Here is a 142679-nt window from a genome sequence, read left to right as displayed (position 1 = left end):
TCTTTCCAAGCTGACTACAATGACCTGGATGACTGAGAACCTTCACAGATACTAGAGGAAATGCAGTTTTTGTTTCTTATGCCTAATCTTCACTTTACAGTCTTGGATTGCACATAAATAATAGTTATTACAGCATGAATTACACTTTGTCCTATGGATTTTCTTATTCACATAATAGTTTGCTCTGACAAGTAATTACCATCATAAACAATATTGTTATTACTAAAACATAAACAAATTTAATTTGACATGCGTAAGTGGAAACCTGTCAACATACTGACAGAATCCATTGGCTGGAGTGTGATGTGCCACAATTTAATGAGCAGCTGTGTTTAAAAAAAATACTAATTTTCCTGCACTTCACAATTCACACTACCCATATGGTGTAGAAAAAACACCAGATGGAGAGAGTACTGTGAACTGGATCTACCTCCTGTAAGGAATTGGTCCCAATAAAAGCTGCTGACAGTGAACAGTGTGGATTATTCAGCATATCAAGGACAGCTCGTCACAGTGACAGACACTTGTTGTAAAGATAAATTGCTGCTGCATATTTTGCTTCTTTTTGTATGAAGCTCCACTGACCTTTTATTCAGCTGAAGGCAAAGGCAATTGTGAAGAATCTGAGAGATTTGTACTTCAAAACTTAGTCAATTAAAAATAAAATGGCTAAATACCACAAGAAAACCGTGAGAGAAAATAAACCTGGGCATACTGACCCTTTGAAAGTGTGCACATCTGTTATCTTTTATTTTTCTGTTAATTCTCTGTCAGTGTTTAGAAGTCAGAATTATGACCAGGGACATCATGAACCATGTCCAACTTGTTTTTGCGGTGAGAAACTGCAGGTGCAGTACTAAATTTTACAGATGCATGTGCACATCTTGTAGCTGTGCACTTGAACCTGAGGGCAGTGTCGGGTGCTCTTTTTTATTTTGTTTATGGTTTGCTCTGTTTCTGTTTTTCTTTAGCTGCCACATAGTAAAAAAGAGTGTTAAAAACAATGAAAACTGCCCACTGCAGCCATTGTTTGTGCTTCCCATTCATGCTTTTTTTTTAAGCAAGCTCCGCTGTTGTTTTCTTAATCTTTTAACCAACTTTTTAGCCATTCTGAAACTGCACAAGTGGACAAAAACACAAGATAATAAATCATGTGACATGACCTCACCCACTGATTTGGGACTTCTTATTTTTAAGCTTTAGTGTTCAGAAGTTACGGATGAAAGAAGAGTGCTCACTTATATTAGCATCAATGCATTCATACAGGTGTGATCCACAGACACACATACCAGCTAATTAGTATTAAGTAACAGACTTTAGAAATATAATAATTTCTCTTCTTCTTGGATTTTTTGAGCCACACAGTACAGGCCGTTATCCTGGTAGCTGAGTTATTACTATCAGAAGAGGAAAATAACATGCTTTTTAGTGGTTTTGAACATTTTGACCTTGTATGGAGATAGAGCCCCTTTTGAAACATGTATCATATGGCATCTAGAGGCCCTGTAGGTACTGTCACATCTGTGCTGACTTCATTTTTAAGCTTTAGGGGTTGCCCTTTGGTAGCAACAAGTGTTCAACTTTGCAAAATGGTCTGTGTCCATCTGTGAATGTCTGATCTTTTGCTAATCCTTGTCTGACCTTTTCTAAACATAACCAAGTGGCCTTGTTACAAGTGACAGCTAAGAATGAAAAATAAAATAAAAACTGAAAATAAGTGGTCAGCTGAGTCTCGAAAAATTTTCTTAAGCACAAGATCTCCTGGATGTCCAGTCTCCTGGATAAAAGTCATGTGTCCAACCCATGCATCTACCACAAACTACTTCCTGCATCAACTTTGTCGGTCAAATCCCTGAAGGCAAACTTCTTCCATGAGAGAAGTAGAAACAAAAAGGTGTCAACAAGCATGTTATAAACAAGTCGATCGTTTCTGAGTAAACTGAAAATGATGTCGGTAAAGCAACAGTGTCAACTACTAGCAGATGGTTGGAACAAAAAAATAAAAAATACCACCCCCATCTCACCAAGAAATAACAGGCTGAATGGGTAAAATATTATCTTGATTCGATGGTATTGTATATTCTGTAGTTTACAGACCTGCTAATTGTCTTTTAAACTAAATAAACACTTTAAAATTGCATATTTCAGTTTGTGCACAGCTTCTGTATTTGCCTGTAATAATTTCCTATGGTAAACATCATAATATAGAAAATAATGGAGTCAGCAGATGACACGCCGACATACTTCACTTTTTGTTTTTTTAACCTTTGCCTTTATTCATGCACAAGGTCTTCTGTGCATAATTGCTTACATAACACACAGTCATGTAGCTGACCCTTGACCGTGGTAAAGAAGTAAAGAGTTGCTTATATAATGTGGATAGAGTTGAAAGAAACTGACACTGCTGACAGTGTCCAAAGAAATCAAGTCAGGCTTTCCTTCAAGCCTTTGTTCCCAAATTTTCTGTGAGCACGTGTGCGTTTTTGTTTGTCACATGCTCGCCACAGTGGGTGCACCGATCGGTGAGTCACAGAGGAAGTCACACACTCAGACTGTGACAGACACGCATACAAACATACAGTGGATTTACTATCATCCAGGACCCCACATGGTGGATTACAAGTGTGTCTGAGCATGAGTGCGCACAATCTGGCTACGCCACCTGTGACGGCTCAACTGCCGAAAACGCGCTCATTCCGGCAAACACACAACGCACACTCCTCAGATCTTCTGAGTCACTGATAGAGTTGTCTTTACTCTTTTTCAGGAAGCAGATGATGGGTGAAATAAGTGTGAAGAGTATGTGTGTGTCTGTGTAACCACTGACAGATGTTTCTGAGGAGCATTTTGACCTCTTCCCCTCATCAAACCTGTGTACTCTGAAGAGTCAGAAGAACTGACATGCAAACACACACACACTCAAACACAGTAAATGAACAGTAAATAGAAACCAGCCAGCAGGCTAAGAGGTTTCTGGCACACCTCAGTGCTCTGTTGAATTTCCCCATTGATTTTGCAGCAAAGCACGAGGTACATTGTGTGTCTCTCTGTATGTGTGTGTGTGTTTCTCTGTGTGTGTCTACGGATATAAAATAATGGCCAGCTTCATGGAACAGCAGGTTGACATCTGTGTGTGTTGCTAAATAGATATTCATAGCAATCCTCTTAGTGATAATGATTTTTTGATTTTTATTTTTCAATATCGAAAACTTTCTATATGTAATATAGAATATGTTGCTTCTTCTAAGGAGTGCTTTTGGGAGGCAGAAAATTTAACAAAAATTAAAAATATGCACATTTTGATACCAGATGGTGTTCCTGAAGGAACAAACAAGGAATTTGTGACTCCTCATGCAATCAAGCTGGGGATATTTTTTCTTGTTAGTTGAATGTGTAAACTAATATACACTAGAACCACTAAGAACATTTAAAAAAGAACTGACTACATTTTTCATGGCATAGATTCAAAGTTTTGGAAGCATTGGTCTATAATAAGATGATAGCTTCACACAGTTACTGCAGATTTTCATGAAACCAGTATGAGATGATTTGAGTTTTGTGGTATGACAGATTATCCTGTTGGAAGCAGTGATCAGAAGATGAGTAAACTAGGCATAAAGAAGTGGACTTGCTTCACATGTTGTGCGTTCATAGATGCTCTTCTGCTTACCTGGTTCTAATGAGTGGTTACAGCATTTGAGTTACTGTTGCCTTCCTATCAGCTCAATGACGTCCATTCTCCTCTGACAACTGGCATCAGTAAGGCATTTTTCTGCAGAGAGCTGACACTTACTGGATACTTTCTCTTTTTTGGACTATGCTCTGTAAGCCCTAGAGATGGATGAAAATCCCAATAGATCAGCAGTTTCTGTAATACTCAGGCCAGCCTGTCTGACACCAGCAACAATACCGCAATCAAAATTGTCTTTATTTCCTATTCTGATGCTCAGCTTGAACTTAAGCAGGTTATCTTAACCATATCTTATTAATTCCACAAGCCACTGTGGCCCACCCATTCAATTCAATTCAATTCAATTTTATTGATATAGCGCCAAATCACAACAACAGTCACCTCAAGGCACTTTATGTTCTACAGTAGATCGTATAATAATAGATTCAGAGAAAACCCAACAGTCATATAACCCCCTATGAGCAAGCACTTTGGTGACAGTGGGAAGGAAAAACTTCCTTTTAACAGGAAAAAACCTCCGGCAGAACCAGGCTCAGGGAGGGGCGACCATCTGCTGCGACCAGTTGGGGTGAGAGAAGGAAGACAGGATAAAGAAATGCTGTGGAAGAGAGACAGAGATTAATAACAGGTATGATTCAGTGCAGAGAGGTCTATTAAGACATAGTGAGTGAGAAAGGTAACTGGAAAGGAAAAACTCAATGCATCATGGGAGTCCCCCGGCAGCCTACGTCTATTGCAGCATAACTAAGGGAGGATTTAGGGTCACCTGGTCCAGCCCTAACTATATGCTTTACCAAAAAGGAAAGTTTTAAGCCTAATCTTAAAAGTAGAGATAGTGTTTGTCTCCCGAATCCAAACTGGAAGCTGGTTCAACAGAAGAGGGGCCTGAAAACTGTTACAAACAGGGACCCAGCCCCTCTTCAACAGAAGAGGGGCTGGGTCCCAAGCCCAGATAAATGGGGAGGGTTGTGTCATGGAGGGTGTCCTGCTCAAAAGAACTTGGCCAAATCAAACATGACAGGGTGAAAAAGAAGCAGATGATTTGCAGATGATTTGCTATCCCTGCCCCCTCCCGGGGCAGGGATAGCTCAGTAGGTAGAGTGGTGGCCCCGTGATCGGAAGGTCGGGGGTTCGACTCCACTGAACAGCTACCCTGAGGTACCCCTGAGCAAGGTACCGTCCCTACACACTGCTCCCCGGGCGCTGCACTGGCGGCTGCCCACTGCTTCACTGGGTGAATGGGTTAAATGCAGAGGAACTATTTCCCTACGGGGACTAACATGCACACTTTTTACACAAAGGCAGTAGCTGAAAGAAGAACAAGAAGTCTGCATGCCTAATTGCAAAGAGTTCCTGCCATGAGAAATCTTTGTTAGAAGTCAGTTGAACAAACCTAATGAAAGTTAGTGTGTGTACTGTTACAATGGTGGATGCGCATAGTAAACACTTTAACTTTCAATAATTGCAATAAGTGTACGTACAAGTTACCACTGTGAGCAAAGAGGTCCCAACTCTTGTCTTGGGAAGGTTTTTTGCTACTCTTGGGTCTGAATGATGTCAGTGGACGTAAGTGGGTAGATATCCCTAATATGGTCAATTGAGAGACATGCTTAGGCTTTGACTAAAGCCCAGCTCACCTGGTGCTCAAATTTTGTTTGCAATGGGCTGCCAAACAGAATAAATCTAGCTTAAGAAGCTCAAACAGTAGATAAACTGAGGAGCTACATCAAGGGTCAGTATAGGGTTTAGAGCACTCCTGTAATTGCTGCCAATTGATTTTTCATTTCTGTGATTCAGACTAAAGAAAAAGTTTCTCTTTCATACCTCGGACTCAAGATCAAGTGGTATGAAATAGCAATCGCTCGCGTCATACCAGATCTGAGACCAAGGTCAGTCTGCCTCTGCTGCCTTGAGCCCAGGGACATTTTGTGTCACCACAGTCCTTCTCATCAGCCCTGTGCTTGTTATATCATACAGTCACTATTTTTATAAGATAGAAACCAGGGCTTTTGCATACTTGGATGAGTCACAAGTAGCGGGCTCTTTACATTGCCTTGGGTTGAGATTTTGTGTTTGCATAACTCTTACTTTAAAAATGATCTCGGAGAGTATGCAGTGTTCTCGTGAGGAGGAAATTGTTAATGTCATGCATTTTTTAATGCACGTGACTGTGTTTCTGTCTTTATCACACTTTCTTCTTGAATATATCTCATGTATCAGTTTGTTTTCTGATGTTCCCAATTTCTTTTAGATTATATTTAGATTATTTGCATGTGCAGTGGAGTGTATACCCTGCTGGGTGAATCCTGGCCCTTCCTACCAAAGTGCCCTCATCTACCCTTCAGATGAATCCCCTCCTGGCGTGTCCTGACCTTTGCCTGTGTTGGATGACATGCTCATTGCTCACTCAAATCTAAAGTTGACAGGCTGAAAAATGTTTGTTTTTTAAAAAAAAAAAGAGGTACACAGTCACGTGGCTTTCATTGATAGCTACAGTAGCTTTGCAATAGTTGCTGATAAAGTTCGTGGAAAGTTGAGTTCATGGAAATGAACTCTGGAAACAAAAAACAGATCATTCTCAATTTATTAAAACTTTTAGTTACTGCTCTTGCCCTCATAGCGGTTTGAGGGTGCAGGAAATGAAAGCAGGAATGCGATCACTTAAATCTTACATAAACTATGAGGCAGTCCAATTACTGGAACGAAATGATCAAATTTCAGCTGTTTTCAGCACCTATCATAATTAACATACTTGTTTAGCTCTCCCGTTTAGTGAGAGATAAAAAAAAGAGGTTGGAAGATCTGACTACGATTTTGAGTTATTTACACAGAGAAAAACAAAGAATATGTTTTTTTAAGTTAGTATGTAAGCAATAAAGCATCAAAAAGCCTTTAACGATAAAAGCTCATACAAGAATTATGAAAATGAAAAAAGTAAAAAAGCATTGAATTTCAAAGAATTTTCCCTGTTTGTAACACTTAAAAACTGAACTGTAAAGTCTCATTAAAACTGCATGTGTGGGAGGACTTTTGAAAAGTAAAATCCTCTCATTCTGAAAATGTGCACGTCACAAAAACAGAGCTGTGCCTGGAGTCCAGTTAATGTTAAAAGATTGAGCGCATCTCATTAGTTCTCTGTCCCACCTAGGAAATTACACTTTATATATTGCACAAAATACTAAATTGCTCACACTGCACAGACATCTTTTATACACTACATAAAACGATGCAAACCGACAATGTGCAATCTTGATTTCAAAACTGCTGACAAAAAAATGCTGAATAATCCCCTGCAGGGGTTCTCCTGAGGTTGATGTGCTAAGTGTGATGAGTAATTTAGGTAATGTGATTTAGGTCAAGTTTGAATATTTAAATATTTAAGGTAGCTGTCATACAAACTATATATTATGGCTACTCATTTATGTAAGTCTTAAGGCGCTAGTGCAGCAACAAATGTCAGCTGCTCTCGTTAAACTGAGAAGGGTACATTTATAGTACAAAATCAGCTTGTCTTCTCCACCATGGAATCAAAGATTTTATTGCCCTTGATTAATTTTATTGCAGCTTGCTCAGAAGTCACCTGGATAATTGATGCCTTTCAGATTACCTTTTAAGGTCATTGCACATTTCTTTGCAGCTGCATTCCAGGCTCTGGTTGCCTAGTTACCCATCCAATGTATTTACTCCCAGTCCATATGTCAAGTGCTAGCTGTTTCAGCCGTTCACCTGGAAGCTGAGAAATGCTCGGGCCCACTTTTGCTGCTTGTAGTTATTTGACTGTAGTCGCTTTAAGTTGCACTTTCTATGGTCTCACCATGTTGCTTCCAGTGTGGATGCACTTTTAAGAGAGATGCTCAAAGTCTAAACAAGACCATGAACTCTATAAAACTTGATCTTACACTCCAACATACTCCAACACTCCTTGTCAGTGTCTTAACATAGACATTAAAAACAGTCTTCTACTACCTCACAGAAAATTAGAAATATTCACTATTACTGGAAGAGCAGTGGCTACAAAGGATTACAGTTTTTTAATTTATAAATTTATGCTTAAAATAAATATTTTAAAAGTAAATTTGGTCTTTTTTTAAACATAACTTTAAAAAAAAAGGAAGAATGAATGCTTTAAAACTTTTTTTAAAGGATTTCCTCTACCAGGAGCTGTGTGTGCATCATCAATCTTCTCAGCCTCCATGCGTATAATCAGCCTGACAGCCATAACGGAGCTGGTATGATAATAACCTAATTATTGACCAGTAAGAGCATCCCTGTGGTTGTCTGACTGTCAGTTAAAAAAAAAAAGAAAAAGGCTGATAAGAAGGAAGGTTGTGCAGAAAGAGAAGATGCTGTCTGACTCAGTCTCTGGTTTTCCAGGAAGTCGATAGGTTCCTGCAGAGCTGCTGTCATCGCCCAGTGTGTCCATGTGATGGTTAGGCAAGCAGACAGTTGTGTGGGGAAGAAACTGCCTTCCATGTGATGGTTGGGAAACTCAAACCAGTTTTCATCATGTTGTATTATGCAAGATCAAACACGCTGGAAAACTCGCTGTCATCCTCATTATCATCATGGTTATTGTAAATTAGGGAAGTAAAAGCATTACTAATACTGTAGTGTGATACAGTGGAGATGAGTCACAGCCTGGGAGAGTATATGTACTGGAGTCCATGTTTATGCATGACATAAACATGGACTCCAGTTTCAGCTGGGACAGTTTTTTTTAACTGCTCTGACAGTTCTTGACAAAGTTGAACCTACCCGTCAACAAAAACTTGCCATTTTTGTCTCAGAGTGTTTGTACCTGTAGGATCTCACTGATATGTTTATTAACATCTTAAAACTGCTTACATAGGTAGATTTTCCATTAACAAATACAGGAACATTTCTGTGGATTGTCTTATGTTGGCTAACCTGCTTGGCTAGCAAAATGCATGTGTAATTCACTTTTAGAGTCGTGCATTTTCTTTAGTGATTTTTTCCCCATGTGTAAATGGACTGATTCATATAAATCGTTTCTCTACTCTACTTTATACAACAGATTGTTACTCTGTGATTTCCTGTTTTATTTTGATAGCTGGTTGTCTTCTTTCTTGTCCTATGGCCTTCCTCAGCAGCAGTGAACCGTTTCCATCTTCTGTCTTGTGTTTGGTTTGACTTAATTGTTTTCACGTTGTCTTCTGGGCAAATATGTTTTACAAGTTTTAAGCTGTACCTAACTAAAACCACTGAATGAAGAACAAACTGTGGATTGCACTGTCATGGAAATGGGACTGTATTAATCTAGTGACGCAGAAATGTTAATAAACCTCATCTGCTGCTAAGTCTCTTTTACACTGCTGGAACTGCAGCTGCTTAAACACAGAGCACACACCAAGACAAACACCTGTTCAATCAATAAAATTAATTTCACTTTGATCTGCTGACAAATAAATCGATTTCCAAGTCTCTTTTACTGGACAATAACATTTAATGTTTAAGTGTATCCAATTTAAAGTCTAATCTTTAAGTTGGATACAGTCAGACATTAAACGTTACTCTTTAATAAAGGAGACTTGCAGAACTAAATTTCAGAGCCTTAATCTGCAGCCGCCCTCATCTAAGAAATAAACAGTAGCATTGAGAGTTCACTGAGTCTTTAGCAGAAGGCCCTGCTTGATGGATCATAGCTCCATTTGGTCACAGGGGAGCTGGAGCCTATCCCAGTTGTCTTAGGGTGAGAGGCAGGGTACACCCTGGACCAGTCGCCAGTCTGTCGCAGGGCTAAGACATAGAGACAGGCAACCATTCACACTCACATTCACACCTATGGGCAATTTAGAGTTACCAGTTAACCTAACCTCACTAACTGCACATCTTTGGACTGTGGGAGGAAGCTGGAGTACCCAGAGAGAAGCCATGCAAACATGGGGAGAACATTCAAACTCCACAGAGAAAGACCCTGGGCTGATGGTGAAATTGAACTCAGCACTTCTTGTTGTGAGGCAACAGTGATACCAATCATCTCAAATGGGGTTTTAGGGTTTTGTCAAGCCAGCTAATGCAAAAAAAGCTGGCTATGTTGAACTTAGTTTGTAGTATACCTCTTTAAAAACTGTGGTTTTTCTTTACTCTGATGATAGTTACTCTGAGTTTACATTTGGGTTCTTGAGCTGCAAATCCTGCAGAGTTGTCATGAATAGAGAGATTACTACTACAGTACTACTAAAAAAAATACTTTATTTGTAGCAGGCTGTAAACAGGTTTGTTTTTGCTACATTTTAAGTTGGACATTTTATCATGGAAATCTGTAAAATGTTAAATGCCGGCACTGTGTTTTGTGTTCAAAGCTATAACGTTAAAGGGATTATCATTCAGCCTCTGAAAATAATGATGCAATTTATATCCTTTTTAGTTATACGCTCATATTGAATCAATTCTTGTTGATTTAAATGACATGATTTGACAATTTATCACAGTCAGGCATTTTATGATGTATAATTGCATCATATTAACCTAATTTGATGTTGAAGTGACTATGAACTGATACTGACCCTGAACTACTTGAATATATAACATTTATGAACCGTGGTATATAAGATAATGTAATACTTAAGCTTCCATTGCCTGCTAATCATCTATATACTTTTCGCAGTTACTCTGTGATCCCATGGCCTCCCTCAGCAGCAATGAACCATTACCATTTCTTTAAAGGAACTATGAACATCAGAATGAATTAACCGCAACAAGCGTGCAGGTCCTCACATTGTGCTTAATTGATTGGTTGAGGACTAATATAGCTTATCTTTTTACCGGGAGCTGAGACATGTTGCTGTTATTTCACAACAGAGCGAGATGAAGGAGAGGGAGGCAGAGAGGATGTGTGGAGATTAATGTGCCCATCTGCACTGTGCAGACTCATATTCCTCAGTGCAACACTCTTGATACCTTCATCTCTTCTGTTGTTCTCTGAAGACAGCTGTTCTTTCCGCATGCAGGGTTTTTATTCTTCTTAATGTCAGATTTTCTTAATCAGACATTTATCACTCACTTTTAGAGCAAACCAAAGCTCTGTAAACCTACTTCTGTACTGAAGGAGATCTTTCATGCCCACAGGAAGAAAAAAAAACAATGTCCTCCTTTTCGCTGTCTCACAGCAGCGACACAACCTGCCCTAATTTCTGAGGTGCTACATTGGGGTGTGTTCAAATATTTAGTTTAGTGCACCAGGCCAATTATTTTTCAACCTCTCTGTCTGCTCCAGTGGCAGAAGATCAAAAGCCAAAAAGCCATCCGCCATGTTTACCTTGTTAACATGTACTTTTCATGGACTTCAGTGACAGTAATTTAGCCCGCTTACTATAAAAATCTCTCACACATCACACTCGTTCACACACACACAGCAGGGATGATGTTGATGCTATGGCATTACCGCTGATGCGATTTGGCATTACTGGGGCACGATTCCTGCTGAATGCCCTAAAATTTTGCCTCCCCTGTGCCCCCATCCCTACGTTCTGTCTCTATAGTCCTCTTAGCAATCACTCCAGCGACTACCTCCCCGTCTCCCGTAGTTGGGTCTCACCCTCACACGCTCAGTCACACACACTAAGCATGTTCATTTGGGGTGTGTAGACTCCATTCATTTCCCAGTGAGTCAAGCTATTCTTGTGCTTTGTAAGCAGAGATATGAAGCTGTGATCTTGTGTTTTTTTAAAGCCAATTTTTCTTCTTACAGCTGGTCATTTTAGGGGTTGCCACAATGGATCATGTGCCTCCATCCCACCCTAGCAATCCTCCTCCATCCCACCAACCTTTTGCATGCCATCCTTCACTACATTCATGATTTTTTCTGTGATCTGCTCCATATTAATCATTCCTTGTCTAGTAAATCCAACATCATCCAACTTATGGAGCACACGCACTGATAACACTCAATATTACCCCTTTGATTTCTGTCTGTTTTATTTAAACTCACAATTCTGATACTCTCTTCAATTTCACAACACTGTTTGCATACTCTTCCTTCAAGATTATTCCTACTCCATTTCTCCTCCTATCTACACCATGGTAGAACATTTTAAATCCACCTCCAATACTCCTGGCATCACTTCCCTGCCATCTGGTCTCAAAATATATCTACCTTCCTTCTCTCTATCACATCAGCTAGCTCTCTCCTTTTACCAATCATATTCTGTACATTTAAAGTCTGTACTCTCACCTCCACACTCCTGCATTAACCTTTTGTTTCCATTGGAACCCTGTTGGACAAAAGCACCAGAGGTGGTCTTTGTTAACCCAGAACCTGACTGATTGGGTGTGGAAATCTTATTCTTGATAATCCGCATGTTTCATTTGGAAATGATTTTATGCCAGTTCCTGATACAACCGTACCATGTAACCGTCACAGTTTGGCTAGGTTTAGGCAACAAACCACATACTAATCTTTATTAAAAGGTTAGGTTTGGGTTAAAAATAAAACTTCAACTATGTTAACAATGTTTTACAAAGTCTTTCTGGCAGAAAAACTTTAAAACAAAAGTCTGGGTGAAGCTAACTATATGTAGGCAGAGTGTTGAAACACCAAATCAAATGGCTCAGAAGAGCTAAAGGAGCACATATTACCTATCAGCTAATAACACAATGCTTGCATAGGAATATAATAACAATTTTAATCACTACAGCTGGTTCACAGACGTCTTGTACAGGCTGTACCACACAGAGAGCCATTCATTTAGTCAGAGAATTCCTTTAAAATCCACCACTGTGTATACATGTTTGAGAGGTCCAGTTTGGCAAGTGGAATTAGTGGAGGCGATGCCTCGCAGGCAGCCGGCTACAGCTTTCTATGTGAGCACACTTGTCAATCAAAATAGTCACACCACTAAATGTCAGCCTTAAAAAAGTTGAAACAGGTGAGATATAAAAAAATAAATAAAAAATCAACACCCTATAGTTGGAACCAGCCTCATGTGGCCATTAGAGGAACTGCAAGTGTTGGCACTTGCTCTTTTTTTTTTAGCCTTGGAGTTGCCAATTGGTCAACGTATAAAACTGCTCTAGCTTACAAGATAGTGATGTAATTTGGAAATTCAAAGGAGACTCTATTTATAGTTTAAATAACCAGAACAAATCTGTCGTTTTTTGCTAATCAAAAAATTCTGACGATATGCATCATTGTCAGTTACACCCAGATATATTGCTTCCCTGACACAATAAGACAAGTTAGTCTTGGTCTTTACACAAAGAAACCTTCACATGTCTCGTGTCATATATTTGCAGGTCTGCTGGGCAGCACCCGTTTCATCGGCTCTTCCCGAAACTACAGCACCCTGCTGTTGGAGGAGGAGGCCAGGCTGCTGTATGTGGGAGGCAGAGGAGCACTCTACGCTCTCAACACATCCAGCATCTCCACACCTGCAAACTTCACAGTGAGTGCCAAGTTGCTGAGAAACAGATAATTGCTGATGTTAAGACAGAAAAGCCCATTTCACGAGTTTTTCTCCCATTCGAAGGAGGAGAAACTAATAATAGCCTTAAGCAGATTGAGCAAATCCCATTGTGTTCCACCAATTTTATGGCTATCGGATTAAATGCACCAGGCATTTATTCAAGGGTTACTGAAGTGAGTCAGAACTTAGTGACGCAGCCAGAAAATTAAGTCTGCTGTCCTTCTCTTTTCCTCCCCCTGTTTATCACACACATACACACACATACTTTCTTCTCTCTATCTGTTACTTTCTTTTCTATCTATAGGGCTTTTTATTTATCTGTTTGCCTCTCTTTATTTATTTAGCTTACGGAGTCATCCTTATTACCCTCCCATTGTTTGCAGATTGATTGGGATGCTTCCCCTGAACAGAAGAAGCAGTGCCTAAACAAAGGCAGAGACAATCAGGTAAAAGGCTGCAGCTTTGTTTTCTTCTCGGAAAAATCTCCCATCTTTATTTATTAGGTTAATATTGGAGAGCACAAGTGCAACTGCTCCGTTTTGTGATGCTTGTGACAGCAACGAAACATTCAATCCTTCCAGTTGTTTTGTAATTTAGTTTCCCTGAAACCCTGAGACACTAAACTGGAGGTTGAGGATTTAAAATAAATGGCACTCATTCATTCATTATTTTTATAAATTAGACCATATACATTAAGTAGAGGTTTTCTCCATCTTTTATTTGTTGTAGAGCAAACAAAAAACAAGATGTCGCTAGAAAGGTCTGAAACTTCTGATTGACTGGGATTTTCTTTTTTTGGCAAAACCATCTCAAAGAATAACAGCTTGTTACAAACAAGGTATGCAGGAGAGGATTCCTGTCAACTAAGAACAGGAAACTGAGGCTAGAATTCAGAATAGAAGATTGGAAGAATGTTACCTGGTCTGAAGAGCTACGTTTGAATGCCGCAGCAGAAATCGTGACTCATCAGCCATTGTTTAAATGCCAGAGCGTATCTGACTATTGTTGCTGACCATGTCCATCCCTTTATGACCACATGATATCCACCTTCTGATGGTTGCATCCAGCCATGAAATGGCTGTGACAAAGCTCTAATTATCTCATACTGGTTCCTTGAACAGGACCATGAGTTCAGTGTGCTCAAACTGGCCGTAACAGTCTCAATCCAATAGAGCACATTTGGGATGTGGTGGAACTGGAGATTCACATCATGGATGTGCAGCAAAAAATCTGCAGTGGCTGTGTGATGCTATCTCGTCAGTATGGACCAAAATCTCACAGAAATGTGTCCAGAACTTTGTTGAATCTGTGCCACAAAGGATTAAGATAGTTCTGGGGGGAAAATGGGATCCAAACTGGTACTAGCAAGGTGAACCTGTGTGCTTTCCAGTTTGGGCTGCCTTAGCTGGTGAATTTTATTGAATATAGACAGATTAGCACCTACTCCATTTAAAACAGTCACATTTCAAAAAAAAAGTTGGCATTAGATTCTCATGATGACCAGTGACAGTGATCTGTATCTAATGAAAGAAAACATATCCCCATAAACCTTCAAAATAAGAGCTTCCTGTTTATGGAACCTATTACCATTAAATATATTACTGAGTGACTCTTACCACTTCCTTGCAAGCACTCTTTAAAATTTGTTAAAAAACCAACCAGACTTGTCATCATGCTTAGCTAGTGCATATTTGCCTTTCTTTTTTTTCCAGTTTTGTCAGTTTGCCTCCTTTATGGCTTTTTCTTTGTTATCAATAATGTAATGAGAGTTTATGTAACTTCCTTTTGAACTGCCTTTGCTGTCTAATAGCATTAATGTCATCTGTATTGTATTTGATTTATTTTGCATGCTTCCTTCTCTGCTCTCTAAAGCTTTTCCTCCCTATCTTTGAAAGGTTATTCTTTTATGTTTTATTGTTTTTAACACCCGGGAAACAAATTGATTGACTGATTATTATGTATTGCCGCTGAGAAAAACAAGCAGATACACAACAAAAAACAAATCACTTCATTTTACTGTGTTCTCTGCAGACAGAGTGTTACAACCACATCCGCTTTCTGCAGCGATACAATGAGACTCACCTGTACGTCTGTGGAACGAACGCCTTCAGACCGCTCTGTGCTTATATCGTAAGAGATCCTGGGTTTTTTATGTCAAGTAAAATTGTGACAAGAATTGAAATGAAACAACTTATTATGTGTTCTCAATCTTTTTTTTTTTTACAAGGATGCAGAGCGTTTCAGCTTCTCCTCAGGTTTTGAGGAAGGCAGAGACAGGTGTCCGTATGACCCAGCAAAGGGATTCACCGGCCTCATCGTAGGTAAGTCCAAATGCAATTTATTTTATTCTACAAACCATCCTGCATTATGTTTGTCCTTGGGGATCTTATTTGTAAAGGCCTCTGGGCAGTAAAGGTTTACTGTTCTCACACATTATGGTGGCATAGTGGTGCGGAGGTTAGCACATGTTTGGAAGGATGTTCTGAGTTTTAATCTGCTGCTCATCTGTGGAATTTACAATTAAATCAATGAAATATTGATTTCCCATCCTCACCACTCCATTGGCGTCCTGGCTCCGCACTAAATTGGTTTATACATTGGTTTATCTGTCTCCATCTGCACTTGTGGACACCTCAGAATCACCTCAACTTAACTTGGATGAGTTTGGACACAGAAAAAAAATCACCAGCAGGAGGGAGAACGGATGTTCAAGCCCAGAACCATTTTGCTGTGAGGGGACAATGCAAACCTCTGTAACAGCATGTTGCTGATATGCATATACACAGCATATTACATAATTTTTTATATAACTTGAATACCTAGTAGAACTCTAAAATCTAAGAATGAATGCAGTTTCCTTCCAGCAGTTCTCTGTGCCTCCAGTCTTTTTTGTGATTTTTTGCCTCATAATCCTGTTGCTGTCCTCGTATTCATTTCCATTTATGACTTTTTGAAGTAGTTTCGGATTTGACATTTTGCTTGCCCTTTGCCAGAATGATTTGCTTTGCTGTCTCATCAACACATCAGCAAATGACCTTGACTTTTTGGATTAAAGCTTTGGAATCTGGACTTTCACAGTAATTTCCTGTATCCTGCATTTGGGTCCTCTTTCACAGTCTGTCACCTGATTCTGCACTTTAAAATCCATAAGAGAAGTTATGGAAAATATTTTATATTGTTTATCATGCTGATGTCATAGTTTTGAATGAAACTCAAATCCATTTTCAAATACTTTGTTAGAACCGTGCTACTGTGAGGTTATAATTAGGCCCAGCAGTGTTTTTAAAACTTCTAACGTCATCATACTAAGGGTCTGTGAAGACTCATCAAATCACAGTGGACCCAGAAGGGCAAGGGGAACTTGTGGGATTTGTTTCAAATGCAAGCAAGGTCACAATTACGTGATTTTTACCAACTCAAACTGCTTAAGTCTTTAATTAGTTTTGCTGGAAATGTGAATGCTCCCTCATGTATAATTGCTTGACAACCATTATGAACATTTTTAAGGATTACAGCAAGCGTTAACTGTGCAAAAGTGCACCCTGATTTTTGGATTAGATCACACTTTTAGATGTAGCATAGATAATCAAACACTGTCTTTATTAGACAGTTTAAGCATACTAAATTTTGTCTAATTATCGTTACAAATACACAAGTCATAGGTCATACTGTTTCCACTTCCTCTGCAGTCCACTGAATGCTTTCATTTACATGTGATTAAACTTTGATATCTCAATATCTTTCTTTTTTAATCCATTTGCCACCAATGCATGCTTTTAATCTTTTAATTAGATGGTGAGATGTTCACAGCCTCTCAGTACGAGTTTCGCAGCTCTCCAGATATTCGCAGAAACTTTCCATTCCCCACACTCAGGACAGAGGAGGCGCCCACCCGGTGGCTTCTGGGTAAATATAATCATTCATATGTATGTACATAATAGCTGCTGTGAGACGCTAGTTCAAAAAGGATGGTGTCCTTTTTCCAAATATTTCAATTGGGTTTTAAATTGGATTTAACTAAAAGTAGTAGAAAGGCAACATACCAAATGTAATTGTATTGCTTCTTGTGTAGAATTTTTTTCTCTGGATGGACAGAATAGACGAATAGATGTGATGGATAATGTGACTGTGGCGGGGCGTGGCCTGCGGTGCCGTGCAGAGGAGGCGGACGCACCTGTACGGCACCGCAGGCCACGCCATGCCACAGTGACATATCTAGCATACAGTAGTATTGTATCTCATCTTCTTGTAACAGCACTTCAATCCATTTTAAACTACCTCACACCCAAACAAGATCTTGATATTTTTTGTAGATATATTTTTTTCTTTGCATAGTAGAGTTTGAAGTTGCATTTGTGCATGCAGTGGCAGTTTATGTTCATGTTGTTCTGACTGATACTGGTTTTCCGCATATTCAGCTATATTCAGACATTTCACTTTATTTTTTGAGTCTTTTATTGATATTTTATAGTTTACTGATTCCAATATTCATATTGAGAAACATCATTTTTAAGCTATCAAACTATTTGCCGCATACATTACAGTCGAAACTTCTTCCTCATTTCTATTCTGAATGAGTCAGCCTCTTTTCCTGCTTTAAAAAACTCCCATCAAGTTAGCAATGAATGTAATCAGTTGTATAATCGCAGTTGTGGCTTTAATTTTGTTTTTTTAGTATTGCATAACTTTTCTTCTTTTTAGTGTTCAAAAATAAAATAAACAATAACAACAATAAAACATTTTATTTATAGTTGCTTTCAAGACACTCAAGGACACCTTACAAGCAATTAAATTGCAAATTGTTTATTTATTATCTGCATTTCATACAGCATTCCTGTGTTTTGGGTAGTGGGGTTGCAGTTCCTCTTTCAGTAGAATATTAATAGACCAAACCTCATTGCTATGTTGCACATTTTTATTACATCAGATGTTTTTTTGTCATAAAAAAACAACAGATTCACTTGTAGAATAAAAATCACAAGGAAAAAAATTGCACCGCATTGCAGCTCTAACTGACTTGGTTGTGGTGGTTCAATCATACTTAAAGGCTCCATCTTTAGTTTCCAAGGAGACACTTTCTAGGCTGCTAATAGGTTTCTTTTTGGACATGTGGATGTGTGCGTGTGATGTGTTTGTGTTTGTGTGCACAGAGGCAAATTTCGTGGGCTCTGTGCTGCTGAAGGAGAGCATCAACAGCTCTATCGGTGATGATGACAAGATTTACTTCTTCTTCACTGAGAGAAGCCAGGAGCAGATTGCCTACCCGAGCCAGACCAAGGTGTCCAGGGTCGCCAGAGTATGCAAGGTCAGAAAGACCAGTTAACCCAAACACTGCTATCTATAATCGCATTAATGCTTTCACTGGGTTTGAAACGGCTTTACAAGTGCCTGCAAGGTCACAGAAAGAAAGGGTTGAAACAAGGGAGGGTAAAAGTTACCAATCATTCAAAGTGAAAATTGGTGGGATTATTGAATGGTTTTTGTCAGTTGCACAGAATGAATGTAAATGGATTTCAGAGGACGTTCTTGTTTCTCAATGAGCTGCCACGCTCCTCTCGCTGTAATATCAATGCTAAATCAGCCAGCAGTTGGCCGTCTCTAATCACAGTTTCTTCACTGACAGAGGTTCTCTCTCTGTGCCACTGTTGCCAGGCAAAGTACAAGTCCACAAACCTCCACCTCCAATGGCAAACCCTCCCCCTTACTTTATTGCCATATCCCCATCTTCAACTCCGCCTTCTCCTGCTCTTCTTCCTCTACTTCCCATCTCACCTCATTTCACTTGCTGTCAGCATTCCCAGTCTAGACAGCATGCCCAGCAACCATTCCTAGAGGTTACTCTTGCTCCTTTTCCTCCCGCTTGTCATTTATTTTAGCCATTCATGGGGGTATAATTACCATCACGGTGTGCTTTTGTAGGCATCAAAAGAGTAAGTCAATGACTCAGCTGGTGAAATGAAGCAGTTGTGTTTCACTTTTTGTGATCCTGTGAAAAGGATTTAAGTGAATGAATGAGAGAACACTAACAGGAAAACCTACTGAGCAGGACATTTTTCAAAGATTTTGACATGGTGTGAATTCTCTGTTATGTACTTGTAGAGTTTTGTTTCCTTTTTTTAATATATCATTTACTAATGTTCATACTTTCATTATTATTTCTCTTTAGCTTTTTTTTCTCTAAGTTGTGCTTCCTTGTCTCCTCTGTCCTACGTCATCTTAGTTTCAATTCCTAAAATGCAACAGGAGGAGAGAGGACAGAAGGAAAGAAGTGGTTTGCCAGAAGAGCTGTACTTGATGATGCACAGGTTTATAGAGGAATATGCTGGAAAATATACAGTAAATAATCGCTGGAAGATGATATTATAAAATACAGCAGTAGTTTATTGTTTTGTTTGTGCATAACAAAATAATTTATGGTGCAGCTGTGCCACACGTCATTTTGACCTTGTGCTGCTGTTAGTTTTATAATAATGTTTCTAAGCTTATCTTGGGAAGATGTTATTGTGGACACTGACATGAATGCAATGTGGCTTCAAAGAGAAGCCAAAAGCCAAAGTAATGGCTCTAAGGGGAATCCAAATTTTTAATCAAAAGAGGAAATAAGCAGCCAGTGAAACACACAATAGAGCACAGTACAACTATAAGGAACTCTGGAAAGCTTGATAAACAAGATTATTTGAGTGTACTACAGAGCAAGCTATGTTGAGCATAAAGTCAGAATTTTTTATGTCACAAAATTGGCTGTCTTTTTATGTGGTTAAATCACCATGGTAACATGTGCTGAACGCATAACCTGGTTGGGAGGAGGCTATGGTCAGTTTCAGCTTAAAATAGGTTTTCCGTGAATTTTTAAATTACATTTGTTAAACCTACTATAGATTCTCTGCTGGGTGAATAGAATAGAATAGAATAGAATAATCCTTTAATTGTCCCACAAGGGGAAATTTGGTTGTATCAGCAGCAAAAAACACACATATACAAAAAGAACAGGACACAGAAAACAAACAAAAACATGAATGTGTCATGTATGTCCAAGTTTTTAAGCAATATATTACTGACATCATGAGTTAAGTAAAAACTGTCGTACTTGACTCTACTCTGCTGTTAAGTCTGTTTTGCACTGTCTTATTTCCATCAGTATTGCATTTTACTGTTACAACTTTTATGTTCCTTTTTGTTCTTTATAAACATTTATCACCATTTTATTATCAACGCTTTCATCTGATAACGTGTCTGATTGGTGTAGGTGTCACTCATGGGGATCATGTTGTGCTGAGGAGTCAATATGATGTGTGAAACGCTCCTTTTTATGTGAGCGTGCACAGAGCCAGGCAGAAAGCCCAGCTTAACACAGAATGTTGATAACTGCCATTGTCACACCCCTTATCCCTGACTGGGGTTTTAGGATTTGTCAAGCCTGCTAATACAAAGTAAGCATGGCTATGTTGAACTTCCTTCATGGTTCCCAGGCAAGTTGCAAAGGGGGGTGAGTGCTTAGCAGACTGGACTCAGAAGAGTGATTAGGGAATAAGTAACAGGGATGGAACATACATGCATTTAGGGTAAATGGCATTTATTTGACATTGATGTGTCAAGTTTTAATTGTGTGACAGCAATGGCACAGTTAATGGTGTAGAGAAAATGACTAATAGTGCTTAAAAGTGCCAATTTTTTAATTCATTTTTCATATAGGCTCATAGTCCACATTAAATTCCCTTAATAGAGAGTAATAAATGATCTGGCTCTCTGTGTGTTGGCCCTGTGATGGACTGGCATCACAGCGTCCGGGATGTATGCTGTTTCTCACACCATGAAAGCTGGGAAAAGTTCCAGCCCCCTTTGACTACTAAGTTAGATGAATGGTTGAAAAAATAGAGATAAATGGGTGGATGCGGGGTGAGTGAATGATTACCGGTGTCCATGTAATTTTATTCATACAATACAAACAGCAGCAGCATGAGTTTGTTGCTTTTCAATTATGTATACAGTACACAGATAGTCTGGACACTATTTTCACTGTAAGAGTTCATTGAAAAAAAAGCCTCATGCTTTGGATCTTTTAGTATGAAAAACAGATTGCTAAAGGTTTAAACACCCAGTATTGATTTTACATCGCTGTCTGCTGTTGGTCTTTTCCCTAAGTGTCTCTGCTGCTTTGCTGAAAAAACACATTATTTTATTTCCATTAAAATGATTCTCAAGGACCTCTGTTGAGGATATTTCTCTCTCTTTTTGTCCTGTTTCCACTGGCATTGGATAATAAAGTTGTAAAATACCCCAATACCCCTGTGTTGCAAGCTTTTGTCCCAAAAGCTCATTAAACAAATGCAGGGAGCTCATTTTTGAGCATTTCTTGCTCTCTTACTTTTCAAACCCATATACACACTCACTGTGTCTTGTCTTCATTCTCACAGCATTCGAAAGTAGTCATTTCTGGAAATAAGGTCTGGGCTCTTCCTCTCCCTTCACCAGCACTGTGGAGTTGTCAGAGCAGTCGAGTGTAATAACTCAGTCTGAACTAGGCCACGGCAGCACATGCAGATGTCGAGTGGTCCCCAGCTCAGCCCCCATGGCGGCCAGGCACCACGCTGGTTGATGGCAGATCCACAGATAGTGACGGCTCTGGCAGTAGCCCCTGGCCTGAAACCACTGACGACTTGCCATTTTTGAGTTGCCTAGCCGGTTGTCCTCTTCTGCTTCTCACTTCCCAGCCAGACAGCTTCTACTTCCTTGCCAGTCATGCCCTACTTTAACAAAAGAAGAGACATGATGACATGAAAACAAAACCATTGCAAAAAGCAGAAATAGGTGCCAGTTGACATTATTTAACATTTTTCTTGCTATACATCTCCAGTAAAGAGAATGGTGCTGTAGTTTTAAGTTGTTGTTGTTGTTTTTCTCAGTTGTATTTTGAGAATACACTGCAGCACAGGCTCATCTAGGGTTAATTCCCCCTCTGGTATATCTTCTATGCTTGGATTCTTCACTATTACTGCCTTAAATTTACCTCATGACAGCCCAGTGACCCTGACTGTGCGTTGATTGACAGAGACTGTAATCTGCCATTGCATCCCTTTAGCTCTTCCCACAGTAATAACCTGCTATCATCTCTGTAAGAAATGCTTATTTGTTGCTTTCAAGTCTCTACAGATTTCCTTCTGTCAAATGAATGAAATTTAAAGATTGGATTCATCTGTCTGCACTCCTTTTCGTCTCTTCTTTCATTCGTCTTGTGCCATAAATTGAATTGGTATTATTGACAGAACTGCTCCTAAGGTTTTAAGTGTATATCTTATGTTGATTTACTTTGGCTTTCTTGTGTGGGAGGCCAATGCAGGCAGAGGCTTTTGATGAACAACAGATGTCCCCTAAAGCCACAAATAAAGAAAGATGAGAACCTCTAATACAGACAAACAAAGAAAAAATCGAATCCATCTCTTTTTTCATCTTATCTAAATGAGGTGTGCCAAATTACTCTTTTAGGGAGAAAAATGTCTTACAGCCTTACCTCCCACTGCTTCTGAAATGCAATCAGAGAAATGTGCTACACTAGGGACACTGAGTTTGAATACCAACATTCAGCTCCTCCCTATATATTAATTATATCTGCATAATCTCAATTGGATCTAATCTTTTCTTATATAAATGCACTGTTTGTGCATCACCCGCATCATTAAAATCATTGTGTTGTTTATCTTTACATCAATTAATTCCACCTCTGTCTCCTCTCTCTGCAGACTGACTGGGGAGGCCAGAGGACTTTGCAGAGGAAGTGGACCTCGTTCCTCAAGGCTAGAATGGTGTGCTCAGTCCCAGAGTATGAGCTGCACCTCAATATCCTGCGTGACGTGTTCGTCCTGCAGGAGCGAGACGCTCGCAGCAGCATTTTTTATGGTATCTTTGGTCTGGAATGGTAAGAGCAGATTTTGACTCATTTATGCTCTACAAACATGTAGTTTGTTTGGGTTTTTTTTTTGCATGAAAGAATATTGTGATGTATTAGATCAAACTAGAAACTAGTGATTAAGATAATTAATTCATGTATGTATGCTTGTTTCTATAAAAAACAAAACATTTTTTGTAATCTATAAATTAAAACTTCAAGTTATTATCAAATATCAACTTACAAACCCAAACATCTGAGAACATTTGTAGAATTCATGCAAAGATCCAAACTTTGAGAACAATTTTCAGAATATTTCTTGGTATAGCAAGAAGCATCAACTTCCTGAAAATAACTACTGAGAGCCAAACTCAAAGCCCTCAGCACCCATTGCATATGGGCAGCAAACAATTTTATGGCTTTGAACCATAGATGGATGTCTGAGAAGTGAAGTGACGAAGAGTGAAAAATGAATCTGCAAACTTTTTAATGGTTACCAAGGGCGCAGCTTCTCTAAGAAGTCTATGAGAAAATGTCCAGTCTTTGCTGTTAGTGTGGCCTCAGTAGACTGTTTTGTGAGAAGTCTACAGTCTCAGCTGCCCAATTCCAATCCATATTATATGCAACATGGTATTTAATTGGTGCATTATGGTCCCAATATTACTGTAAACTAAAAAAAAGATCATCTGTCACTGTCTTTAGTTTTCTGTCAGATCTTGTATACACCTGGCAATAGCCAGAATATTTAACTTTTCTAATATTTGGTGTGACTGTGTCATTATATCTAATCAATGGTTGAGAAAAGGAACTTACTTAATTTTCCAGTATTTTTAAACCAAGCAAAAGTCTTGAACAAGAAATAGTTTCCCCAGCCTGCTTTTTTTTGTGTGCGGGGCTGTCACTGACATGTATTAGCTTAATGAGGTACTGTAATTGAGCTGGTCAATAATGCACATAGTTAAAACTTTTAACAATCACTCAGTGGGATAAGATGGTCAGATTTAAACATCCTTTGTTTAGGACCATTTCAGGAGCTCGAGTCCAGTGAGCTGAAGCTTTAAAAATAAGGTTAAATGTAATGGAATATAGTGCAGTGTGTGTAGGAGGGGATCCCATAAATCTGAACGCTTATCTGCATTTCTCCTCTCTGAACTCAGTCAAGTAGTTTTAAAGTGGAATGTGCAGCATGTGAAAACAGAATATATCTGCAGTCAAACACTGTTTGCTCAGTGGTTTTCCTTTTTTCCGATGGCTTAATTATACAAACTTTTTTGTTTTCTGTTTATTTTGTTGTTTCTGAGCTACTTAGGTTTTACATTAAAAAAAGGTTTTAATGAATAACCTGCCAGCCTCTGAGTATCACACTAATTTACAATTTAAACACTCATTTAAACATTCAGCTCTGAAAAAAAAATCTATTTGGAAGCAGAAAGTGAACAGATGTGAGTGTATAAAACTTGGGACTGTGCCAGTGTGTCCGCCTGTGCTTGGATGGCCAAAACTGTGTGGACACTACACTCAATAATGACCGTTATCCTGTTACTATAAGAGGTAATGCAGCCTAGCCGAGGGCACAATCTCCTAATCAGACACAAGAGATTTAGTGAGGACCAGGACTCATGTCGTGGGATAAAGTCAAACTCGCACCTTTGGGATGTTTAAGTTCATTCTAAAGATTTTGCATGAGGTTGTCAGAGCTCTGAGCAAACCATCCAAGTTCTTTTATTCCAAAAGGGGAAAATTATTTCTTTATTGCATTGTGTTGCATCAAGACGTAAAAAACAGAGAAACAAGAATGTGATATTCAGCTGGAAGTAAATGTGATGTTAATTCCTCTTTTGAGAGACCACGAGATCTATTTTATTCAGATGATGAACAAAACGATGTTTCTTCCCCAAACATGTAATTCAGAGATTAACTAATCAACCAATAATCCTTTAACACGACTCAATTAAGTCATTAAATTAAGTAAAACTGCTTGTGGTTTGTGCTTCTCTGTTTGGGGTATTTGCTGCTTTTCCCTGTGTTATGTCGTCGCATACTAAATATTGTTGGATTTTACACTGGCTGTCAGACAAATCCAGCCATTTCAAGATATCTTTTGGTGCTCTGGATCTTTTCTCTACATTCTGACACCGTCAAGATTAGATGATTGATCATAGAAGTAATCGGCAGATTAACTGATAATGAGAAAAAAGTCATTCTTTCAAATCCTAGGTGAGTTCTTATCAACAGAAAGCCAAGCTGCGGTGAGAGCTGATGTGTGTGTGCGTGGGTGTGTGTGTGAAGATGACGACTGCCAATGGAAAATGTGATGTGATCTGAGTGTGTGTTTATGCTGATATGCAGAGTCATGCTGCATAAAACTGTCCCAGGGGTGTTTAGATTCTGATGGTGAGGATAGCATTGCAATGAGACATCTATTATCTATTTCTCCTTTGCTTCTTTCCATTTTTCCACTGCTGTAGTTTAGTGGATATCAGTGTGTGTCCTCTCATTCACTGCAGGACTGCAGTTCATTCTTTCCGTCTTTCTTGCCCTTCATTTCTTTTGTCTTTTTTTTTCCACTTTTGATCACTTTCTTTCGTTCTTTCTTTATTGCTAACTTCCTTTCTTTTTTGTCTTTTGGTGGCTTTTGGGCCGGCGCAGTGGTTGCCTCAATGTAAAAAGGTATTGGATTCAAATCCCCCATCTGGCCGGGTTCTTTCTGTCTGTCTATTTCTTTCTCCTGCAGTCCAAAGACATGCAGTTAGTGGGGATGGCTTAGTTGTTGTGAATGGTGTGTGTGTCTCTGCATTAGCTCTGACTAGACTGGAGACCTATCCAGGGTGTACCTTGCCTCTCGCCCTATGATAGCTGGAATAGGTTCCATCTGCCTGACAACCCTGAATAGGATAAACAGAAGATTGATGTCTAGTTTCTTTCTTCATTGGTTGCCAGCTTTGTTTCTTGGTTGTTGCTTTCATGTTTTTATCTCTCTGTCTTGATTACTCTAGCTTTCCATCTTTTGTGGTTTGCAGTTTTCTAGGTGTCCTATTTAGTTGTTGGCTTTCTTACTTTTTTCTTTTTTGGTTGCGTTCATTCTGTTCTCTTACGTTCTGTTTTGTCTTTTGTTGCTTTTAATTTCTTTCTTTTGGCCATGTCCACTCTAATACGTTGAAAACGCATCTTTTTCTCTCCGCTTTGGCCTTCTGTCCACACTGAGACATTTTTGGTCAAAGAAAACTGAGCTTTTTGAAAACGCTTTCCAAAGTGGATAGATTTGAAAACGCCATTTTCGCGTCGCAGTGTAGACAGCGAACCCGGAGCCTTTTTGAAAACGATGGCACATTTTAGTCATGTGACCAATTAAACTAAGATAGCGGAGGGCATTACACAGCAGTTGTTTTGTTTGCTCTCAATTTTGACTGCCCTATTAAAGATTAATATCAGTTTGTACCTGCTCCAGATAGCTTTTCTTCAAATTCTTTAAGTCTCACTCGCTTTTGCAACATTGTACTTTTGTGTTACTCGCAGCAACAGCTCCACCTCATTGTCAGTCCATTTAAAAAACTCGGTTCTTTTCCTCAAAATTTTGACGCGACGTTTCAAAGAGCTGGAAAGTAAATAAACGACAGACAGAAATGAGGCTAGTTGATACGCATGCGCAGTACTGGAACGTAAGGGTTTTTGGCTGTTTCAATGTGGACGCACAACTCTGTGAAAACGCATGAAAACAATAGTGTGGACGCGGAGCATTTTCAGACGTATATGCCATTTTCAAATTTATCCGGGCTAGTGTAGACATTGCCTTTCTTTCTTTCTTTCTTTCTTTCTTTCTTTCTTTCTTTCTTTCTTTCTTTCTTTCTTTCTTTCTTTCTTTCTTTCTTTCTTGCTTTCTTGGTTTCTTTCTTTCTTTCTTTCTTTCTTGCTTTCTTTCTTTCTTTCTTTCTTTCTTGCTTTCTTGCTTGCTTGCTTGCTTGCTTGCTTTGTTATTACACATGTGTGAGTAGTAGTCATCACTATGCATCAGACTCACATGTGTAAGAATGACTAATCCCCTGAGGTGTACTTCCTGGTAGTTTCAAGACACATTCTGGTCTCAGTTCGCTCTTATTTTCCTCACTTTGATGCTTTTGAAGACTCTGATGACTACACAATGGCCTAAAGAGTGTGACAAAGACATTTTCCATCCATTACTAATCTCACCTTTAGGGCTCAAGGTTAAGGTTTACCATGCAACTAATCAACTAATCACTCATACTGTTGGACAAAGTCTTTTTCTTCTTCTTTTTCCTCACAGCTGCAGGACCAAAACCACAAATAGGTTGTTTTATTTATGACTCACAAGGAGTGGGTATTTTTGCACTGTATGCTAGTGTTGAAAACGCATCCCTCTGGAAGAGATAAAGGGGTAAAATTACACACCTGTCAGTGACGTCACTCCCACATGCCAATGTGAAAAGGAAAAAACCCACCATAATACCCACAGTTTTCATAGAATAAAGAGTCAGCTAGTTAACCTTTTGCCTGTCAGTGAGGCCTGATGATCTGTGATGCTTCTGAAATTCAATCCAGCCGTTTTTCAGCTTTGAGTCATTAATCCTGAGTGTGTCCCCTGGACATGTCTTTGGGGTGTTGGGGATTGTATTACAGGAAGAATATCAAAGCGTCTGCTATCTGCCAGTACGCCTTCTCAGATGTGCAGAAAGTTTTCGAAGGGCCGTACATGGAGGTGCAAGACTCAAAATGGAGGGAGTACACAGGAAAAGTCCCAGATCCAAGACCCGGCTCTGTAAGTTTTAAAGCATTAACCTTCTCTCCACCATCATCAGTGATTGTTATGTTCTGTATTTTTAGTCATTTTTTCTGTCTGTATCTTCAGTGTATAACAGATCTGCACAGGTCCCAGAACATCAATTCGTCTCGAGATCTCCCAGACAATGTCCTCACCTTCGCCAGAAGGCACCCGCTGATGGCCAAACAGGTGCACCCAATAGGTGTGCGCCCCCTCATGTTCAAAAGAAGTGTCAACTATGTCAAGATAGCAGTGCACAAAGAGCCGGCACTGGATGGAAATATTTACACTGTTCTGTTTTTGGGAACTGGTGAGTTTCATACAAGAAATCCAATGAAATGACCAAATAAACACCATATCTGCATTTAGCAGTGCCATGAAATAACAATACACCGCATTCCAAATTATTATGCAAATTGTGTTTAAGTGTCATAAAGATTAAATAAGTTGTTTTTCAATTAAACCCATGGATGGAATAAAGATAAAGATAAAGGCCCCAGGGCAGCTGTGGCTACAACTGTAGCTTGCCTTCACCAGTGTATGAATGTGAAAGTGAATGAATAGTGGTATTGTAAAGCGCTTTGAGGGGTCCGGAAAAGCGCTATATAAATGCAATCCATTATTATTATTATTATTATGAAGGTTTCCGCCAGACAAATACATCAGATTAAGAGAGCAGCTGCTAAAAGGCCATTACAAAGCAGCAAACACATATTTGAAGCTGCTGGTGCCTGTGGAGCCCGGCGAACATCAAGGTGTAGGATCCTCCAGAGATTTGCAGTTGTGCATAAACCTTCTATTCGGCCACCCCTAACCAATGCTCACAAGCAGAAACGGCTGTGGTGGGCCCAGAACTCATGAAGACTAATTTTCAAACAGTCTTGTTCACTGATGAATGCAGTGGTGGATGCAGTGGTGGATGGTTGGTGGACGGCCACCATATCCCAACAAGGCTGCATCGTCAGCAAGGAGGTGGTGGAGTCATGTTTTGAGCCAGTATGTGGAGTTTCTGACTGACCGCTTTCTTCCATGGTAGAAAGAGAAGAACTGTGCCTTCTGCAACACAACCATCTTCATGCAAGACAATGCACCATCTCATGCTACAAGGAATACCTCTGCATCATTGGCTGCTATCTGTGTAAAAGGAGAGGAACTCATGGTGAAATAGTGGTGGAACTAGAAATGGAGACTATAAAGCAATCAGCATAGCGTTTACCGAGGTATTAAATCAAGTGAAAACTAGGGTCAATCTTTTTATTATCAGTGGATTTTGCCCCTGCTAGTCTTTAGAAAGAATTGTCACTAGCATGAGTTTCAGACTGAGTGGCTACATCAGTCTTGTTCATACAATCAGCATTTTGTTATATTCACATCTCAGTTTAACTCAACAAGGTTTTCTCTGTTGTTGCAGATGACGGCTGGCTGCATAGAGCTGTGGACATCGATGGAGAAATGCATATCATAGAAGAGCTGCAGCTGTTTGATGAACCACAGCCCATAGAGAGCCTGGTCATCTCCTCAGCTCTGGTAGGTTTAAATATATCTACAGTAAAACTGTACGTTAACAGAATAAGGATTTATATGTAAATGAAAATGAGCAACCTTTGCGCCTAAATCCCTGTCATACCCCAAAAAGGTTGTGGAACTCTTCCCTTCTCCACCGATTAATAACTGATGATTAAAGAACAAATACACTGTCTATACTGAAGGGCATTACAATATTTAACATGAGGAAAAAATCTTCCAAATATGCTCCTGTTTTACAGAGGAGTGTCTATGTTGGGTCGCACTCTGGAGTCGTGCAGGTACCGATGTCAGCCTGCAAGAGGTACACTTCCTGTTATGACTGTGTGTTCGCCAGAGACCCCTTCTGCGGCTGGGATGGGAAAGTGTGTGTGGAAATATCTTCACGTGCACAAAAGTAAGGGCACATGCACTCAAAAAAAAGAATATTTCCAGTAAGGACACAGACTCAATGTATTTTAGTGTCACACACATGCATAATTACACAATGCATGCAAAAAAAAAAAAGGGGTTACAGAGATCTGGCAGAAAACAAACAAGATACATTTGCTTTGCTCTTCCATAGATCCTGAATCTATACTTCCCTAAACCTTCTCCACAGTTCCACCTGCTCTGTAGTCTCCGATTTTTCCTACTTATTTTGTCATATTCTGTTAACTCTATATCTATTTTTTTACATGAGCTGAAAAATTGAGCATAAAATGTACTTTTTATTTAGATTTTATTAATTTTTTTCTAATGTAACTGTTAAATAATGTGAACTGCTCATAACTGATGGCATGTTGATTTAACATAGCATTACCATCAAGCCCTCTGGAAAAATTACAGGAGATTAGGGAGAGGTGATTAAGATGATTAACTTTTTGTGCTGTACATTTTTGCATTACATGACCTTTTTTAGCTTATGTTTATTTCTTCCTTCTGGGCCAAACAATACCAGAGCACAGTTAATTATTTATACAGCTTCTGTATCCCTCCAACAAATTTTCTATGAAAGCAGGTCTAAGACAATGTAGTTGACCTGGATTTTTCTCATCAGCTCTGTTCAGCTCAGCAGGAGCTTCGCACATAATGGGAAGTTTTGAATTTCAAGTACGCACACACACAAAAAAAGCCCCCACCCATTTGGATATGATTTCAATCTTTATGTCTCATGTAGCTCTGCATGTAGAACGGAAAAACAAACAGGGTGGAAGTGAGTGAAATTGTGTCTTTCCTCTTTCAGTAACATTTTACTTTACATATCGCCGTCTGAAATATTTACATGAGAGAAACTGGTACAACTGGTACAACACAATAATTAAAACTTTGAGAGTATTTTGTCAATATTAAATAAATGCTAACGTACACTTACCAAACCTTTATGAGGAACACCTTGTTAGTACCATTTGGACCCCGTTTGCATTCAGAGCTGCCTTAACTCTCCGTGGGATATATGCCAATAAAATATCCCCCACATTACACCACCAGCAGCCTGAGCTGTTGATATAAGGCAGAATGAATGTGTGCCTTCATGTTCTTTACGCCAAACTCTGATCCTATGAGTTCTAGTCGTTTTCTATTCTTAGCTATCAGGAGTAGCACCTGGCATGGTCTTCTGTTGCTGTAGCCCGACTACTTTAAGGTTTAACGAGTTGTGCATTAGATACTCTTCCACATTCCTTAATCGTAATGAGTGATTATTTGAGTTACTCTTGTTATCCTGTCAGCTTGAAGAAGTCTGGTTATTCTCTTTTAACCTTTGACTTGAACAAGGAATTTTCTCCCAGAAAATATTTTCTCTTTTTTGGCTCATTCTCTGTAAACTCTAGGGATGTTTGTGTGGGAAAATCCCTGTAGATCACCAGTTTTTGAAGTACTCAGACCATCCAACCTGGCACCAACAACCATGCAACATTCAATGTGCCTTAAATGAGCTTTCTTCCCCATTCCCATGCCCAGTTTGAACTTTAGCAGGTCAACTTGACCGTGTCCACAGGCTTAAATGTGGTGCATTGCTGCCACTTTACTGGAGATGGAGCTAATACTGTATGATATCACTAATCAGTTTTACAGGACTGTCAAACCATCCAGGTGTATCCTATCTGTTGCCCAGCATCAGGTGTAATAGGCTTCAGGACATGCAGGTCTATGCAAAAATTGCTAAGTTAGATTCCTCCTTTGTTTACTAGGAGCTTACCTGGATTTTGTAAATTAATTCCAGTGGAAAAAAAACTGCACGTGGTACATGACAGTAAACAGGCATGCTTGTGTTCACTCTTTGCACTGGGGACTGTTTGTGCCTCTCTTCATTAACTCTGCATGACTGAGTAGCAGACATCTTAATCTCCATTACTGCAGCAGACACTTCGGCCCTCCCCGTGGATTTGTTTTATACTTTGGCTGCTGCATCACATCCAAAGAAAGTAGCAAAAAGATTTGGATGGTAATGCTTCCTTCTTAAAGCTTATTAAGTTACAATATCCATATTAATTCTTTGAAAAACATTTTGTTATAGTAATCCTTCTATAAAGGAGGAGATGGGGAATTTATCCCTAGTACTAATCCACAGTGGGCTGCATAAAAAAAGCATTTAGGTATCCTCCTCTTATTGCTGGGAACCCAAGCTATCTCAAGTTTATTTCTTTTTATGATATTAAGGCTTTGCTGCAGAAATGGCTCAATATTTGCAGCTTTCAGGTAGTTTTGTGTCGAAATCTTGATTGGAGAAATCTTCTTTATGATATGGCAATCACGTTTCTGTTTATCACAGTTTTGCTGCATTTTTATACCTAGCTGTTATTTATGCTCTCAGAAGACACTCGCTTTTTACTCTAACGCTTATCTCTTAGTTTAATGAAGGTTAAATGCAAATTTTTCCTAATTACTATTGCAGGTCGAACCTAACCCAGGATATCTTGAGAGGGGTCAGGGGCTGCAAGGAGAATTCAGGAAATGGTACGTGTTGCTTCACACATTCACGTGCACTTCATTTCTACACTGTAAATCCATTATACCACAGCGTCTTTGTTCATTTTTAAAAAAGGTTAGTTCTTCATTTTACCTTACCATCCTTCCCACTTGATAAGTTTTTCTGACTCTCTCACAGATGATGGGGTTAAAAAATCTTCCTTCCATCTTCCTTCTCTGCCAGAAAACTAAAGCTTTTAGTATCTATTAAGGGATTTTATTAGGTGTATGTTCCCTACCCATCCCCCAGGTCCCAGCTTACACATTTTAATCAGTTCCTCTCTTGCTGGAGGTCAGACGGGCCTGCTGGCTGCACTGCAGAGCTCGCTACATTTAAAGCAGCTTATGAAATGTGATGGAAAGCGATGCTGGTGCTGTACACGTTGCTCACCTTCAGTTTTAAATTGTAACCTTGGTGACCCGACATCTTGTATATTCATTGCTCTGTCTTCCTGCATTTGTGTCACACTGTTTCTCACGTTCTTCATCCACTAGTCTTCTTCTGTCTTTTTCACTTCACTTTTCTTTTTAACTCCATCTCATGTCTCTTGTCCTCTTGTTTTTATCCTCAGTGGTCCATCGGAGGCGTTCTGTGATGTCGGGTGACGACGTGCTACTCCAGTGTGAACTACGCTCCAACCTGGCAACTCCACGCTGGACACTAAACGGCAGGGAGCTCCAGGGATACGACCTCAATTCGGGCTATCGGATCGGCACAGATGGCCTCCTGATAATCGGAGCTCGCACCCAGCAGAGCGGCATTTACCGCTGCTTTGCTCTCGAGAACTCAGTCTCAGTTCTGGTCTATCTCTACACAGTAAGGGTTCACACAGAGCCGTACTTCCCTGTGGAACCCACAGCCACTACTAACCCCACTACAATTTCCAGCCCGACTGTTTTCTCTACCGGCAGCCCCACTGAGCAGCCCTTGCCCTCGCCTCCTGCCCCACTTCCTTCAAGACCTGAGTTTCAGACCTACAGACACATGGAGGCCGTGTACATCTCTCTGGTGGCGGTTCTCGGTGGGCTTTGCTTGGTGTTGACTGTGGTCCTTCTTTATGTAAGCTTCTGCACTAGACGAGCCTCTCAGGATCGGAAGTTCTCCCAGCAAGGTCTCCAAGTCCTAGGTGCCTCTGAGAGAAAAAGGAGCTCCCACCTTGAACTTAAAACCATCTCAAGCCACTGCAATGGCCGTCAGGGTCGTCGGTCCATCTCAGTGCCGAGCTTTGGGGACCTAGGTGATGGCTTCCTCCAGATAGTGCCAGGTGAAGGCCAGATGTCTCCAGCTAAAACACCTCCTCCGGCTCCTCCTCTTCCCATGCCACCCCCGCTTCCCAACATGGACTATGCCAACGGGCTCTCGGCCACTCTGCCCAGCGTGCTGAGGAAGATGAACGGAAACAGCTACGTGCTGCTGAGGCAGGCCGACCCTGACGGTATGTCCCCGCTCTACCATTCCTTCACAGAGGAGCTCAACAGGATCCTGGAGAAAAGGAAACACACACAACTGGACTTGCAACCCGATGAGAGTTCCATCTAGGACACCCCTCTTATGCTTCATCCCACTGTTATTTATTTTTACCCTAGAGGTGATCCGTACTTGTGGGGAAAAATGACTATTTTATGAAGTGCTGCTCTTAATTGCACAGAGTACCTGCAGGTCATGTCATAACTTGGTCAGAAATATTCAGCCTGTTGTGTCTTCGGTGACAAATGGCCCAGGATTTCACTAATCAGAGACTGCTAAAATGTGGAGCTGTGAAAAATTGCTACAACCAAGGAGCTTAAAGATGATACCTAAAGTGCAGACTCTCTGGAAGTTTCTGAAAGATGGCAGTCAGATGACAAAAAAGCCAATGTTACAAAATAGGACATGGATACAAAAACTAAATTAGGCCAGGAGGTGATCAAGCATTTCCGAGACTGTGGAGAGATTCAAGAAGTTTTATAACCATGTAATATTAGGTATCTGTGGAGCTTAAAGTCATAGTTCATCCAAACATGCTAAGCATTAGGCTATTTTGTATAAATAAATTAAAAACATGGCCTAAGAACAGTAGCACCTAATGTGCTTACAGCTTTACCACCCAGTCCTGTGTATGAAGATGCACCTTTTTGTTGCTTGTGACTGTGTTTGTGGACTGGTATCATCACAAACTGCACAGTGAGCCTTTCTATGAGGCAGATGGTAAAAGAAGCTTTTTCAAGTGGCTTTTTTGAGAAGTCCTAAAAACATATTGATGAGGAAGATTACAAAACGGCAAATGAAACAATCCATGCTCTTAGGATGAACAAGGTCATCACGGCTTAAGTAAGGAGGCATCCATGCCCCCTCTCGTCTTTTTTTAATTTTTATAAATGCACTAACCTACCAAACTAAAGACTAATAAAAGACCTATGTGGTGTGAAGGTAAAGTTCTGTGTATGCCCAGCAAAATAAAAAGCTACAAGAGATTTAAATTTGACCAATCTCTCCTTCAAGAATATCGCTTTAGGAAGCATTACGGCACTTTGAATGTGGCTGTTACTTTTAGGTTGCTGCTTGGAAGTCCCATTAAACCCTCTTGCAGCTCTGGTTCTGTGATGTGTGTTGTCGAAACTGGAACCGATCATCTTGGATTTTTTTAGGAGAAGAGGATAATGTCAGAGGCAATCAAATCTGGCATGTGTGGCAGGTGTTTAGCACGGATTTTGTTGCTGTGGCTAAAAAAAAAGATTTTCTATAGCCTGTTTAGATGGTTCATACCAGATGTCATCTCTCACATGCTTCAGGAGGTTAAAGTAAATATCAGTGTTGGAAAACGCTCCCTGAGAAATGACTAAACATTGAAAAACCCCACAAATGTCTCGTGGCAGCACCACCTTTGTGCTTGGACACTGTGGACTCTTCCAGCGAAAGCTACTCTTTGGATTCTGGATGTAACCAAAGACCAAGTTTGCATCAACAGTAATCAGCTGGATCACACAGCAGCTGATGTTTGCTGCTCTGTGAAATTCTAGATACAAAAGTGCAAGCGTTCATAACGGGACTTTTGGAGGAGCGTGCTAAAAATAGCTACCCTGGAAGTGATCCAGATGTGCACAACAAGATGACCTTGAAGGGGAGATTAGCCTAATTAAATCAGGTATAAATTTAGATTTATATTGATTGAGATGAGCAGCAAGCCTTGTATATTTTTAAACTGCCTTGAATGGAGGTAGAGTATTAATCCATATTTTCACAAAATTAATTGTTTGTGTGAAATATTGAGCATATGGAAAAATGAGTGAAAGCTGAGCACACAAAGCTCCAGGAATGGGTTTTGAGTGGCTTGTCATGTTTCAAACCACTTTTTCTATGATGCATGTCCTTTGCAGAGATGTAACGAATGATTATTTTCCTATGATTTCTCACTTTAGGATCTGAAAGCTGTGAATGTTTGGCATTTTTGCTCGATAAACAACATTTATCTTCTCTGTTAAGCCATCGGCCACAATCATTGTAATAACTAAAATGTTGACTTTAGTAAAAGTATCACTTTAAGAATCCAGTTTTGATACAGCACACTAGATCACAGATTTTAAGACAAGTCTTACATTTTAGTGTATTTATTTAAGCCACTTTCCCCCCTTGATTTTTCCTCATGTAAATAGCAATAAATATACACCACTGTTGCAACCGTTAGTAGCATAGTGTGCTGTGCCAGTGCCAATGGAAAAACCTGTAGCAAACTTGGAACTATTTTTTTCCCTGTAGTATTTCTATTTTTAGCCTCTCTGTGGGAAAAGAGATAAAACTTTATGAAAGTAAACATGCAGACTATTAAAGGAGCAGTCAGCGTGGTGGTCAGATTGATTGGTTTTTGCTGTAGATCACAGACTGGCTTCAGGGTTGTGGAGGCGAACCAGGAACCACAAACTGATGAAATCCTATAAAGAAAATTTTTAGATGCTGTTTTATATTTATATTTAAGGCCTGTTTTCTGAATAACATTGACTGTTTTACTTTCTCTCAAAACATCAAGAACATGGTTTCATACAAAAACAGGTGAAAAAAACAAACAGAAATCACTTGGATTTCTACAGCAAAAATTAAAAAAAGTTCTAGTCATCTATCTCTTAAAACAACGCTGAGAGCCAGGCTCACATTTGTCCTCTGCTTTGCTAAAGCTGCACGTGGCAAGTTGCCAAACCCAAGTGGAGAAGACCTTCACACATGCAGCCCACAAAAGCATCCTCAGTGTTTACCTGACATTAGTGCAATGCCAAAACAACAAGAACTGCAGCCTTCACTGTATTTCCTCAACAAGGTGAACAACGCTATGATTAAATGCTACGTGTATATCTTACGGGGAAGTGACTGAAATGAATCTCTGAGCTTTTTGTAAACGTGTCACGGCCAGTGGTAAATAAAGATCCGTCTTTGCTGCAAAGTGTTGAATCAGCTCTCGTAGCTTCAGCACAAGCAGCGGCCCTCTCTGGTGACTCTCATTGTTTATCTGTCAGACAGCGAGAGCCATGTTTGGCTCACCTCCACGAGGGGAGGACAGCAGCTTCTTGTCTGTTTGCATGCCTCGCTGTCATCTCTGCAGGTACATCCAGCCACAAAACATTTGACCTGCGTGTCCTGGTTAGTCATGCAGGAAACAGATGGCGATACTAGTAGACAGGAGATGTTTTGCACTTGCAGGTCTTCTCGTGTGTCTTGTACTTTGGCATCATGGATTTTTCATTCTTTTTTTTTTTGCTGAGGATAATATAGTCCAGGCAGTCCACTCTATGCAAATAGAGGTAGAAGAAATTCTCTGTGACTAAAGAACCACATTAATTCAATCAAATCAAAGCACTTAACTGATTGCATGCTTGCATATTAAGCTGGTCTTTTAAAACTATGCACTACAGATTTTTTGGCAATCCATGTGCACCCAGCCACATCATGATTATTGCTTAAGAGAAACTCTGCAAAAGTGCGCATGTTATATTCCCCAGGAAGTCTGTGGCATCTGGGGAAGCGACAGAAGAAGTCTCTGGGTGATTCAGGAACAAAACAACATTTTTTTTTAAATTAAGTAAAGTCAGAACCATGGCCAAGCTGCTATCGCCACATAAAAGTAAAAAGAATGCGACAAAATTTAGTAGCCTGTAACTAAAAGGGAAATTAATTAAATAGCTGGCAAACTGCACGCACAAATCTCCATGAGCTCATACACTGCAAACAGAAATACACTAAAAGACTGAGGTTCTCCTCTCCCCCTGCCTCCGCTTAAATACTCCCAGGCTTAATTGCTGAGTGGATTCAGCTGCAAAGGGCGGTGCATACGATTGGAGAGAGCGTAAAACACACAGACAGACACACAGACAGGCAAAAGCTTCAGTGTGCTTTTATTACAGTACATAGCATCATTATGTGACAGCACAAATAAGCTGTTCTAAATGGGCATATTTGCATTTAGTATCGGATCAGTACCACTATCATCCAAACCTTGATCTGACTGTTTTTTTGTACTTTAGTGTCAGCGTTAAAGGCTTTTCAGTTTGTTTTTGCCAGAAGCCACAAGTCCATTTTTACTGTATCCTAGTAAAATAATAATCTTGTTACACCCTGTATCCATAAGCAATGCAGTGGACAAATTTAAAGGTTACAATGACCTGCTTTTATATATTTTAAATGCCATATATATGCTTTGAACCTACAGTATGTGGTAAAAACCTGAACTTAAAGTTCTTACTTCATACTTTCTCCCAAACTTTGCCACTTCATCTTCTGTTTTCTCCCATTTCTGATCAGCCCTTTATAAAAAAGCAAAAAAAAAAAACACTCCACATGTTTTGATCATAATCTTCTGTCCTCAACTCTTTCCATCTCTGCTGCCTCTTTTATTACCACTGCTCATCACTTCTACATGGCAGCATCATCTGTAACCCTCACCGCTCACATTCACATTCGCTTCTCAAGGACCCGGCTGAATTTCCAAATGGTCACAGTGGCCTCTAATCAATTAAAGCCGGCTTTTAAAAGAGCCCTCGAGTTTGTGTTTTTGAACATGTGGGAATTCAAGTAACAATTGGATTTTCTGTAGCAGTTTAAGACGCTGTTATGTTATGAAGCTCTCAATCCGACAGCTTAAGCATTCAAAGGGATGTTTTATGTTTCTCTTGTTAGCTTGTATAGTTTCAAATAATGACAAGCTCAAGCTTCAGACTGCTATTTACATTTACTTTCTGACAGTTTCCGACTCTTAGATCTATATGATGTCAGATAGGGCTGATAACCCTAATATGGCATCTCATGTACAGAAGCTCCACCCACCTGCTGCTAGTCAATCAATCAGAGGGCAGCTGGCTTAAAGAGAGAGGCTAAAACAACTTGTTTCCAGACAAGACAAGACAGGCCCAGCATAAGACAAGTAGGATAATTTTAGACTCTGGTTTATGCAAAGGTACTGGAAGTTGCATAATAGGCCCACGGTATATATTTAAATCAAAATTGTACAGTGTAAAATGTTTTTGTTTTATTTTTTTGCTGGTTAACATTTAATTTCAATAAAATGTGTAAAATAATTGCAGCTTCTACTGTGTTCAACATGTTTGTGTTATATAGAATTTTTTCTTGTAAATGTCTGGGTATTACTGAACATAGTGGAAGTTTCACCTGAATCTAAAGTCATTACTGCTGCTATTTCACTGTCATTCAAGGGCAATTCGTTTACAATAAACACTCTATTTTGTACTATGGACTTAAACTTAATTAGTTAACGCGTTGGCTGCTTTGCGTTCACATGAAATTGTTTTGGTTTTTTGGTTTGTTTGTTTTTTTTGCTAATTCCATAGCAAAAATTATCCTGCTGTTTATGTAGATGTACTTTCTTCTTTGCGTCGGGCCTAAACAGTTCACAGCTTGCACTATACTTTCTTATGTGCTTTGTTAAAAATCATGCATACTAAAACCCCTGTAAACTGTGACACTTTGATTCAAGCTGGTTCTGTATTATTTTTGATGTAGATAATGAACTTCTCTTTGTTGTCTTATCCAAAGTGATATCTCATGTCTTATTTATTTCATGTCATTCAATTTCCTCTGGCGTTCATGTAGCTTAAAAAAGTGTTTGGATGACCTTTAGCTTGGGGGGAAAAAAGGTTCATTGTCAACAGCCCTGAGAGGAAGTCATGAAACAACATGCAAAATATGTTCTCACTCGATTCTTCTCTCAAGATACCTGGTTGTTTTTAGCTTGTGGCGAGTAGCAAGGCCACCGTCCTCCACAGGGAATGAATCCCACTCCACCCCATAGTCATTTATATGAGCCAGAGGTATAACATAGACTCAGGGTACAGAGGAGGGGGTAAAAATTACCATTTTTAGAGCAGCATTCACAGCTGTAACTAAGCAACAACAACTTTATTTAGTGTCCTTGCGCAGGTCAAGCTGTGCCATTTCCCATCAGGGATGGCGGGCGTGATGAGAGAACAGCAGCTGCGATATCTGTAATTGGTGTCGGAGATAAATTAAAAATACAGGAAATGAGAATAGTATGGAGGACTGTAAGTGCCAAAATTACTTACACACACACACAAATATAGCAGTGGCTTTCAGATGCTGGAAATGAGGTTGGAGACTCAACCTCATCAAGCTAACTGACCAGAGATCAGTGCTTCATCTTATACTCATGTGATGATTAAAAGCTTGGATGGGTTGATAAAGGGGTTTGGAATCTTAAAACTGGCTGTTGCAGACTTTAACATGGGAATGGCGGAATACATTTATCTGTTTTGGATAAAAATGAAGACTTTATTCTACGAAACAGGCAATGCCCCTTTTTAAATCTGAAATTTACTGATAAAAAGTTTGGAGATTTAAAGTTAGACACTTTTATTCCAAGTGCAGCCTCCGTGTCTGAGTCTAATTTAACACTGGAATGCTAATTAGAAAAGATACGTGGGAGAAAGTGAGCGAAATGAACAGCAGCATCTTCCTGCATCTCATCAGCATCCTTTGCAGTCATGTCACTCTCCCGCTCCACATAAACAGTCACATTGCCTAACCATTTCCCGTGGCCGGGGTTATAAAGTATACCATTCGCCTGCTGCACTCTTCACGTTGGCTTCATGCGAAGACTTATTTGTATTCGTCCGATGGTTTCCACTTGGTTGTATTTGTTTTTTGGAGAGCAACACTGGGGGTGAACCCTGAATGCCTTTTGCAGTCAAAAATGATGAATTCAGTAGAAGAACTGCAAAGAAAGCAACCAGTAGTTGTGCCAAAATTCAACGCCTTGTTGAATTTGAACAAATCACCCGCTGGACGAGTGTTAAGTTTTCTGTTCCTGTTACAGAGGACAGCTCACACTGAAGGTTAAAGGCTGTCCCTCAGGCCATCACACAACCATCTGTCATGTTCATTTAAGCTGTGGGATATTTAAGGACACCTTCAAATCTTGTCAGTATTAAGCCGTGAAAACATTTACATTCACCCTGGAGTACAACTTAAAAAACATGTAATTCTTCTTAAGTTTTTACACTGAGCGATGCAGACAGCACAACGGCTGTGCTACTTCTTCTTCTCTCGATGTGCTGAAACCCACCTCTAAAGAAAATCTGTATTTAAACATCAACATCTGAAAGTTGTTGGGTTTTTTTATTTCAAAGTTCCATCTGCGGCACTTATTACACAAATCTTTAAATAACCTTGAGATTTAAAAACAGTTATCTGCTCTTTAGTATGCCCGCTGACAAAGCTCTGGTGGATCCATTTAAAGTCTATTCAAATGTGGCATTTAGAGCTGGAACTGTGAGCATTTTTCCTTCAAGTGGGCTCTGCTGCAAACAGAAGGAGATGGTTAAAAAAAAAAATAAAAAAAAATCAGACAACAGTGTGGTATTATCCAGGAAAACAAATCAAAAGGAAGCCGATGCAGAAACTGTTATTCACCAGTGATTTAATTTAAATTGCAAAAAATACAAATGGAAGTTCAACATTTTCTTTCGTTAGTCCTTATTGAGAATCTGGTTTCTGTGGCCTTATGGGGCCAATAGACAGGGGCCGGTTGGTGAAAGGGTGCCACAGGCCCTGGATGCTGGGACTGTCTGTGTGGAAGGGTTTGCGAATGCGGATGATTTCCAGACCGGACTGATTGGTCAGCTTAGTCAAAAGCTCGGATATCTGCTGAGACGTTTTGCTCGTGATGGTTTCTTCCCTCACGTTGCCATTTACTGCAAAAAAGGAAAATATATGCGACTTTTAAGAGGACACCTACAACATTAACATTAACAACAATACCTTCTACCTATGTTATACTGCCCCCTACAGTATCTAAGACTGCTTTATGGCAGTTTACTTTTCGTGCTTCTTATTAAGTAAGTAAAAATGAGACAGAACAACAGATTTTGGATATAACATTAACACAAACTGTCTATTTCTAAAAATGTTCATTTGGATTTGGCACATGGTTTCATAGCTGGGTATTATAACAGTGAAGTTGGATGAAAAATCTACCTTATCCATACTCAAGCTTTTTGAAAATGGAGTGTTCATTAAAACTTCTGACAAAATGTTTAAAAATTAAATGAAATATTAATTTGCATATGTGACTTTTAATTTGTTTCATATGTGCTGATGAAGAAGTCTAAAATATTAATTCATCAAATATGATACAATTGGCGTGACAGGGTTAAAGACTATTACATGCCTTCTATATGAGAAGCTGGAAATAAAATATCAGTTCCCTATCTACAAAATTCTCATTTCTACAATGCTTCCAAATTTGCTGTCAGAGATCCAGGATCCAAATATTTTAGAGATTTCAAGCATCCATCATTCTATAAATGTCCTTACTGATAAAGCCACAGTACCAGATAGTTACCCTAAAAATATGAAGAACCTGATTCAAGGAGTTTTCAGATAATATGAAAGAAATGTTAGAAAATATGCCTTGATGCATGCTCAATCATACAGGTAAGGAAATCCTGAGAAGATTATTATTTTTTTCTGGACGTAGTGTTTTCAGTGGGACAAACGTTTCATCACTCATCCAAGTGACTTCTTCAGTCTCAGCTGACTGCAGGTTTCCCCAACCTTATGAACAGAACATCTGCATAGCCAAATATGGAGTTTCCTCAAGAGCCAGAAGAGAAAAGGATGCCACACCGAGGATGTGGAAAGCGGGGGGAAAATTTGCCTGACAGAAAACTCACCCAAACAGTAAAAAACATCCTTGCAGGGTTAAATTTAAAGCCGAGGCAAATTCCGATAGTCGAATTGATCACAGCTACAGAAACAGCAATTCAAAACATCAACTTTGCAGATGTGGAAGCAGAGCAACTGGGGGCGAAAATGTCCTCAGCATCCAACATCAACATGGGGGAGAGGAAGGCACTCACATCGCTTAGTAATAACAACATTATCATCCTTCCGGCAGACAAGGGTAGGTGCACGCTTTTGCTAAACCAGAAAGACTAACATGAGAAAATTTTGTTGCTGCACAGTGACAAAAATACTTATGAGCCCCTGAAATGAGAACCAGGTAGTTGTTACAGGAAGAAGGTGATAGACTGTCTCAAACAGTTAGAGCAAGACATCGTTATTGAGCAAACCTCATACCACAGGCTATACCCAGGAGAATCTAAACCAAGTCTGTATGGTTTACAGAAGATACATAAACAGGGTGCACCTGTAAGACCAACTGTCTGTATGATCAACTCGGTCACCTATAACATCAACAAGTTGCTGGTTTCAATTGTCAACCTATTGGTGGGCAGCTCTAAACACCACATCCAGAACACTTCGGATGGAATCAGTTAAGCCTTATCTCATCTTATTTTAGTCAGGCACATCTGTGATGGTTAGTTTGGAAGCATTTGAAAGCTTACCATCTCTAGAGAGTCATGACTAAATTCCTACGTGATTACCATTCATTTTGGTACTCATCTTTTTTATTCAGTATACTTTATCGATTACTCAGTTCAGAGTCTAGTGAGTGGAATATAATAAATGTTCTAATAAACATTCAGTTGCTCTCTATTATAATTTCATTACCTTTAAATTCCTTAACAGAAGCTTGTAATCTTAACTCCTTCTCTCTTTACTTTATATCTACATCAACAAATGATATATATTCAGAAATCTCACTGTCACTCTGCTTCACCATTGTTTCAGTAAATTTATTCAGGTCTGATTCGAACAGAGCTGTGGGCACTTACAGTATTCTGCAACTATTTTTGGTACTCTGCAGGGCTGCGGAGACACATAGACAACAGTTCCAGGGTTCTTGTTGGCATAATCCACAACTCCCTCCTCGATAAAATCCCTGAAAAAGCAGATTAACCGTATTACAGTTTGGTAAGGGTGACAGAGTTTTTTGTTTGTTTTTTGAGCCATACCTGCCGATTATTTTCATTACTGGTTAATAAATTATTATACTTTTGTTTAAACCACACAGTCTGAGCGTAGCTGTATAAAATGGAAAATTAAATGACAATCATATAATTTAATTTTATGCTTTGTGCTACTTTTCATTTCAAAAAGAAAAAGAAATGCAAGAACAGTTAAATAACTGATAATAAAACAAACTTGGGGGAAAAAAATCTATCCAGATGACAGACATCACCCTGCAATTTTCAGATATGAATTTTTAAAAAAACATTTTCTTTAAAATACAATTTTAGAAGAGCACAGGATGTTTTAATTGGTTAATGTGAAGCTGGACCCTTTCACTATTATAATGCAAATGTAAAGTATTTGGCCTATTTTGTGTGTTAGCAAGCAGATAAACAGCTTAAAATGAATCAACAGACATCACCAACAACTGGTGGTGATGTCTGTCAACATCTACTGCCAGTGCTAAAAGATTCTTCTACTATTTATGATCCCTGAATCCATATCACAGGAATGTGATGATCATCTGGCTTTCTGATTGTGTGTTACAGAAGCAGGTAGTGCATTTGAGCCTACATGCTATAATAGGAACTGCAAAAATCCTGCTTAACTGCACATTTTTGGGCCATTTCTAAAATACTCTATCGGTTACACCTTGTCAGTACTGGGTTTGACCGCCTTTTGCCCTCAGAACTGGTATTATTCTTTGTGGCATAGATTCAACAAGGTGCTGGAAACATTCCTCAGAGATTTTGGTGCATATTTACATGATAGCATCACATAGTTGCTGCAGATCTGTTTGTTGTACATCCTTGTTGCAAACCTACTGCTCCTGCTACTAAAGATGCTCTATTAGATTGAGATCCAGTGACTGCGGAGACCAGGATTTCAGCTCTGTGACATGACATCAGAAGGCGACTTGGGGTTCATTATCTTCCCCAAGGATACTTCGCTATGTAGACCAGAGGAGCCGGACATCAAAACACCAACTTTCTGGTCAGTTGGTGACCCGCTCTGCCTCCTGAGCTACAATTCATGATTTCATGTAGTTTACACCAAATTCTGACCCTTCCATTCAAATGTTGCATCATTTCCAATTTTCTATTGTCCAGCTTTGGTGTAGGTTCAGTTTCCTGTTCTCAGCTGAAAGGAGTGACATCAGGTGTCTTCTGCTGCTGTAGCCCATCTGCTCCAAGGTTTAACGTGCTGTGCGTTCACAGATGCTCTTATGCATCTTCAACTTTCTTCAAAATTCTGATGCTCGTTTGGACTTCATCTGGTCTTTGGCCATGTCTACATGTGATCGGTTGCTGCCATTGTGATTTGTTCACGAGATATTTGCATTAACGAGTAGTTGAAAGGGTGTTCCTAATGAAGCGGCAGATGAGCATATTGTATGCTATGACGTTATGACAAATAGATTTTTAACCTGCTGTTGGCTTACAGCATCTTTTGGATTCCTCCACAGGGAAAGACGGCTGATTAATGAAAATAATGAGGTACAAGACTAACGTCAACATAATAGACTGGGATCTAATTTAAGAATAATTACAAGATCTAAATCAATAAACCGTGTGTTAATCAGGAAACCAAGTAATCTCTTTGATTTTTTCAAGGCCGTGACTGAGAGGAACTGTCTACATAAACTATCAAAGACTTCTTTTACCTGGCTCCCAGCGAACTCTGAGCCTTTTTGGAGAAGACGATGGAGATTCGTTTTAGCTGGCAAACGTACCGACCGACGCCATTTTGAAGGACACTTCTCAAAAAACGACTCGGTGTCCCTCTGGAAGTCATCGTTAATCTGCTCTTTTTCTACTGCTGCACAAAAATAACACAGTCAAACACACTAAACGGTAACAAGGCTCTCAGAGGACAACCTGACGGGCATGTACACAGCGCTGTCCGTCAGTAGCAAGTTCCGGAGTGAAACGCATAGCTGACATAACGGTTAACAAAAAAAGATACCTTCTAGAAGAAGACTTTTTTCGTTGACAAATTAAACGTCCAACCATTACATTTATTTTCTACTATAAAAATGATCACGTTAAGTATAATTTAAAAGGTAAATATGTGTTAGTCTAGCTTTCCGAATATCTAGTCTTCCGTATTGTTCACACGGACTTGTTTTGGAAACGCACCGAAAAGCCCGGGTTAGAGTGGAGCATGGGAGGAGAGGAGGACAGATATCAGAGACTGTAAGTTGTTCTTTTTCGGCCTCATGTTTTATTAAACGCCACTAACTTTTGAGTGATGCTTTCATACGCCTCCATGATAATTTTCATGTTCGGTACGTCTCCGTTTGACAAGAAAATAACGGTTTTCTGCCTCTCCTTAATTTGACTGTCTAGGTCACCCCAAAACTTTGCTGTGCTTTTCCTATATTAGGCTGCTGGTTTCCTCATGTCTTGGTGTCTTTTTGCAGGTTCAACGTGCTGACCACATAACCAATGTGGAAAGGCTTGCTGCTGAGGAGCTCCACCTGTCTCTTGCAGGTGGGAGCTCCAAGGTTTCTCCTCCAAGGATGCCTTACATCTCCATTTTTGAGACCTCTAGCAAAGAGGCTGCTTCACAGGCCATTTCCAATACCTTTGGGTACAGGCTACTTCCTGACACACACTGGGACCAGAGGCTATAAAAAAGACACCAAATCTACTTTAGAGTTCCCTGTGACCCCAGTCACAGTCACAGACATCAAACAGTATCTACGCTCCAAAGATATTCCCTTCCACGATGGTTACAGCTGCCTCCACATTCCCAGCATCTTTGTGGATTTGTCAACCAGGAAGGAGGTCTTCTCCCTGTTCATTGACAAAACCACGGGACAGTTTCTGTGCAAGGACACGCTGGTGGAGGGGAGCTGGGAGGACCTCCAGGACTGTTTGGAGGTGATGCAGAAGGACGGGGAAGAGTCCCTTAACCCTAATGTGCTTCTGGGGTATCCGGAGAGTGTGGAGGAGCAGGAGGAGAGAGAGAGGGAGCTGAGAGAGGTGCAGAGGATCTGGTCCACCTCTGTGCCACTCACTGACCTCCCAGAGGATGAAGCTCAGCTGATTAAAACCATTTTCCAGGTATTATTCTGTGTAATTTGTGATTCTTAATTCAAAAGATGACACGAGCAGCTCATGAACAGCTTCCCCAGAGCTGTTGCCCTCACCACACATCTCCCTGCACTGATTACAAAGATCGGCAACAACTAACACACACACACATCCTCAGCTCTGTGACAAACATATGTGCACATACACAACCATTCTCATCCTCTGAGACTGCTAGTACCTGAATGTAAAGTCACTTTAAACATATATATTTATTTTGTTAAATATGGTGGTGTATGTACAAGACCTTACCTTTTCCTCTACAGTGTCATCTGGCGCAGTAATGTCAATGCTTTGTTTCAGATCACAAAGATCTCCAATGCAACCCTCAAGAAGTTTGGAGTGAGATTATTCAAGCCAACCAAAAGCCTGGTTTTCCCCTGGTTTGGTGGACCTGATTCCTCTTTAAAAGGGGTCAAGCTCCTGTCAGCTCAAAGAACAGAAACTGACAAAGTCACATATAATGAAGCTACAGTCCCAAAGTCTAACTCCTATTACAACTTGTTTGGCCTCCCTCTTGTGGGACGTCTGGACTCGGAGGTGGTGGTGACGGGTCACGAGTTTGACACGATGGCTGTGAGTCAGGCAACAGGACTCCCGAGTGTTGCTCTTCCTCGCGGGGTCAGCTGCCTTCCTCCAATCCTGCTGCCCTACCTGGAGCAGTTCAAGCGGGTGACTCTGTGGCTCGGGGGAGACATTCGCTCCTGGGAGGCATCAAAGAGCTTTTCTCGCAAGCTGGGCATCAGGCGTTGCTCCCTTGTGCGGCCCGGTGAGTACCGGCCGTGTGCGGTGGAGGCTCTGGCCCGAGGTAAAAACTTAAGCAACATCATTAAAGCCTCGATCCCAGCGGCCCATAAGTCCATAGTGTCCTTCAAGCAGCTCAGAGAAGACGTTTATGGGGAGCTCGTCAACACAGATCAGGTGGCTGGAGTGAAGTGGACGAGGTTTCCTGAGCTCAACAGGATTTTGAAGGGACACCGCAAGGGAGAGCTGACTGTTTTTACAGGTACTGTGTTACTAATAATGATGTTTTAAGACTCAGGAACTAATTAGTTGTTTTTTTTTAAATCCCAAGAAATCATAACCAAAATTAAGTCATTTCTTCCCTTTTTAAAAGTGATACAAACAAAACTCATAGCATCATATAATCAATATCTCTGTGGATAATGGATCTTTCTTCCACCACTTCTAGGTAGCCAAATATCAAAGCCAATTTGTAAGCAAGCAGATTTAAATTCAGTCTTTTATTGTTCTGCCCTGAGTTGTGATCGAGTTTCACAACTCAACAACAAAACAAAAACCATACCTGATTGAAGTTTGAATGATATCTTCTTCAAGATGGTCTCATTTGTCAGTGCTGCAGCGCTTTCAAAACTGCTCCTGTTTTCCCTTTTCTGACTTCTGCAGCATTGTGGCTATTTTTGGATCAGTCAGTGAAAGTCCCAACATGCTTCTTTATATCTGCAATTTCATCATGGAACTTCAAACATGTGAATAAAAAATCCACTTCCTGGTGTCCCACTGTGTGCCATTTAAATTGAATCATCACTGTTATAACACTGACCCACTGCATTACCTAGTTGAATTAATGCTAAAAAGCTGTGGAAGTCATGCAGCACTGCTCAAGGACCCTGAACCGGAGATAGGCTGACTTAAATTCAGCCACAATATTTGATAAAAAAAAAAAAATCAAACCGCATACTTTCTTTAAAGGAAGAGGATGTAAAACACTCACAGCTGGCCAAGTTTTTACTTTTCATTAAAGTGTCTGGAAGTATGATGGCTTTTTAGTTTACCAGTTTAAATATAAAGTACAAGTACTAGCTTTATTAACCCAGTACGCAATCATGATGTTTCTTTACCAGGTCCTACTGGAAGTGGGAAAACCACCTTTATCAGTGAGTTGGCCCTGGACCTTTGCATGCAGGGTGTCAACACTTTGTGGGGCAGCTTTGAGATCAACAATGTCCGTCTAGCCAAGATCATGCTGACACAGTTCGCCATGCAGAGGCTGGAGGAGAACCTGGAACAGTATGATTTCTGGGCAGACAAGTTTGAAGAGCTGTCGCTTTACTTCATGACTTTCCATGGGCAGCAGAACATCAAGTAAGTCTTATTAGTACTTCAGGGATCCATTAAGTTCTTTTATTGAAGAGGTTTGCATTGTTTTTTAACATAATCTTGATAGTTTGATCACTTCTTGTTGGAGTGTGGTTGCTCAGTCAGTAAATGTTAAATGAGTAAACAAGTTTTTTAAATGGACTAAAAGACCCTCTGACTCCTGTCCAATTTTGCCTGCAGGACAGTGCTGGACACAATGCAACATGCTGTCTACCTCTATGATATCAACCATGTCGTCATTGATAATCTACAGTTCATGATGGGACAAGAAAACCTTTCAGTAGACAAGTAAGATAAAAAAAATGTTGTTTATCTGGTGTGTGATGATGTCATGTTAGTGCTGTTATTGGTGTGTTAATGCTGTATGGAAATGCAATGTTCTCATGTACCTCAGGTTTGCAGTCCAGGACCACATTATCGGGGTTTTCAGGAAGTTTGCCACTAACAGCTCCTGTCATGTCACCCTGATCATTCATCCGAGGAAAGAAGAGGATGACCGAGAACTGCAAACGGCATCAATCTTTGGTTCTGCTAAGGTAAGGCAGTGAGAGTTTCAGTTCAGTCTGGTAGAAAATACTGAAGGAACAGTTGAAAATGACAAATTGTTGGCAGACAGATACTGTACATTTAATGTACAATGTTTAATTATCCTCTTAACATTGTCACAGTCACCAGTGACCTGGTCAGCAAAAATGTACCCTATTTGTGGGTATTTCCCCTATCTGGCATTCGCAAATTAAAATATTTTAACAGGAGAACTAAAAGGGCCAAAATAGAATCACTGCATCGATAGGTTGTTATTGTGAGAGTAATAATAATTTTGTTCATACTCATCAAAATAGCATGGGTATCATTCTATTTTGATTCTTAAAAAACATTAAAAACATTTTAATAAATAAGCACATCTCTTGACTTGCTGTTTCAATAAAATGCATATACGCTTGCTCTCTTCGCAAATCTGCAGTTTTCCAATTTAAGTAAGACACGTCTTGACTTTTAACTCCTTCCAGGCCAGCCAAGAGGCCGACAACGTCCTCATACTGCAGGAAAAGAAGCTGGTGACGTGTCCTGGCCGCAGATCCCTGCAAGTGACCAAGAACCGCTTTGATGGAGACGTGGGCATCTTCCCCCTGGACTTCATCAAGTCTTCGCTGACTTTTTCCACTCCCATCAAAGGAAAACACAAGCTGAGGAAGGTCAACACTAAGCCGGAAAACGAGGAGGAGGACGAGGCCACTGCAGCGGCGTCAAAGAAGGAGGAGGTTAAAAAAGACAAGGTAGAGAAAGTGAAAGGAAACACAAAGACTCCACGAACTGTTAAAAGTCCTGCAAATGGAAATGGAGCCATTCAGAAGTGAACTTTCAGAGTATTCTCTCTGTTGATCAGGGATTTGAATGTTAAACCTCAACCAGACTCTTTGTATGAAAGATAATGTTCGACAGTTGTATGTCAATAACAGGAGGTTCAGCAAAGCTAAATACAAGTACATAAATATGAACATGCATATGAAATGTATGAATTAACATCCCTGAATCCAGAATATGCCAGGTAGTGAAAACGTGTTTCATCGTGGAATGAAGCATGTTACAGACAGAATGTGAAATAATGACAGCAAAGTGTTAAACTAGTCTTCAAAGCTTTTCTGTTCAATGTAGTAAGACTGAATTTGTTAAGTGTTGTTTAACGTATTGAAATAATAATGTGACGCCAGGAACTACTGATTAAATAGGGATGGTAACACTATCACTGTCTGCTTAGAGGCATAATACAAACCCCTGCACATTACCACAGTGTGTTCTCTACTGACTTTTTGTACAACAATGATTTGTTGCTTTTTATAATAAACCCCCCCCAACAACTTCTAATGCAGATTGTGATTGCGTTTTCTATCTGTGGTCACCAGGGGGCGTTGTGTGCTAAGAGACTGGAGTTTAGTTAACTTCAGATAATTGTTGAGCAGCAAATATCAGCTGTCCTATTTCCAAATGGCAGTGATCACTGACTACAGACATATGTGTTCGTTTAGTTTCGTCTCTCGGCTACAGCAGCGACTGCCTTAACAACTTGCTAACGATTTGTTCCATATGTCTGATTTATAAATGACTACAAGCGTGACAAAGCTCAGTTATGCACGTTAGGAAAAATGTAGTTTAATTCTGCACTCTTTGGTTAAGCAGCAAGCTGTGTACCCCTCTTTCCTTGCTGTTTGACTGAGTTTCAGAGTTTGTTTGTTCCCTTTTATCCTCCTGTGAGCCTGCCTTTTGAATAATGATAATTAAGTTCAAATACCACGTATGGAAGAGAAGAGTACTAAAGGTTTTAGCACACTTGCCTGTTAATTACCCTTCATTGTCCAACCTTGGCCTTCTCCAATGTCACACCACACAATGCATTATTTAGAGTGGGTGACTTTAAATAAATGCAAAGTGTTTTTAAAACATCTTCCTATGAATATTTCATGGGTAAAGTCAACTACCCTGCCTCAGTTGCACTGGTGTGGGGTTACGAGTAGAATCAGCAGCTCTCAGAAGTGAAGAAAGTCTGCATTGCGCTGTGTCGTGGGCTGCTGCAGGACGTATTGATGGCTGAAGTGTCGCACTTTATCACAGTCACTGCAAACCCATATAAATTTCAGGTTTATGATTTAAAGGATTAGTGGTTCAATGTGGGGATATGAAAGTGCCTGTGTGTTTTATACCAGGGCCTTTGGTGATTTGCAACCTTGAAATATGCACTGAATAAATCAAATGTCACTGTGGGAATGGCACAAGTGTAAAATCAAGGACCAAAGGTGCCAAAATGGAAAAAAAACTAACTACTGAATAATGAAAAAATCCAATTTAATGCACTAGATACATAGATACAAGTTATAGAATATTTTCTTTTCTGTTATTTCGTATTTCTGTATTTTCTTTTACAGTTCCTTTATGTTTCAATATAAAACGAGCTGGCCAACACCAAAGGCAAACACTGGACTATTATTGCAACACCTTGATTAATCTATTCAGCTGTAGATTTCCTTACATCCTTTGAGTTTGTTCCATGGCCCAATTTGGGCCAAGCTTTGGTCTCACAGATGGCCTCACATTTGATTCTAGAATACTTTGGTATATAGAGGAATTCATAGTCCACTCAGTGACTACAAAGTGCCCTGTAACTGCAAAACAAGCCTGAATCATCAACCCTCCTTTGCTGTGCTTTGACAGTTGAGCTGTTTGTGCTGATAATGCTGTGCATTGTGGCCAACATCTCCACTTTGGTCTCATCTGTCCACGGGACATTGTTCCAGAGGTCCTGTGGATTATACAGATGCAGGTTTGCACACAAAAACCAGCCACGAGAGAAGCGGCTTCTTCTCGGTGACACTTCCAAACATGCCGTGCTGTTCAGTCTTTTTCTAATTGTGCAGTCATGAACTTTAACGTTTAGCATGCTAACTGAGATCTATAGAGTCGGTGGTGTAACTCTTGTACTTTGTCTTTGTGTTAGACTGTTTGAAACTGGAGTGAATTTGCTGGAAAGTCCACTCCTCAGGTGATTGTGGCATAAACTTGACTGATTGACTGACTGCTTTGGTCCTCCATATGTAACACCTTAGGATTATGGGAATGTTGAGGCAGTCTTTGCACTCCAGATGCATAGCTTTGCTATGACTTATGAAATATCAATCTAACCTGAATGTCATACATATGTATAACAACATGCCTACTTTGTCTTCAAAATCTTTCAAACCAAGTGCCTGAATTACTCAAAATGCAACTCAGTTGTTGAGAGTTTCCTTTTTTCTTACTAAAGTTATTTATTCCTTTAAAACCTGTACAAACTCTGGAGCAGGAAAAGGGTTTTGTACAGCTTTTTACTTTTAGTAAAAATGAGTGAAGTTGCTCTTTAGTACTTTTGTCCTGTTGTTTGCCTCGGTGTGGACTTCGCAGACACTGGGGCCTCTCTGTCTGCCTCTGATTTCTTTGCTGGCTCCATCTTTGACAGACCAGTCCAAGGGAAGCTCCTGGCACCAGACTCATCTTACACGAGGTATGCGCAGCCTCGAGCTTCTCGGATAGCTGAAACTGTAAAATATTGTTGTAAGCTGTAGGAATAATTCCTGTGTGTGTTTGATGAACCTAAATCACTGCGTATGAGACAGCAGGAGGGAGACAGGTCTTTGTATAGAAGCTCCATCATTTTGTTCTCATTTCTGCTTTTCTGACCCTTCTGTTAATGCTGAATATTTTCTGTGAATGTTTTACTGCTGTGTAAGTACACACTGCTCGCCATAATAACTCCAGGCTGTGTGCTGGATGGGTCCGTGCGTCCTTTTGACTGTGTGGGTGTGGGATATGGCCCGAGAGATCTCTGAATGGGGCTCTTTGTGTTTTAAGACATTACTGCACCCAGATGATGGTGGCTGTGTCGCCCGCCAGCTCCTTAAAAATCACAAAAATGCACAAAAAAATACAACTGAGCTAAATGAATGCAGACACATGAATGTACAGTCATAAGCTATAGGATTACTGATCCTCTTCCAAGTAAGCTTTTAAAAATATCTAGAGTTTCATTGTTCTTTTTCCTCTTGTAAACAGGTGGTGAAAATCCAAATTAAATACAAGAATCCCTTTGTGCAGCAGCACAGCACTCTATGTCTGATTGTTCTCTTTTGTTGTGAATGGCCTGTGCTGATCAGAGCTTTGCATGCCTATTCAAATAGTTGCCATCTGGAGAGGGGAGGAGATGAAACAACTCCAGTTATGAGGCTTTTAATCATGAAGGCAACAAACAGTGCAGGGACCAAAAGGATGTGAATTAAATGAGGCCGAGAAAAGATGTTTCAGCTGCTGATAAATCCTCTTCCTATCTTTCTAATAAAAACATCATCAGCTGTCAGAATTAAAAATGCCAGCCCACACCACAAAAACGGAACAAGAAGCTATACATCAGTCAGGGAGAAATAAACTTGCATGCTGCTCCCTGCATGATCCGATGAATGCATGACATGCAGGCATAGCTCTCCGCCCCATTAGCTGCCCTTCATTAAACCTCAACTATTTCGACCGAGTCTGGAGGTAATTTCAGGACCTTCAATCAGAGTTAATCAGCTGGGGGCTTTGGTCCTGCGGTGAACTTGGGATCATATTCTTGAGGCTTTTCTGCTGATGTTGGCCTCCATGACAGGACTTTCACTGCAGGAAAGTCAGCCTAGAACACAACAGAGTTTGGAGGTATTTTTAGATAAATTAGGCAACAGTGCAACCACAAAAACATGTTCCTGGTTAGGTTTAAAGTATTAGTTTCATAGAGTCATGTTCCTTGTATTATCTTTGGTTCCTATTATTGTCCTCAATTTTCCTTTTTCGTGTCTCCTGTGTTCCCTTCTGTCTGTCCCCCACAGTTTGGTCTTGCTCCTTTTTTCAGTTTACTTTCTGTTTTATTTTGAAGGTCCGCATGTGGTTTTTTTGTGCTTTTTCTTCTCTGATCTTTTTTGAGCCATCAGTGACTGATTGAGTTCACCTATCCTTGTTCTGTAATTAGTCTGTGTCTGTTCCTTAAGTCTTTGTCAGTTTATCATCGCTACACATTATTTTTACAGAATCTTCCCTGGTAATGGATTTTGTTGTTTTTATATCACTTAACCTGAATCACGCAGCTCGTTTTGTTTACTTTTTGTTTTACAAAAATCCGATGAATGCATCGGCGAGAACACTTGAGTCAGGATACTTTGCCACACAGACTGGAGCAGCCAGAGATCAACCCACCAACCTTCCATTTAGTCACCCCCCAATCCATCTGATGGTCTCCTACTCCACTTTTCTCTCACTCATGAGGAAGATTCAACGATACATAACAATATCGCAAATAATTTACATTTAAGAGATAGACATCATCATACAGACTCTGTATCTAGAACCTAGTTATTCTTTCACTACTGTGTCCAGGGTAAAACAAACAAAAACACAACAGCTAAGCTCTTAGTTCTTAAGCCAATGTGAACGAGAAGTCCTTTTTGTAATCATAAAGACTTGAACATTTAGATTTTTATTACATCTGAGGAAACAATACAATACAATGCAATCAAAAGTTCCCAAACAAAAGCTCGGTGCAGGATTCATTTTGCATCCTTACCAGCTACCATTCACTTATACTTTACTCTATGCACTTTTAAAACATATCAAAACATTTCCTTATGCCATTTTAGTCCATAAACCCCATTAGAACCAATCGCAGGAAATATTATTTGAGCCAGACTCACAGTAGAATAGAAAGTGTCACAGAACATGCTGAGAGAACACCAAGTGCTAGAAGGGGCACACTGAGTATGTAGAGCAAGTTCAACAGTACACTGAGTCTGTGACATTACAAAGATCTGTTTTTAAAACAGTAACTTTCTCCATCCATTCAAGTGCAAAAGTGGAGGCCAGACCAGAATCACCACATTCCTGTCCTTGCATTAGAGGCACTGGCTATAAATCTTAAATGTTCATAAACAGAAACCATTCCCATTATAGCGCCATAAAGTGCATGCCTCATTTCTCTGTGGTTTTGCAGTTAGAGCGTGTTCAGGACTCATGTAGCATGCGGATGGACCAGAGGCCATTTCAGACTCACAGCTGATTCAAGATGCCCCACCACCCCCGGGTGGTGTCAGGACACGAGGGAGGTGGGGTTTACTCCCCTCACTCACGTGCACTCAGCACGTTTGACCCACATTAGCCAACACTATGCCTGCTGTTGCTGCTGTGTATATTAATAACCAAGCTCACATTCTCCTCTCTGTACTCTCACATCATGAAGGAGCACAGTTTTCAGCTCATTATTTGAAACTTAAAATATATTTTGAATCTTTTTTTATTACCAATAAAGAAGTTAATTGAATGATGAATTCATCCAGTTACAAAGGATATTCTTAGGAAGTATTTCTCTGTGAAATAAAGCTACTGAATGACAATTTTCTACATGACTATTTTGGTGTTAGTATTGTTTAATACTTAATGCACCTTTGCACATGTGTGACGTAAAGGAAATGTAGAGATTTTGAAGGTTGCAGACCTTTGTGAGGTGGAGGAAAATGCTGTCGAAGGTGAACTGGACCCTTTGGAGAATGCCTGCAGTGCTTTGCTTCTCTGTGTGTGGCAGTCAGAGCAGTTCACCTACAAACATCTAAAGGTCAATGAGCATGTATGGCTTTTGGGTAAGTATGTCTCACATCAGGTCCTGCATTCATGCAGTTGCTATTATTAAATATTTATATTTCTTATTGATCTTGGTTCTGTATCAATTTCTCTATTCCTATTTACATTGCCTTGTGATTTTAAGTATTATTTATCAGTTTTATCCTCCTTTTAATAGCTTAGGTATTTGTCTTCATTCTATAGCAACGTCCAAGTCATTTTTATTTATTTATTTTCCAGACCTACTTTGAATGAAAGTGTTTTGCACAATGGGGCAAAAATTAATACAGAAATTTTAGCAAGGATTCTAGTTAGGAGAAATTAACAGGGTCACAAACACAGAGAGAAAACGATACAGAAATCAATACGTCTTAAAATGAATGAATCAATACAATTTTAATTCATTCATTGATTATATTGATTCATAACATTAGTCATGCTTACTGTTATGAAGGTAAATAAACACAAAAGAAAATTATTACATTGAATGAATTAGTTAGGAAGCAATTTTAACCCACCCTGCAGCTATGTGAAACATTACCCTCAAAAATACTACTTACTTACTGCATACTCTCATTTGCGTCTCTTTTATAATACTCCATGGATAACTGCTTTATTATTTTTTTGTGTGAACTCTAGTTTAAAATGTAACCATTTAGAATATGCTCTGTTAAAAAAAGGCAGGTGTTATAAGATAAAGCTTCAGCCGACAATTTTCAGTCAAAAATTCGCTTTATTTCCTGTTATTTAATTTCTTTTATAGGCATTGTTTTGTTGTTATTTTGTTTTTGTTTTTAAAAAATAAAATTTTTTAAATATTATTTTTAATATTTTTCAATAACAATTTCTTAATATATTTAATATTGTTTTTCTTTCTTTTTTCTTTTTCTTTTTCTTTTTCTTTCTTTCTTTTTTTTAAAAATTTTGATGTCTGATATGCTTAACTGTCATGTAGAATTAGTCACAGACATTTAGCTGACCACCCACTTGCAGTGACAGAGCTGTACTGTAAACACCTGCCGTCTCACTGTGCTCGACTGGCTTTTAAACATGAGAGGAAAACCTTTTGAGAGTCACCAGCATGCCCTGTTCTTATGTAACACCCAGATCTGGCCAAAGAGAGTGCTGAGGGGCTTAATCTGCCCTGGCACCAAGGGTGTGGAGGCTATTCAAGAGCCCCGAGGGGATTGGGGAGGGTGCACAATCTTAGGTGGCAGTTTTGCCTCTTGTATTTGCTATAAAACTCAAAAAGGTTAAATGAGAGGGTAGGTGGGGTGACAGTAAGAGCATAATAGCAGTAATAAGAGAGGAGGTGCTGTGGTTGTGGTCAGGAATGTGGCGTCGGTGGCTAAGCGAATGGATGACGAAACTGTTAAATGGCGCTTTGAAAGGCAAGCATCTCTGATTTTAATGAGAGAAGGGCCTCATTCCTCTTCAGAAAGTGGTCAGAATTAGTGTCCTACTTCGGAGACAAGTGAGGCTCCTGGCAGAGCCCCTGCACCTCACACCAAACTTTCTTTTAATTTAGCCTGAGAGAGAGAAAGACAGAGAGAGAGAGAGCAAGATGGGGACAGCTCTGCTGAACAGCCAACTGGGCATACTCCACAGCCAGGCCAAAGAAAATGTCCATTCACTCTCAAATTAGCCGTCTGCATGGCCACCTTGAAAGGAGGCCCCTCTCTACCTAATCTTCTCAGACTGTGTGCACACACTGGCTGTCTGCTTCATGAGCGCCTGAGCACTGAAACCACAGCAGTTAATTGAAGCATTATCAGCATAAGCATGGTCGGTTAAGCTGATTATCTAACTGTGGACTATCCTCCTTAAAGACACATAAAAAAACAGGGGACACATATGAATCCTGCATGTTGTCTTTAAAGGCCATCAGTTTGGCACTGTGCAGGAAAATAGAGAGCAGCAACTGTGGATTGATGGATGGATAGAGAAGATTGGTTTTCATCTCTACTGAATATTCCCCCCATGCTCTCCATCAAATTATTGTACATTTTAATTAAGCTCCTCAATTACAAAAGGACAACGTTTGATAATGAGGATCAAAGTGAGTGCACTATTCAGTAAATGACAAAGCAGCTCCCTTGGCACACAGATGCTGAGATTAGATGGCTGAGGGAGTCTGGCACCTCACAGCTCCAGCCAACAATGACAAAGGAAGCTGAATTCCTGGAGAAAATAATAATGCAAAGCTTCTGTGGAACAATGCCAGAAACATTAATAATGCTATCAAGCGATGTCCTCTGACTATGCATTCGATGCTTCAGAAATACTTCACACATTGCTCGTGCATAGCATCTGTTTCTTGAAGATTAGTAAAGACAAGGAGGGACACATGCAGACTGGTTGCTTTGCTATTACAGCACATGTGGAAATATTCATAATCGACTTGTCCTTGGTTAGGACAAGCATAAGAAACATGCGCTCAACATCAACCATATGTGGGTGACTGATAAGAACAACGACAGCTTCTGTTGACATATGGTCCACTGCTTGACCTCATCTTCTGTCCATCACAATTTTCATTACATCACCTTTCTCACTCTGGGCAGTATTTTGAGAGTATAGTACTGTATTTTGGATATATTTTCTTTTTTTTCCTTTTACTTAAAGACATTTGCAGTGCAGGCTTTTGTTTTTGTAGCTGTTGAAACCCATTTTAATACACTTGACATCATTTTAAGTGTAATAATTTTTTAGTAATGTAGTTATTAAACAGTTATAACCTGTTACTGTAATGTAACAAATTCAATTTAGTTTTACTCTATGTCCATTTGATGCAATATTATCAAGACAACAAACTTGTTGAATCCTTAATTGTGTTAAAATCACAAGTTCAAAACCCTTTGTGGCTTCACTACACCAGCTTACATTATATCCTGTTACCTGTCTGGTTGCAGTGTACATAGCTCTACCCCTTTGGCCTGATAGGCCTTTTACTTCCTTACCACCAGACTGAGAACAAAGAACCTGTAAGTTAAGAAGACTCTGCTTAGCCTTTTAACAGATTATCATGCAATGGAACGAGATCTTTCCTCGCTTGATGTTTGGTTATGTTACACTAGATCCCTGTATTGTTAACTTTAAAGAAATGGAAACGCTAAGATGGTGGATGCATTAGTGACATAAGCCTATGTTATCCTATTTTATAGGATCATTTCAACAGCATGACAGCAGTGTGATTTGGGTTGATCCTTGATTGTATTTTTTTCTCATTTAAATGCAAAGGAAAAAAAATCATTAATTCAGTCAAGTCGTCCATTAATTTATCCATATACCCTCCATCTGTTAAATCTACCTTCCACACAGCTGTCAGGAGAAACTTAGATCTGCTGAAGTTAAACTGTCTGGTGAAACCACCACCCAGACCATAACAGACTGATAATCTCTCTACACCTGCAATTCTCATACTGTGGTCCAACTCGCGGAGCATGGACTCAAAGGGAAAAAAAATTAAGGGTTCAGGAAACTCTTAACTATGGCTCTAATATTGTGTAACTTGAGTAATTATCACTCTTATTAGCTCTGTACACTTTTTGTGATGTCTAGTGGGTAAATAAGCCAAATAAATTCAATGTTCATAGTGTGACTCATAGTTTAGATGTCATACATCACCCTGTGCCCCTACTTTTAGTCTTTTCTTAGGTCAATTCCTTAGTTTCTAGCCTAATTTAGCATACCAAATTTGCCTTCATTACTATTATGGTTCATGACTTCTGGTTAATCACACCAAAAGTTATTAAGGTTTTTGAAAGCTCATATAGAGGTTAAAAGTAAAATTATTTATTATCTCAAAGGTATATAGTACTCTGGGTAGCATGGTGACAGAGTGGTTAGCAGGAGGGTCCCGGATTCAAGGGCCCCCCGTTGTGAAGTTGTCCTCATGTGAAAATATGCTCGAATTTTAGAAGCCTACACATCAGTTTACATGTCAGTTTACACAGTTTACGTGCCAACCTCCAAAATTTGGCCTACCAATGTCTGTGTATCACGTGAAGTTTGAAGTTACAATTTGGTTTAAATTAAGTAATAATTTGGCCAAGCTGCTGTTTGTTACCACCAACCCCCAAAGTGTAATGAACAAGAATACCAAGAAGCAGAATTTTCCCTTAATCTGGTCAACTAAATAGCATAAATTGCTGTCAGTTGTATTACTCAGTGACATAAAAATGTCTGTTTCACATTATTCAATTTTGATTTAGCTCGTTTTGCTTACAGCTTGGGGCCTTCATCTGTTGGTGTTTATATTAACAATCTTTCAGTTTACTGTTGAATCATAGGGCTGGTAAGCAGGACAAAGAGTACAAACACATGACATGTGGTTTACTTCCCCCCTCTCTACATGATATGATCGTAGCAGATGAAGATAAAACACGCACTGTGTTTAGGTTTATGCGTCAGCAGGTCATTCCCATTGCTTGTCCTACTTGTCATTCATGCATTTTGCTTTGACTAACCTATTTTCCTTATGATGAGTGCTTACAGTATTTTGGTTAGTTCATTATTTTCCTTCCTGCTGGAGATTTAGAAATGAGAGTGTTTATTTGTTTTACTGGCAGTTTACATTCTTCTATCTTTCAGTTAATCAGACTTGTTTATGTGTGCAAACACGAGCTAAAACTGGCGTCACCATAGAATAATTGCAGAGATCTTGCTGTGTATTTTGCTGCAAATACCGTACACCATGTAAGTCAAATGCAAAGTGCACAAACGGGGATATCACGCAAGTACACAAATGCTTTTATACTGCACCTGGGAAAACCTTAAAATGTTTTTCCTGGCTTCCTTTGCTCATGCTTAATGTATCATAATGGAAAGCACTGCAGTTTCACATTCAGGAAATGGACTCTCAAATAGCGGAGATATAGGGGCCATTTTTGAGTGAAATGAGTTGCAGCGTCACTGACCACTTACTCTTCACCAATTACCTCCATCCGGCATGTTCATGAATAAAATGAGCTCACAGTGGGATGTGGAGGGTTCATTATCAGCCAACACAGCATAATTTGCTGATCTGAGCAATGATAGGCATCTTGGACATGCGTGCAGGAGCTGAGAGCAATGTGAACACAATGTCCTCATGCTCGAGTGGCGAAGAGCGCACTGATTTCGGGGAGTCATTATCAACAGGCACGCAGCATTCAACCCACACACAATTATCAATTACTGTAACAACTCTTCTCAGATTCTCTAGAGACCAGATAAGTGCAGGGCAGTTTTTTTTCCTCCAGTCCTATTATGTCTGATTGCTGTAGCCCCACCAGTCGAAGTCAAAAAGTTGAGTAAATGTACAATCCTGCAAAATGGAGTACAGTGATTTAAATTTAAAGATTTGTTCTTCATATAAAAAAAGTAAATAAACCTTTCTGTGCAAACCCACAAGACATCCACATCCACAAGTGTGCATGTTTTGCAGCTGCATTTTAAAACAGTGGGACAACTCTGGAGGCTGTACTAGTGATTAGTTGGTCATAGTTAGCCCATACCATAAACTGTATTCAGGAGCTGGACATAGCTAGTTACCATCTTAAGGTTTATGCTACCATCATTACCATCTTAGTTTTATGAGGTAAGGAACTATCACAGACCTGACTCTAAAACTGAGGGACACTACACCTCCATAGAGTAGAAACTTGTCAGTCACAAACTAGACTTGCCCTAAAGTATACCCTGCTTCATTGTTCTTTTAGACAATAATGAGGACCAAACTTTGCAACATGACCATCGTGCTATATTTGATAAGTGTGAAACTAGTGATTCAGCCCATTAATCTATAAGCAAAGGTTCTACTGAAGCCACAAATCAAGGAAACTAAGTGCCCTGTTCCCATACTATTGAATTTTATCATATGACGTCATGCACACTTTACCCAAAGTTGTCCAGCAAACTGGATGCAATACTGTTATGGGGAAAAAATCCCCCACCTGGTTGGCAGTGCTTCCTGGAGGTTGCTCCCACTCTCTGGATGAAGTGAAGGTGCTGCACTAAAAACCTTGCTGGCAGATTGCCACAGTTGCCTGTAGTTTTTCATGTTTGTCTGCAAACCCTTGTTTGTGACAGTAAAACCTGAAAAAGTGTGATCAAAACCAGAAAAAATAAGTAAAAGTTGTACTATAGCACTGCAGTCAAGATGTTTCCAAAGATGTTTCCTTCCCTATTTCACACTCGGCTGCGAACCGCTCCAGTGCGAGCTGGAGGCCACCACCTGATGAAGCCAACATAACCACATCATCTACAAAAAGCTGAGACAGTTTTCTGAGACCATCCAGTTGGAAGCCTTCCACCACTGGACTGTGCCTAGAAATTCTGTCCATAAAAATTATGAACAGAATCGGTGATAAAGGGCAGCCCTGGCGGAGTTCAACTCCCACTGGGAATGAATCGGACTTATTGCCAGCTATGCGGACCAAGCTCCTGCAACAGTTGTATAGGGATCAAATTGTATAGCAACGTGCCAGACACCCCATAGTCCTGAGGCACCTCCCACCGTTGAATGCCTTCGAGTCCACAGAACACATGTAGACTGGTTGGTCAAACTCCTTTGCCCCCTCATGTATCCTTGAAAAGGTAAAGAGCTGGTCCAGAGTTCCACGACCTGGGACAAAACCGCATTGTTCCTCCTTTATCTGAGGTTCAACTAACGGATGGACTCTCCTTTCCAGCACACTGACATAGACTTTTCCAGCGAGGCTGAGGAGTGTGATCCCCCTATAGTTGGAACATACCCTCGGGTCCCCCTTCCTGAAGATGTGAACCACCATCCCGGTCTGCCAATCCAGAGGTACCCCACCTGATCTCCACGCAAAATTGTAGAGGTGTATCAACTAAGACAACCCTACAGGATCCAGAGCCTTCAGGAACTCAGGGTGAACCTTGTCTGCCCCAGGGCTCCTGCCGCTTAGGAGTTGTTTAAATGTGATTTCAAGGCATCCTTGTCTGTTACTTTCATTCAAACTACGACCACAGCACAACACACCACACAGACCAGTGACCGACAATCATTTTCACAATGACTGCCATCAAACTCCAGGAAGTACTCCCAACTGGTTGGGAAACTGATTTTTTTCTTCTTCTTTCTTTTTCAGACAGAGACCATGCCAGATGGTCTCTGGCTGGTCGCTAAACCTGTGACTGGAGTTTTATCCCTTGATCCTACATTGTCACCATGATTGTCACACATGGTTAATGGTCACATCAGAGGAGTTGGTCCCTTGTGGTCAGTGGAAAGAACACAGGTTTAATGTACATTTGCCTTGGCTTCTATTTTTAGAACTGGAAGCTATGTGCATCTTGGTTTGAATTGCCATAAAATTTTGTACAGACAGAACTAAGATGGCTCAAAAATGTATTATTTCAAGTTATATTATAACAGTAAAACACAACAGGTTATTCCAACCATGCATTCAGACAGGACGATTTGATTATTTACAGTTTTTCTGTTCATATTTTGTGTTATTATGAGACTATCTATATGTCTATATATCACTCTCTCTGTGTGGACTTATATTTAACTTTGGACTGACATATCAGTCAGCGTTCAGCTCTAAAAATAACCAAAAGAACGAGAGTTTTGATGCTGTTTTTGATCTGAACCCTCTGTGCGACTGTGCATATATAGCCTTCTTTCACTCCTCTGGAGCATAAAAGCTTGTCTGAGAGGGTTGAGGTTCGTTAGGTGTGACCTCGTTCTACATATTTAGAATACAGAGCAAAGAACTGGTTGTGCTGGAGCAGGCTTTGAATCTAGGGTACGTTATCTTCATCACAAAACTGTACTGTGGGACTATGATCCCTTTACAACCCGATCAGAGCGGTACCATCTGCTGATTGATAGGCTGTAATTAAACAGTGTGGTGTTTTAATGTGGTAAACATGCACTGTTAAATATTTCAGACTGCTGCAAATAGCTTTTAGAGACATATTTTTCTGTATTTAGGGGCATCTGAAAGTCACACTGGGCTTGCTGGATAAAAGTGTGTGTCCGTGTACAGGTGTTGTGCAAACATACCTGTGTTTATATTACATTGTGTGGAATTACCTGGTTTATGGGGTCAATTGGGGGTCAATCTCCCATGACATAAATCGTTACTTTTTGTTGTAAAGACTTTGTTTAAGGTTTTATCAAGCTAAGCTTTGAGTAATTGTTAAGGGCTTAGTTTATCGCAGTTCATGTACCTAAAGCACCTCACAGCGGGAAGCTATCAAGTGGGCTTCAAAGTAAAAGCATGTTGTTTCTGTTATTTCGCCCCCTCTGATCATATAACATGCCTTAGTGTTTGTTTGATGTACGAAAGAAACTGTAAGCTAAGAGTGTGCGCGTTTTGGTCCTGCTATGACTTCTAAAATGAACATCCTGCTGCCACTTTATGTTTGCTTTTACAATTTCTGTGCAACATGCAGAATACTGGAGAAACCTCTTGCCCTAATGGCAAACTTTTACAGATTAATGGCAAAATGATGTAGGTTATTATGATCATTATTACTATTGTTTAACCACTGTCCTCTATAAATCCTTTCCATCCAAAGAAACTTATAAAATAAGTATTTTTTTTAACTTACTGCTATTTTATTAAAACCACAACGGTAGGTGAATCTCGGATAACCAACTTCACTCATGCTTTTTTTTTTGTAATATATAAAGATAGAATTTAAATATAAACATATAATTTAAATTAGCATTAAATTAAGAAGAAAATGTAAAAAAAAAAAGAAATCTACTAGACCCCAAGCAATTTCTACTTAGGTTCAATGCACAAAATGATAATTTGAAATGAAAAAAAGAATAATCAGTCTCTGTATTTTAAAACTTCAAGAGTTAATAGTATTGTTGCGGATCAAATATAAATAATTAAATAAATAAATAACCCCTCAAATCAAATAAACACCTCCCAGGACTATTGAAGGACTCTTTTTGAACCTTTTTGAATTAATGAAGATATATTCTTTTAATATAGTTGCACTTTGTTGTTTGTTCGCTTTTATTTATTTATTTTTTCAGTTTTATTTTAAAAATTTCTTTGCCTGAAAATGTTTGAATGAAAATCTTATGCCATTTATTCCTAGTAAACAGTCTTATTTTGAAACATATTACCGGATGTAACGTCAGTTTTTCTCACCAGCTTTCCGCCTCTCTAATGAAATACGAGCAGCTCCCGTTCAGCTCCTCGCAAAGCAACAAACGCGCTTTCAGCGACAGGAAGAGTAACGAGACAGCTTGAGCAAGACTTGAACATGCAGTTTTGTCAGCTCAGCCGTGGCTAAAGTTACGAGTTTGTGGATAAGACAATTTAAAAAGAAGAAAAAAAAACATTCCCGAGGCATCCTGATTTTCCTCCTCAGATTTTTCCACAACAGAGCAGAGCAACTGTCCCGGACTGTCCACAGCACTCTGTATACGGTAGGCTCTAACTAACCTAACAATCAATGAAAACATGATACAATTAGTGTGCGTGGCTTTATGTCGGGGTTTGAGTTGTGCCAAAGCATGTGTGTCTTATTGTTTACTTTGAACGCACAGATATCCAACTTTGTCACACCTACTCCACACAGGTGTATGATTGGGAAATAAAGAGTAGGTTCTTTTTCTTTTGCACTTTAAAAAGTCTCACTTCCATTTTTTTTTTTAATCGATGTGTGCATCGCTCATGACAGGTTGGGTGGGTTTAGACACAACAAAGTGCCTCCTGTAGTGTATCCAGACTCATTTCCTGTCCAGACTTCAGCTTCAGTGTAGATTATAAATCAACAGTTTCCTTATCGTGGACTTCCAGCATGTCCTCCTCATCGGTCTCTTCAAGACTAATCTGGTTTCTTTCTATCTTATCTGTTTAGAAATGGAGAGCTGGCTAATTGCTGTGCATTATTTTAGTCTTAGGGAAATGATTGCTTTTCTAGGAACTACTTAAAGTTGTCATTTCTATGAAGAATCAGTGGGTGTCTTTCACCCGATCTCCTCAAAATTTGTATGTACAATAACCTAAGCATGTTGAGTGCTAAAAGTGGGCCCTCATGGCAATAAGAGCCTTTAAATTTTACCCAAAATACACCTTAGTTTTTTTTGTCCCCCTAGCGAACTATAAGAAACCAATAAAACATTCACAATGGCAGCAATTCTTTCTGTTAGTTTATGTAGTATATTAAATTTGTGAGTTTTGGTTGGTTGTTACACTTTGTGTGGATGTATATTTGCTTTAGCCCTTAAATTGTAATGTGGACATCAGTAGGCTAAAGTTATATTAGTTATTAGTCAGTTATTAAGTTATTAAAGTGATTATTATAAGGAATAAAACCTTGTTATTTGTTTCCACCCACACTTTGGGTCTACATGATGTGGAATGTGTTTTTCCTTTGTGGCTTTCTGGTCTTTTCTAAAGCTAGAAATGACCAAACGTGCAGCATCACAGGAGACCTGAAAATCTAGGCCTGCTCCACAGGCGGTGAGTTTGTTTTAGGATTGGTTTGCTGCTGTCAACCAGAATGAATAACACCAGCAGGAGCTCAGAAAAAGTTTTACTTAACAACAAGCAAACATGAAGTCTTTGGGGACAGTGGCAGATTTTATGACCCAATGACAACAGAAAGTAGGAGAGAGCAGTTAACGTTCACTCAAGTACTGCCTGACCTGCCCCTGGGACAGAGCAGCAACATATGTGAATTCTTAAAATGAATGGCATTCCCCCCGTGACGCTGTCTGCAGTGGAAATTGGCTCGACTCAGACGCACATTTACAGTACTGTTGGCAAGTGTGCTGTGAGGCCACACTTTGATTAAAATTAAAATCTGTGAAACACAAAAAAGTTTACATCTATATTAAGAAGGATTTATGCTGCCGAAAAACCCTAAGTGCACTTATTTTAATAATGAGGTAAAAAAAAACAACAACATTCCCTCTATTTTAGGTTCGCAGCTCAGTCATCTGTAAACAAAAGGCCAAATGCTTGGAACAAGATAACATAGTAAAGAGCAAACAAAGCGAACAGTAGGGCAAGCTCCGGCCTTCAAACCCCCACAACTCTGCAGGATGCTGTATTGAAATTTCTTCTGCTTAAACATACAAAGCAAGGTCAAACCCGCACCTGAGCAGCTTTGTCAGTGAGAGGCTACACAACCTATTTGCATTGATAATTTGTCAAGTGATTTTTCTAAGCACACGGCAAGCTTCCCTAATTTCTAGAGGAGTGCTTTGTCAGCATAAAAGAGCACTCCTGACACTAAGACATATCCAGCATTGTGTTTTTATTTTCTTCTCTTTTTGCATGACGGGTGAATCATGACTCTCGATGTTTAGGGTTGGGGTGTGATGACCAGTATTTTGCTTGGTTAACAAATCTGTGTTTGTTTTGTTTTTTTCTATCCTGCATTGTATATGTTGAAACCTTTAAATAAAAGTGTCAGTAGGGTGCTTGAACCATCAGTCACACAGGCCTAGAGACCAGTTGGCGACCACCCCTGGGAAAATGTTACCTGACCCCGTGGTTGACGAGTGGTTGCTGGCTGTCCCTGCCAGAGAGGGTGTTGCAATGAACCCTCTTTTGGTCATTTGCAGATTGCCACAGTTGCCTGTAGTTTGCATGTTGTTGAGTTTATTCATCCTAGTTAAAGGCTGCATGTGGGAAAACACCTGTTACACCTACAAAACTCCCAAAATCCAAGGCTAGTCAAGCTGCAGAAAAGGTTTTGCTAATTCAGGCTTGCAAATACTTATGTGCTCATTTAATGTAATCACATTTTTCAGCTTTTTATGTGATTATTATGAAACAAACTGTGTGTATGAGACACTGGCGGCCTTGAGGCACCGTATGTGCTGCCAGTTAAAATCACCCCAAGCACTAGAAGAGAAAGCACTGTTTTGATAGGGAGGTTTACTTTAGTGCAGTGCGCATTTGGTCATGTAATGTGTCTTCTCGCGGCACCACACCTTGTTTGTTTCTAGTCAGACTTGTTTGAATCAGGAAGGCTGAGCTGGAGGTATGAGTGTATATTAGTATTAAAAGGCCATATTGTTTTTGTTTTCTCTGATACTTCTCAGTTGTGCTGCTGTGAACGTTGCCCTTGAGCTCTTTAAACTAAAGGTCGTGGCCCTCTATTGTTTGTTTTATGCTGCACAAACTGTCTCCTTGAAGGAATAATAATATGAGAGAAACTTTAAAAGACAAGGGAACAATGGCAAGATAGCGGGAGCTGTCAGGAACGTAAAAACATGTGTTGTATTTAGTCTTCGTGAGGGCCCATCACGCCACATGAAGTGCAGATTTAGTAATTACTGGGTTTCTTTGTTTATGCAGCGCCTCATTGTGTTGAATTTGTTCTCCTCTCAATGATTGCTTACTGTAATTAGTGTTGCTGCAAACTTTCCCACACAACAGTGTTTTAAAACTGTCTGAAATTATGATGCTGGGACTTAGTGAGGCTTTTAACACAAATAGCTGGAGAAGAAGATTGGATACAAGCTTTTATTAGTATCAACATTACAGAAGAAGGAATAGAGCTCTACTTGAAGATCAATAATTCGCTGGGAATTATGTCTTAAAGGAAGACTTGCTGTGGGCTGATATAAAATCCATGCTTTTTCGACTGTGTACAGATGAGCTGAATGGGGGTTTCAGGTAGCTGAAAGACTGCAGGTTGTTGAAGATGTTGACTAAACAAAGTGAGCTGTGACCAGGCGGCTTTAACTGTGTGCCCTCTTTTTTCCCACTGTTAGAGTTACTGATTTCAAATAGCTTATAGTGAAATTCCAAATCTCTTTTGTTGTGATATGATTAGATAGGCAGTGTTTCCTCCTCTGACCTACAGTGCATTTATAATTACTTTCTGCTTTTGTAAACAGTCCTTGAGCCTGTGTTGCTGGGCACACGTCTGTAAATGACAAGAAAGGGCAATTCTTTGTACTCTTGTCAGTTCCTGTATTTTTATATATTAATACAATAGGATGTGATAATAGGAATTTTTTATGGAAACCAGAACACCTTGGCAGGCTAAGTACGAGGACATCAACTCTAATCCAGGGCTTTTCTTGTCTAAGAACGAGCTTTTGAGGAAAAAGTCATACTTTCTCTGATGCAATACCTTGACTTCAGTTCTCTTCTAATACTGTAAACGAAGGATGAAGCCGGGAATGATTATTTTAGCTGATGGAAAATTACTTTTAGGGGGTTCCGACAGCACGATTTGTTTAAAAAGCCTGTATTCCTGTCTTTTTTTCTTTTAAGCAGTAAACAAAGGTTCTCTTACATAAAACTGATGAAAGGTTAAAGGATAAAACCTCTTTGTTGGAGGGTAAACTTCTCAATATGCAGGAAAACTTTGGTAAAGTAACACCAAGCCTGGCTTAAACATGGTTTTCCTGACTCTGTAAAATGAAAGTAATACATCTAAGCATACAAATATGCTAAATTGGTATTTATGAGTAAAAGTATACATGACAACCAAACCAAAGTAAGGACCAAAGTAGCCATAATTACTTTTTATGCCTCATTTATTTGCACTACTCTTATTTCAGCTCAGTGTCAGAGTAATTAGGTTACTGGATTAAGTTGTCATTTACACTAGTTGCTCTTCTTCCTGCTGTCACTATGAGTACTCCTCCTCACACATATCGGCATATTTTTATGCCTTTAACTTGTCAGTGTGGTTCTTCATGAAGATGGGGATATGTTACATGAGTTGACGGGGAAGGCTTTGCCTGGCTTCTTCTTCTTCTTCTTTTTTTTTTAAACCACAGTTTACAGTTGTGAATGAAACCATTATAGATACAGATATTACAGAAGCTATAGATGTAGCAGGCGCTATATCCTCATGTCAAATAGTCTGACTCAAGTGTCAAGGAAGCAGACTCGGCAGACATTTCGGGTTCCCAGAGATGAGCGATATATTTACAGTGACCACCATTATATGTGAAACTGAACAAACCTCCCCAAATTAACTTAATTAACAAAAACCAAAAAGCAGATGAACTTGGTAACACAACACACCTCTATGTCAGAATCACATAAAGCTACTTTTCTGATGGCTCTGTATGGAAGGAAAATATTCAAGAAATCACTTTGTGTCCTGAAAAACAAAAGGAAACATTCCTATGAAAAAAAAAAAAAACAGTCAGTCATGACATCATCAGTACTTTAAAAATCAGGATATGTGAAGCGGGCCTTTCCCACACCTGACATACAAGAAGACTAAGAATGAAGAACCAGTGTCAGTATGCACAAATGAGTCAATCTGCAACATAATAAACTATAAAGCAACATGGGACCAAGTATTTGCTTTAATCTGCTGAATGTTTGATTTTGACGTCAACATAATGCTTACACAAACAAACCTGGGATACTAAGTGCAGCAGTGTTACTTTGACAATAGCAGATCATAGCGAATAAACACATGTAGAGAATAATGTGCTTAATGTGCAAAAAGTCAATACTTCTGAGATGAATGTAGTATTTCAACTACTCATCCACTTTGTCACACCTCTAAACTGCTGACCCTTTGCTTTTAGCTTCCTCTACTTTTAGCTCTCCTATGAAGTGTAACGACTAAGAACCAGCATAGAATTCTGCCTAATAGATCAACCCACGTCACTTTCCGAGTCTGTGCTATAGCAAGGAGTTGTCCTCATATACTAAACTGAATCTTTTAGCTTATTGATAGTAATTTTAAGCAGTTTCCTGTTATTTCTAACTGTTGGATAAATGGTCATGTCTATTCTGCTTCAGTAACAGCAACCCAATCTAATAAAATAAAAACAGCTGGTTTTAAAAAATGACATTTGTATTGTAAAATTAGAATTGGAAAGGGTTTTTTCCCCCTTTGGGAATGGACCTAGGACCTATTTTTGGGGGCACCAGCATGGCTACATTTTGGTTCAAAATCCATGAAAAGCCTGAGAACTCTGCTTGGAAAAGGTGTTATGAATAACAGAGCCCCTATTTTGGCAGATATCCTAGATTTATTATATAAAAGATACGTGACGGGGGCCATTATGGCCATACAAATAAAAAATAATGGAGAATCTTTATATTTTTTTAAAAATGCACCCCACAATTAAAATAACTTGCAGGTTTAATTTACTGCTGAGCATTGTGACCTGAGCTCCTGTCGAGGATTTGGTTTGGTACTCCTAGCCAGCTCTGAGCTCTTTGCACAGCTGGACTGAACAGCTGTTTGAGGGCACTGAGAGGCAGGGGCTGAGGTTTTAGAGACCTCAGATGCCTGAGCTTGGGAACCAGACAGGACATTTTGTGGCCTTCTTTTCTGCCTAATCTGTCCTGACGTGACCAGGTTGTGTCTGTGATCATTAAATTTTGAAGAATACAGATTAAGATGGGGAGTATTTGAAGGATTTAACAGCAGATGAATGTTACACCCAGGCCTCCCCGTTTCTCTCCTTTGTTAAATCTCATGTGATTTTTTTTTTTTTTTTTTTTTTTTTTTTGCTTTGTCCCAATTTTCAAGTGCAGCAGCCATTTATCTGTGGACATCTTTTACCTTCTAAATTGCCATTTTTTTGTCCTCCTTGTCTCCTTTCCCGGTGCTTTGACTAATGGCCCCATTTCAATGCAAATGGACCATGGTGCCAAAGCACCCTCCATCCATATTTTAAAACTTTTGACTTCCAAAACTTTGGCCAAAAGTTTTTGTTTCTAGAAGATTTCCCAGGACTTTTTTTTTATACCTCTACAAAAACCCATAGAACCACATGTAGTACAATAACTTCAAAATGTTATATGTCAACATGATCAACTTATGTTTGTGTATTATACAAAGGGTGTGCAACTAGGAAATGACTTTAATGTTAACCTGTTGATTTTCTGTCTAAAAGAATTCATAGCTTGAACTTATAAAGGTGAAATTGCTTGATTTATAAAATATTCAGCAATGAAGCATTGGTGTGCATGTGACAGAAGATGGGGAACGAGAGAAGGCATCGTAAAGAGAAGACAAAAGAAAGCCACTAAAGCAAAGACAGAAGAATTTAGAGCAAATGTTGAAGATGAAGGAGAAAAATGTAACACATGTAGTTAGGCCCACAAGTGGTGTCCTTACCACAGTGTGTAAAACAAGTATAAACAGACGTTTAAGGCAGGAATTCCCACTGATTTTGAAATAAGAATCTCAAACCCTGGACTCATGCTGGTGTCATGACACTGACGTCATTGTTTTGCCAGTATGCAGCTGTCAGAAAAACATTGTCAGTCAGTTGATAAGCTTCAGGGCACGTGATTCAGAGAGACTGGAGAAGGTTCCCTTTTGTAACTGTTTTCTTGATTGATTGTTTTGCCAATAAAATATCACAAAATGTCAAAAATAATCATAATTTTTTAGTAAATATATTGATGTTTTTTTCCCCCAACTAACTTTCCAAAACTCAAACAGTCATTTTACCTTATATGACAAGATTTTCTGATAATAAGAGGACTCATTTGTTGCAGTAATACTTAAATTCAGTTTCACTGTCTGGCCTGACTTTGGTTTTTTTTAAATAGACTGATCAGCCAGTGCTTTAAAAAATAAATTCAGGGTTATTTTTTATATTCAAGTGTGACGCAAAGTGGACATGACTCTACCAGTTTTTATTCTACAGACAGAACAGAGTTCATCCCCTGAATACAGATGAATGTAGAATATAAAAGCTCTCTCCTTTCAGTAAATTTCTAATGTGCTGTTTAGAGAAGCAGGCTGAACCTCTCATATTTCTCTTTACTCAATCACTGCTCCACCGCTGTAACTGCATTCGTTCTCTTAATCATCCCCAAATGTTTTTCCCCATCCCCACAGACTTGACCTGTGCCACTGCCTCCTTTCCTGCACTCACTTTCTGAATGGGTCACAGTAGTGACTACATTTACAGTTTTGTAAACAGCCCTGATAAGATGCCAGAACGGCTGGGCTTAGTTTCCTTGAGAGATAAGTTGCTGTCATCAACATCACTTGGTGACTCAGGGAAAAGTGTCCTTGGTGGGTGGAAGGTAGGAGAAGACACTATTTAAGTCTGAAGTCATTGAATGAGCTACAAAGCATACTGCCAGAGTTCTAACAGTGTGTTACAAGCCCAGTGGGGATAGGTTATATATTTTATAATACAAAAGCTACAACTTGGTTTAGCTATTCTGTCTTACTACCTTCTTGGAAGTGCTGCTAGATTAAGCAGAAGTCACAATCATGATTGGTCATTTTATTTTGGTAATTGTTTGATAAATGTAATTAACTTAAGTTAATAAGATGCACAATATTAACTTATTACACAGAATTTTCTTGAGCTTCAACTTATTAAAAAAGAGGTGGAGGTGGTGGGAGACCCAGGGTCTTTAAGCCCCAACATGGACTGATTCATAGCGCTTTTCTACTCACCCGGAGTACTCAAAGCGCTGTATACAGCATACCTCGTTCACCCATTCACAACCACTCATACAAGTGCAAACTAATAAACATTCACACTCCAATGAACGCATCGGAGGGCAACTTGGGGTTAGTATCTTGCCCAAGGATATTTGGCATGCAGACTGGGAAGCCAAGGATCGAACCACCAACCTTCCAATCAGTAGCTGATCTGCTCTACCACCTGAGCCACAGCCACCCCAACAAGGTTTTGTTGTGTTTTAAATCTTCTCTTCTTCTCCTCCAACTTCATCCAGGCTTATTTTTGTTTATCTAAGAAACATCTGGAAACTCAAATCTTTACTGTCAGCCAATAAAAATTTGCTCTTTACATACATTTTCAGTCGTCCTTGGTTGCTTATAGAAAAAACTAACCCTTGCACGCCATCCAACTGGTTAATAGTTCCTTTAATTTTCTTCCACTTAAACTTAGTATTTCATGCAAAGCCTTACGTGGACAAGCTCTTGCTCATATATTGTAGCAGATCTGCTGAGACCTTATTTGAACAGTTGGCCTTTCCCATCATCTGAACAGTCGTTTAATTGTTCCACACTTAGTTTAAATTCAGAGATCACCAGATGAGATTGTGGTGCCTCAACTTTGGAACAGCCTTCCTCTATCCATGAGACAAGCTGAACCAGTGGTTTGATTTAAACATCAGCTGGAAACAAATTTTTTGTAGGTTACCTTCTCCTTAATTATTTATCCTAGTGCAGGACTCCCATGCCTCTGGAGACCTGCACAGCAGCCACAGGGAAACCCCTGGAAAGTTCACACACAACTGCCTCACAGTATTTAATGTGGGCCAGTTGACCCTAAGCGATCCACAGACAAATGCAGTTGCTGGCGACCATGATTAAATCTGCCTCAGGTTCATCTACATCTACCTGTTGAGTTTAACTTCCTCTTGGCAGATCTTTTATGACCGAACGCTACCTTTTAGTCATCTCGCCTCAGGCTATCTTAAAAAGTGAATGAGTTTGAGCATTTAGGGAAGAGTACAAACACACCGTTATAAAAGAAAGGGTGTGTTTATGTTGTTATGAGCCAAAATCACCAGCATTGAAATTGAATTGAATATGACATTGAAGACCCAAGCAGATATTATAACTACTATTTTATAGTAGAATCATAGTAGGCTAAATAATCTTTGCCACATGAAGCGAATCAGTGGTCTCCCACTAGTTATATTTGGGTATTACCACCCCAGTGCCTCTCTTTCTCGTCACTCTCGTCTGTGTGAAATACAGATGCTAACAGTGCTCCTGTGTTTTCTCTGGGCTTTGCAATCACTGTTAGAAAAGATTAGTGTAGCTATATTAAATTGTTTGCCCCTGTCAGGGCCACTGGGGTTATCAACTTCCCTGGTGGTAACCCTGTATATAGAGCCTTTATCTTTAATGTCAGAAAGACCAAAAAGTCCTGCAGCAGATTATATGGCACTGATCCCTAATCTCGATATCATTGAGTCAGTCTGAGATTACATAAAGAGCTAGAAGTACCTGAACAAGCTCTGAAAATGGGGGACTACGTCTAAAAATGCTTGCAGTTTTTAAACGGTTAATGCAATACTTTTATTAAATGTTTCTGATCCCATTTGCTATGAGTCTACATACTAACCACATGAGGCTAATTTGTCCACTGTTTTGGATATGTTACAATAATGGTGACAATGTTGGATCAAGTGAAGAAGGCTCCAGTTGCAGGAAAAACCATTGTTAAAACCCAATTATTCAGGCCTACAGACCAGTCAGTGAGCCCCTGGCAACCACCTGTCACTAGGGAAAAATTATATTCCTCAACTGGAAAAAACGTCTGGTGACTACTTTGGTTGCTAGCCTATATGCTGCTGTTGTGGTTTCTTCTTGGTTTCCAGATTGGGTTGCACTCTTTCAAATTTTATTTCCACTTTGTTAGTAGTCAAAGAATATTTGTAGACAAACGTGGAAACATTACGGGCAACTGTGACAATCTGCTATCAGCCAAAGCAATCAGCCTCTGATAGCCACCAACCACTGCCAATGAGCCAGCAGTAACCTGATGCTAGCTTGTACATTGCACTTGTTCTAAACATGCATTGCATAACAGCATGTAGTCACTGTGAGCATGTTAACATGAGTGTTTAGCTCAAAGCACTGCTCTGCCTGAATTAATCTGCACAGAATTACAAAGATTCCTGTAAAATATTCTTCTGCTTAATCATAGGAGGGCATCTCTGCATTGTAGCTGAGCACAATTTTGTCACATGTTGTCTGTAGCCTGAATTAAAGTTTATCCCAAAATGGCCTATAAGGAGAATATTTTACAGAGCATGTACACATTGTGTGTTGTATCATCTGTGGATGATTACGCAGTCTGAAAAGAGAAAAAAAAGACCCTTTAAAAACAACATGCCATATTCCCATGAGCAGATGTGATTGGCGGCGGTAGTTAGTGTGATCATGACATTCACAGCTGCTGCAGGGAGGCCCATATGTGCTGATGTACAGTAAAGCCCTGCAGCATCTCTGACTCCTGCTTCTCTTCTCATTTTTTCCCCTTCCCTTCCTGCTCTCACACTGTTTTTCTCCTCTTTCGCTACCCCTCATTTTGCCACTCACTTACTCCTCAGTTGTGTCAGCTGGCTGTTGTCCTTCTGTCATCCATCTTACAGCCTCTGACTGAGGTGCAGCCCACAGGCTTTCTCGACGACTGGCCAGGAACATGAGAAAACAGGAAAAAATAAATAAACAGTGCAGCAACTTAAGAAATGAATTAACGTCATTTCTGTGATCCTGAATTTTCATCAGACTGGATTCATATGTTCTTATTCACAGCCATGTACACAAAGTGAATATTTTCCACTTTTAAGGGGCAGTTAGTCTAAACCCTACTGTTTATGGTTAGGCAATAAAAATTACTCTGCAAGGTTTAAAAAAAGATATGGTCTTTGGTTAAAATACAACAATTGCCACATTTTTGCTCATACAGTCCAAGGTCAGTCTGTCCTCGATTCACAAAAAACACATGGCACATGCTCATCTAATGGGTCTTCACCAAAATTCTGGAATAACTGAATTGGTATCATGAGTTCTGAGCTAGTGAATCACTGAGTTTGATATATTTTTGGTTGATAACGTGACATGTCTCCACTGAACATACAAAATACACGCTACTGATCTCAGGTATTCTCATGATAAGGTGGGGCCAGGTTTCACAATGAACTCACCCGAAACTCTGGCTGATTGGGACCCACACCCAGTTTCACACCTTGCCTCAGGCGATTAGAGGATCATCAGGGGGTCCTTTTGTCCCTCTGTGGGGGGATACTCCCACTAGGTTTATATCTGGGACTCTCCACCATTTGACCTTAGAACTGAAGAAGCTTCTCGGATGAGAGGTGAAACGTCTTCAAGTAACTTAAAGAAGTCCAGACGCTTTTCTTTGCAAGCTCCTTTGACTACGATGACCTGGATGACTGAGAACCTTCACAGACACACGCTACAGATCTAGAGTCATGCGAAAAAGAAAGTTTTCATTGAGCTCCAAGTAGACCTGTGGAAAAATAAGTGCATCGTTGGTGCTGTTAAATACTGATCACTATAAAGTGTGACCACTTCTATAAAAGCAGATGTTTTAGGAGTTTGCTGGTCTGCTGCGTTCAGATGTGTGTTAAGACTTTGCCACAGTCTTTCCTGGAGTGGATGTTCCAGCAAGTTGGACAATACAAAGATCAGAGGAAAAACTCCAAAAACTCAACCGGTCGCCCCTCCCTGAGCCTGGTTCTGCTGGAGGTTTCTTCCTGTTAAAAGGGAGTTTTTCCTTCCCACTGTTGCCAAAGTGCTTGCTCATAGGGGGTCATATGATTGTTGGGTTTTTCTCTGTATCTATGAAGCGCCTTGAGGCGACTTTTGTTGTGATTTGGCGCTATATAAATAAAATTGAATTGAATCGTAACTGACATCTCAGACTGTGCAGGCCTCAGTTACCATTTAAATATTAAAGTTCACAAAGTTACACTTACAAAAAGGCTTAAAAATATTGCTTTTTTTGTAAGGGTTGCCAGGACAAAGCCTGTTCTTTCTAAAATGGACAGACCAGCAAAGCTTAGGTCTGCAAAGCTGCATCTGGCCAAACCAAAAGGCTTCTGGAACAACTTTCTTTAGTCAGATGAGGCCAAAGTGGAGCTGCAATCGGAGAAAACCAAAACGAGGTATATTAGCACAAACACCTCATAACATCTGTTGAACACTGTGCCTGAGGGGTGATGATTTGGACTTGTTTTGTAGCCATAGGACCCTGGGAACCTTGCAGTCATTGGCTCAACCATGAACTCCTCTGTACACCAAAGTATTCTACAGTCAGGGGCAGCATGATCCTCAGCACAGCAGTAAATCTACAACTGAATACAGTTGTAGAAAATGCAATCAAAATCCAGACTTGAACCCAACTGAAATACTGTGGGTGGGACCTTAAAAGAGCTGTGTAGAAATAAATGCCCCCAAACCTCAATGAACTGTAGCAACGTAATAACATTGGGCCAGAATTCCTTCATAACCATATAGGAGACAAAAAAATGAGTACTTTAAGTTATTGTTACAAACTATTGAGTCATGGTGTGTAGATTTACAGAAGACTGCAAAGCCTTGTGAAAACTCTTTTATCCCCATGTGACTTTACTTCCTATTGAAACACATCAGTTTCAAAGTCATGCTGACTGTCAGGAAAAAACAGGACAATTAGTGTCCTTCAACATGAGCGAGTAGGTTGTTTTATCTTGGCTCTTTCATGCTTTTCCATGTGACTGGGAAGAATTGGGTACACCCAGCTAGAAGGAGACGTCACAGCAGACCTAGAACTCAGTGGTGGGATTCTGTGTGTCAACTATATATCTATACTGATAGATTTGATTGAATAACCTTTTTAAAATTATTTTGTTTGTTGGAGTTTGCCCTGTTTACGTCTTTAATCTTCAGCTATTACAAATCTCTGGAAATGAGAAGCAAGTTATATAAACTGGAAATATTCTTTACCTAAAAATATTGGCCAACAGCCCACTTTTGCTTTCTTAATCTTCAGACTTAAGTTCTCCCTCAGTTTTGTTGTCATTTGCTTCATCCGCCCTCACTCAAGGTCACGCAAATCAGGCTTTTATAAATAATCAAACATAAAACTTGACTGTTTCTCTTGAGTTTGAAGAGAAACTCATAACTCAGTGTAATATTTCATCCTTTGTCTTTTGTTGTTTCGGTCAGTCTCAAGTGAGTCCTGAATGGCAGAATTGTTGCAGACATTTATCTTGGCTCTCTTGAAGCCTCCACCTTTTCCTTTTTACATCTTCATTTAGTTTCCTCACAGTAAGAGGTACTGTGTGTAACTGAACTTATGTAAGTGGGACGACCCCCTCCCTGAGGTTGGTTGTTTGGATATTTTTAAATACATTTCTCCTTGCTCTCTGTGTGATTTCTGGCCTGATTATTCTCCAGCTTGGAGGCCACGAGATGGACGACACATAAATGTACTCTTTTTAAAACAGACATGCTTATGACTTATAAAAATATATCTCAAAGAGAAATCATATGCCTATGAAAGAGTCAAAAGAGGTGAAGGTTTTTGAATGGGGGGCTGTGCGGTAGATGTCTGAGTGACTGAGAGGTGATGGGAATGAATGAGGGTGCAGATCAGAAGCTACGTGGGAGGTGGGATGCATGGTCAAGCAGGACCTGCGTCACAGTGTTGCATAATAGCTTATTCAGACAGAAGGGAAGTGGATCTGAAGTGAAGAACATGTGCACACTGTTTGAATACGCTCTCATCCTGTCATCGCACTGCCAGACTATCCTCGCCTAACAAAAAACTTTTCCCAGTTATTCCTTTTCCTTTTAACCCCCTTTTACACAACCCACAGTTAAATAAGACAACATATTTTGGGGTTTTTTCACAGGGCTGTGCAGCTATGCTTATGTATCTACAGATGCAAAAAACTTTGCAACTGATTATTCTTTGGTGTTCTTACTTTTGTTGTCATTTTGTACAAGAATCTCTAAACCATTGTAGAAAAGAGTCGGCACATCTTATTGGTATTGAAAATAAAGCCATTGTGTAGTTATTGTAGCTTTTGTTTTGCATTAAAACGATCTGATCATAATAATGGAACAGATGTAATGTTTTACACTTAAACATTTATTTGCATGTTTTTCATTCCAACATAAATGGCTGACTGTTTTTATTTTGAAAGGCATTTAATGGAGAGGCAGCTGTCTGTGACCCTGATATAAACACAAAGTATATGTTTTCGCTAATTCTGAAAGACTTAATGACATAAAATTGCTTTCAACTGTATTTCAACAGATGCACAGCAATGAAAAGCAACTACTTGTCCCTGAAGTCTTAATTTTCACTTAAAGAAGGCAATAAAATATGATGCACATCCTCATTTCATTGTAACCTCATCCTCAGTCTTCACTACTCATTGCGTGGAAGAAGTAGCTGGATTTTTCTCCCAGGAGGTTTTTAAAATGCACGAGTATGTCTGAGGTTTGGCCTGGGTGAGGATCCTAAATGAGGATGTCTGAGAAAAACTCTGAGATTCTGCTGATCCACCTTCTTACTGTCCAAACAAGGCAGACATGCCATTTTTCCTCCTTGGATTCACTTCCCCCTCACTGCCTATTTTATCCACTTTAAACAAACATCTGTACGATTTCAGAATTCTGAACACAATGTTTCCAGTCTCCATTCGATGTTTCCCCCCTACATTTATACTGTTAGATAACCACACATTTACAATTTACAACAGAGGTCAAGTGAAAATCAATTACATGCTTTCAAGTTTATTATTACAGGATACTGTCAATATGACTGTTTGCATGGTGCTCCTTTATGCTACACCACTTCCCTGTTTTTTGAATGGCCTTTTGTTGAGTGTGTAAAGGTCCAACTGCCTCTTACCGAGTTTGTTAACCCGCCTGCAACCTTTGGTACATGGCTGAGCATTAGGTTTATTATTCTAAGTGCTATGGGATGGCAGTGTTTGGACAAGGAAGAAGTGGGACGCCACCCTATTTCTTAATAGTCCACTGGGCCCTGTGTTTTTTGTGTTTGCATGTGTGTGTTCACATGCTTTTGTGTGCGCATGCCTGAAAGCCTGGGAAATGCATAACCTCATTTATCTTCATTACTTATACTCTATTACACTGTCCTTCCCAATAGGTGGCTAAATTTATTTCCTGCACCTCATCCCATTTAATCCTGACTGCTGCACAGTGTAGCTGTGAACTTACTGAATCCTGTTATTGCCAGACATGCACATATGTTCATAGTAATCCTGCATCTTTATGCATGTAATCAGGATATTAATCCCTAACTGTCAACTCTGGTTGTCTGCATTGATTATTTAAAATTAACTTGATGTACAGACAGATACCTGCTAATTAATCCTCAGTGTAGGCTAATAAAATACTAGGATTTCATTTAGTCAATGCAACTGAAGCACAAACTTTTTGGCTGGGTTTCACCACATAGCAGGACATATTATTTGTAAGATGATTTAATTAAAAACTCTCCAAAAGGCACCAGTAGCAAGAGCATGGCTCGGAGGTCCACTTCAGTGACTCAGGATTGACTTGTTTTTTGAAGCCTCAAGTGGTCACTAGAGGAATTGCAGCTTTTGATACTTCAGCACTGGCTTAGATTTTCAGCCCTTGATTTGCAGCTTCCTTTGAAACGTATGTTTGTTTGTTTTTTGTTTTTGTTTGTGTTTTTTAGGGCTTGTTGGGTATATTGGTGTCTAAAATTGTATGTGTGAGTGTTTGTCTCTGGAAAGACAGGCTGTCTACATAATAGCCTTGTTTTTACTCTATGACAGTTGTGATTGGCTACGGTTCACTTTAAATTGATAAATTTTAATGATTAAAAAAATAATGATTGTCACAGTTTATTTATGTTTAGCTTTTATAAACAAATATCAAAATATCTAAACTACATTTTGCAATTTCTTTTGGGATTTTAACTTTTTTCCAGGGTATAGTGAAACTCTAATTTGAGATGGAGAGTAGATGACCTGCTCTGACTCCCAGAGTTGTGATTTTTCTTTCTTTATGTGGATGGTTGTTGGCACTCTGGCCTACAGGTTAAACCCTAATCTATCATCTGCAATCTCTTTGTTACTAGTGTGAGCTTTTTTTTTCTTTCTTTTTTTTTGCTGAAATACTTTAAATGTGCTCTGAATAACTTCTGCTTCAAATGCAGGTATAGGGTAATAACTAAATTATTTTTTCTTGGTGTGTAAATCTACTTTCCAACGATCCCTGTTGAAGAAAACATGTTTCTTTTCTTTACCTTACCATCTTCAAACTAAAATTAATCAATTACGTTGGAAAAATTTGTTTCAGTCATTTCTTTCCCCCAAATAACAAAAGCTACCCTTTTGGTGGAGATGAAGTAGGGTGCCCTACTGATAGCTGAGATTTATAAACACATTTTTGTTTTGTTTCCTACTCTTACAATTTACTTTTTGCGCCTTTTAGCCATATTTTTGAGTTTTGTTTTCCTCAATCAAGGATAATAAGGACAAAACAAGGATGGGATCAATGATAGAACAATGCCCTCAGTCTGATTTTGAAAGTTCTGTCGCTGAAAACAGGTAACCTCAATCCTTGCCATCTCATGTTCCTAGTAAACTGCTGGTGAGAGGATTCCTTGTTCTGCACCAATCCCTTGAGAGCAGATGACACTTTTAACCAGAACCTGCAGCAGGTGGAGAACTGGTTCTGTTACTGAGCTCACTGAGGCTGCAGAGCAGGACAAGGACTACATCATTGTGGTGTTTGATGTCATTCATAGGCATGTCAATGGTGCCAGCCCTGCTGCAGCTTTTATGGATTTTTGGAGGGTTGTCTAGTTTTCCTTTTAGGAAAATTGGGGTCTAGATCAGACTGCATTTTGTGTGACATAATAAGTGGTTATCAAAATACTGCCCTCTGCTTTCTTTTTATTCAGTGCAAGGATCCAAGTCCTGCGTCCTTCTTTGCACTGTTTGCTCTGTTAAGTAAACACCTGCTTATGTTCTGTAGGTCATTTGTCAGCCTTTAAAACAAACAAGCGTTAAGGCATTTCTTTGCTGGCCTTCAATTATTCTAAATGGCTTGGCCCTATCGCTGTACAGCATTTAAGAAGCTGCATTTAAGCCATCTGGATTGAGCTACATTACATGTGGGAAGCCACAGTCTCCTCAGCACTTCCATCTGTCTGTAACTTACTAATACAGTGTGTTAGGCACAGATGGAAGAGCTGATGGCTTGGCTAGTATTAAATAAAGCCCTTACAGTTGCAGTAACCCTGCAGGCAGTTTGGTAACATTAGTTTTAGCAAACACCACAAATCTTATCATCCTGCTGATGAAAGGAGATTCACATGAACCAGTTAGCTACTGCTCCTCTCTCACGGTTTCTCAGCTGAGACCACCAGTCTATTTTTAGACTTGCAGAACATATAAAGGGTTTACAGACATCTTTGTGTGTGCGTGTTTTAATAACAAATATAAACTCTAATTTCAGTTAATATAGGGTTACATTTTTTTTTGTAGTTCGAACTGTGGAGTAGACTTTCTTGTGTCAGTTTAGTCTTTGTAGTTACATTTAGTTAAATTTTAAACTCAAACAGCTAAAGGATTGAGATTGATGATCATCTATCCATCCATCCTGGATAGACGGGTGAAAGAACATATGGATGGACATATCTCTGATTCTATGGAAATTATTATTAGTTTCAAAGTGGGGGTGGAAAAGGTTGCTCTGGGTTTCTGGACTTCTACCTCCACACCTAAAATGACAACAGACCACTGCCACCATCTGGAAAGAAGTAGAGTCCATCTGCAGCTCATTAAACTGACGTATTACTAATAAAGCAATAATTTAGAGGTAAGGAGACAAGACGGCACTCATTTTGTACTAAATATTGAGCCCTGCTACTACAGTACAGTGAAATAATCCTAATTACTTGCGGCACAGTCAAGTTTCGAGAAATATTACTTCAAGTAAAATGAACTACAGAAAAAGACAAATTCTAAGTTACACTGATATAAGCCAGAAGTTTTTGCCACTAACTGCAGAAGAAAATTATAGCCTACCCGTACATGGCAAAATATTGTACATTTACAAGTTGTGCATCCCTTGTTTTGTCATTTTAGAAATATCTTATGTTTCAAGTACTGATACACATTGATGTGCTTTTCTTTGTTTAATAGGCCTGCATTGTTTCTTATGTAATACTGTGGGAATGTGTAGTTTCACTCAGAGCTTTTCTTGCATATGTAGTGTTGTATTAAAAAATGTTTTTAAGTTGTTGTTTTTTCTTTTAAAATTGGTGGTTAGTAAACTTTTGCATTTATCAGATAGACATAAAAGAAGAATGCAGGCATTTCTCTATAATAATACATCATAGATGTACTTTTGTTTTGTGTGGAGACCAATTGCTATTATATGCATTGTCACACCCTCCAAAAAGGCCCATTTTGCAGTGAGAAAAACCTTTATAACTGTAATTATAGTTAATTAAATGTAAAATAAATTGTGTGGTACTTGGGTTCTGTAGATATTTATAAAATTAAGAAGTGATGCATCACAACTTGAAAAATTTGACCTGGAAAGAGCAAAAAATTGAAATGTAATGTGTTTTCCTTTTTATTTTAAAAAGGGAAAATGCACATTAATTAACATGAACACTTTGTCCCATCAGTTGAATGGACAGTATTTATCCATACGGGCTAATTTTCATCGGCAGTACCTTGTAGTTCGATAGATAAAACCTCTGGTGTATGGCATTAGATTTTGGTGCAGTTCTTTCTTTGTTACTGTCAGTATTTCATTCCCAGCACAATATTTACTGAAAACATGATTGTGCCACAATTAGGGTGATCTCACTGTAGCAGCAGGCTTGAATATTTAGTGTGAAATGAGGGCTGTCTTGTCTACTCACCTCTGGCACTTCTCACGGTCTTTTCTTGTCCTCTTCCATTACAAACTAAATTATTGCTGTACTAGCAATACATCAGTTTAATGAGCTGCAGATGGACTCTGTACTTCTTTCCAGATGGTGGCAGTGGGTTTTTGTCTTTTTAGGTGTTGAGGTAGAAGTCAATTCAGAATTTTTAGGTATAATTTCTAAACCTTGCTCAACCTTAGAAAGTGATTTCCTGTGAAAACCCACAAACCCTACACGATTCCCTAACATGGAAAAGAATCAGCACGAGCATTTTAAAACTTATCCCAGGGTGTAGTTGTTGTTGTTTTTTTTTTTTTTCGTTTTGTTTTTGCTTTAAACGAGGTGCAAGTTTTTGTGTTCAGCCTTCGCTCTTGTTAACAAGGAAAAATCCCCTCACTCTCAGGCTTCTTCCACGTGAAGTCTTTTTGCCATTGTGACTCAGATTTTCCTCTTTCTTGCCGACTTCTATAAACACACTTGTCACTTTTCACGTTTTCCAGCCTCCCCACAGCAGTAGTAGTCTCGCCGCTTCTCTTCTGCTGATTCAACATTGTGCTTTTTTGTGTGTGTGTGTTTTATCCCCTCGGTCTGGGAGAACAGAGAGGTGACGAGAAGAATGACGAGTTCCTGAGATGCTCAACGGACTCGTACATGATTTTCTAAGGCCTCCAGAAGCTGAAGACGGGGTGTCAGTGACAGGTAAGAGGAGTTTCTTGCATGCAGTACTGCTAAAACCTCTGCATATGTTGAGGCCATTTCCTCATACCCGCATTAGGTTTTCTCTAATGGTCATTTCCTGTTTGACACTTTGACGTTGTGACTTGGCTTCAGCGTGGCCCACATGTTGCAGCGTGCATAGTGCTGGCGTGGACGTTAACACATTCTTGCTGCGTGGGAGCTTGCAACAGATCTTAATCATGGATAGGGTATTGCTGTAATTCCAGAGCGGGAGGCATAACCCTAATCTCTTTGCCACATTATACAGTAAATCAGAGTGTGGTTAAGTCGGGTCCCTGCCAGCTCAAAACAGCCCATTTGTGTGGATTTATGTATGACTGGACTTGCTCAGTAGGACTACTTATTTTAATCTACAAACGACCCTTTCTCTCACTTCTCTCTTCATACTGACGAAGCACCCTACTGCTGAAATTTTCTCAGCGGTTTTATTTGGGAGGTGTGCATGAATTGCTTTGTGCCATGGTGGATTATTTTGGAGGTAAGTGGTCCAAAGGGCTGGCTGGTCAAGGCCAGTTTTAGCTGCAGCGTCCAATGGGAGTGTGTCCCCATGCTGAGGCAGCACGGACACTGATGGATGGCCTAGCTTTCTGTTGGTTTCTGTTCCCAGACGGGAGCCGTTGTTATGAAACTATAGAAGGAAGCAGGATGACGGACCGCAGAGAGATGGCAACACAGCTTATTGTGGATGACCACCTGATGGGCATCCGCTATAGATGTAGATAAAGTAGAACTGTGGGCTCTCGGGAGCCGTTTTCAGTGTTCACTAGAAATGATGTTACTCCTGGCACTCCTAAACATTTTAAGTATCACTGTAGGATAATAAACTTTATATGACTGAGGAAGAAAAACTGGAGACCACAGACAGATGTACCCAATATTTCTGCAAAGCCACACTGGAATTATTTATTTTACTGGAATTTCCCTCTAATATTCCTCATGGTTTTAACTCGGCTGTCCTGCAGATAGAGAAGTTACAGAATTTTACTTTACTGCTGCTTCAGCCTGTAAATCAGTTCCCTCAAATAGGGGCTGAGTCATGTTGGCCATCCCATGCCAGTAAAGTGGTGGTGTTAATGGTGGCATTCACAGCGGTGATTTGCAGCCTGCGTCTTTAGTCCAGCAGTTGTGGCCTCCAGGCGGCTGATTAATGGTGTTTGCTCTCAAATGGTAGCCTCCAATAGAGAGCAGTTTCTGTTGCTTTGGCTGCAGGCTGATGAGACCTCACTTGTGGCCCATTTAGTATTCTCAAGACCTCCCATTGAGACTTGATCAAGAATGACCTTGAACTCCATCCCCAGCATCACGTCTTGTTGCCTGAAGGACAAACCTTGTGCCTACTACTGTGACCCAGTTCTATGAGCAGGGAAAGAGAGAGTTGAAAAGGAAGAGGGACAAATCTGTGTTTGTATGTGTGTAAGGCGGTGGTGGCAGGGCATAGCCTACTTCTCGTACCCTACTTTAGCCCTCTCTTTATGTGGGAGCAACTGAGCTACACTGACTACACCATCTCCTGTTTCCTTTTTCCTTTTTTTCATGTTTATTGACCAGATGGTGGCTTACAGGTCAAGGCAAACGCTGAATGCTGCCAAAGCCATGTTGGAATAAACTTCAGCATGTCATATCCTCGATTAAACTGCGATTACTGTCTGATAATCCTAAATTGAAGTTCAGTTAAGTAATGCTGGTATAAGAGTAAGCCAGCATGCATGAAACTTTAATAAAGTAAAATTATTACTCAACCTATACCCACACAACACGAAAAGCAGACATGCGAGATTAACAGGGCAGCATTTAGCAACTTAAGAAACGAATATTTGTCTCAAATGTTGGTGGAAACTGTATAAACCATACCTCTATTTATACAGACTATAACTATATTTGGTGATTTGTTTTAGTATTTTCTTAATTTCTGCAGTGAAGGGAATGAGGGAATTGTATAATTGATTGAATATATCAATAGAGGGCTTGCAGATGTTTGGGTTGTATTTAAGGTCTAGAACCATATATGAAACAGAGAAGATGGAGAGGGTGTACATTGTCAACATCATCTCTGCTTTTAAAATTGGGCTTCAGACTTTTGTAGTTGGGGCTAGATGAGGTGACCCCCAAGTTCTTTTTGGTTTTGCTGGAATAGGCTCAGCCTGCTGAGGAATTTCCTATGATACACTTGGCATTCATCACCACCTGTCTACTTCCCTCTTTTAATTCCTGATGCATTTATATGCTTGTCTGTAACTTTTATCTGTTCTCTCCTATAGTTAATGTTTTGTCTCATTTGTTATTCGTGGTCTCTTCTGTCCTCTCACCCCAGAGTTGGTTGCACTAGATACCCGCACCTACCTGAACCTGGTTTCTTCCTCTTAAAAGGGAGTTCTCTCTTCCCACCATTGCCAGGTGCTTGCTCATATGGAATTTTATGACTGCTGGGGTTCTCTCAATAGAAAACACCTTGAGGTGACTATTGTTGTGAATTGGTGCTATATAAATAAGACTGATTTGATTAATTTGAAAGTTCCGTTCCTGCTGGCAAGCTCACTCTAAACACTTTGTCTAGTGGATAGTTTTGTGGCCTGGTTGCCATTGTGGCCATGTGTAGTTTCTTTTATTTCATTTAGACAGCACGGTGGCTTAATTAGTTAGCAATATTGTCATAAAGCAAGAGAGTCCTGGTTTGAATTTAGACAGTTTGCATTTTCTCCCGGTGCTTGTGTGGGTTTTCTCCAGGAGCTTTGGTTTCTCCCACCACTGGAAAAACATGCAAAGTTAATGCTGTCTGTCTGGACAAGGGCTGACTGTGTATATTCTAAATGAGATTATATAATCAAATATTTTTTAAAAAAAAGGAGGGGTTTTCGAGTTCTGGTAGCACTAATCCAGACAAGAGATTCTTAATCTCCTGGTTTCTGGGTTCATTAAAAGTGAATAATAATCCAGTGAAATACCATCTTGCTGTCAGATGTACTCCATGTTTGTTCCTCCTCCTGCTCTGAAAATATGCTGTAATCTGAAAGGCCGTGTTAACCAGAACCAACAGGAGGAGAACTGATTCATGTGCCACGATGCTGAACTTTCAGAGGCCATAGAGCAGAAAAACGACTACAATCGCTAGCTGCAGTCCAAGACTGAAGAATGTTTTTGTCACAAAGCGTGTGGGTGTGTGCTGTGAATGGAGGCACCAATGCTTTCACTATAAATACTTGTGTGCACACGACACTCAGCCCCCTTGCCCACTGAATAAATAGAACCTCAATCTTTTGAAAACACTTGTAAAGCACTTTTAAAAATGAAACCTGAACCAGACAAAAGTGCTCAAGAGTCGTTGTACTTTTTTTTTTTTTTTATCATCAAAGCATGTACACTAGATTCCTGCACCAGTTAAACCAGTTGAAATGTAAACAGCTCTTCATCACTTCTGTAAAAATTTCAACAGTCCCTTTCACAGATGCTTGGAGCAAATATGCAGCTGTTTGCAAACAGATGTTATCACTTTATGTACAACCCCCAAGACATTGAAATGCTAAAATATAATGCAGGTATAAAATATATCCATATATTATATGAAACCCTTATTGTTGTTCTGCTAGCTTAGCACCATGTATTCCTACCTGTAGCCGCTTACTGCTCACTCCCCCAAAATCATTGTGTGTGGAGTACCTTAACAATTATATTGAGAGGTGATTGTGCAGGATACTGCTTTAGTTGTAGTACTACAGCTCATTATATACTGTGCTCTCATTTGTATTTTTCACTGGCATTTGTTTTCATGAGGCTTTTTAGAGCAGAGATAATCATTACCATGTTGTTTTTAAATGTGCCTGCATGTCATACATCCAGAATTGCTTCTTAAAATATCAAAATCCTCACTTGGGTGTTTTTCCTTTAAGGTAAACCAGTTCTAATCTTTCAGTGGCAGCTTCTTCTAATTAATCATTCGTATCATAATTACCTGTTTTAATCCTTTCTGGGAGTTAATTAAACAGGCTCCTTTATCTGTAGTTCCATAAAACTACAATTTCACTCTAAATCTTAGTGTTTACACGTCTCCTTTAAAGACTCAATTTGGACAGCTAATAATGCCATCCATTCATTTATCCACTTCAGGGTTGCAGGGGGTTCTGCACCTTTACAGAGTGAGATGCATGCAGCACCACTTTATTTTTTATTTTTTACTTTGTTTAAAATGTGTGGACAGATCAGAATGATCTTTAACTGACAGCTTTTTTCCCCTTCCCTTGCATTCTCTTCTTTTAACTGCCTGACAATGGCAGTAGAGGACCTTGCAGAGTAGTTTCTTTAGTCAAAGGAAATGGCAGAGGAGTGGAGCATGGAGAGAGGAGGTGTGCATATGTCAGAGAGGGGCTGGGTAGTGCTGAGAGGAGGAGGAGGTGGGATGCATGAAAGAGAGTGAAAAGCAGGGAAAGGGGAGGGGACTGTGCTCTCATTCACATTGGTGGCATTTGCCTTGAGAATGAGCGGTTTCTTTTTTGGGGAAGGGGGGTTTTAGAGAAGTTTTTTCCCCCTCAGGAGGGTTGGTCAGAAACAGAGAAACAGGAACGAGTGAGACACGAAGGGGCAGGAGGCTGGATGATCAGAAGGAGCTGGTCAGACATCAGAGCAGCTATGCAAGGAACAAACTGGGGTAAGAGACTCGCAGGAAAAAACCGTTGGAGAAACAGGAAGTTACCTTTTAATTACCTGGCCATTGAAAGTGATGGGCAGTGTTTGACATTCACAGTGGGAGTCCCACTGTGACTGAAAGTTACAGAGGATTATTGTACATTAAGGTAAAAAGAGAAGAATTTTTACATTTGTGTAAAGAAATGTAAACAATTAGTTGATGAATCTCTTAGCTTATCAGCATGCACTTACTGTTTTCCTAATCAGTATGCCATCTCAATTTTTATAATCTCCTTAAAGTAAGAATTAAATATCTTTAGGTTTAGACTCCCAATCAGTCTAAATAAGCAGAAATTGTTAAACATCAGTATTGCTTTTAATAACGGTAAGATTTCATAGACCGTATAGTTAACAGTAGCTGTAGGCAAAAAAAAAAGGTGGAAAAAACTGCCGTGACCTTTCACTGATTACTCTTCTGTAGCTGCTCAGTAGTGCAAGGGTGGCAAGTAGAGGTTACTGTATAGTAAAGTTTAAGCATAAGGGCCTCTGTTTACACATTTGCCTAATAGGTGAAAGATCCCCTGTTTGATCCCAGGAGGACACAAATGCCTTTTGGGGCTATGTCAGAAAGGACAAAAACCCCCAAAAAACGCCAAATCAAACATGCAGAACTACTTGGTGTGGAGACCCTTTGGGAATAAGTGAGCATCTGAAAGTAGCTTTTAGAGCATCATGGTCATTGGAAAGTGCATTTCTATGTTTTAAATCCAGAATCCCTCTTACTTCATAGCAAAATTGCTTTGCAAATGGATCATAAATCCTGAAAAATGCCTGTTTAGTCAAATATTTTAAATATACTGGTCACCACTTCTGTATAGTGGAACTACTTATAATGCAGTATGCATGCACTTCAAAAAGGTAATATTTATGTCAAAAAGGTTCTAGAAGGGTGGCGTTAAGTCCCGACTTACAGGAAAACCACACGGCACAAAATACCACTGTAATGGCTTGTTGGTCTTTATTGTTGTATTTTTCCTGCCTCAAATGTAATGACTTGTTGTTTTTCTCTTCGTCAGGTGTAAATCATATGTTTAGCATTTGAACTGCACTCTATTTGTGATTTTTCTGTCTTTTTGTTATAAAGCCTGACATTTTATTGACAGTCTTTCAGCATCTAAACGATGATTAGTCACTGCAGAAAAGAGAAAAAGGGCTAAATTATGGTTTTATATTTTTTGAAGGCCAGCCCTTAATGTTTTAATGGATTTGTGTTGTTTAATGATAAATGGTTTGGGGTTTGCTTACTGAATGATTCAGAAGGTGTTTTGTGGTCTAATATTTATCACAATTATATGTGGTACATATTCATAGCACCTTTCAGCTGTTAATTACAGTTTCTAAAGGCTTTTTATTCCCTTTTTTTATTCAGTTATTCTTCTTGGGGAATCTAATATCGGTTTTATTTATTTGAGTTGTCTGAAAAAGTTGCAGCTTTGCTTGGGAACATTACCTTTTGGCATGATAACCGGGGTGTTTGTTGGGGCACTGAGGTGTCTGCCTGTGGAAAGGTAGGTTGTCTACAAACCAAAATAGCTTTGTCACAGTTTTCTCTCTGTGTTCCAGTTTCCAGTATGAGGGGAAAGAATAAGGAGATTGGGGGGGTGTGACAGAAAGGGAGAGTTGGATTCAGAAGTTTGATGGAGAGTGGAGGAGGGGATCTCCAGACTCATTTGTTTGTTCCCTCATGTGGACCCTCCCTGGGGAAAACTGAAGCTCTCTCTTCTTTACTTCTTTCTGCCCATGTTCTTCTCTGAGTCAGAGCTGTTGCTCCTAACACCTCTGAGTCTCGGATGAGGGCTGGGATAATACAACTTTTTGCCAGTTCCAACACTTCACCTGGTGTTGGAATATTTTTAGACTCACCTCTGTGGTTGTGGATGTGTGTTTATGGTGTGGCGCTAACAAAGGAGGACTTAGAGTAGGCTCTTTCAGTTTGTCTCAAAGCAGGTTTGTGTGACGTTGCAGTTTTAAAAGGCATGGCTAATAAACTGCATATACTGTATCTTTACAAACGGCCTCTATAAAAAGGCTTTTATACTGTTTGAGTCTCTAATTGCCAATCTCAGATGCAGTCAGACGAAAGGTTGCCACGCATGCCAGAGAATGCTGCTGAAATTTATCTACAGTTTACTGCTGTACATGTAATAAAATATGCTGCTGTGATTGGAGCAGCCTACCTGAGTGGAGTTTTTCAGAGCAGACTGCAGACTTTCCTTCACATTTTATGTGCAGCATATAGTCTGATCCTGTAGACTGAATCCTCAGCATTTCTTTGTGAATGTATTGATCTCTCTTTATTGATTTTTGTTCCTTATTTCACCACAGAAATGAAGATGTGTGAAAGTCTGAGAACTTTTTCGTTTTAAGGGCAGGTTCAAAGTTATTAAAATGATGGGGTTTTAATAATGTCCTGTCTCTTAATAAATCTCCTTTTTGCATGAATATAAGGGACAAAGCATTTAGAAGCTATTTAATGTAGTAGCAAAACTCTAGTCTGTCTTTTGTGGCAAAAAGTTGACATTGGAGGGTCATAAGCACAGACTGTATGTAAAAGATAGACACAGCCATACCATAACTCATTTGCTTCTAGAATTTAAGGCCTCACTGTCAGTGTGTTTTGACTAATGCTATGTTTTTGGATGGGCTTTTAGAGCCAGAAGTGAGCATATTTGGATGAGATTGTGGCGTTTCAAACCAACAGCTAACACTGCCATGCTTGGTTAGCAAGCTGTGTTCATAAACTGTAGGGATGCTTATTGGTGCTAAGTAACAAACTGATTAAACAGAAAACTAGAATTTCACTCACTTGAAGTAAAGCCCAAATGTCTTGGATGGTTTGTAACGCATAGCAAGGCATAATATCAGTCAGATAATTTAACTAAAAATTATGCAAAAGGCGCCAACAGCACGGACACTGCTGAGATCCAGTTCAGTGGAATGGACTGAGGTGAAGTCAAGCAAATGGCTACACCTGTAAATCAAAGTGGCCCCTTACCCATTTGTACAGTTGTTCTGAAGTGGGAAACCAGCCATAGATGTCATTACCGGGCTATAAACATATTTTTAAAGTTGGAGATTTTAACATGGTCATTGGAAGAACTGCAGTTTTTTGGCATTTACAGATTGGCTTCACTTCTCAGCTCCAAGGTTGCTGCTCAGTGTCAGCTACTCCATGATTTATAGTACCTGGTTAAACTCTTACTACGCATTTCAACAATGCAAACTTTGTGCTAATCTGTATACTGTGGTGTACTGACTAGCACAAGCACATGGGTGTGTTGGATATAATTACAGCATATTAATATTTTGTTTAAGAGAGTTGTTATCCTTGTGCTAATCGGTATACAGTAGCCAAGTATATCTCTATAAAACAAAATGTTAATACACTCAAAATACATTTATGTAAATAAATTCCACCAGTGTAGTCATGAAGATTTTATCATTTTTGTAGCTCTAATGGTCTGTATATACGTTATATATTAAGTTATAAATTAAACTTAATGCAGATCACATGGGCCGTCCAGACTATAAAAGCTGATTGGCCAGCTTTTATAGGCGCCTGCAACCTCCACGTACAAACTTTTACTCTGTTTGCATGTTCACACTGAGGCTCCACTCAAGGAGTGGGTTGTAAAGCACCAAAGCAGGCTTACTGACTGCACTCTTTGAAAGCAGAGCACCTGTTTTATGTCCAGTATGGAGTGAACTCTACACACTTCTAAGTTCTATGTTGTCTCCGTAGTAGACAATATTGAACTGCTCTTTGTGGCTTTTAAGTCTTCATATTTCTGGTATTATTTTGTTTTTTTCTCGTTAGAAATTATAATAACAAAAAATCTACAAAACGGAAGGAGCAAAGATGTTTAGCATTTTGCAAATGCTGGTTTTAATGCCTGAATGAAACTGAAGTAGATTGGGAGCATTTTCCAAAGAGATGGTTATGATCCAGTCTTTCCCTGGACATAGACTTTACTTGGGAGGACAGCCCAGGTATTTTAATGGCCACCCAAGTATATTTGGGAAATCATTTTAGCGTACATATTTTTATTTTTTTCATCCTTCTGATGCCATTGCTGTGTTTTACTGATGGAGAGTCCCCCCCCACATTTATTTTGAAAGTGTAGTCTCTACAAATCAGCTAGCACTGGCCCTTCCCTACCGGTAACAAAAACTTGCTGATTGGAAGTTCCTGTTTCCCTCGGAGAAAGGTCACGGCACCTAAAGCTCCCTATTGTATTTGCACCTTTCCCCCTTCAGCAGCTGCATGTGTGACTCCACAGAGTTAAACTTGCCACAGATTAGAAACTACCCTCTTGTGTTTGCACCTTTAACACCTTTATTCTAAAAACTTGGTGCATTTTTTTTTTTTTTAGAATAACGTGAATTCCCATTGACTGAACCAAATTCTCAGCCCTAAGCCAGTTTATTGAATCAGTCACCCCTGACAGACTTTGCAGAGCCAATTTAACCTTCTTGCGAAACTCTAAACACATTTTCACTCACTAAAGAACAATTTTGCACAGTAATTCACTTGTAAAGCTTTATGCCAACCACTGGCAGTAGAAGGTAAACACAGCTACAGCACAGGTGTCATTTATTAAACACAACAGCTCAAAATTGTTCACACTTGTTACTAATGGTGTAATTTAACCAAAAATATCCCAGTGAGAGTGCTGTACAGCCAGCTAGGATGAGTTTGAAGGTTGATGCCAGCTGTGGATGGAAGCAATCTCAGAGGGAGAGGAGGAAGACGAGGAAGGTCGAGATCAGTAATTTCAGTTGAAATTTGAGCCACTATGATTTACTTAGAAGTGTTCACTGTTGCTTTTTATTTAGCCAGTATAATATTTTCTTGACATTTGCAGTCATTTGACAAAGTGTGATGAGAAAGTGACCTCTTTCAAACGAGATATACGCTCACCAGACACTTTACTAGGTACACCTTGCTGGTAGTAGTTTGGATCGCCTTTTGCTTCAGAACGGCCTTAATTCTTAATGGCACAGAGTCAGCAAGGTGCTGGAAACATTCCTCAGAGATTCTTGGCCATATTGACATGATAACATTGCACAGTTGCTGCAGACTTGTAAGCTACATAACCCAGTTGCGACTCTTCTGTTCCATCATATCCCAAAGGTGCTCTATTGGAATGAAATCTGTTGACTGTGGAGGTCATCTGAGTTCAGTGAACTTATTGCCATGTTCAAGAAACTACTTTAAGATGATTTGAGCTTGATGACGAGGCGCTTTATCCTGTCATCAGAACGATGCTCACTTGGGACAAATATCCCCCGCAACATTACTGTTTGAAAATCTGGTTTTATGTTGTTAGTTTAGATGTTAGATGTTGGTGTTAGAAATGTGTTTTAGCAAAAACTATAAAGTTAAGTGCCTTTAAGTAACTCTCCTGCTGAGGGTCCCTACTTCCTCTGAAAATGAATGAATAAAAACCAAAGGATTATTTTAAAGTGGGTCCCAGATTATGTCATTATCATCTCTTGGTGAGGGGTATCTTTTACAATTAAGAGTATATGGTCAATGTTCCTAAAATAAATTGATCAGATCTTTCCTACCTAGAGAGCTTCATTAAGTGTTGTAGTGAAAAGTGTGTACTTTATAATGGTTTGACTTTTATTTTGTAATATTTTGATCCACATAACTTTATACTGAATTATTACATTTTAAAAAGTGCTGCAATGGCAGATTCTCTCTATGCTGCTTCTCCGGTGCTCCATCTATACAAGTAACCCTATAAAACTGTCAGCACTGAAAGCTAGAGGATAAAATCCTGATGCCTCTGTGTGACAGCAGATTTCCTAAGACTGCTACTGTTGCCTGCCGCAATGAAAAATGTCTGATGCGGAAGAAATATTACTCTACATCTCGTCTTGCAACCTGTGGCTTTTGAGTGATGAGACATCAGAAAATGGGTGGTTGCAGACTCGACACGACCCCACACTGACCACTGCTCATGTTTGGTCTCCTCCTCAGCTGGAGTGCCACACATTCCTGCTGCTGGAGGAGTGACTGGCTGACCGAGGGGCATTAAAACCTTCAAAGCCTTTCCCAGACAAAAACAGTCTGCTCACATTCACAATCAGCTGACACAGTGGACACTGGGGGTGGTTTTAATATTACTTGCATTCCGTGCAGTGTTTTTGTGTGTGCATGTGTGTGCGCACATGGGCCTAAGTGGATGCCTTGACTGGGTGCTGGGCCTCAACAACATTGTATTAGTGATTTCTAAACAAGAGTTGCATGCATTTAATTTGTTAATGTATCATATTAGCTTGCTATTTCAATTCAGCTGTTTTTACACGTCAGAAAATGCCTCAGTACTCTATATCATCTGATATCACATGAGATATCATGTAGTAATATAAAGGTATTTGGCACATTTAATCTACAAGGAAAATGGCAAATTCTGCCCATCCACAGAATATTTGTAAACCATAATATATTAAGTATATTATGTCCATCAGCCCCTCTTTATAGTTGTCACAAACCCTTCCACTACCATTAGCTGTTATTGTCCATTTATCTTCAATTAGGGAAGTGGGAGCATGTGGAAGATTGTAAAAGCTATAGCAGGACTGGAGGCTTTAAGATGCTAAGAAGGGGTCCTGGTCTTCCTGTCAGCCCTATGACCCCCCTCCTCCCCTTTTCTTTTCTCTTCCCCCTTCTAATGTTTGAGGCCCCCAGTCACTGTGACAACAAAAGGGAAACTAGGACTGCATGAACATGACGGGGGCTTTAAAAACACTTTGAGACCCCATGTGCTTCGCCTAGAAGAGCGCCTGCATAGTTTTAGTTATCTTGAGGGATTAGAGCTCATTCTGGGGAGACTGAGGGCAACAAATGGACTCAGTGATCAGGAATAAAGACCTGTGGAAACCAAACGTGAGGAGGAGACTGAACTAGAATGTCTTGCCTAGTTGTTGCATAAATATTCAAACTTTTTATTGCAAAAGAAGTATTAAAAAAGGTTTAGGTTTAGTATATAAACAGTTTGCAGTTGGGAGATCTCAAGTATGAGCACATCGTCATCAATCTGTGGCAGTTTAACATTCTTGGGTACTTTTACATAAAGTAAAGCTTTCCCTTGGGTATAGGTTGGACAAACAATAGATGTTGTGCAAAAAACTGGCATTATTTCTCATGACCATCAGGGGGCGACTCCTTCAGCTGCAGAAATTTGTTAGACTGTGTAGAAATCTGAGGAAGAATATCAAGTTTCTCGATTAATCTGTGATTTTTAGGGTTTCAATCAGTAATTTAATGTCTCATTTAATACAACATGATGTTCACTTTTAAAAATTATGATGCCATCTACAGAAACATAAACAAACAAATAAAGTAGGGTATGGTTTAGAGTGCTGCTACCTTGTGATCATAGCATGATGAAGGTAAATGTTAAAGCAGCACTAGAGAGAAGTGTTTCTCTGCCCTGAAGGATTAATGTATTAAATGCACATTCTTCATGACTATCTTATACAAAAAGATTTATTGAACCACAAAACACTGGCAGCCTTTTTAAGTTAACGATTTTTCTCATACAACTTATTTATTATGAAAATGCTTGGTATAAGAGGAACAAAGATTGCTATGAATTGTGAGTCATGTAAAGCAACGAGTCGATATGGAGCTTGAAATAATCATATGTCCCCTTTTAAAGTTTTCACAGCAAAAAAGATTTTAAATTTGTGATGCAGCCGGGTGAGTTCACTAACTGGTGCTTTTTAAATCAGCCTGGAGGAATTTTCTCATTGAAATAAGCTGTAGAGTTTGCTGGAGATAATCTTCTGGGGTTTCTTTAATCTCAGTATTAAGAAAGGCAATTTTAGGTTTGAGGCTTTCTTTTTCTAATAGCAGTTACTCAGTCATTCTCATTCCATGCTATTCACATGGGATTATTTGTAATAAATATTGTCATGGATGAATTAGTTTTATCAGTGTATAGAGAAATCACATGAGATTAATCCTCCTGGCTCTGCCTCTGGGGACCGTTAAGTCTGATCCGCAACACCACATGTTGCTCCGGCTGCTATTCATTTACTTTTCCTTCATGCTGACACTGATTGAATTTTTTTTTTTTTTGTTTAATGGAGTTTCAATTTGAAAGTCCATTAACTGACTAACCAAAGATGATCAATGGACAGATCCCAGTTGCCCATAAGCTAATGGATTTTTGACTTTCTAATAGCAGCAGAGTGATGTAATGTAATCAATACTTTTCTTTTTAAAGCTGTACCACCTTTAAAAGTTTGCTATGTGAGAGTACCAAGACACACTAAACATATTAACAGACATTGGACTAAAATGTTCTCTCATTTCTTTGCATTTTCACTGTCTACTGAACATACTAACATACAATAGCACCAGGCTTGTCCTAGTCACTTCATAATGAGCCTAAGAAGGGATCAGCCAGGTTTCCACGGTGCTGATTAACATGTGGTAATCACAGTTGAATCACAGCAAAAGCCTTAAGAAACCTGTGAACTTGGTAGGTTGGAAAATGACTTGGCACAGCCGTTTGGCTAGAAACTCTGCAAGCCTACTTCACAATAAGTGTCAACGTTAAAGGTCAAAAGGTTGGTCGAGAGGGTTATAGTTAGTTTATGCAGCCATCCAATTATCCAAAAGGGGTCGGATACAGCAGCTTATCCCAGCTGCTATGGGCTAGTGCTTCACCCATGACAGGTCACCAGTCTTATCATGGGGCTATCACTCAGCCAATTTACAATCACCAGATAACTTAACATGCATGTCTGTGGACTGTGGGAGAACCAACACAGGCAGAGAGAGAACATGCTAACGCCACACAGAAACCCTTCTTGCTGTGAAGTGACGGTGCTAACCACTACTGTACTACTGTGCATTCTGTTTTAAGTTTTTTTTATTTTATTATAATTTTCTTTAGCTTTTTTAATATTTATTCCTATTTTTCTCCCAGACCAAGTACAAAAACACTGACCCTCTGATGGAGGTAACACTAACCCTATATTGTTAACCTGGAAGAACAATTTAATAAGAACAAAAATGGTTACGATCTTAGAGAGTTCATCTTATAAGAAAAAAAAATACAAAATGCCTTGTAATAGATTTAGAACTGATTTCCATGATCACCGCCTGGGCGGGTAATAATAATTAATCAGCTATAAAATATCAAAATATTTGAGATACAAGTAGATCAATTTGATCAAATTATAAAAAAGCAAAACACTTTTTTTTTCTTTTTTTTTTTTTAAACATGGCAGGTGTCATGATGTGTGGTTTGGAGAGAGGCCAGATGCAGGGCTCCTCCTTTATTTGACTTCTCTGGAAACCATCAGGAAGAGCAGAAGTTAAACTAGGAAAACATGACACGCACAAGGGAGCATCAAGGAACAAAAACAGCACAGAGCTAGACAGACAAACACTAGGGAGGAAACAGGATATATGCTACAGACTCACAGGTGGGTTTTTTTTTTATTTTTTAAACTGGGGTTTTCTACTTTTATTTTGAAATATATATATTTCTCACGAAAATGCAAAAAACTGATGTGGAAACATTGGCTATTAATAAGCTCGCAAACAATAACACAGAACCATGTTTGTGATGTCAGAAATGGAGATAAAAGTATCCTCCTTTTCCTTTTCCACATAGCTACATGCAATTCAACTTCTGAACATCTCCCTATTTGGTGTGAGCTTTAAAAAAAGAAGAAAAAAAGTTTTGAGTGACTTAAAACACCGTTTACATGTGGTCGAAAGGCCTGAGGCCTTACTAGGGATTAGAAAACAGGTGGGAAAAGAGACATGGGTGCATGTAAACAACACAGGTGGAGACAGACAGGGAGGGAGGAAACACACACACACTAAACCACACACAGAAACAAAGGACACTGTGAAGGTTAGAATATAAAATCATAACAAGAGTCACAGCAATATCACAGAAAACCCTATAATGGTAAATCATTACAACACCCTTGGACCGCAACGGCTGATTACCAAAAACATGTGAGTGACGTAGTGAAAACTGAATTCCTGGCATACTTTAAATGACTTCTCTGAAACTTAAGGTGACGACACACCCACAGGTTGGATATCCTGACAGTCTGACTCACTGTGATGATGTTTTTAGTCTACAAGAGGCTCCGTTGTTGGTTTTTGTACACCATGATCTCATCATCAGGCGTCCTGTTGTCCATTGTTCTTCACGCTCGACTGCTGGGCAGCGCCGGGAATAAACTGTTGATATCATAGTCTGTTGTGCCTGCTGTTATAATGTCAACATTTACCACCAGACGTTTGAAGGAGTGAAAAAGTAAGTCTGTCACGCTTTTTAAAAATTGTTCTCTGTGTATTATTGCCTTTACTTAGTAGCTTTAAACACCCACTGCAGAAGTACCACGCCAAATTCAACCTGTCTCCTCTTCTCAGTGTTTTACCTTTTGTGATATTATCCACAGTTATGAACTTTTCAGTTGTTCCTAAGGCTGATAAGATGTGTGGAGACAGTAGCCTTTGTTGCTGTCAGGGAAAATGCCAGCATGTTACAAGGCATTTTACATCTCAAATGAAGAGAGACCCCTTCCTTGTGCTGCCCCATGCCTCAAGCCCTGTTTGTGCTGCTTGGATGGATATAATGAATGGCCTGTCCCTGGCTGTCTGTGTGTGGCCCACCATGGTCTTGTGGGATATTTGTATCCTTTAGTCTACTGTATATCATCTCTGTGTTGTCTGTGTCATAGGCGCTGTGAGAAAAATTCCTTGAAAGAAACCCTGTGGGGAGATTTGAATGCTGCAATCACTTCTTGTTAGGTCTTAAAGAAAAACATGCCAGTTCAGCTCATTTCTTTAGTTGCTGAATAAGATCAGTAAATATTATAGCAACAGGTTTTGACACAGCTGTTTCAAAACACTATTAACAAAGCCTTTGATAGAAAAATGCTATGATTATCATGTTTTGCTAGTTTGCACTCAGACAGTGACTGATTTTTGTCTTTAAGTACTTAAGATTCGACTTGATTTTATAAGGCTTAATATAAGACCTTGCCCTTACTATGACAGTTATCATTGAAGAGTCAGTGCTTCACACCAAATAAGATGAAATGACTTTAGAGGGGAACATGCAGTTGCAGTTTTCATCTACTTGCTCAGCCTCCTGATCCTGAGACCCTCTTTGAGCGAGGGCCTACACGGTTTTTGAGAAACTTCTTAAAGGATATGCTGAAACTTTAACCATAACATGTGAACACTTGTGTTGTTTCTCCATTTCACAGCCTTGAGCTTCAGTTGAGAGTGTGAAAAAAATCACTATATTAAAAATTGTTTTGATATAGAAGGAATTATGGTAAGAAAGTAAGTCTGGTATCAAAATGTCTTTCAGAGGACTTGAGACTTACTCTTAAGCCAAAACAATGTTTTCATGGTGCAGCAAATGGATAACTGGAGCTCCACAGGATGACAGTTGTTAATTTTGATTCATTTACATATTTTATTAACCTATTTGGCATTGGTTTGTTTTTGCCCTAGCACTCATCGTTGTTTTAGTGTGGGGGGGAAAAATATTTTCTCCAGTTTTGTACTTCAGTCTTGTTCCGTTTGGAGGAACTTTGGAGCGAGATGTCAACAGATAAAGTGGCCTAGCATTGCCAGTCATGTGGACTCTGTATAGATCTGTTATGAAGTGTGAGCTAAATTTGAAGGTTGATGTCCTGGTAAATCTACTGTCATCTTGAAAGACAGATTGTGGATACAAGCGACTGAAATGTCCTTCCTCTGACGGGTGACTGAGGAGTTTGGTCATTTGGGAGCGGTACAGAGTAGATGATACTGTGCATTGAAAGGAGCCAGTTTGAGTGGTTTGGCCTCCTGGACACCTCATAGTGAGCTTTTCTTGGGCGGGTCTCATTGGGAGGTGACGGAGTGGATAGATTACACCTCTTGGCTACTTGGAAGAGATGGAGGAGTTGGCGAGGGAGAGAGAGGTCTGGGCTTGCACTCATTTCTAGGTCCTATTAGAATGATTTTATCCATTCCTGAGAACAGAGTAAGGACTCTTCTCTATTTGAAATCATACAGGGATTTCTTGAACATAAAGTATGCTGATGTAGTTATTTTGAAGTTTGGGACAGATTTAGTATGAGTGTCCCTCTTTGAAACCGTCCCCATGACAGGGAAAAAAGGAACAATATCAGTCTGTCACTATTTAACACATTCACATTTGTTCTTTTTCAGCACGAGTGACCTCTCTGAGCTGCCACCATGGCCCTGGTTCAGCCTCTACCTGTATCTGCTGAGCCCCACACCCCAGGCCTGAGTGGAGGAGCTCGCAGACGACACCCTTCTGCCCCTTCCCCCCCCATCAACGCGCCACTGGCCACTCTGGATCCTATGGGTTCTGTCGGTAGCCTCATCACCACCCACCCTGGTCTCTACCAGGACCATCGCCCAATTGTTGAGCTGGGAGCCAGAGTTCGACGGCCCACACCAGGAGTTTCCCGCGTGGACTCCGAGTCGCCCCAACAGGATCTGTTACTGCAAAGCATTCCCCCAGTCAAGAAACAGAACTCCACGACGTCCAGCAGAGGGCTGGAGAAGGAGACTGGGAACGGGAACTACACATATCTGAATGAGGACTACATAGGTAACTGGAATGACAGTCATGTGACACCTGGCAGCCCAGGAAGTGAAGTAGACGAGATTAAAGAAGGATTAAATGGAAATATTGGAGGACCTCCTCCTAAACTGATCCCAGTGTCAGGAAAACTTGAGAAGGTGAGTGTGTGAGGCTCCACAGTGCATACCATATATGTGGTCCATATCATTCAGTTTTGTCCGCCCTATAAAGACTCCATTTCCCAGAAGCAGGGCCTGTGTCACATAAAACATATTTTAACTACTTATTCACAGCTTTGTTTAGGCTTAATTTTGCTTTGTAAAGCTTTACATTATATCAAATTCACTCTTTTTACTTTTTACTAGAATATGGAGAAAACAGTGCTGCGGCCCACTGCCTTCAAACCCGTCATTCCCAAGAGCCGCTCCTCGATGCAGTATCTCTCGCCTCGCCATTGTGCCAATGCGCCAGAAAGCCAAAACAACCTGAACCTGCTCAGCCCCACCCACAGAGATGTGTCGCCCTCCTGCTCTGAGAAGCGTAGCTCCTATAGTGGTGGGCGTAACGCCGCTGGTGGTAACAGCCAGTCTTGCTCATTATCAGACTCTGGACGCAATTCCCTCTCTAGCCTGCCGCCTTACAGTGCTGCCAGCTACAACCTGCCGTCGGGGGAGGCTTCCGCTGGCCACCTAGAGCCCATGAAGAGCGCCCCGCCAGTGACTGTACATGGACACTCCAACTCAGACAGCGGGCGATCCTCCTCCAGTAAGAGCACAGGCTCTGGGTCGATAAGTGGGCGGGGGCAGCCTCTGTCTGACAGCGGGTCCGGTGGGCGTTCTCCTGGCCCTGTGGAAGGCTATGAGGGGGTGGTAAGGGATCTAGAGGACAAACTGAGGGAGAGAGAGCTGGAGCTGCAGCAACTCAGAGACAATCTGGATGAGAATGAAGCTGCAATATGTCAGGTGAGACCTCCAAACAAAATATCCAAGCAGGACATTTGCTTTATCTAAACTTACACAGATCTGAACTTTGACCTCTCTGTCACTGGTTGTTCTGCTTTACAGGTTTATGAGGAGAAGCAGAAGCGCTTTGAGCTGGAACTGGAGGAGCTGAGGCAGGGCTGTGCCACCAGGATGCAGGTCGCCTCTCAGAAAGCCCAGCGTGCACAGCAGGTGCTTCAGCTGCAGGTTAGAACCTCAGACAAGAATATTCAGTGCTGGCTTTTGAAAACAAAGCATTGTTTTAAGTGTATCCCTCTCTCTCTCTCTCTCTCTCTCTTTTTTCTTTTTATGGCTGCAGGTTTTCCAGCTCCAGCAGGAGAAGAAGAAACTGCAGGAGGACTTTGCTCAGCTTCTGAAGGAGAGGGAGCAGCTTGAGGAGCGCTGCACCTCATATGAGCATGAGAAGATCCAGCTCGGCCCTCGACTCGAGGAGACCAAGTGGGAGGTGAGCGGATGTTCTTTAAACTCTCATATAATGTAGTAATAAGTACATGAAGTAAATTTGAGTTTTAAAGTGTATTATTGAGCCCTTTTAGTGATTTTTTTTTTTTTTGCCACGTCTCATCCTTCATTAAACTCATCACTGCTATAAGAACTGTGCAAATCAAATCACTAATTTAATGTCTTGCTGTAACCGTGAATGAAATGAAATTAATGTCATCCAATGAGTTTTAGTGATAACAAAAAAATACTTTAAAAAAAAAAAGGCTTCTTTTAAAGAAAAATATCCAATATTTTATAAGAAAAAGTTCAGTCAGTTCAAAACGTAAAAGTAACTATTTCATGGTTTATATTAATTATTCTGACTGATTTTGTGTAAAATACAAATCCTTTCTAAAGTTCAAAGCAGTCTCCACACCTTCTTAACGATTCTGCAACATTTTAGTGTATTATTATTCTAAAAAGCGCTATATACTTTATATTTGTACTTAATTTTGGATCTAAAATAATTACCTGCACACACAAACGTTAGCCTCTCAGAATGAAAACTGTTTGGTTGTATTTTATGACATTTTTTTCAAGAGAGAGTTTCTGAAATGAACCATTTTCACTCTTTTCTGACATTTAATTACTGATCAAATCGATTGTCTGCATAAATAAATGTCAGTTTGATAATGGGAATCATTGCACTTATTTGTTTAAATAAGATTGTTTAAGAGCTTGGGTATTGTATTAAAAATTTCCATCTGGAAAACCAACTAGTGACGAGCTGCAAACCTTTAAAGTCAAACGGAACAACTTTTTACCTCTATGGATGAGGTCTACCTCATTAAATCTGTAAATAAGACAGTCAATAAAAACCACCAAACAGCAGGTCAGTGACACAAATGTTATTTAGCCTTCTCTAAAGTCTTTCATCTATAAAGCACAACAACTCCTTTATCCATTTTAGTAGTAGTACCATCTAACCTTCAAAACCAACAGAGCTCTTTGTCGACACTTCATTGACTGAATTTCCCACCTAAATGCTTCTCTCCACTCAGGTCTGTCAGAAGTCTGGGGAAATCTCGTTGCTGAAGCAGCAGTTGAAGGAAGTGCAGAGTGAGTTAGCTCAGCGTGTGGGGGAGATTGTCTCACTGCGGGGTCAACTCAGGGAGACTCGTGGCGAGCTGACCAACACCCAGGTGCTGCTCCAGGAGGCCCACGGCACCATCCGGACTCGAACACTGGAGCTGGAGGTGTGTGAAAATGAGCTTCAGCGTCGCAAGAGCGAAGCAGAGCTACTCAGAGAAAAGGTAGGACGCCTGGAGGGGGAAATGGCTCATCTCCGAGATGCTCTGGTCAATCAAGGCCCGGGAAACAGACAGTGTCAGGTGTTTCAGGAAGCCGAGGAGCAGCTGCTCGCCTACGAGAGCGACGAAGCGAAGGCTCAGCGGCAGAGCAACACCGAGGCGCTGCAGAGCATGAAGGTGCAGATGGACAGGATGAGATCCGAGTTAGCTTTTGAGCGTCAAAAAGCTGAGCAGCAACTGGGAAGCTTTGAGGAGGAGCGCAAGATATGGCAGGAGGAAAAGGACAAAGTAATTCGCTACCAGAAGCAGCTGCAGCAGAACTATGTGCAGATGTATCGCAGGAACCGAGAGCTGGAGCAGCTCCTGCAGGAGCTCAGTTTGGAACTGGAAAGCAGAGATGATGATGAGGGCAGCGGCAATGAGATCAACTTTGATGAAATTGCCGCAACAGAAATTTGACCCTCGTATCTGTCCTTTGATTGTGTTTCTTTTTTTTTCTTTTTTCTTTTAAAATTTTGCACTACTGTAAGCAAATTGTCTTTCCTCCTTCATGTTCAGACAAGCATAAAAGTACTTAAAATGTAAAAAAAAAAAAAAAAAAGGTGGTGTGTCACACCTGCACTGCTTGATTTCTGCTTCATTGGTCTGGTCTACAAGTCTCACTTTAAAGCCACTGACCTTTAATTAGTTGTTAGCCCTCCACCTCAATCCTTTGCCCTTCTATTAATGTCTGTTAGTATTAACACCGACCAGATATAAGCATACGAGCCCTGGTCCTCTCACGCTTTTCAAAGTTGGTGGGAGATTTTGTTTGTGGGTGACTCACTTCTCTCATTCTCTCAACCTTTCGCTATCCTCCCCCTGTGTTGGTTATGACTCCACCTTCCCTGCTGGCTTTAGCACTCCCACTCTGTGTTAGTAGTCAGCTCTCATTAGTGCAGTTCATTTAGACGGAGCCCACGCTGTTGTCAGTGATTGTGGGATACCACACAATCAGGATGTCATGATAAGAGTGAGTGAATCAGAGCCTGGTGCTAATCGCTGACAGGTCTATCTTGTTGTTTTCCTCAGAACTAGTCAAGCTTTTATGCTAACTGTTCATGACCAACAAGTAAACTGTTGATCGTTCTCTACTTATTTTCACTGTAGCAACAAAAAACAAAACCCTAGTTTTTTTTGTTGCCCAAATATGTTGTTTCTGGACATGTAATGATCTTGGAAAACAAACTTAAGGCTTCTTAAAAATGCACTCTGATAGTTTGGAAATACAAAGTGGACTATTAGTCTTTATTTATTTTATTTTTTTCATATTTATACTATTACAAGGTGGATGCTCATATTAAAAATGGCCAATTAAAAAAAAATCTAAAAAAAATTAGGTCAGCATTTGAGCAATTAATCCCTTTGAGCCAAAAGCTCTGGCTTTTTAAAGTGCATGTCCTTAATATAGTCATATCTGGCACACATCAGCCCCAGCCACCTACTGTTCACACCTTCTGTTAGCGGTGGGCAGCCAATCAAAAGATTGCTTAGAGCTGCCTTAAGGCCCAGTATGAGATATTTGACAAGTATAACCCCAGGATTTACACTCGGTACAGCTGGAGCTGATTGCATCCACTTAAGACAATGCTTGTAGTTTCACCATGTTGCGTTCTGGTGTGATTTGAAGGTTCGCAAGGAATGGCAAAAAATTGTCAGAAGGGCAGAGACGGAGACATTCAACCAGTGTACTCCCCAGAGCTCGTAATGTGCACAATAGGTTCCCCTTTATCCCTAAATTAATGGAGAGGGTGGAAGCTGTGTCATGAACATCTGTCTAGTCTTAATTCACAGTATTTGACAATGCCTGGAACAAATATTACTTTAACACCACTACATGTATCAGCTTTAAGCTCGCACAGACACAAACATCTGTGCCACGGTTATCTCAAGATTGGATTAAATAACTCTCCCGGAGAGTAGCAGCAGAACATGAGGATAAAATCTTCCAAAACCTTAACAGGACAGTAACTTCATGATATCATTGCTTTAAAGATGATATTTACCAAAAAACATTAATGTCCCAAATCACTTCCTGTTTACTGTTCGATTTATAGTTTTTCTGCACCATACAGTGGCTTTAATTTCCAGATACGGAACAAAAACGATCTCCATGTCATGTTTACTTCTTTCTGTTACCAGTGCTGTAGTACAGTCAGTCACATCTTATTCAAATCTACGCTAAAAAGTGTGCTCACTCTTAGTAAAATGCTGAGTATGTGTTTTACGGGTGAGAAATAGCCCAGGACTCTGAAACTGAAGCAGCAAAATGGAGATTAGCCATGATTTATTTACTTATGTACACCTGTGCATAATTGTCTTGCTGTTTTTGCAAAAGCTAGACTGTCTTCATTTTGTTAGTGTTTGGTGGAAACACAGTTACCTTCTCCCTTAAGTTTAGGATCAAACTATTTTGGCTTTAAAGAAATATGACATCAGGACAATATGGATGATAATTTTGTCTGGTAATAAATCAAGCGCACCCCTGTCCTTTACAGCAGTGCAACTTCACTTCTATCCTAAAACCGAAAACAAATTCACCATTCAGTTCAGCTTGAACTAAATGGAGAGAGACAAACAAGAGTCTTTGGTCAACAAGCTCTAACTCCAGAACATGTTTGAAGTGAAAGGATCATCAGTGTTTGCCTGCAAACAGGATCTCTGAGGGTTTCTCATCTGGTCCTCTTTCAGTGATGGTTAACCGGATGTTTGCTGGTTATCTGCTACTGCTCTCCCTCTGGTCCAAAGAGGAGCAGCAGTTTTTGTTCAACTTAAAATGCACCAACTAGCCTGAAGGTCAAGGAAATCCCATGTGAAAAGCCCCCTTTTTTTTAGGTTTAGCAAATTCACGGTTTTAAATCATCAATAATCATGTTAAATAATCAGGATTGCAAGATTTTTGTCCAAAATTATCATGATTGTGGCTTTTGCCTAAATCGAGCAGCCTTATTTTGTGGTTTGTGGACCTGCTGATGAGCATGCAGAAGTAAATAAGGGAGAGGTTGACAGTGTTGGGAATTAGATGCAGTGTTTTGGATCTCCTCAAACATCCAGATATTAAAGGGAAATCATAATGCCTAATTTCTTATATCACACAGTATATTGTGACTGTTTTTCCCCTTTATCATTGTTTTGTTTTTTAATCATAATTGGAGAAACTACTCTCAAAGAGGTCGTCGTTTTTCTGTGTGGATAAAGTGTTATGAACGTTTCCGTATTACTCATCGCTGAAATGGCGAGCTCTTGTACCAAGTGATGTTTTCGTTTACAGTCAAACTAATTTTCCACCGACTGCTTGAATCTGTTTATTTACGCCCCTGTACCACAGGAGGAGACACGTCCTGTTCCTCTCTCACTGCTGAGTGAATCATTATTATCCTCCATTATTATGTAAATAAACCTCACTTGTCCATAATATGATAAAGTTTTCTTCCAGAGATGTGTTCATCTCACAATAAAAGCATAGCCACTGTGAATAGACCAAAGCAATGTCCCACGTTCTATATTTTGCTCCTACAGATATGATGCCTGTATATAACTGTTTGTGTAGATGTTTGTTTTGGTTCCTCAGTATAATTTTATAATCCACAATATTTGTATGAAAACATTAAATGTATATTTTCATGCTGTACATTTCTTGAACAAACCCACTCTGGTTTTAATAATAAAAAAAGAGACAAAAGTTTAACAGCTGTGTCAGTTTGTATTTATTACACCAGGTCTTTCCTTCATGTACAGATGTATTTTCTCCCATTTTTAATTCTTTGTTTACATTTAGTATTTTCTGGTGTAACTTTTCAGAAATCCTTCTTGCTAGCTGCTGTCCACAGGAATATTGTGAATGGTCCGTGTCTGCCCTCTTCAGGTAGATAATTGAATTTAAAGCCACCTTAACGTGGATTCTTATTAATATTCAGTCCACTGGGGCTTTCAAAGGCACTCAAAAGTTGACGTTTGCCATCCTGCACAGTTTAAAATTCAGGAGCATAACCTACAGTTATCCATCTGTAATGCACTAATGGATATTGGTCAAACAAGTTAAAAATGTTCTGGACGGGCACTGGCCCCAGGGTTGTGAAAAAGTGAGAGATTTCATTTGTACACAAACACAACTTTTTGGTTTATTCATTTTCTCTTAAATATTATCTGCAGCTTTGTTTCAGTTCAGAAAGTTTCTGTGTCCTTGTTCCCAAATTTAACTTGAATGGCAAAAAATGCATACCAGACCTCAGCAGTGTGTGTGCTGGTAAAAGTTTACCTGTGTCCAAGTTAAATTCCGGAGGCTGCTTATCACTGGATATTTTTTCTAAATCCACAAAAGCATCTCAGAGTCCTTTCAAAGATCTTTGGGGACTTTGACAACAAACTCCATGGGGTTTTTGGCCTTATTGCTGAAGGCTTTTCGGATTATGTCAACGGCATGCTGATGGGTGACCCCTTGCAGTGAAACAGCATCCACAGACACCAACTCAAATCCAGCCTGCGAAACAGAGGGAAATCCAGTCAGACACTGACAGAATAAATGCACTGAACTATATACACTCATTGGCAACTTCATTAGGTACACCTATTCAACTGTTTGCTTGCAAATATCTAATCAGCTAATCACACAGAAATGAATGGGCTTCAGCAGCAGAAACCCACACAACATGCTACTCCTGTTAGGTAAGAACAGGAAACTGAAGCTGCAATTTGCTGCAATCACTAAAATTGGACAATAGAAGATTTCTGCCTGGTCTGATAAGTCTTCTTTCTATAAGATTTCTGCTTGGTACTGTCATGTTACCTTGAGAACTTCACAGGTGGAGGCAGCTCCTCCAGGAAAGATCTTCTCAATCTTCACCACCGGCTGAACCTTTGACTCCATCCCACCAGATATACTGATACCTGCAGCATCACAGCAGCACAAGTCAGAGGCGTACTTGGAGGCATACATAAACAATGTCATATTTAATCTAAATATAGGAAGTAAATACAAAAATGTATGTCATACAGTTAGTATTTTCCAGTGTTTTCCACAGGATCAATCAATTCCATGCATACTGTTGCAACACAATGCGTTCTTGCAGCTCGGCATTATGTTTTGAGAGCCAGGGTATCGAGGGGCAGGCTACCACATGAAAATCAAGCATGTCAGCTTGTTTCCAGCCTCAGATTTTTTTAGAAACACATTTCACTGGATTATTTTTCTGATATGTGATAAACATTTGCAATTGAATTGATTTTTAATTTTCACTTTGATATGTGAGAGCAGACTGCACACATTGTTTTTCCAATTGTTTTTAAATGGCTAAAGGAGAAGGCTGTATACCAAGCATCTCTTGCTCAGAAGCATTACTAAAAAAAGACCTTCCATTATTCTGTAATTAGTCGCATGAAAGTTTATAATGCCTCAGTTTAACTTGGTTTGGGAAACTAGGTACAAAGTTATTCTGAATGTGAGAGTGGCATCAAATAAAGTTACTTACCCAGAGACTGTTTGGTCTTGGAGATGCTGACAGTTCGGAGCTCATACTCCTGTTTGGAGTCGCTGCCATTGATCCTGTCCTCAGAAGAAGCCTGATGACCATTCACCTGTTCACTCCCCAGTTTCTGATTTGAACCAAACACCTGCGACAATAAAGGCCGACTCCTGCGAGCAGCGCTCTGCAGCGTAAACACGGCTTCTTTACTCCTGTCCCCACTTTTCTCCTTTTTGCCTTTAGAGCGACTGTTTCTTAACGGCGGCCGTCCCTGTTCTAAGTTCGTATCTCCCTTATCTGAAGCAGAGTGCAGCGACACCTCATCAAAATGGACGGAGCGAATCGTGCCGATCTCCGTCTGGAGAGGCGGCCTGGAGTCGGTGCTGCGGGCCAGCAGCCAGTTGGGGAGCACTGGACTGGCAGCTGGAGGTCTGAGGTCTCTGGACTCTGTGTTGTATCCATCCACCGGTATGTCCAGCAGAGGTGTGAAGGACCTGGAGGTGTGGAGCCTGTCTTTGGACACACGGGGCCCAGTCAAGCTGAGCTTCTCCAGCTCCTCCAGCAGGTGGCCCTCCTTCTCCACCTCCTCAGCACTGTGGAGCTCAAAGCCTCCCCGGTAATCTAGAAGGAGAACAAATGTTGTTACAGGAACTATTTTCAAGTTCAATACACTTTCACTTCAGGCTGAGGTTTGAAAAGGTTTCACAGTTGAATGGAAAGTATGGAAGCCCATTTAACCCCCCCAAAGATCGCAAACCTTTTCAATCAAACATAAATAACAATAAAAGAGGTTAAACAATAGTGCCAATAAACACTGTTTTACTTTTCCAATATAAAAATCACATTCATCAACATAGTTTTACTTCATTGGTCCTTTCATCCCTCCTTGAGTGGATTTATGTCTCACCAATATGCTTAAAGAAAAAAAAAGAATTTCATCCTTAGAAAAGCTAGACCGAGAAAAGGTCTAGCAGTGGAGGTGCTGACCTGGGATGGGAGTGATGAGGCGCCGTTTTGGTGTTCGACCAGAAATGGGAGAGCGAAGAGGAGGAGTCCGGACTACAATGGAAAGATAAGACAAATGCAACTTTACAGAAAGGTGGTAAATGGTGATAAGACAAAGAGTAAAATAATCATATTTTACAGGACAGAGAATTTCTGGGCCTACTGAGGTCCTACTAAACTGTGTTAAGTTAATGCAAATTTTTGGGCTAACTGAAAAGATACGGTTTGTAATATCAGAAAACAACTCTGACTCTGATGGTGCTCGAATATCATGATCAGATAATTCGCATACACACCTGAGCGATACTTGAGGATATCGTAGGCCTCGGCTTCAATGGCAGTCACCATGTTATTGAATACACTCAGATCAGAAGGAGGAAGCAGCATTCTGAGACACGTGGATGAACAAAAAATACGCTGAGTCATTGTTCTTACATCTTTAATTAGTCTTCAGCTCCTCAATGAGCAACATTTGGATTTCAGTTTGAGATGGTTATCCTGAAAAATCCTTCAGCCTCTCTGGAAACATTTCCAACAACATTGTTTCCCTGTCCTTACCTCACTTCTCTAAGCAGCAGCAGCTTTTCAGGTCGGTCCAGCACAACCAGCAGTTGACGTATCAGATTTTCCACTGAACAATCTGCTACGTACTGAGAGAGTAAATACATTTAGTAAGCATTTAGCAGCTTTTATTACTTCCTTACATTTACAAGTGGACACTGAAACAAACTGTCCAAATGGGCCATTCTCACACCCAGGGCGTCAAAGCTGCTGGCTTGGGAAGGTGTCCTTTAGCATCTTTGCCCTGACACACCAACTTATGACATCAATGAGACAGTACTTCACAGTTATCCTGTGATTTTACACCATGCATGGTTAATGTTGCAAACTGGCCTGTTTTCATGCCAATGAAAAATCCCTAAACAATAAAATGTTCTTTTCTCCTGCCTGCTAAACCTAAGACTACTGCTACAGCTACGCTAACACATCGCAAGTCTCTAAAACAGGACTGTTACCTCTCATCAATCAAAGCATAAATGCACCTTGGCTTCACTTACTAATCACTGTGTAGAAATGTTCCAATATCACAAACACAAAGTAATTGTACATACAAATTTACCACTGGATTAAAGACACCTGCACACCAGCCTATTTTGTTCTTACCAACATGCGTATGTGAGTGAATCAGAAACACACTAAAATTGCCACGCCCACAATTCAAAATATATGGAAAAATTAACTGAAACTATCATGTCTGAGGAGGACTGTGAAGAAGATCCAGTTTTCCTAAGTGTTTCTGTGGAATGGATGGCAGTAAAAGACAGCCTGACTTTCACCATATGTGCACTCATGATCTAAGGTAGTTTGAAATTTAGTTGGAGAAAACAAACAAATTCAGCTAAGAAAATATTAATGAATCCTGGGTTTTGTTTTGTTTTTTGTTAAAACATTGTTACACATTTTTAGTGGCATCTGACAAAAAGGCATTTATTACTCCCTTGGATGAGGACACTACAGAGGTCAACACACAAACACTCAGTATGCCTACAGATTTTAACTCAGCGTCCTACCCTTCTGCACGTCTTCATTACAGCAGCCACTTCCTCCTCAGTCAGCAGCCTGCGGGCCATGTCCTCCACCACTCCAAGCATCTCTGAATTTGGCATCTCACCAGCCCGTCCTCCATCTAAAAACATTGCAGAGTGGAATCAATATTGAGTATGTGTGTCTAAATCAGGCAACCACCAAAGACTTCAATCCGGCCCACTGGATGGTACCGGGAAAAGAGGGGATTAAACTTAGTACTTCTTAACTGTATTTTCATAAGTTTTATTGCTTTTCTTGCTCATAAAGACCTCCCCCATGACAATTCACCATACACCAAAGTAATTAGCTAATAAATAAACAATTAGATGCCTGAAAAGTTCCTGTTTTTTCCACTGCCCAGTGATTGTTTCAGTTTGTCTGTTTGCTAGCAGGATTACTCAAAAAGAATAAAGTGAGGTGTGTGTGGAAATTATACTAGAGGTGGTGCTTGATCCAACAAAGTGATCTAGGAAAAAACGATTCTTTCTGTGACAAATTGGAACATATTTCACATAATTTCTTCAAAAATACACTTAAACTAAAATAAGAAAAATTGGAAGATATCTTGATATAAAGGAAACATCACAAACAAAAAATTTGAATCTATGGACTCAAATCACATGCGATATGAAGACATTTTCAACCTTGACAGGTATCTGCTGTCTATTTGCTTCATGTTATTTCTCGTTTGCTGTTTTAATTGCAGAAGATATTTCAGCATCTTCGCTGGCCGCACATCTCATTTTCAGTTTGATATAATGTGAATGTCACTGTAGCAATGAAAAGCAAGGCAGTTACCTTTCCCAGCCTTGTCTTTGGACGGGGACTTTGAACGCCCCCTTGAAGTGTCTCTCTTCCGTCCACCCTTGAAAAGCAAGTTAACGAAGGTCTTCGAGCGCTGCAGGGTGCTCTTCTCCTCGGGGTCCTTTCCTTTCTGCTTCTTCTCTTTTTTCTGCTTTATCTCTACGGTGGGGTAGTAACAGAAGGTTATTTACTGTACCGTTTAACCATTTCATTTTGATATATTTCACTCTGCTTCACTTTCACCTGACACAGTCACTTGGCTCTGTGACCTGGTGATGGGTCGGCTTGGCCTGCTAAGAGCCAGCAGCACGGCTGTTTTGGGAGACAATTTCTTCCCTTTGCTCTCCTCTCCACGAATCACCGTGTCTTTGAGCAGAGTGGTCCGTCCCAGGCTGCGAGTGGTGTCTGTCCCAGATCTCAGAGGTAGATCTGTCTGAATGGCAGTCTCTGTCTGCTCTGACTCAGACCTGAACATAAGAACTATCAGCATCACATGTGGTGTGGTCTGCAGAAGAACTTTAGCTTGAGTGCTTCTAAAGGGGAAACAAACCAGACACAGACCTCTGGTCCTCGGTGGAGATGCAAACGTCCACCATGTCAGAACCAAATGGCAGGCTGGGCGGGAACATGACCTGCGATAGGCCGCTCAGAGAGCTCACCGGAGTCCCAGATGACAGAGAAGAGGCTGAAGAGGATTCTGAGCCCTGGGAGGAAGACTTCTGAGTACCATTGGCCACTAATAAAGAAAGATTAAAAGATTTAAAAGGATAAATTCACTCTGATATAAACAGAAGAAAACTTTAGAAGAAAAAAAAACATACATACATTTATTAAGCCATCTGTATTCTGCCACCATCTCCTTATAAGCAGGGTACCGTCCTGCTTCCTGTGAAGATAGGGTCACAGATATGCAAATAGATACAGTAGAAACAGTTAAACTTTTATGGGATCACTATATTTGATAAAGTGTAACCGGAGAACCACACGCCCAAAAACCTACATGACGAACACGTTTCCTTTCCAGACTTTCTAGTAATCTTTGATAGTTGGGATGGTTTCTAACTGTAGGATCTGTTTCAGTTACCAAAGTAAAAGATCTCCCAAACAAAAAAGTTGCACAATACACCGGCTCTATGCTTTGATCAGCACCTGATCCCAGCTGCCTGGTGAATAATGCACATGGCCTGGCTATTTTTCACAGTGCGAAACCCAAGCTCCAACAAGTTAAGTGAGTGAGGAATATTATGACTGCATGCCAGCTGTCGGCTCTGCCACACTAACTGCTGCTATATCGACCACGTAGCCATGCGACTGGAGTAGTTTGTGTTTGTGAGAGAATTCAAGATGAAAGTCAGGTAAGAGGTTAGAAAGGTGATACATGTCGGATCATCTGAAAGAGGCTTTAATGAAAGGGCTGGCATGCTTCCCATAAAAAAGACCGACTGCAGAACACAACGAGGCATCTTTAGGTTGTTAAGATTTTATTTAGCAGCAAACATCCAACTGAGACAGCTTTACTTCTACTAACACAATGTCAGGGCTGTGGATACAGCTAGGCATATGGTTTATTGACATCTTTTAATCAAAAATACATATCTCAAACAGACCATAACATAACTTTATAGCTACTTTAAGCCTGGGCTCAAAGCAATACACTGTGCTGTAGGCACCTCTTTTCAGGTCAGCAACTTTCTGAAGCCTCAGTTGCCCAAATTAAGCCACTATGAAGCAAGATTTTCATCTTATCCTGGTAACTTCAGGGTTCACCCTGGGTTATCAGTGTCAATTTAAGACTTAGAATCACTGGCTTTGGTGTGACAGTTAGTATAATTTTATAATTATATAAAATTAGAACTATATAATTATATTAACTATAATTATGTAGTTAATCTAATTATATATTTTTAGAATTATATTAACTGTTTGTGTACCAAATTAAAAACCGAAACATTTTCTAGAGGCTATGACGTTCTTTGCATTTAACAAGCAATGTATTCTGCAATTTATGTCATACATCACCACCCTCACCTTGATGGTCAGCATAACATGTGTGTGACTCTTCAGGACCTCAACAGCACTGCTGTGGCTGATGTCCTCAAAGCTCACTCCATTGGCAGCCAGAATCTGGTCCCCCATCTTAATTCCGTTTTGCTCAGCCAGGCCACCAGGATCCAATCTGGGACAATGAGACAAGCAAGGGCTTAAATGATGAACTGTGTCAGTATTTTGAAGCTCAAATACCAAATGCGTATCAGCTGCTGTTTGGATTTGGAGCTGTTGGTTTAACAAAAAACAAGATGCTGAAACATTCTGAGTAGTTCTACGTCATTACTTGTACATTTTAGAAGAAAATGATCCTCAGATTAGTCAACAATAAAAACTTATTGTTTATTGCAGCGATATATTAATGGCAGAGATTTTTTTATTGACCAAATAAACAGAAAGAAAAACATACAAAAAAATTACGCTATGAGAGGAGTGCATGTCAAAAGTTGGGCATTCAGGCATGTTTCAAACTTCCTTCTTCCCTTTTTGATTCTATTTAAATTTTATGAACATGCTTCTTTCTTTCTTTCTCTAGCAGGTGTACGTACTTGGAGACATAGATGCCCAGACCAAACTCCTGTCCCCCACGGATGTTGAAACCCAGGCAGTAGTCATCAGAGGTGGTGTAAAGGTGGACAATCCTTTGCAGGGCGCTGCCTGAGCTGGCCTCAGAAGGCGTCCGTCCACTCTCCTCCACCACCATACGCCTGTGAATCAGGTCCACCCTAAAAAAGTAACAGCACACCTCACTGCTGATCACTACAGGGAAAAAAATCTGACAGATTTTTTAAAAATAATTTTTGGGGAATAAACTTGAATAGGAATACTGCTTTATTACCAGGTAGTTTTCTCCTTGGAGTAGCGGATACCAGGGACTTTGCCAACACGTCTCACCACCATCCTTAGCCTGTTGTTGCCCGTCAGCACCTTCACAGCACTGCTCATGGTGATGCTCTCCAGGCTGATGCCATTCACCTCCACCAGTTTGTCACCTACGAGCAGGCCTGCTGCCTCTGAAAACAAGCACACAAATAAAATACTGTGAGTAACAAACACAGCAAATGTTTATTCTGTGGCTACATCTATTTATTTCCACAGAGACTAAATTAATCTTACCTGCTGCACTGTTGTCCTCTACCTTACTGACAAAGATGCTGAGACCATGTTCTGAGCCTCCACGCACACTGAATCCAAGCTTGCCGTCCACACACTTATCCACCGTGATTGTGTGGAGGTCCTCGCTATCATCACCACCTAAAGTGTTTAAAGTCAAAAGTTGTTGGTGATTGTGGTGAATATTTCAACGGGGTCAAGTATCTACGGAGTTTGTAATTAAAAACATTTTTGGCCAGTTTTCAGAAATAAAATTTTTCATTCCAGGTCTGCTTTTATGTTTAAAAATGCTGCATTATCTCATTAAATATACTCCAATTAGCATAAATTAGCATCTTGCATTACAACATGCAGAAAAATCAAGACCTTTTTCTTTCTCTTAGTATAAAAGAAGACATGTTACAGAAGCACAATAGCCCCAAATATTAAAACTAATCTGCAGTGCCTGTGCATTTGTCCACAGAATTTAATTCTTGTGATTGTAAGCTTGAGTATAAAAGTGTTGTGGATTCATGTTGTGAGACTTATGCTTGGTTTAATGTACTGATAACAGAATGCTAAAACTATTTGTCTGCTCTCTATGACTAATAAATTAGAAGGAATCACTGTTTAGTCATCAGGAGACTGTGTGTTACAAACTGCACTACACCAGCAGCCAGCTTGACTGCTCCTTACCATCCACAGGAGAGTTGATGAGGATGACCCGACCCATTGGTGAGGAGGATCGGATTCCACGCCGGCGCTGCTCCTTCTTCCGTAAGAGGTTGCGCGTAGCTGTGTGTGACCCTTGGGTCCCTGGGGTCTTCTCTCTGCGGGATGGGTCTGACGACTGAGCCATGGAGGCTGGCGGGGTCTCCTTTCACACACTCTCAGCTCCACGCAGAGGACTCTACAGGAGCACAGAGCAGACGGATTGTCTTGTATTCCCTGCATGGTGATACTGCATTATACTCACATTTAAGAGAACTTCAAATCACTCGTATGTGCAGTGGTGTAAACTGGATTTTACTCACTGAGGTTGGCTGTTTTCCCACATGATAAGTGACTCTTTTGCTTCCTGGAGTCACACTCTGGCCCATTCCTGCCCATGTTGCATTGTTCTCACCTGTCTGAGTCTCAGAACCAAATCAATATTGGATGCATGAATAAAAACTTTCACATCATATGAATACACCATAATGCATTTGGATGTAAAAGAAACAAATAAACAAAAACCTGTCGAACATATGGAGCTACCAAATTATTTCCAAATCAGCTCAGGAAAGGTACAGTCTTAGCTATTCTTGCTGCAGAAGGTGAGGTAAGAAATAGGATTTAACTGGTTTATTTAAGTCCTGTCTGACCCACTTAAGAGTCACGAAGTCACATGGTGCTGATGCCATGGTTACATGTCACTAAGAGTAACCATCTTGGGGTTCCCCCTGAGCGCCTCACTGAGCTTCAGAACCAAGGACAGCGACACTAAATAACGTCAAAAGTTACGTCAAACGGCCAAATTTAAGTTTAGCATATAAATATTCAAATGAGAAAACGTGTAATAAACGTGCTCTGCGTCTTAATTTAATCCAGCTTCTGTAGTATCTAAAACGTCAGTGCTAAATTTGGATCTCTTTTGCAATATGGTGTCTGAGAAAATAAAGACGCGTAAATAAATACCTACCACTCATTTCGTGCTCTGAACACCGCTGACTTCTTCTAACGTTTTCTGCTTAAGTACAACCAGGCACTACGAAGCTTCCACTCTATCCTTTCTATTCACCCCATATTCTTTAAATTAAAACAACCAACTCTGCTGTTTCGTATACCTGAGTCTATGTTTGTGGGAAATGACTCAACGCACCTGGCCTGGACATTTCTGGCGTCAACAAAGCCCCGCCCCCACAATCCGTCCATTGGCTGGATTGCGTTGAATTGAGAGTGCTTTATTGGACGCATAACACACCAATCAAATGACATTGCATAACAGCCAAACTAGCCATACCTATCAAATAAAGGTAGTAAACTGCAAGTAAATCACACAAGTAATAGTTGGATATATTAATTAAAAGGAAATTCTAATAAACTCAATATACTTAAGCACCATTTATATTTATTCTATATTTATTATATTTATTTTACTGTAACACTGTGGTTTAAGTTGGTTTTCAGGATCAGATCAACAGTAATGCAACCAGAAAAAACGAACTAAGTATGTGTGTCAGAGCTAAATTAATATTTATTATACATGTATAAATTATATATTGCTTGCTTTTAATTGAGGATTTCTCCAGTACTACTCCCTGAGTAAGAATGCAGGCATTTAATTGCTTTTTAAAAATGTGAAAATACAATTTCTTATTACCAAAACTGCAAACATTTCCATGAAATTTTAAAAGCTATGAACTAGAAATAACTTTTAATAGCTTGACATGTTATGAACAGCCTGTTTTCCTACTCCATATACAGTCAAAGGAGCTTGCAAAGAAAAGCGTCTGGACTTCTTTAAGTTACTTGAAGACGTTTCACCTCTCATCCGAGAAGCTTCTTCAGTTCTAAGGTCAAATGGTGGAGAGTCCCAGATATAAACCTAGTGGGAGTATCCCCACACAGAGGGACAAAAGGACCCCCTGATGATCCTCTAATCACCTGAGCCAAGGTGTGAAACTGGGTGTGGGTCCCAATCAGCCAGGGTTTCTGGTGTGTTCATTGTGAAACCTGGCCCCACCTTATCATGCAAATTCCTGAGATCAGATGGCCCAGGATGTGAGTGGGCGTTAAGGCGTCTGGGAAGGGATCTCAAAACTGGATTATAGATGGCAGAGAGTTGGTGTCGTTGGTGCCTCTGTTCAAAGATGGTCGCTCACAGTGGACATAGATGCTTCTTTCACTCCTCTTTCAAACCATCTGTCCTCTCTGTCCAAAATGTGAACATTGGCATCTTCGAAAGAGTGTCCTTTATCCTTAAGATGCAGATGGACAGCTGAATCTTGTCCTGTGGAGGTGGCTCTTCTGTGTTGTGCTGAAAGTGTGCTGTCCTTTGGATGTTTGCCTTCTCTTCACCCTTCTTTTTTTTCTCATCCATGTGCTGTACTCACCATCTCTTCTGCTCTCTCCTCCTGTGAGGAATACAGTCACATATATATATGTGTGTGTGTGTATTTTTACAAGGTTTTAGCACTGAGGTACAATGTCAGTGAGCTAGGGCTCTTCAACAGTCAGACAGCTGTCAGATGGTCAGTCGGCCTGATAGGTTATTGTCGTCACAGCACAGGTCCGGTGTTCTGAGAAACCGTCCCACTCTGACAAAACGTCCTACCCGTATTATAATTTGACGTTGCTACTAAACCTACTCCTACCCCTAACCATAACCCTAACCTTAAGAGGTATTCTGAATGGGTGAGAGAAAAAGAAGTCAATTCGGTGTTGGTATTGTGCGCATGGTGTTGGTGTTGCGGCGTCTGCGCAGAAACATTGGATGTTTTTTCAGGTAGGATGGATTCCCAGAACACCGGCAGCGTGGACCCCAAACTATTAGCCTTTTTTTCATTACCTACTCAGATCAGCAGGGTTTCAAGGGATTTTCATTAGGTGGTGGTACCTGGTACCAGGCACAGTTTTAGTACCTACTTGGCCGGTACTCCAAATTATCTGTGGCAATCCAAAAATGTGACGTCAACAGACTGCATACCACGATTGGCCAGTCGGTTGTGTCACTCGATGAGTCATGAGAGCGTCTCCTTCTCTAAACCGCCATTTTTGGCAACTAGGGAAATAGCTACATAAAAAGGACTATCTATATTTCTAGCTTAACGATCGCACTCCGACTGCTGCGCCACTGCTCTCTTAAGTAGAGCTCCCCGATTAGGCAGATTGGCAACAGGTGAGTGATTCTCCAAGGTGTGGCTGGTTCCAAGGCAGGAGACTCTCCAGACCTGGTGGGGCAGCAAAAGTGACACAACAAGACACACAGGGAGACGAGGGACCAGGAGCAGATGGCACCGCAAACAACCATAAACCATTAAGAATAAAAATATTATGAATAAAACTCATAATATTCATTAAACTCAAAAATAACACATGATCCCTTGGACACAGACCCAAGGCCATGACAAAAAATGAATTAGACAACATTAAAATATATGTTTTATAACAAAATGAAGGCAAATGATTAAACTGAGAATTTCCTTGAATAATCTTTTGTATCCAAATTAAGATCTTTCTTGCATGAAAACACTGGTACCTGTTATCCCTTTCAAACCTGCTGACTCATCTTAATACAGAGGCACTTAAATAAAGCAGAATTTAAGTTATTCAGCTTCACTTAGTTTCTTCTAAACATTAATTTCCTTTAGAAATGTTTCTGAACAACACTGAAATTGATTATGACCCTGAAGCAAAGTGAATTTATTTAAAAGTTTCTCCATGTGGAAAATAATATCTTGTAAAATCCTCTGATTCTTGCAGGGAAAGTCTTGTACACTACACAGCTTTAGGCCAAATAATTTCTATATCTGACCTGTTTAATAAAGTGACAAGCAGACGTGTAAAAATCCAATTGACTGTGTTTATTGATTTTAAAATGTCCAATTCTGTTGGTGGTGTTTTATTTATTTTTTGTGTTTGAATCCAGTTAGAAATTTCTTTACTCAAAGGTGAAGAAACTGGTTGCAACTGATAGAGGAAAGAAAGGGAGAGAAAATAGTAGAAAAGACTGGGGTAAAGAAAAGGTAGATGGCTAAAAGACAGAGGAAAGAAGGTGTTGAGGAGGGAAAAGGGGAGAAAAGGGGTCAGAGAAGAAGAAAGAGAGAGAATCCCAACAATACCCTATGAGCAAGCACTAGGCAACAGTGGGGAGTAAAAACTCCCTTTTAACAGGAAGAAAACTCCAGCAGAACCCGGCTCAGGGAGGGTCAGCCTTCTGCCGTGACTGGTTGGGAGTGAGAGGAAAGAGGGGGAAAAAAAAGAAAAGGGGTGGAGGACTATGACTATGGTAGAGTGAAATCTTGGGTATTGTTGATGTTATAGCTGCCCAAATTCATTATTCAATCTCAATTCTTCTTTTGGCTTCTTGAAAAACTGCCAGAATTCAGTCTATTGCCCAGTAAAAAGTTGCAGCTGTGACGTTCTCAAAGAGTTGATAGAACATGTGGAACATAAAGATCACAGTGTAAGCTGCCACAGTAATTATCAACGTTGCCCAGGTTGTAGCAGCCTCAATTACTTGTCCAATCTGAATTTTTCTTCGGGCTGCTTGAATTACTGCCAGAATCCAGTCTATTGACCAGTAAACAATTGTCCAAAATGCAGCTGCAACGCTCACAAAGAGTTGATAGAGCGTGTGGAACATAAAGATCACAGTGAAAGAAGTTACTGTAATTCTCAATGTTGCCCAGGTTGTAGCAGCCTCAATTAGTTGTCCAATCTGAATTTTTCTTTGGGCTGCTTGAACCACTGCTAGAATCCAGTCTATTGACCGGTAAACAATTGTCCGAAATGCAGCTGCAACGCTCACAAAGAGTTGATAGAGGATGTGGAACATAAAGATCACAGTGAAAGCAATTACTGTAATTCTCAATGTTGCCCAGGTTGTAGCTGCCTCGATTACTTGTCCAATTCGACTTTTTCTTCTGGCAGCTGTGACCTTCTCAAAGAGTTGATAGAACACGTGGAACATAAAGATCACAGTGAAAGCAGCTACCGTAATTTGCAACGTTGCCCATTGTGTAGCTGTCCCAATTTGTTGCCTCATAAGATTTTTTCTTCTGGCTTCTTGAGAAATTGCCAGAATCCTGTTTATTGCCCAGTAAACAGTTGTCTGAAATGCAGCTGCGATGTTCACAAAGAGTTGATAGAGGATGTAGAACATAATGATCATAGTGAAAGCTGTTACTGTAATTTTCAATGTTGGCCACAGTGTAGCTATCCCAATTTGTTGTCCCAATAGAATTTTTGTTCTGGCTTCTTTAAAAACTGCCAGAACCCAGTCGGATGCCCAGTAAGCGGTTGTCTGAAATGGACCTGCTGGGGTCTCAAAGAGTGGATAGAACATGTAGAACATGAAATTCACAGTGAAAGCAGCCACTGTAAATCTCAACGGTGCACACATTGTAGCTGTCTCATTTTGTTGTTGCATCTGAAATTTTCTTCTGGCTTCTTGAAAAATGACCAGAATCCTGTCTCTTGCCCAGTAAAAGGTCCTGACAAATGGGGCTGCAGTGTTCTTAAAGACTTGATACAACATGTAGAACATATAGATCAGAATCATAATTGGAGCTGTAATTCTGGTTCCGAGCCATGTTATAGCAGCCTGAGCTCTTCTTCTGGCGGCTTGAAAACCAGCCCCGATGCTGTGTAGTGTGCTGTAAATAAACCCATTCTCTGTTTCAGGAACTTCCTCATTCTCCGAGGCCATGTCATTTATGGACCAATAGCCAGTGTAGGAAGAATCTGGTTGGGATTCTGATTTTTCTTCTAGTTCATCTTTAAAACTTTCACTGGCAGGTTTCAATGAATGAGTCACAGAAGTGGACTGAATTTCACTCAAATGCGAGGTGACATGGTCATATGGGTTATCAGTAAGACAAGGAAGCATATCAGTAGACACAGTTCCTCGTCTAACCGTGGAATAAATAATTGTTGATCTCTTGTGGCTCCAGTAAACTGAGAAGTCATTGTCAGTTGTTGTTCTACTAGTAGAAACAACAGTGACAGTTTTTTCCTGGGCCCAGTAAATTGATGCCATTCTTGCTTGACCCATGCTGTCAAAAGGTTTGGTCTTCTCTGAACCCAGGAATTCAATATTTAGCCATTCTCTCTTATTTAGGGCATAAATACTTCTTACAGTTAGCCGTGGGGGTGCACAGGGAGAAAGCTTGAGCTCTGAAATGGCAGAATCCTTTGTTCTGTGCTCAGGTTTCTCTTGCGCCATTTCACTGCAAGAGTGCAAACCAATGGAACTGGGTCCATGACTCTCATAGATCAGTTCATCATCATCGTTGCTTCTGACATTTTTTTTCTGTCTGAGCCGATGGCTGCACAGATGTATATCGTTCACGAGCTTTTTCAGCTATATATGATGCAATATGTGGAAAAATATTTTCCACAGCATATGTGAGAACCACACCAAGAATAGTGTCCATGTTTGCAGAGCAAATGGGTTTAACTAAAGCCGGTGGTTGTGCAGTGGCTGAAAGGCACTTGCTCCACTCACTGTTGGAATTTCTAGTTGGACTGCTGTGAGTTCTGATTGCAATTAAAAGTATTTTTTGTCGTCCTCTGGAGCTTGAATAAAGTCCAAGGAGAAGAAAAGGAGGTAAATATACGCCAAACTGTGCATTTGCTTTGAAAGCAGCAGGAAGGAATGATATGAGACTGGAACTTATTTGGGCTATTTAAGCTTTTGTTGCATGCACCTGCAACATTCCGTGGCTTTAATCCACAGAGAGAAAAAAACTGAAACCTTCATGTTTATGAAGTAGTTACATAAGAGAGTTTGTGTTGCCAGTATTTAGGTTTGTTTTTATTTTTTTCTTATACCAGCGATGGTCTCAAAGCTTCTGGTTCTATTGTGCCAAAATGGTCACTTTGAAAGTGTGCTGTCCTTTGGATGTTTGCCTTCTCTTCACCCTTCTTTTTTTTCTCATCCATGTGCTGTACTCATCATGGTAAATGGCCTGTATTTATATAGCGCTTTACTAGTCCCTAAGGACCCCAAAGCGCTTTACATATCCAGTCATCCACCCATTCACACACTGGTGATGGCAAGCTACATTGTAGCCACAGCCACCCTGGGGCGCACTGACAGAGGCGAGGCTGCCGGACACTGGCGCCACCGGGCCCTCTGACCACCACCAGTAGGCAACGGGTGAAGTGTCTTGCCCAAGGACACAACGACCGAGACTGTCCAAGCCGGGGCTCGAACCGGCAACCTTCCGATTACAAGGCGAACTCCCAACTCTTGAGCCACGATCGCCCTGCCTTCCTGCTCTCTCCTCCTGTGAGGAATACAGTCAGTATGTGTCAGAAAAGCCAAATCTCTAATATCTGATGTGATTATTAGGTTATTATCTCATAGATTTTCTCTGCCTATTTTATACAGTGACCCAATCAAGAAATATCAGCTATCAGAAAAGCAACATTTGAATGGACTATTTCATGCCATAGTCCTATTTGACATTGTTTTTTTTAACTGGGATGTTTTCGTCTACATTTGATTTATTACATACAATTCATTCTCTGTAGTGTCATTAAATATATATTAATACAGCTTGAGCAATTGATCAATGTTTCAGTCATTATGCAAATGTCCTGTTTATAAGGTTGAGGAAAGCTACACTCAACAAAAATATAAACGCAACACCTTTGTTACTGCTCCCATTCCCCATGGGATGGACGTAGAGACCTAAAATTCATTCCAGATACACAATATAACCATCCCTCCCAAACAGTGGTCACAAATCAGTCCAAATGTGTGGTAGTGGGCACATCTGCTATATTGAGATAATCCATCCCACCTCACAGGTGTGCCACATCAGGATGCTGATCTGACATCATGAGTAGTGCACAGGTGTACCTCAGACTGCCCACAACAAAAGGCCACCCTGGAATGTGCAGTTTTTTGCGCTATTGGGGGTCTGGGGACCCAGAACCGGTCAGTATCTGGTGTGACCACCATTTGCCTCATGCAGTGCAACACATCGTCGCATGGGAGTCTGAGGTACACCTGTGCACTACTCATGATGTCAGATCAGCATCCTGATGTGGCACACCTGTGAGGTGGGATGGATTATCTCAATATAGCAGATGTGCCCACTACCACACATTTGGACTGATTTGTGACCACTGTTTGGGAGGGATGGTTATATTGTGTATCTGGAATGAATTTTAGGTCTCTACGTCCATCCCATGGGGAATGGGAGCAGTAACAAAGGTGTTGCGTTTATATTTTTGTTGAGTGTACATTGAGAGCATCTCCCAACCTTTGTCCAGTTTAACAAGATCAACTTTTTGGGATTGCCCTACGGGATGATTGTGGTGACGGACTACTAGTCTATTGTGCGCTGCACACATGGGTTTGAATCCCATCCTTGTTGCTGTACTTGGGTCTTCAATCTGTTGGGATGTGGTGAATTACATCCTGGGTCACTTCTGTTATACTTCAAAGATCAAACACAGGAAGATATCGGTCTCTGCTGAAGAAAAACAAACAAACATGACCTCATGCACAAATGAAATCACTGCAAATTAAATGAATGAAAGGCTTGGATGTGTTTACTACTCTCATAATATTTATAATTATACCTTAACATTTTTTTGTATAAATAAAAAATTTTTCATGTCGGCATATACTTGAAATATTACATTAAATATTTGTATTCTTTTTCTAAATAATACTGAAGTCATTGTTTCTCTTCCATAGAAGTGAGGTGTAGATGATGCTTCAGAATAGAAGCTGTCAAAGCGATGACTGTGGTGTGAGTGCAACTGTGGTGTTTGTGCGGGTCACATGACTGAATCTTACTGGCAAACTTCTGTGAGAAAATGAACATAAAAAATGAGTTAACACAAAAGTTAGCCCAACATCATCACTTTAACAGACTAATGAAGAAGCTTCTTGAATGTCACAGATTTCAGTGGAATAAAAACTGGTCTGCTGATCTGGTAAAGCTGGGCTAAAATTTGGGTCATGGTTATGGTTGATATTCCTAATGTCACACAGTTAGTACTGCCACTGTAACTTAGTGTTCACAAACCTGAGGTCAATGCCTCAAAGAAGCTTGGTAGAAAAAGGGGAAAAGGATAAGAAAGAAAACGCTTCATAAATTACTGGATTATTTCATCTCTGAAAAGCAAAACAATCAGAAGGAAAAAAGTTTTAAACTGTCACATTAGGGACATAACATATGACCAGAGTGAGGAAAACACACTCTATCGCCCTGTAAGGATCACAAGTTATTAATATATAATTGGTTGTTTGTGCCTTTTTTTCTCCTACTTTAACCACATTTTGGAAGCTTTTTCATAGCATTTAATGTCATCATAGGGAAACTAGTAATGATTGTGTGGACATGTCTGTGAAGGTTCTCAGTCATCCAGGTCATCGTAGTCAAAGGAGCTTACCCACACCCATTTTCACACCTTGGCTCAGGCGATTAGAGGATCATCCAGGGGTCCTTTTGTCCCTCTTTGGGGGGATACTCCCACTAGGTTTTAAATCTGGGACTCCCCACCATTTGATCTTAGAACTGAAGAAGCTTCTTGAATGAGAGGTGAAATGTCTTCAAGCAACTTAAAGAAGTCCAGACGCTTTTCTTTGTAAGCTCCTTTGATTGTGTGGACATGTTTTTGAGAAATCCTTAATCAATTGTCCTCAACCACTGTGAATCTCTGGTGAACAACTTTTCTTTTTCTCTTGCTTTATCAAAATGTCAAATGTAAGATAAAAATTCTACTTTTAGCAAAGCTCAGACCTGCTCTGTCATTTTTGTTTTTTTTAATGTTTTGTCTTTGCATTCTTACAGCTGTGTTTTTATGTATCATCTTATACTGCAATGATCGTACCGTATGTATATCTGTATGTTTATTCCTGAACTCCTGCCAGACGACTGGTTCAATCTTCATGAAACTTACCCCATAAACTGGTTTCAAATTGTTAGTTAATATGTTTTCCTTCAAACTCTCAACTGTAACGGTCCGAAGTTACCAACGGTTTGGCAGAAACAGTCTGTAGGGGAAGTTTTTGTTTGATGTGTGGAATAGTAAAGTAAGTGAAAATTGTAGAAAACCTTTACAAAACAAATGATCATTTTATATAATAAAAATCAAAAGACAAGCATTCTCTGATGATGAGAGATAAAAGTCAAGTGTAAAACCAAAATCCATTACTAAACATCTGACTAGACCTAGTGATACACCCATGACTGGCCCTCCATGCAAAAACACAAATAGGCTGCTTCAGTACAATTTGGTTGTGTTGGGAGGCGAACAGTCCTGACCTTGAAATATCCAATATTAAAGGTTTTCAACACAACTCCCACAAACAATACTGAATAGATCTAAAAATGTGAATTATATCTCTAAACTGAAATGTAGTCATGTAATTTTCCTCTCTGCACAGGGCTAAACCAAGTTTCCTCGCTACCAGAGCCACAGCTCCACTCCTCAAAGCATATACAATGCATTTTATTTAGATTTTGGGTAATGTTTGGTTTTTAAATAGACAGACCCCTAACTTACTTGATCTTTTTTTCCAAACATTTCTCCCCTTAAGTTCTTCAGACAAGAACAGGGGGGTGAACATCTGTGTGAATATTAGGGTAACCAGTTCCTCCAGTGAGAGGGTTCTGACTTTATCAAGAATAAGCTAAAGTTGCTACAGGTAAAGAGACACATTAAACACATCCCCTTTCAGGATTTAAGAAAGCTGAATGGGAATAGAGTCAGTCATCTCAAGATGGGTAAAAGACTTCTTTTGAGAAACAAAATACTAAAAGGCAAGCCTAATCCAACAATACAGCACATCAAAATACTAATTAAATACCAAATCCAGAATCCCTGCATAATTAAAACAGACCTAAGCAAAACTCCAGTTTCCAAAGAGCAAATTTAACATTTCATGTCTGAAGACAATATTTTTGCATTTTATTCTGGCAATGTAGCTCTCCATGGTGTTTTGCAAAAGGTACAGATGCCTACACCCAAAACTAAATTTGTAAGACTAGAACACTGTGTGGCAAGGCTTTATCTAACCAATGCTTTTTAATGTTTGAGTTTCATAAGTTTGATTTTTAACCCCCCCCAAATCGCCTGAGCTTATCCAGCAGATCAGGTTGTGTAACCTGCTTTGTAATTGGTTTCTAAAACCAACACAAGTAGATTACAAAACATGTTTTAAAAGGACCACAGCCGTCAAGTCAAGCTCATGTCCCTCTAGGCAGATGAATATCTGCAGTAAAATAGAATGCTCATATTTTATAATCTTAATGAAAATGTTAAAGGAAATAAATAAATAAATAAATAGAGCAACATCCAGGAGAAAATGAAGTCTTTCTAAACACAAGACTCAAAGATGCTTTCTGAACTGTGCTTAGTACAAAGTGACTTTGATAGTTCTCATAACTTAATAAGAGCACTCACCAGACTTAACCTAGATGATGAGCTTTGCTCTGAAAACTGTTCCACCCTCCACCCACCCTGGTATCAGTCCAGCTACTCAATAACTTCAATGCATAGAGAAAAAACAAAAACAATACAAATCTGCCGAGCACCGAAATGTATTTTATTGTTCAAAAGACTAGCCTCATTACTTCCAGGACAGCATAGTGGTATCAGAGTTTTAAGAAAATGAGCATTAAGCATCAGGTCTGCTTCTTCTATAGAGTTTAAAGACAGGCCATCATTAACACACTCAGACTCTTAAAAACAGTCATACTGCAAAATGCATCCTTATCTTAAAGAGACAGGCAAACTATCAAATGTACAAATTTCCTAATTTGAAAGAAATTTTGTCTATACCATATATTTAGACAATGCTGTAGATTTTATGGTATCTGAAAGGTGTTTGTTAATTTTATGAGATGTTCAAAAACACGAGTAATACAAAGAATTATTTCTTCTCCAAAGACTGTAGTTCCCGTGGCATTTTTCTGACAGCTTGGAGGACATCTTCAATGTTGACTTTATCTCCAAACTCAATCTCTCTGTGTTCCAAAAGTATTCCCTGCAGGACAAACAGACAAGAGATACTAAACATTTTCTAGTATGATGGCTTCACTCTTAAGAAATTTGTATTGCAATATATTAGAACCATTCCAATGACATTGGATTAATGTGAAATTTTTTACCTGCTGTCTTTGCCCGATGACAAAGACCCCACCAAGGACAAAACCCTCTCCGAGAACATTTCCCACGAAGCCATTCCTGAAAGCCCTTACGCCATTCATCCACACTCCAACACGCAGGAATGCCAGGAGACCCAGCTTCCGCTCACGAGGCCCATAAAAACGTCTCTGCAAGCATATCGAATGCTTGATTAATTCATGCAGAGCTAAAGGGATTTTTCACACACCCTAAATGGGTCCAAGTGTATTTGGAAGCAGTTCTGCTTAAAAACAGGCCAAATGTAGTTTGCAGATAACTTTTGACCATGGTAGAACGGTTCATTAGAGGAAAATAATAAAGTTTACCTTTTCATCCAAGAAGACTTCCCCCTGAAAGTATGGCCTGAAGTTCTTGACCTCTGTGCCGACATCTTCCTTTACAACAGCATACAGAGGAATCCCGAGTTCATCCAGCTGAGGTTTCAGAGAGGACAGCTCTGCAGCTTCCTGCAGCCAAAGAGCATTAAGAATCTTAACAGCTAGCAACTGCGGTTACAAACGGAAAGGTACAATTGAGGGATCATGTTGTATTCATTATATGCACACTGCCCATATTTTGTGTGGTAAGCAGGGATTGTGGAACAGTACTTGATTGTATTATTACAGGAGGATGACTTTCTGTTAATTCAACAATCTAAATACTTATTTGACCACACTTAATTTTCAGGCCAATTTCATGTAATAGAGCCAAGTCAGGTGGATGCACTGCAATTATGTGCGCTCTCTGACGGGGGGAAAATAAAATATACTGAGACACTTCTGGGGGCGAGGTGAGCTACTGATTTACATATACATCCTCGTGCCTTTCATAGCTTAGATTTAGAGGATTATAACCACACCAGGTTAAAATACTCCAGAACTACCTCAAATTTATGCTATGCAAACCCACACTCAAAGGTTCAAGTTACAAGAGGCAGACATAGTTGTAGAGTATGTAGGTACTTTATATGGAGAAAGACTGAACTTCACAGCATTTGAGAGCCACTTTGCACCTCCAGTGCAAACATTTTCATAATTTGTATCATTTTAAATCACCATACCTAAACTGACACGAAATGTTTGATGTTGTATAAGTTATCCATTCCCTTATCCATTCCCCTATGTTGCCTTTTGGCTACAATTGACAAGAAATGGAACATATGTGTATGGCAAACTTTCTCTTTTGTGTAGCAGGCAAAACCAAAGGGCTTAAAGTAAGAAGCCAATAGTTTATGATAGCCAACTGTCACTGGAACAATACCTCTCTGCACAAAAATCATCCAGGACGCCTGACTGCCATGATAACTGCTCCAGACTTTTCCCACAGAGACTTGGCTTTGAACGTTTTTATTTCTAAGGAAAGAGATTAGGTGAAAGGGTAAAAGTTTAGCAACAGGCTAAATGCGTAACAAATCCCAGCTGGGAGGGAAAAACGATTTTAAAACAAACTATTTTTATAATTGCATGGTTTATTTCGGTAAACACAGATATGACTCACCTCCCTTCGTGGTCTTGAGTTCAGCCTCCTCTAAATATTTGAGAGTTGCTTCCAGCGGCGGTGTGAGAAATCTGTCAGTGATGAAATTCATTACACCGGTAACGAGGCCACCGACAGTGGCCACAACATTGGTTACGAGTTCCATTACAGCCTCTTTTTGCAGCCAGTTCTTGATTAAAGCATCTCAGCTCCGCTGTTGTTGCGCACTCTCGACCGCGCCGCGTTCAAACGCGCATTTAAATTCCAACTCCAGCTGATCTGCCAGCGTTTCCCAAACCTAGCCTCTCTTGGGTGCAGATACTGATCAGATTGAATACAGCTGTATTTCATCAGCGACTAGAAGGGGAACGCAGATGCGGAAACATTCAATACAAACCAGTCATTTGCACCAAACTTTGCCCCTCCTCCAGGCTAAAGGTCACTCAACAGCCTGGAAACTGCAGCGTCATCCAGTCGAAATGCCAGCCATGACGAGAATTACTTTGCACGCTTACACAATCAAGCATTTCTATAACAGGATCAATAAAAGCTCATGCAAACTTATATTATCATTAGCCTACTACTAAATAAGCTAGTTACAGTTTCAGCTATTGTCTGCTCTAATATGGGTTGAAGCAGACTATCACATTAGAGGTTTTCTTTATTCGCTTGTATGTCACTCCACATTCCGTTAGCTCTGCACAAAGTTTGAGTCAAGGCTGATTTTAAATTCACCTGCTAAACGGGGGGACAGTCTATGTGGAATCACTTAATCTCAGTTTAACATGTGGATGTGCCACTGGGATTTCTGACACTGCAACGTGAATGGAAGCCAACTGTGCTACTTACACAAGTGTGATGTGGAAACAAGCACGTGGACTGGGTTGTTTTCATAACTTTTAAAAATGAGGGGATCTTTAACGCTATGCAAAAACAAAAAGGACAAATGAATAAACAATAATAAATTATGTTGGCTCACTATTTATTGTGTATTTTCTTATTTACACATTAGTAACCATTTATGATTTCAGCTTCGGTAAAAGCTCGGACATGTGATGTGATCAAGCTTGGTCTTCTTCCTCTTCTTGGTCCTGAAAAGCAAACAAAGCTGAGTTACAAATTAATCAGTTTTAAGTTAAAAAAAAATAGATATCACACTTGTCAGAATATAGATGTAGACACTGATTCTCAAACACAGAGACACTGGAAATGGTCCCTAAATGACCAGAGAGTGGGAATGATATTCCAATGATTTAGAAAAAAATGATATGATCATGCTATATTTTATTTCACTAAAATTGAAACTGGATATTTTGTAATTGCTAAAAACCAAACATATTTGCTGGGTGCTCTCAAGAAAAAGTTTGAGAACCAATAGACGAGTAACGCATTCACTCAGGTCAACCTTCTCCTGGGAGTCTTCCTCGTTAGACGGAGACTTTTCAGGTTCCTCTTGTGAACTCTCAGGTTCCCTGCGCTGCATCATTTCTTCTGCTGTTACCTCAACCTCAGCTGGAGGTGAGGAATCAGTGCTTTTGCTCTTCGGTTCTTCATCACCTGCCTGAGGGCAGAAAAGTTCTGGTTAAGCCTTGTTTTATTATTTCCAGCTTTTGAACAGACCTTTGACTCTGAAACCCAAAAGTGCTGCTTCCCCTGGGCAAATTTTCTACTTCAATGTTTAAAAAATGAGCAAAGTATTAAAGGGAAACATTGTGGATTCAAAAGAAGGTCATGCCACCTTTTCTTGGTCCAGGAGAATTCCTGATTCCTGTGCCTCCTGTTCAGATTCAGATGTCTTCACAGGTTCAATGTTCTCACTCTGTGGAGCTGAAGCTGGCTCCACTTGGATGGCATCTTCAGGTTTGCCAGTTTCTTCTTCATGGGCCTTATGGTAAAGGAAAAGTAAAGCAGATTAGATTATGGAGAACATAATAATTCTGTGTTTCTACCTGCACCTCTTGCCTCTTCAATCTGAATAAGTGCTAAACTGAATCCTCAACGCGCAGTCTGCATTTCACCCGCTTCACCTTTTCTGTGTTGTGAGAGTCAAGGTCAGGAGGACTTTGCTTGCTGTATTGATCTTCTGTTTCATTTGATTTTGAATCACTGCCATCTTGTGTGAGAGTTGACTGTAGTGGGCCAGTCTTCTCAGCTTCAGCAGTTTCAGATTGATCAACCTCCTGCAAAGCAGATAAGAGCCACAATTACTAACTAAACTATTTTAGCACCACAAACAAAATCAAGTTGTGCCATTTCTTTCTTGACAGTGTTTGACCCCTGTTTAATGATATTTCTTACATTATCCAGGCAAATACGACAAAATTTCTCCTGACCTTATCCTCATCTTGGTCACCTTCCTTCTCTTCCTTTTGGCTGGTAATTCCTTCCTTCTCCTCCTCTTCAGTTTTTTCCTCAACACTATTCGTACTTGGCTCTATTTCTGTTTTTTCTTCTATTTGCTCCATCCTTGTCTCCACTTCAGTTTTTTCATCAGGGTTCTCTTCAAACTCCTCTTTGACCTCTGTGCCCTGCCCCTCAGATAGGTAAGAATGACCGGCCTCTGCAGGTTTTCCTTCAGGTGGCTCTGGACTGGTTGCTGCTTTATCTGTGATGTCCACCTGGCAGATCTCAAACCATTTATAGTCAGTGATTTGTAGTTTCTTTCAAAAACCATACGATGCAAGTCATGCAGTTTAGAGTGAGCTTGGTAGACTGACCCATCACCAAAGAAAAAAACCCCCAGAAGCACTAAAGGCTCAAAACCAAAAACCACAGAAATGAAAGGGACAATCAGAGAATATCACAGAGATTGCCACCACCTCCAGAGGGACTCATAAATTCTTATCACCTCCTTTTCAGTGACATTTTCCTGCACTTCAGTTTGGCGATCTTCTGCGCCTTGCTGGTTTTCCAGATTGGGTGTGTTTGATTTCTCATCTTGTACGGGTTTGCTGTCCTCAACGGCTCCTGTTGCGGCTGCAGTGGGTGCTTCAGAATCTGTGGGCTTGTTCTCAGAGAGCTGTCGATGTGTTTATGTTATACGCTTTTAAACGATTTGCTTAAAAGTATTTTGGAGTAATTGGAAGCAAGTGGAGAGGATTGAAACGAAAATAAGCAACTGGTCATTTTAAAGGATAACAGGAGAAATAAGAAAACATCTCAATACATACTAATTTTTTAAAATTTGATGTAAGAAACACAAACAAATGTTTGGTTAGATTAAAAGTTTTGTGTTTTACAAGTAGTTTGCGACTCCTCCCAGGTCTCACTGACCTTTCGCTCCTCCTCCCTTAGCTTCGCCTGGTGTAACTCCTCCTCTCTGGCTTTTGCCTGCTCTTTCTCCAGGAGTGCCAGTTTGGCCTTTTTCTACAAATAAAATTGTGGTTACAACAAAGATGCTTCTAACTATGCTTACATAGCTTACAAAAGCTTTCACCTAGACCTTTTAATCCTTGTAATCCTAAAGTGGCTGTAGATCTCTATAGGCATGCAGGGATCTGTTGATACTTTCTGAGTAAAGGTAAAAAGGTGACTGGGTTTTTGTTACCTTGGCTTTTAATTTTTCAGCTTGATAAGCTTAGACTGTCTAAACCTCTTTTATCCTTTATATCAGCCCTTAAAACCTATGTAAGTACAGAGGCTTTAAGGCACTAGTAGTGTGAGCAGAAATAGTTTCACTGCTCACACTTTAACAGCCAGTGGAAGCTTCCAAGAGCTAATCATCTGTTTCACTGTCAGCTGTTGTTTACTACAGCACTTTTGTAGTTATTATGGTGCTAATTTAACTATTTGGATTCTGTTTAATACTGTATACTGCCACGTAAGGCTGATGAATGCTAATAGTGCGACACTGTAAAATACCTCAAGTGTTTACTCCACTGAAAATAATTTAGATTTGAGCACTTGTAGCTTCTTAAACAAATGACACTAATGCTTATTTATGTTAGTTACATAACACAAAGACATATTTGGCTTTAAATTGTGACACCTGGAGTGGGAATAAAATTGACTCAAAATACTTTGAGGGCTTCAAAGTTGGACAGTTTTCAGATTATAAAGGTCAAATTTAAGTTACAAAGTACAAAAAAAGAGAAAAGAACCCCCACCCCAGTTTTAAATTTCTAGTTTTAAAAATTGTGGAGATGTCACCAAGCCAAACATCCATATCAAAACAGACAGCAGAACTGCATTAACTCAGTACTTTTATTTCAAAATAGTATTGCTTCTGATGATCACACCAAGCATTATATTTTGTAAGTTAATGGTGTTGCACCTGTTATTATGCAGCACATGGCTAGTCTCCTAAACACGATATGGACAGAACCACAGCAGCTCAGCCACAGAGCAAGAGTCACCAACACTGTGGGTTAGTAACTGCAGAGGTCCACGCTAGACCTTTGGCGTTAACAACACTAAAACTACAATTTAATTCCCAAACTTACAAGGTTGTCATTCACGTTCGCTGCACTGTGACAAAGGCTGCGCCTCATATTAGACAATAAGTTGTGCATGCTACCCCCTACTGACAGGACAACAAAACAGCGACTATTATCAGGGATTTTTTTTCTTCCACGATGCCGATTCTCAATTTTTTTAATTGTTTCTTAGTGGCATTGACAATAATCTTGAGTCTCCAACACTTATAACAAATAACCAGAAATATATGCAAAAATTAGATCTGTCTGGCTTTCCCCCCTATTAATGCCCCGATTTACTAATCTTTTGATTCAGGTATTTTTTCTGACTGCGTTGTCATAAAATAGCATGACTTGTAAACTGTAACAGGTGCAGTAATGAATAAAAGAAGAGCTCACCTCTGTTTGGTATTCACGGTTTGAGCTGTACTTGTAAAGCCAGTGAGCCAGATACAGGATCGGGTTCACAGGTCGCTGCTCGGCCACTTCAGCCAGCCCGTCCGCCAGGCACTGACCCAGGTTTCTTTTTAAATACTCCGAGTCCATCCGTATGTTTTCCTGTCTGAATAGCGAAAAACATCATTATATTAACAACTAAAGTGATAAACGCATGTATCACTTTTAATAAACAGCAAGTAGCGTCGGAACAGGAAGTTTCGCAGCAAATAAAACATTTCGGTCGTTTTTGTTTTGTTTTTTTTCTGTTAGCGGTTAGACTAAGCGTTTTTCTCTTCTGTTTTATAAATGTTAGTTTCACACAGTAACTAAAAAACGACAGGAAGACAAACAAACAAACCTATTTCTTCCTGAAAGTCCGTGTGTAGTGGTTAGGGCTCCATGGTAACGGTGTCACATTATTAATCTCCCCCTCAGTGTTTTGAATTAGCCAACTTCTGACTGCTACTGCTCTATACACCACAAGTGTATTCTCCCAGTACCTATAACTGCAGCTTATGCAGTGGAGAACAGTGTGTTATGATTTATGAGTTAATCATCATACATTTGAAAATTTAACACATTTTAACAGCCGCTAAATGACTGTGATTTTTTACTTAATAATAAATAGTTTACACAACAAACCACGTCACGAAACGTGTATCTGGAATTGTAGGAAATCTGTAAATGTACCTGTCTCTAAGGTACCACGAGCCAACTTCTGTAGTTTAAATGTGTTATAGGCTATAAATAAAAATATGTATGTGACAGTCAACACAAAATGCTTTAGACATTTTTCATAGTGCTTGTTTAAGGTGTTTTTTTCTTTTCTTTTTAATTTTCTAAAAATAATTTATTTAATACAGTTCAGTGGGCTGACCTCAGAAACTGAGTATCGATCTTACACGAGTATGGATCTGATAACAATACCAGAACTGGCATCAATACAATCGATATCAATACTGTTTCTTTCATCGTTTCTTTTATTTGCTGTAAAAGAATTAAGTAAATATCTGCAGCTACAGTTTTACTTCATAAAGAAAATGTATAATACATAAGGATAGGTACAAAAATAGAGAAACAGAGTTGTGTGAAAAAGTATTTGCCTGCCTTCTTTTCTTTTCTTTTCTTGTACATTTGCCACATTTACATGTTTCAGATCCTTAAATGATTAAACTAAAATATATTAAAGAGTTATGACTTTCCTGTCACTGTTCACTGTAATCCTGTAATTTGCAATTAGAAAACACTTTGGTGACTAAACTCAATTATTCATAAATAACAATTCTACAAAATAATAGTAAAAATAATAAAAACATAATTCAAAAGAAAAAAAATGTAAATATCAAGATGAAGCCATATACATCAAGAAACATGAAATGTCCTGAAAACATTATATATAACTGTGACATTAACGAGCGTTTAATAAGTACATTATATTTCTGATAATGTGCAGCAAACTAAAACTTAGCTACTTAGATGTATATCTGCACATTTCAGACATTGAAATTTGAGTTGCAGTTGCAATGCATAGATAAATGCAATTGCATTTATCTATGCATTTCACTCAGACAAAATACAGACAAACATTTTGAATTCTGTATGGTGATCTAAGAATGTGACTCAGGTACCTTTATGATAATTCAAATGGCTTCTCAGACCAGTAACATGAAGTAACATTGCAAGAAGAGAGAAGTCAGACCTCTCTCTCTTGGCTGAAGAGCTCCCTCTGAACACCAGACCCAGTGCAGAGGACTGAACATGAGAGGCTTTTTTTTTAAACATATAATGCTATATATGTAAAGGTTTCCAGGAGTTTAATTTAGTGAATGCTTTATTTAAAAGCATTCTTGTTTTAGTGACTCTGATCATAATGCTTCATGGAATAACCCTGCTGGTTCCTATTTTGGTACAAACAGCTTTGCCTTTAATAATTATTTAAATAAAGACACTTCCCATTTTGCAACCATAATAAAACACTTTTGTCTGCAACGCACAGCTGTGCAAGGCAGCAAAGCCACTTTGTGAGTTTCGAGAAATGAAATCTGCAGAGAAATGAAACTATAGCTGTTGTGGTATGTGGGCTTTGTTTTTTTTTGTTTTTTTTTGCTTCCTTAGTTTATAGAGTTTAGGTTTATCCTAAAAGAATAATGGTTGTGTTTTTGTGATTTTTTTTGTTTTTTTGTTTCTGCATTACTTTTCTTATTGCTCCTGTTATTGCTGATTTGGTCACTTCCAAACTAAACAAAATTAAAATACTAAATTTCAGGGTTCTAAGTAAAGTGTTTGTAAAGTAACACACAGGGGCAGTGTTACCTCACAGCAGAAAGGTTGGATCTGTATGTGAACTGAATGGTTGCAGCGATAGAAATCATGTTCAGTTATGCTTCTCAGTCAAACGGCCATGGTTTTAATTTGTATAGAATATAAAGGATTTCTGTCCTTTAAATTTCCCTTCTGTTTGTTTTGGTTTTATTTTGCAAAATGGGTTTGTGTATTTCAGTTTCATTGTTAAAAATGTTAGCTTTTCTTATAGGAAACCCACTATAGTGGGTTTTTGGTACCATGCAGTGGTTGTCAGGAGGAAAGTATTAAGAAAATCAAAGGAGATATTATAAATCCAAACCACCACAATTTGAAGTTCACTGTTGCTCAGTGTTTGAGAAAGTTCAGTTCACTCTAATTTTTAGGATCTTTGGGGGGGAAATAGATGGTAATTTTGCAGCACACACAGGGGGTGCAATGCTGCCTGAAGATGACTCCATCATTAACTGGATCTACCAATCTCATACCCAAGGTGTCAATTAATACTAAGTTATGTTTAGTATGTAACCCAGACAAAACCGTTTTATCATCTAAACTTAGCCAGGTAATTGTTATAGACTAAACCTTACTAGTGAGTGGAAGTAAAACTTAAATTGAAAGGGGAAAAAATGAGTACAAAACATAAAACTCTTAACAGGACATGACGCGGGGCCACCTGGCTGTTCACTCTGGAAAGTGTCCCCTTTAGACTCAGTTTTAATGAACATGCCATAAAATTGCTGGACTGTCTCCATTCAACCTCAAGTCCAAGTCATGCTGGCCAGACATGAGATATGAGATGTTTTGTCACATTTGGAATATGAGGTGTTGTTATCTGGGTCATAAAGTATCCTGCTCATTTCACCACAAACCAAAAATAATACTGTGAAATATTCATGGTAATTATTCTTTTTTAAAATGTGTACTTCTTCATTTTTTCATTTATTAGTAGTCAAGGATTCAAGGCCTTAAGTTGTATAATTGACAAACAAAATACTACCTGAATCACTGATCAAACTTTTAAGCCAGATCTATTTAATCATTTAGGATTATTTTATTTTATATGCTGCTCACTGTGTTCTGAAACTGAGACAGTAAGCTGGCCTGAGGGAGAGGAGAAGGTGGAAAATTTGTAGCAGGCTCCATTTCCAAGAAACCAATGACACCCAGTTAACATTTGTAATCGCAGGTATCATTTTCCTTGTATAATCATACTACACACCTTTCAGCCAAATATAGCCTTCACATCGACATGAGGGACTTTCACAATCAGGCCCTCTGACTGCATATACGGATGATTTTTAAACCAAGTGTGTTGTTTGTATAATGTGACCCTCCATAAATTTGATAAGAGGTGACATCCTCGTATTAATATTATTGTCATTAAACTGCAGATGCAGGTTTAATTTGAGTCATAGATGTGGGGGAAGCACATTTACTAAACATTTGATACTTTTCACACATAGATTTTTAACATCAGCATAATACACGTTTTGATTTTTTTTTAAAAAGAATAACACTAAAATCGGTGGTAGTCCGTAGTAAGTCTTTTACTTCTTTCATGTCTTTTATTGGGGTGCAAAGACATGTGTTTTAGATACTTAGGTGGGAACCTTAAATCTATAAGTATGTTTTATTCGTTCAAATATTCTTTCAAACATTAAATTGGGGCCATCGAGTGGGTCCATTCACTGAATGTCTTTAAAAAGTGTGTTTTGGAGAGAAGCTGGACATACAGAATGGTAAACCAAACTGCCAATTTACTCAGAGCAGCAGTTTGATTTATAACCCTCGTGCTTCTTTGTAATGGCAGTAAATTATCAAAAGTGGTCAAAACTGATGCACATTGTTAAATACCGAACTGTTGACATCAGAATGGCCTGATAACAAGGGGAAGGTGTCCCACTATAAGTGAGTTCACACAGGAGTTTCATCCATTATCCTCACATCCCACTTATTGATGCAATATATTTCTATTGGCTCCAGTCTGTAAGGATGGTATCAGCCACACAGCTGACATAATAGCTCACAGTGGAAACAGTTATTGTAAGAGAAAGTTTTAATATAGATGTTTATTATTTAGGCTCATAAACATCTGGAAAAAAAATTGATCCAGATTTTCAAACTGTACATTTCTTTTTCTCGTGTACGAACCTGCAAAGTATGCTCAAGTTTATTTCTGAAATCAGATAAATGGATTACAAACACACAAGAATACTGAAACACAATTAGTTTAACACCTCTGATTTAAATATTTTATTGGTGAACAGAGCTGAGATTTTAAGGGTTTTTTTTCTTTTCTTTTCTTTTCTTTTCTTTTCTTTTCTTTTCTTTTCTTTTCTTTTCTTTTCTTTTCTTTTCTTTTCATTAAATTCAACCAAACACCTGCAGTCCTGTTTTCAGGCTATGTTTAACTCCTCTGTGTTTATATCAGCACTCTCCCAAGTGCTGATGCAAACGTATTATGTCACCAGAAGGTCTTAATGTGCAGATTTTTCACATTCTGGCAAAACCCAAAACTACTTCAGCTCTCAGTTCCTTATTTTTATAATGCTCAACAGATTATGCTCCAAAACTTTTAAGTGAGAGGAATCATGCGCTCATGGGTCCGTGCTGGGGAGAAGGAACCGTCGTGCGCTCCGTTCATCAGCGCTGCCGCGGTTCTTTTCTTCTCTCTGCCACAAAATAATAGTAATCGAGTCTCACTCTGGGAAATGCGCTCAGGAGCGACCAGCGGTGTGGGAACGGGACGCGATTCCGGTACCGAAGTGTCAAAGGTCTGATTTTACCTGCAGCGACTCCTCCGGTTTCACTGCAGGACGCCACACTGCGCCAGCAACAGCCGCCTTGCAGCCCCGCGCTGGAAGGAGAAGAATTGCGTTCTCAGTGTAAGACTTGAAAGAAGACACTGTTTTATTTTTCTATTTTCTTGGATTCTGTGGAAATATTTCTGTTCCCGTGCAAGGTAACGCACCACCTGTATTCTGTTGCCTTCCATGAGCCTGGAGGTGGCTCCTGCATTAAGTTAAGACTCGGAAAAAGTTGCCTGTCTGGCTGCAGTTTCGGGAGGGGTTTGATGATTATTTGGCGCTGTTTGGTGTCTTCATTGGTTGTGAGTTTGCTATATTTGCTCCCTTACTTGACATTAAACGGACAAGTTTGGTATCTTCCAGATTTTAAGATGAGGGCAGTTAAGCTATTCTTTAGAATCACTTGATTTTATGCTCTTCTTATTTGGACTGGGGTGAAACCTTCACAGTTTTCTGTGGCTGGGTACTGCGTACTTCCGCGCCAATCAAAAAAAATAAATAAATGAAAAGCTTTTTGATAAGAGAGGCTTTGGATTTGTTCCAGAAATACACTGTAATTGAGCTATACAGATTTATGGCTTCACAAAAGCTTATTAAATATGTTTATGAGGAAGCATGCATTGTGTGCATACATAAGCTGTGACAAATTATTTCATTGCAAATGTTATGCAATAGTAACGGAGGGAAAGCGTATGTGAACATCACAACAGGGCCGTTTCTACACCTGCGAGGTGAAACTCCCATGTGGCACGTAGCTGTAATGTCCAGTGTGGACACTGCAACCTTCTCAAAACCCCCACTACGCTTCCTCTTGCAGAGACAGGGTTGTATTTTTAGCTCATGTCTTCATAGCAGATGGGCAAGATCCTGTGATGCTGTGGATGCTCCTACCCAGCCGTTTCCATTAATCCATGCTGCCAAAATCAGAGGTCCAGGACTATGCATACAGCCTGGCTCCATGCAGGCAAAGCGGCGTCAAAAACCGGTGTTCCTGTTAGAGGGCTGCCAACAATGCACCTGCAGATCTTATGTAACAGCTGGACTTACACAGTGGAGGCCAAGCAGTAGGATCAGTGCAACTTCCAACATGGGTTGGGACCTCAGGGGGCATTTTTAAACATTTTTAAATTTTATTTTCACAATTTTAGTTCATATTTAAATTTAAAAATACAAAGTTATAGTTTCTGTTCTGCATTCTTCCCTAACCTTCTTACTTGTGACCTGACATATCTGGTGTAAATACATATGTGTGTTTTTTCATATACACA

The 142679-nt window shown here is 39.8% G+C and overlaps 8 protein-coding genes across 16 annotated transcripts in view; 4 read left to right on the top strand and 4 right to left on the bottom strand.

The window, feature by feature from the left end:
- The window catches only part of sema4gb (sema domain, immunoglobulin domain (Ig), transmembrane domain (TM) and short cytoplasmic domain, (semaphorin) 4Gb), a 54827-nt gene extending 15869 nt beyond the window's left edge, over nucleotides 1-38958 (top strand). Inside the window, exons 3-15 of the mRNA XM_005913602.3 lie at nucleotides 12947-13095; nucleotides 13500-13562; nucleotides 15148-15246; nucleotides 15344-15437; nucleotides 16909-17022; nucleotides 18267-18421; nucleotides 22854-23029; nucleotides 27635-27773; nucleotides 27864-28086; nucleotides 29188-29303; nucleotides 29543-29697; nucleotides 32176-32237; nucleotides 32822-38958. Of these exons, the coding sequence (XP_005913664.1) occupies nucleotides 12947-13095; nucleotides 13500-13562; nucleotides 15148-15246; nucleotides 15344-15437; nucleotides 16909-17022; nucleotides 18267-18421; nucleotides 22854-23029; nucleotides 27635-27773; nucleotides 27864-28086; nucleotides 29188-29303; nucleotides 29543-29697; nucleotides 32176-32237; nucleotides 32822-33789 (2513 nt within the window). The 3' untranslated portion in view covers nucleotides 33790-38958. The remainder of the gene's footprint in view (nucleotides 1-12946; nucleotides 13096-13499; nucleotides 13563-15147; nucleotides 15247-15343; nucleotides 15438-16908; nucleotides 17023-18266; nucleotides 18422-22853; nucleotides 23030-27634; nucleotides 27774-27863; nucleotides 28087-29187; nucleotides 29304-29542; nucleotides 29698-32175; nucleotides 32238-32821) is intronic.
- Nucleotides 38959-41147: 2189 nt separating this feature from the next.
- Nucleotides 41148-45538, bottom strand: mrpl43 (mitochondrial ribosomal protein L43). The gene is made up of 3 exons (XM_005913601.2): nucleotides 45266-45538; nucleotides 43425-43531; nucleotides 41148-41438 (listed from the first exon to the last, which is right to left on the bottom strand). The coding sequence occupies exons 1-3, from the start codon at nucleotides 45394-45396 to the stop codon at nucleotides 41221-41223; spliced, it is 456 nt and encodes a 151-aa protein (XP_005913663.1). The 5' UTR covers nucleotides 45397-45538; the 3' UTR covers nucleotides 41148-41220.
- Nucleotides 45539-45605: 67 nt separating this feature from the next.
- On the top strand, nucleotides 45606-52164 carry twnk (twinkle mtDNA helicase). 2 transcript variants are annotated; one of them, XM_005913600.3, is made up of 7 exons: nucleotides 45606-45797; nucleotides 46025-46670; nucleotides 47001-47703; nucleotides 48563-48803; nucleotides 48999-49106; nucleotides 49213-49354; nucleotides 49829-52164. In XM_005913600.3, exons 2-7 carry the CDS (start codon nucleotides 46050-46052, stop codon nucleotides 50174-50176), a joined length of 2163 nt encoding a protein of 720 aa, XP_005913662.1. In that variant the 5' UTR covers nucleotides 45606-45797; nucleotides 46025-46049; the 3' UTR covers nucleotides 50177-52164. The 2 variants fall into 2 exon arrangements, with proteins under 2 accessions (XP_005913662.1, XP_042079905.1); XM_042223971.1 differs by lacking the exon at nucleotides 45606-45797 and adding an exon at nucleotides 45812-45889.
- A 12955-nt stretch (nucleotides 52165-65119) lies between these two features.
- Nucleotides 65120-108805, top strand: LOC102314298 (leucine zipper tumor suppressor 2). 4 transcript variants are annotated; one of them, XM_005913603.2, is made up of 7 exons: nucleotides 65120-65391; nucleotides 84928-85026; nucleotides 101963-102502; nucleotides 102710-103306; nucleotides 103409-103531; nucleotides 103644-103790; nucleotides 104830-108805. In XM_005913603.2, exons 3-7 carry the CDS (start codon nucleotides 101990-101992, stop codon nucleotides 105535-105537), a joined length of 2088 nt encoding a protein of 695 aa, XP_005913665.1. In that variant the 5' UTR covers nucleotides 65120-65391; nucleotides 84928-85026; nucleotides 101963-101989; the 3' UTR covers nucleotides 105538-108805. The 4 variants fall into 4 exon arrangements, with proteins under 4 accessions (XP_005913665.1, XP_014190956.1, XP_042079897.1 ...); XM_014335470.2 differs by having other exon boundaries at nucleotides 65124-65391; nucleotides 84928-89704; XM_042223963.1 differs by lacking the exon at nucleotides 65120-65391 and having other exon boundaries at nucleotides 84915-85026.
- Nucleotides 108806-108834: 29 nt separating this feature from the next.
- On the bottom strand, nucleotides 108835-119003 carry LOC102314616 (PDZ domain-containing protein 7). Of its 3 annotated transcripts, none has more exons than XM_005913604.3 (18): nucleotides 118795-119003; nucleotides 118148-118249; nucleotides 117810-118023; nucleotides 117138-117275; nucleotides 116860-117034; nucleotides 116570-116746; nucleotides 116004-116151; nucleotides 114801-114861; nucleotides 114537-114711; nucleotides 114219-114442; nucleotides 113970-114134; nucleotides 113156-113271; nucleotides 112143-112234; nucleotides 111881-111972; nucleotides 111567-111638; nucleotides 110586-111200; nucleotides 109904-110004; nucleotides 108835-109597 (listed from the first exon to the last, which is right to left on the bottom strand). In XM_005913604.3, the coding sequence occupies exons 3-18, from the start codon at nucleotides 117970-117972 to the stop codon at nucleotides 109454-109456; spliced, it is 2658 nt and encodes an 885-aa protein (XP_005913666.1). In that variant the 5' UTR covers nucleotides 117973-118023; nucleotides 118148-118249; nucleotides 118795-119003; the 3' UTR covers nucleotides 108835-109453. The 3 variants fall into 3 exon arrangements, with proteins under 3 accessions (XP_005913666.1, XP_005913667.1, XP_042079890.1); XM_005913605.3 differs by having other exon boundaries at nucleotides 118148-118243; XM_042223956.1 differs by having other exon boundaries at nucleotides 118148-119003.
- Nucleotides 119004-129367: 10364 nt separating this feature from the next.
- Nucleotides 129368-131872, bottom strand: LOC102289333 (peroxiredoxin-like 2A). The gene is made up of 5 exons (XM_014335479.1): nucleotides 131469-131872; nucleotides 131232-131323; nucleotides 130298-130438; nucleotides 129956-130120; nucleotides 129368-129831 (listed from the first exon to the last, which is right to left on the bottom strand). The coding sequence occupies exons 1-5, from the start codon at nucleotides 131611-131613 to the stop codon at nucleotides 129718-129720; spliced, it is 657 nt and encodes a 218-aa protein (XP_014190965.1). The 5' UTR covers nucleotides 131614-131872; the 3' UTR covers nucleotides 129368-129717.
- Nucleotides 131873-132412: 540 nt separating this feature from the next.
- dydc2 (DPY30 domain containing 2) lies at nucleotides 132413-136806 on the bottom strand. Of its 2 annotated transcripts, none has more exons than XM_014335489.2 (9): nucleotides 136659-136806; nucleotides 136262-136424; nucleotides 134721-134813; nucleotides 134296-134466; nucleotides 133781-134074; nucleotides 133475-133627; nucleotides 133186-133332; nucleotides 132853-133008; nucleotides 132413-132538 (listed from the first exon to the last, which is right to left on the bottom strand). In XM_014335489.2, exons 2-9 carry the CDS (start codon nucleotides 136406-136408, stop codon nucleotides 132509-132511), a joined length of 1191 nt encoding a protein of 396 aa, XP_014190975.1. In that variant the 5' UTR covers nucleotides 136409-136424; nucleotides 136659-136806; the 3' UTR covers nucleotides 132413-132508. The 2 variants fall into 2 exon arrangements, with proteins under 2 accessions (XP_014190975.1, XP_005913929.1); XM_005913867.3 differs by having other exon boundaries at nucleotides 133781-134065; nucleotides 136659-136802.
- Nucleotides 136807-141193: 4387 nt separating this feature from the next.
- Nucleotides 141194-142679, top strand: part of scn4aa (sodium channel, voltage-gated, type IV, alpha, a) — a 41404-nt gene continuing 39918 nt past the window's right edge. Inside the window, exon 1 of one of the 2 annotated variants that reach the window (XM_042223926.1) lies at nucleotides 141194-141489. The gene's annotated coding sequence lies outside the window, so the exon portion shown is untranslated. Of the gene's footprint in view, nucleotides 141567-142679 lie in introns of both variants that reach the window. The other variant, XM_042223919.1, reaches the window with a different exon arrangement.

The sequence above is a fragment of the Haplochromis burtoni genome, unplaced genomic scaffold (genome assembly GCF_018398535.1).
Source record: "Haplochromis burtoni strain Fernald_Lab_line unplaced genomic scaffold, NCSU_Asbu1 Contig_6, whole genome shotgun sequence".
Classification (NCBI taxonomy): Eukaryota; Metazoa; Chordata; class Actinopteri; order Cichliformes; family Cichlidae; genus Haplochromis; species Haplochromis burtoni.
The sequence above is the reverse complement of the archived record's forward strand: the minus strand, read 5'-3'. Positions and strand labels throughout refer to the sequence as shown.

What these genes read in the sequence shown, in the direction of transcription:
- mrpl43 (XM_005913601.2), bottom strand. Translation starts at nt 45,396, where the DNA reads ATGACTTCCAGAGGGACACCGAGTCGTTTTTTGAGAAGTGTCCTTCAA. An exon ending in CAGAGTTCGCTGGGAGCCAG is followed by an intron (nt 43,532 to 45,265) that starts GTAAAAGAAGTC and finishes CTGCTTTTTCAG; the next exon opens with GGATTTTATCGAGGAGGGAG. An exon ending in AAAAATAGTTGCAGAATACT is followed by an intron (nt 41,439 to 43,424) that starts GTAAGTGCCCAC and finishes CCTTTTTTGCAG; the next exon opens with TAAATGGCAACGTGAGGGAA.
- twnk (XM_005913600.3), top strand. Translation starts at nt 46,050, where the DNA reads ATGTGGAAAGGCTTGCTGCTGAGGAGCTCCACCTGTCTCTTGCAGGTG. An exon ending in CATGGGCAGCAGAACATCAA is followed by an intron (nt 48,804 to 48,998) that starts GTAAGTCTTATT and finishes TTTTGCCTGCAG; the next exon opens with GACAGTGCTGGACACAATGC. An exon ending in CAATCTTTGGTTCTGCTAAG is followed by an intron (nt 49,355 to 49,828) that starts GTAAGGCAGTGA and finishes AACTCCTTCCAG; the next exon opens with GCCAGCCAAGAGGCCGACAA.
- LOC102314298 (XM_005913603.2), top strand. Translation starts at nt 101,990, where the DNA reads ATGGCCCTGGTTCAGCCTCTACCTGTATCTGCTGAGCCCCACACCCCA. An exon ending in ATGAAGCTGCAATATGTCAG is followed by an intron (nt 103,307 to 103,408) that starts GTGAGACCTCCA and finishes TCTGCTTTACAG; the next exon opens with GTTTATGAGGAGAAGCAGAA. An exon ending in AGCAGGTGCTTCAGCTGCAG is followed by an intron (nt 103,532 to 103,643) that starts GTTAGAACCTCA and finishes TTATGGCTGCAG; the next exon opens with GTTTTCCAGCTCCAGCAGGA.
- LOC102314616 (XM_042223956.1), bottom strand. Translation starts at nt 117,972, where the DNA reads ATGGCTCAGTCGTCAGACCCATCCCGCAGAGAGAAGACCCCAGGGACC. An exon ending in ATACAGATGGCTTAATAAAT is followed by an intron (nt 114,712 to 114,800) that starts GTATGTATGTTT and finishes TTTCTTTATTAG; the next exon opens with TGGCCAATGGTACTCAGAAG. An exon ending in CCTCATCACTCCCATCCCAG is followed by an intron (nt 111,201 to 111,566) that starts GTCAGCACCTCC and finishes TTCTCCTTCTAG; the next exon opens with ATTACCGGGGAGGCTTTGAG.
- dydc2 (XM_014335489.2), bottom strand. Translation starts at nt 136,408, where the DNA reads ATGGACTCGGAGTATTTAAAAAGAAACCTGGGTCAGTGCCTGGCGGAC. An exon ending in TAAGGGAGGAGGAGCGAAAG is followed by an intron (nt 134,467 to 134,720) that starts GTCAGTGAGACC and finishes ACACATCGACAG; the next exon opens with CTCTCTGAGAACAAGCCCAC. An exon ending in AAAATGTCACTGAAAAGGAG is followed by an intron (nt 134,075 to 134,295) that starts GTGATAAGAATT and finishes AAATGGTTTGAG; the next exon opens with ATCTGCCAGGTGGACATCAC.